Source organism: Coturnix japonica, chromosome 11 (genome assembly GCF_001577835.2).
Source record: "Coturnix japonica isolate 7356 chromosome 11, Coturnix japonica 2.1, whole genome shotgun sequence".
NCBI classification, from domain to species: Eukaryota; Metazoa; Chordata; class Aves; order Galliformes; family Phasianidae; genus Coturnix; species Coturnix japonica.
Window position 1 is genome coordinate 16416918 of NC_029526.1, and position 135956 is coordinate 16552873.

At 54.1% G+C, this 135956-nt stretch overlaps 10 protein-coding genes across 25 annotated transcripts in view; 4 read left to right on the top strand and 6 right to left on the bottom strand.

Moving 5' to 3' along the window:
- Positions 1-3135, bottom strand: part of RNF166 (ring finger protein 166) — a 7042-nt gene extending 3907 nt beyond the window's left edge. For both annotated transcript variants that reach the window (XR_001557838.2, XM_015874404.2), the window contains exons 1-5: positions 2914-3135; positions 1461-1617; positions 948-1060; positions 480-594; positions 27-134 (exon numbers count right to left, since the gene is read on the bottom strand). Coding sequence is in view for 1 of the 2 variants with exons in the window: in XM_015874404.2 (XP_015729890.1) it covers positions 27-134; positions 480-594; positions 948-1060; positions 1461-1617; positions 2914-3101 (681 nt within the window). In the remaining variant the exon portion in view is untranslated. The remainder of the gene's footprint in view (positions 1-26; positions 135-479; positions 595-947; positions 1061-1460; positions 1618-2913) is intronic.
- Positions 3136-3171: 36 nt separating this feature from the next.
- CTU2 (cytosolic thiouridylase subunit 2) lies at positions 3172-6423 on the top strand. Of its 2 annotated transcripts, none has more exons than XM_015874346.2 (14): positions 3172-3211; positions 3807-3885; positions 3988-4047; positions 4113-4173; positions 4289-4398; positions 4480-4760; positions 4832-4967; positions 5080-5211; positions 5305-5396; positions 5482-5573; positions 5645-5693; positions 5790-5856; positions 5928-5986; positions 6067-6423. In XM_015874346.2, exons 2-14 carry the CDS (start codon positions 3847-3849, stop codon positions 6137-6139), a joined length of 1251 nt encoding a protein of 416 aa, XP_015729832.1. In that variant the 5' UTR covers positions 3172-3211; positions 3807-3846; the 3' UTR covers positions 6140-6423. The 2 variants fall into 2 exon arrangements, with proteins under 2 accessions (XP_015729832.1, XP_015729833.1); XM_015874347.2 differs by lacking the exon at positions 3172-3211 and adding an exon at positions 3225-3367.
- Positions 6382-25078, bottom strand: PIEZO1 (piezo type mechanosensitive ion channel component 1). Its single transcript, XM_015874351.2, has 50 exons — positions 24916-25078; positions 21059-21148; positions 20361-20483; positions 20187-20229; positions 19962-20109; positions 19077-19215; positions 18761-18974; positions 18419-18584; positions 18213-18305; positions 18055-18133; positions 17886-17977; positions 17541-17801; positions 17333-17444; positions 17082-17260; positions 16857-17005; positions 16364-16638; positions 15793-15950; positions 15551-15727; positions 15354-15479; positions 15068-15268; positions 14784-14988; positions 14605-14709; positions 14361-14514; positions 13686-13929; positions 13510-13606; positions 13254-13422; positions 13086-13175; positions 12820-12902; positions 12491-12562; positions 12030-12133; positions 11867-11960; positions 11446-11535; positions 11185-11360; positions 11017-11108; positions 10744-10926; positions 10373-10631; positions 10099-10287; positions 9743-10016; positions 9546-9666; positions 9314-9461; positions 9010-9224; positions 8717-8875; positions 8484-8631; positions 8216-8404; positions 8055-8147; positions 7795-7967; positions 7604-7726; positions 7452-7531; positions 7171-7369; positions 6382-7094 (listed from the first exon to the last, which is right to left on the bottom strand). The coding sequence occupies exons 1-50, from the start codon at positions 24977-24979 to the stop codon at positions 6845-6847; spliced, it is 7467 nt and encodes a 2488-aa protein (XP_015729837.1). The 5' UTR covers positions 24980-25078; the 3' UTR covers positions 6382-6844.
- A 1063-nt stretch (positions 25079-26141) lies between these two features.
- Positions 26142-29879, top strand: CDT1 (chromatin licensing and DNA replication factor 1). Of its 2 annotated transcripts, none has more exons than XM_015874344.2 (10): positions 26142-26540; positions 26793-26897; positions 26999-27216; positions 27457-27651; positions 27740-27885; positions 28130-28233; positions 28391-28579; positions 28874-29008; positions 29082-29283; positions 29350-29879. In XM_015874344.2, the coding sequence occupies exons 1-10, from the start codon at positions 26235-26237 to the stop codon at positions 29511-29513; spliced, it is 1764 nt and encodes a 587-aa protein (XP_015729830.1). In that variant the 5' UTR covers positions 26142-26234; the 3' UTR covers positions 29514-29879.
- Positions 29880-30866: 987 nt separating this feature from the next.
- Positions 30867-38683, bottom strand: APRT (adenine phosphoribosyltransferase). Its single transcript, XM_015874348.2, has 5 exons — positions 33484-38683; positions 32754-32857; positions 31905-32038; positions 31708-31786; positions 30867-31448 (listed from the first exon to the last, which is right to left on the bottom strand). The coding sequence occupies exons 1-5, from the start codon at positions 33795-33797 to the stop codon at positions 31306-31308; spliced, it is 774 nt and encodes a 257-aa protein (XP_015729834.1). The 5' UTR covers positions 33798-38683; the 3' UTR covers positions 30867-31305.
- Positions 38684-38797: 114 nt separating this feature from the next.
- Positions 38798-80647, bottom strand: GALNS (galactosamine (N-acetyl)-6-sulfatase). Of its 4 annotated transcripts, XR_004308714.1 has the most exons (15): positions 80513-80647; positions 76828-76951; positions 75579-75653; positions 74437-74539; positions 71474-71617; positions 69758-69824; positions 69489-69616; positions 68311-68450; positions 67086-67189; positions 61363-61499; positions 58619-58721; positions 51191-51312; positions 41768-41885; positions 39101-39883; positions 38798-39005 (listed from the first exon to the last, which is right to left on the bottom strand). XR_004308714.1 is itself a non-coding variant. In XM_015874345.2 (14 exons), exons 1-14 carry the CDS (start codon positions 80612-80614, stop codon positions 39797-39799), a joined length of 1554 nt encoding a protein of 517 aa, XP_015729831.1. In that variant the 5' UTR covers positions 80615-80647; the 3' UTR covers positions 38798-39796. The 4 variants fall into 4 exon arrangements, 3 of the variants coding, with proteins under 3 accessions (XP_015729831.1, XP_032303057.1, XP_032303056.1); XM_015874345.2 differs by having other exon boundaries at positions 38798-39883; XM_032447165.1 differs by lacking the exons at positions 38798-39005; positions 76828-76951 and having other exon boundaries at positions 39097-39883; positions 80513-80621.
- Positions 80611-83267, top strand: TRAPPC2L (trafficking protein particle complex 2 like). The gene is made up of 5 exons (XM_015874349.2): positions 80611-80724; positions 81315-81487; positions 82176-82263; positions 82370-82449; positions 83101-83267. The coding sequence occupies exons 1-5, from the start codon at positions 80692-80694 to the stop codon at positions 83144-83146; spliced, it is 420 nt and encodes a 139-aa protein (XP_015729835.1). The 5' UTR covers positions 80611-80691; the 3' UTR covers positions 83147-83267.
- Positions 83268-84401: 1134 nt separating this feature from the next.
- On the bottom strand, positions 84402-87851 carry PABPN1L (PABPN1 like, cytoplasmic). Of its 2 annotated transcripts, none has more exons than XM_015874417.1 (8): positions 87742-87851; positions 87136-87310; positions 86720-86828; positions 86270-86334; positions 86013-86119; positions 85725-85812; positions 85490-85635; positions 84402-85388 (listed from the first exon to the last, which is right to left on the bottom strand). In XM_015874417.1, exons 1-8 carry the CDS (start codon positions 87759-87761, stop codon positions 85349-85351), a joined length of 750 nt encoding a protein of 249 aa, XP_015729903.1. In that variant the 5' UTR covers positions 87762-87851; the 3' UTR covers positions 84402-85348. The 2 variants fall into 2 exon arrangements, with proteins under 2 accessions (XP_015729903.1, XP_015729905.1); XM_015874419.2 differs by lacking the exon at positions 87742-87851 and adding an exon at positions 87429-87617.
- A 1372-nt stretch (positions 87852-89223) lies between these two features.
- CBFA2T3 (CBFA2/RUNX1 partner transcriptional co-repressor 3) lies at positions 89224-108899 on the bottom strand. 6 transcript variants are annotated; one of them, XM_015874402.2, is made up of 13 exons: positions 103164-103398; positions 102258-102428; positions 97512-97658; positions 96757-96834; positions 96122-96363; positions 95234-95323; positions 94379-94560; positions 93608-93846; positions 93432-93517; positions 93090-93285; positions 92901-92969; positions 92603-92793; positions 89224-91817 (listed from the first exon to the last, which is right to left on the bottom strand). In XM_015874402.2, exons 3-13 carry the CDS (start codon positions 97630-97632, stop codon positions 91539-91541), a joined length of 1773 nt encoding a protein of 590 aa, XP_015729888.1. In that variant the 5' UTR covers positions 97633-97658; positions 102258-102428; positions 103164-103398; the 3' UTR covers positions 89224-91538. The 6 variants fall into 6 exon arrangements, with proteins under 6 accessions (XP_015729888.1, XP_015729885.1, XP_015729884.1 ...); XM_015874399.2 differs by lacking the exons at positions 102258-102428; positions 103164-103398 and adding an exon at positions 108541-108859 and having other exon boundaries at positions 92603-92790; XM_015874398.2 differs by lacking the exons at positions 102258-102428; positions 103164-103398 and adding an exon at positions 108541-108853.
- Positions 108900-125033: 16134 nt separating this feature from the next.
- ACSF3 (acyl-CoA synthetase family member 3) overlaps positions 125034-135956 on the top strand; it is a 38752-nt gene continuing 27829 nt past the window's right edge. For 2 of the 4 annotated variants that reach the window (XR_001557835.2, XM_015874396.2), the window contains exons 1-3: positions 125034-125081; positions 128000-128722; positions 130062-130217. Coding sequence is in view for 3 of the 4 variants with exons in the window: in XM_015874396.2 (XP_015729882.1) it covers positions 128030-128722; positions 130062-130217 (849 nt within the window). In the remaining variant the exon portion in view is untranslated. Of the gene's footprint in view, positions 125082-125753; positions 125923-127999; positions 128723-130061; positions 130218-135956 lie in introns of those variants that run through there. The other 2 variants (XM_032447098.1, XM_032447099.1) reach the window with 2 other exon arrangements.

Here is a 135956-nt window from a genome sequence, read left to right on the forward strand (position 1 = left end):
GTGTTCTGGCTCACAGCCGTACTCACCACAAAGGTGTCGTAGGAGAACTTGTGCCGGTGCAGGAGGTGCTGCAGGAAGTTTGCACTCTTGTAGCTGGGGTCCCCCCAGGGCATGGCTGAGCAGACCGGGCACACCTGCAGTAACAGGGCAGCTGTGAGATCTGGGCACAGAGCTGCCCCCAGCCCCCCTGGGGGGCATCATGGAGCTGGTGCAGCCATGGCACAAAGGAGAAGGGAGCACTGGTTCAGCTCTCTGTGGGGTTGGGTGTGCACTGTAGGGGATGTGCCAAACCAACAGCAATGGAGAGAGCAAATCCAGCCCCAGCTCAGTCCCAAGCACAATGAGACAGAGGCAGCTCACTCCATAGAGCCTCTAACAAAGCCCAGAGGGGTTGCTCTGTGTGCTGGCAGCCCATGATGCCATGAATCCATCCATATTTCCAGCTGTCACCCACCCAGAACCACCCCAGCCCTGCTTACCACTTTGTTGGGGTCGTTGCGGTGGTTTTCCATGCAGTGTTTTACCAGTTCCTGCTGGTCCAGATTCCGGGCCCCGCAATATGGGCATACAAACGTTGAGCGATTGGGAATATTGCTAAAGAGAATGAGAACAAGCTCAGAGCTCTGCCAAATACCTGGACCAACTGCTTCCAAACAAACCCAGCCAGCTCTATTGCTGCCTGTTCTGCTTTGTCCCACCTGCCCATGCTAAAGCCAAAGCAGCCTGTTCCCAGCGGGCTCAGCCACCCTGATGTGCTCAGTTCCTTCTCACACTGAGACACAAGGCAGTGCCGGGGCTGCAGATGCCACCAGGATAAACACACTAATGTTCCTTACTGTGAACTGCCCAGGATAACAAGCAAGTCAAACACACGTCTGGATTATAGAGCTTCTAGAGGAGATGGATAACCTGCAATCTGCATTTTGCTATGGAACACATGACAGTACCTGGGGATGGGCTGAGATGTGGGGACGACTGGGACGAACTTGGGGCAGTTGGCCATTTGTTCCTGCACCTTTGCACAAGATGAGACGTGAGAGCGCATTTTTGCCAGGGTCACCTGGAGAAAGAGAGGAGAAATAGGAGAAATAGGCTGCAAAGGATACAGGAATATATTCACCCATCAAAGAACCAGAGTCACCAGTGGAAGAGGAAAGCAGTTTTCACCACGCTTTGGCCAACCAACAGCAGAGCAAACTGTGGTTCCACATCAAGTCAGGCTGGTTGCATTATTGCAGCACTGACTCCGGTTTCCTTTGCAAAAGAGGAACTGCTGACAGGCGCAGCCCTGAGCTGCTCTGGCACCGTGACGTGGTTTGTTTCAAGGTGACAGACAGGCAGATACAGGACAATTCCTCCAGTTCACACAAGGCAGAAAGGTGGAGCTGCACCATGAATCACAGCTGGTACAGAAGGACCCCAGACCTGACAGCCCCAGGCTGGGCTGGGCCACGCTTTACCTTCTTGCTGCAGCCCCTGCATGGAGCCTTGTAGGATGAGAGCTGTTTCTCCACGCTGGAAGCCTTCTCCACCTTCTTAGGGTCGAACGGGACGCGGCACAGCGGGCACAGCGGGGATGGCACCTGCAGGCAGGGCTGGAGGCACTCACCGCAGAACCTGGGGGCAAAGACAGAAGCAGAAGTGAGACCTCAGGCCCATGGGGCTGCTGGGCACATTGGGCAGCCCTAAAACCCAGAAAGCAGCGTCTCCATGGGGCAGGGTGGGAAATAGTGAGGGGGAGGCAGGCACAGCTCAATCCCCAAGAGCTGCTTGCCCTTCAAACATCACTCTGTGCATGTGCCATAGGGGGGGAGTCTTGTCCTCCAGTTCCCTTCCAACCCCAATGCAGCCCCTCAGCCCCAAACACACCCAGAGGTGTCACAGCATTGGGACAAGATGAGGGTGGCTCAGAGGGGGCACCAACACAAGGGGACCCAGTGCACTGCCATGGGGTTACAAGGAGGATTTCCAACCTGAAACTCCAACTGGAGCAGACAGGGACAGACCTCAGCTTTGGGGACGACTCAGCTTCGGGGAGGAGCAGCAGGACTCAGTGTGGGCACAGGGTGGGATATGGGGCTCCCAGTATCAGCTGGAGGCACAGAATGGGGCCTTGGTGTGGAGGAGCTGTGGGTGCCCCATCAGCATCACCTGCTTCCTCATTTAGGGGTTGGCAACCCCAGGCACGGCAGGGGCTTGGAAATGGATCATCTGTGAGGTCCCATCCAACCCAACCAAGTGTGAGTCAGGAGATGGGATGGGGGTCGGTACCGGGTGTGCTGTGGGATGGGATGAAGGACCCAGTGTTGGTTGGTGAATGGGGCCCTATTGCAGGTAAGGCAGAGCACGGGGTGGTATAGGATAGAAGGCAGGGTATGGGGTGAGCTGACAGCCCGGTTCTGGCCAGACAGTGGGATGTGGGTCCTGCTTCTGGTTCTATGGGTCCTGGGTCTGGGTCTATGGGTCCAGGTCCTGGTTCTGTGGGTCCTGGCACTATGGGCTCTGGTCCTGGGTCTATGGGTTCTGGTTCTGGAGCTGTGGGTCCTGGTTCTGTGGGCCCTGGGTCTATGGGTCCGGGTTGTATGGGTCTTGGGTCTTGGGTCTTGGGTCTTGGGTCTATGGGCCCTGGTCCTGGATCTATGAGTTCTGGTTCTGGTTCTGTGGGTCCTGGCTCTATGGGGCCTGGGTTCGGGTCCTGGTTCTGTGGGCCATGGATCTAGGGGCCCTGGTCCTGGCTCTGGGTCTATGGGTCCTAATTCTATGGGTCCTAATTTTATGGGTCCTGGTTGTGGTTCTATGGGCCCTGGTTCTGTGGGTCCCGGTTCTGTTTCTCTGTGTCCACCTGCAGCCCTTCCCTCCCCATCACCCCCATTCCCACCTCCCACACCGCCCCCCTCACCCTCCCGCACTCACGTGTGTCCGCATCCCGCGATGCCCACGGCTCTATGGAACACCTCGAGGCAGATGGGGCAGCTGAACTGCGCCTCCAACGCTTCGGTACCGGCACCGGACGAGGAGGAGGATGAAGGAGGCGGCGGCCGAGCTGGGCCGGGCCCCGGGGCCTGAGGGCGCTGCGCCGCCACCAGCAGGCTGCGGAACATGGCGGCGGGCGGCGTCAGGGATGAGGGGGGGGCGACGGCGTGACGTTACCGTGCGTCGTGACGTCATCACTGTGCGACGGCGAGAGGGGGGAGAGGAACGGAGCTGCCATGTGTGATGGGGCGGAGTGCGGGGATGGGTCGGGGTGCGGGGATGGAACGGGGCGGAGACGGCAGCGAGTCGGTAACGGCACCAAACCGAGACCGTGCGTGAAGTGCGGACAGGGACGGGCCGTTGTCGTTATACGGATAGGGGATGCGTTCTGTCGGTGAGGGAAACGGGATGTGGGGTGTTATGGGGCATCTCGGTGTTATGGGGTATCGGGGCTCTGTGTTATGGGGTATCAGGGCTTGGTGTTATGGGGCATTGGGTTCCTTGTTACGGGGCATCAGGGCTCCTTGTTATGGGGTATTAGGGCTGTTTCTTATGGGGCATTGGGCTCTGTGTTATGGGGCATCAGGACTCGGTGTTATGGGGTATCAGGGCTCCGTGTTATGGGCTTGGAGACATCAGTTATCAGCACACGGAGACATTGCGGCTCTGGGATGCAGGGATATGGGGCTGTAAGGCTGGAGATGGCAGATCTGGGGACATTATGGCTTGGGGACATCAGTGCATAGAGAGAAGAGCCAGTGGGGATGGGACATGGGGACGCTGGGTCTCAGGGCCATCAATCCAGGGCTGCTCAGTGCTGTGTGTCCCTGCAGTGCCTGTTTCCATGAGTACTTTGTGCACAAGTTCCGTGCTATGCTGGGCAAGAACCGCGTCATCTTCCCAGGAGAGAAGGTACAGGGGACACGTGGGGTGGGGGGGGATGTGTTGGGGGCATTGCATTGCATTGCATTGCATTGCATTGCATTGCATTGAGGCTGCTGACTGGCCCTGCAGGTGCTGCTGGCGCTGTCGGGTGGGATGGGCTCCAGTGCGATGCTGAGACAGGTCCAAGAGGTGAGTGTAGGGGGTTGGGGGGCTGTGGGGCACAGCTCAGCCCGCTGACCTCATTGCTGTGCCAGGGGCTGAGCCGGGAGGCGGCCAAGAGGCTGCGCTTTGTGCCTGGCGTCATCTACATCGATGGTAAGACATCAATATCCCTGTGACCTGTCCCCATCCCTCCTTCCCATTCCTGCTGTGGGGCTGTGATACTCTGGGGTGTCCCCCCCTGCTCCAGCTGTTGCTGCTGTGCCCACAGAGGGAGCAGTGTGCGGCCAGAGCCTGGAGCAACGGGAGCAAACCCTGAGCCGCATTGAGGCCCTGCTGCAGGAAACCGGCTTCCCCTACTACCTGGCCTCCCTGGAGCAGGTGGGGACGGGATGGGGCTGGGGAGCACAATGTGGGGAGCACAACGTGTCTGCCTGCACGCAGCTCCCTGTGTGTCCACAGGCCTTGGAGCTGCCTGGCTCAATCCTGCGGCGGGGCCCTGGTGGGGGCAGTGAACCAGGCCCTTCTTACAAGTCGGCTGTAGATGGATTCATCCAGCAGCGGCGGCAGGAGGAGGCTGGTGGGGATGGTGGCAGCTTGGCCGCAGGACTCAGCACCCAGCATGGTCCCATAGGGGACTCCCATACCTGCCTGCCTGCGGCTGCCCGCACCGAGGAGCTGCTGCGACTCTTTGACTCAGCAGAGACACTGACGGCAAAGGAGGAGCTGCTGCAGATGCTGAGGTGAGGGACTCCTGCCCTATAAGCACATGGCACGGCCCCGTGGGTCTGAGCCGGTGTCGCTGTGTCCCCAGGAGCCACCTCGTCCTGCACACTGCCCGCACACAGGGCTACACCAAGGTGATGACGGGTGAGAGCTGCACCCGCGTGGCCGTCAAGCTGCTCACCAACCTGGCCCTGGGGCGCGGTGCCTTCCTCGCTATGGACACAGTGAGTGCCATCATCCCTGCATGGGACTGGGACGGGACACAGACACTGCTCTGTGCCTGGGGTTGTCCCCATGTTGGTGGCAGTTCCTCAGCAGATTCCTGCTCACCTACAGGGCTTTGTGGACAGCCGGCACGGTGACGTGATAGTGGTGCGTCCTATGCGGGACTATATGGCCAAGGAGATTGCGTTCTACAACCACTTCTTTGGCGTCCCCACAGTCATCACACCACCCCTCCAAGCCAAGGTAGGGCTGCCCCTGCCCCCCCAAATTCCAGCCAGACTGAGCTTTGGGCCCCTCCATCCTGATAGGATCCTGCCCATCTCTGCTCCCCTGCAGCGCCGGGAGAAGACCAGCATCCACCGCCTGATGGAGAACTTCCTGCTGGGGTTGCAGGTGGATTTTCCCTCCACCATCAGCACCGTGTATCGGTATAGCACCTTACAGCACCTCAGGGCTGGGTGGTTGGGGGCAGGCAGTGGGGTGCTCCTGCTCATGTCCTCTTCACATCTTCAGGACAGGTGAGAAGCTGAGCCTGGCTCCAGCTGAAGCAAACAGCGAACAGCAGCGCTGCCTGCTCTGCCTCTGCGCCCTGGACATCGCTGGGGGTGAGTAGCAACGGGGACACACTGAGGTGACAGTGTGTGCCAAGGGTGTGACTGTCCCCTGGTTCTTGCAGAGGAGGAGCTGGCCTTAGAGCCCACGCTGGTGAAAGACACAGAGAACGGGTGAGCATTAGGATGCCCCTCCGGCATGGGGGTCACAAAGACACCAGAGACACCAGCAGAGACATTGTCGCTGCTCCATCCTTTCTCCTCTCGCAGGGCTGAGAGCAGAGCTGCCTTCATCCCACTGCTGTGCTACAGCTGCCGCCTCACTTTCAAGGAAATGGTGAGGATTTGGGGTGGCTCCCCAGGAACTGGGGCCAGGGCTCGGTGTCCCCAATGTCCCCTCTCTTGCAGGGTCCCCCAGCCACGCTGCCAACCTACGTGCGCACTGAAGCTGAGCGCAGGAGCTGCAGGTAGGGGACAAGCTGGGGAGGTCCCTTCCCTGCGGTATGAGGGCAGTGCAGCCAGCTGCAGGTAGGTCTGTCCCCCACAGGGCTCTGATGAAGGAGCAGATCCAGGAATTCCTGCTGGAGGATGATGATGAGGAGGAGCCTGGTGGGAGCTGACGGCACAGGGCACAGCTGTGGGGCACGGAGCCCTGTCATTGTGGGGCAGGAAGGTCCCATAAGGGTGAGGGAATCTGGGATCACTGAATGGTGATACCTGGCATTCAGACAGCTGCTTTCACACCGGATTTAAATGATCCAATACCAGCAGGGGGTCAAGGAGACCCCCCCCTCCAAGTGCCCATCCAGGGGGTGCTGATACCCACATCCCCACTCCCACCCCAGTGCTGGGAAGGCTGGGGTGGCCTCAGCTTTGTTTTATTAGATATCTGTATAAATAAACCATTTGAATTAAAAAAAAAGAGTCACAAGTGTCTACAGTCCGGCTGGGGATGCCAGCCGCCCCAGTGGGGGGGCCACAGCACCGTGCCCCCCCTATTCTGGGGCTATTGGGGTATTGCTTTAGAGTTCAACTTGGTTGTGGAGGGGGGCTGAAGGGTGCAGGGGGATGTTGGCTCCTGCCCACCCTCCAGCAGCCAGAGGGATGAGGTGTCAACTCCTGACACCTCCCACAGCTGGCCAGCCCCCCCCACCCAGAGAAGGCACAACATGGTCTCTGCCGGTCGGACGGCTTCAAAGCAAGGTGAGGATGAGCTCCTCCTCCTAAAAGCACCGTCCTGTGCCCCCCAGCAGGACACAACCCCACAGGGCTGCTTAAGGCATTGGCGGTGATGTCCCCTTGTGAGGGGCTGGAGTCCCTTCCCCTTACTCCTTCTCCCTCGTCCACTTGATCATGGTCTCGGGTGAGCGGTAGAGGAAGATGAGCTTGGCGTAGAGCTCCTCCTCCAGCTCCAGCTCTCCCGTCTCCCGCACCAAGAAGATGTCCTGGCACAACTTCAGGATGCGATCCACGCAGGGCAGCTCCTCAAACATGATGGAGTGTGAGATCTCGCTGAAGAAGCCTCGCACAAACTTCCCTATCACCAGCACGATGGAGACGTACAGCCCCATGATCCTGCAAGGGGATGGGATGAAACCACCTTCCCTCTCTCCTCGCCACCCTCAGCTCCCCACCCTGTCTCCCTACGTACCCATAGCCAGCCAAAAAGCCCAGGCTGGGGGGGCTGACTTTGTCATTGAAGATGACCATGGGCAGGATGTTGCCATCACGTGCTGGAGCATCCTTCAGCCGCACCACCCACCACTCCAGGAAGCTGTCACTGCCCTGCCCCGAGCCTGAGCGCTCCCGTTTCAGCTGCACCTCGACATCCAGGTAGCTGTCCTCTCCATCTGTGGGGTGGACAGAGAGGGGTCAGGGCACGGCACGATGGGCAAGACCCCCATCACGTACACAACAGACAATAGGACCCACCTGGCAGCAGCTGCTTGACCGGGTTGGCTTCAGGGCCATTGGGCGCCCGGATGTATTTGGGGAAGAGTTTGGGCACTTGCCTGCAAGAAAGCAGAATGAAGCACCATCCCTGGGGGTGTCCCCTTTCCTTGAGCCCCCCCAGAGACACTCACACAGGGGCATCACGGGTGCCCTGCAGCAGCTGGGCCAGCTCCATGCGCTCGGGTGCTCCGGGCTGCAGGTCAGTAGTGTGCTTGTCGAAGGTGTGCTCCACCGTGCCGCCCTTCCCCAGGTCCCTGCAGGCACCAAGGTTTGCTGGGGGGCACAGATAGGGCTGTCCCCTCCCCAATAACTCCACTGTTACCTCTGGAAGGTCCAGGTAAGGCGCAGCGTGATGTCAGAGGAACCATTCTGCAGCTCTCGCCGCATCTGCTCGCGGCTGGGAGGGCTGATGCTCCACAGTGAGCCCGAGCTGCCCTCAATGCGCGCCGTGACGATGTCCTCATAGCCGTACAGCGTGATGAACTGCATGGCCACCTGGGGATGGAATGGGGCACACAGATTAGCACCTCTTGGGGCACCCATTGGGGGCAGAGGAAGGGGACTGCAGGGCTTTGGGGCTACCGGCTGCCTCTCGAATTCATTGGTCAGTGCTTCGTAGTCCTGCGGTGTGAAGGGCTGGATGGATTGCTGCTGGGCACTCATGGTGAACAGTGGCTGCAGGGATACGGAGCAGTCAGTGCATGATCCTGTTGCCCGATGCAAAGCTTGCCCCCCATCCTCACCTCGTACCCCCCCAGCTTGAGGGTGACGGTGACATCGATGGGGTGGTTGACGACGCCCACCACCGAGCGCACCAACGACATGAAGAGCAGTGGGAACCAGATGATGGCCACCAGGAAGAGGATGATGAGGCCACCCATGCCGTACTTGACGATCTTCTTCTTCTTCTGCCCTTTGGGCTGCGGGTATTTCTGCAGAGAGACAGCACGGGCTGCCTGGTAGGACCCATCTGGAGCCACCTGAATGGCAGTGGGTTCAATGTGGCCGTACCTTCTCCGTCTCACGGCTGCACTTGATGATGAAGATGTTGGCGTAGATGTCTTCCACACACATCCAGTTGGACAATGACAGCGTGGTGTCGGTCCAGACCCAATCCATGACGGCACGCAGCTCCACCAGGAAGGGCACGAGGCGGAACCTAGGGGGCATGGGGAGATGGGGCCGCTACAGCTCCATCCACCCAAGTGGAACAACCTGTCCCTGTGCCACCCGCTGCCCCGTACCCTTGGAAGAGGAAGAGGTTGAGGTGGTTGTATTTCTTGGTGAGGAAGTTGCCCAGGATGCGGGTTGGGTAGCCACAGCGGATCTGGTAGGCTGACAGTGAGAAGTAGATGCACTTGACAAAGTACCACAGCTGGGCCACTGTGTTGAGGCTGAACAACCTGTGGGAGGGATGTGTCACTCCTCAGGCTGTCCAAGCCCCCATCTTGGGCATCCCATAAAGGAAGCACCCTGTGGGCCACCCAAGGACCATATCTGAGGACATCTTTAGGGGTTGCTCAATGGGGACTGGTACCTTTCAGTGACAGCTGGCAGGATGAAGAACATCCAGAGATGGATGCTGAAGACCAGGATGACCTGGAAGATGAGCTTGCCCAGTACAGTCTTACGGAGGTAGAGTGCGCGGTCGATCACCATGGTGGTGAACTGGATGAGCAGCATGACCAGGAAGGCCTCTGGAACTTGGTCATCCGACAGCGAGGAGGTGATGTCGGCGGCTGCCGAGTGTTTCTGGGGATACCAAAGAGGTGAGGACACAGCCCTGCCTGACCTCACACTGGGATCCCACCATCTGGCACCCTGCAGAGCCCCCAGCTCACCCCAAAGGCCCAGAAACCGAAGATTATGATGATGAAATCAACCACATCAGCCAGGAACATGAAGGCATAGACGTCGGTGGCTGCCCGGTACTGGCTGTGCAGGATGTCATGGAAGAACCCACGCACGGGCTGGTACATGTTCTGTGCCCTGGAGGGGACAGGGACGGGTGACAGGTGACCAGAGGGCTGCAGGCTGCCATCCCCACCCCAACCTACACCAAAGGGCACTCACATGGTGAGGAAGAAGAGCTTGACCCGGAGACCAAACGCCTTCAGCTTCTTCTGAGAGTGGCTCTGTTTTGCCTCCTCCTCTTCCTCCTCTTCCTCTCCCTCCTCCTCCTCCTCCCCATCATCTGTGAGTGACAAAGCAGTATGGGTGGCCACCTGGCTCCCTGCAAGACCACATCTGACCCAATTCCAGGTACTCACCTTCCTCCAGCATTGCTGCTGGCTCCTTGCCCCGCCGCCTCTTCCTCCTGAAGCGGAGATGTGTTGCTCCATCCCCACTCCCCTCCTTCTGCCCTTGGGCATCGCCCTTCAGCTCTGACCCCACAGCTGCACCCAGAGCTCCCGGCTCTGCTGCCACCGCTGGGGACCCTGCTTCCTCCTGCCGCTCCTCCTCCTCCTCCTCCTCCTCTGTCTGCTCAACCTCTGGCTTCTTCTTGGCCAATGGATCCTCCTCGTGGTCCCACAGCCCATAGCACTGGGAAGGACAAGGGTCATGGGGGCACAATGGGGCTCTGGCCACCACCAGCCCTCACCCATGAAGCACACTTGGGGCTCACCAGCAGCAGCGAGCGGTGGAAGAAGAGTGCCAGGAGCTGGATGAGGTCATATTTGACATAGCGGTCGGTCTTTTCCAGCCCCAGGATGCGGGGTGGGAAGAAAGGCTTGCCCTCATTCCGCACCAGCATGGCATAGCCGTTCCAAGGGAAGAAACCAAACTGGAATAGGTATTTCACTACCACCATCACCTGCAGGGATATGGGGGTCAGTAGGTGGCAACCAGAGCTGGGCGTCATCGTGTCACTGCCCCCTGCACGGCCACCTCCTGCACACCTCAGTATAGACAATGGCGGTCATCCAGAAACGTTTGCTTGGTCGAGGGACAGACAGCATGGCCCAGAGGAAGACAAGGATGGGCAGGAAGAGGGAGATGACGGAGGCGGTCACCATGTTGTTGAGGATGATGATGAAGTAGCAGAGCAGCTCGGAGTGGGCAGCCACGCAGTGGTAGATGGCCAGCAGCAGCTTCAGAAAGCGGTTGTGGGACTGGTAGAACTTCTCTGACTCCTCCAGCTCGACAAAATACAGCCTCCTGTGGGGTATAAGGGCTGAGCCTACACCCCAGTCCCACTGCATCCCCATCACCACCACTGCCCTCATCATCTCCATCCCCGTCTCCATCACCCCCCATCCCCATACTCTACCTGCTCACCAGCAGCTCGCTGGCTGTCCGGCTCCGGTTTTGAGGCAGTGCCAGGAGCTCCCGAGACCCTGCCACGTCCTCCCGTGACCCCCAACTTGCCACCTGCTCCTGGCTGCCTCTCTGCAGAGGCCACTCTGCTGCGGGGGGCTCAGCCCTTTGTTCACACTCAGCTCCATTGCGCCCACTGTGGACAGCACGGGGACAGGTGAGCACCCTCCTCGGCAGCCCCCACAGTGGGCAGGTGGGCACCCCAGGGGGGTATCTATGCACCTGCCTGGAAGTGATGCCATTCTGTGGCTCCTCTTGGGGCTCCTCGGGTGGCAGCAGGTAGAGCTCATCCAGCACCCCACGGTGCACATCTTCACCCTATGGCACGTATAGGGTCAGCACCACCACAATGCTGCAGTCCCAGTGCCACCATCTCCCCCCACCAGGGTCCCACCTTGGCCAGGCGCTGTGTCAGGACGTATCTCTCGAGCTGCAGCACTGTGGACATGTCGGTGTGCTCCTGCGTGCAGGCGTCCAGCCACTGGGTGAGGCCATCCACCATGGCCTGGCACAGCACCCATAGGAAGCGCAGGGTGTTCAGCGCCCGCTGCAGCACGTTGCCCCGCTCTGCTGGATGAGGAGAGAGGGGCTCGTGGCTCTGCACACACTCAGGGCACCCCCTGCCATGGCTGGTGAGGTCCTGCTGCCCACCTACCAGATCCTTCCTCCTCCTCCTCCTCCTCCTCCTGGCCTTCAGCCTCTTCTGGCTCCTGTAGTGCCTCCTCCTCCCTCGCCCTGCTGTCCCCTGCAAGGCAGGCAGCAAGTCATGCCCTCCTCATGATAGGACAAGATATCACTTCTGAACCCTCTCTGTGGCTTTTCTGCCCACCATTAAGACTGCCTTCCCTCTTAAAAACTCAACGATGGACACAGCTCACACCCAGCCCTGCATTTGCCATCAGAGAATACACACACACACTGAGAACCGCCCCCCCCCCCATGAAGATGATGCTCCATTATAGGACCCCAACTGCAAACAGCAGGACAGGACCACTTCTCCCTCACACACACACTCCAGGCAGCCCCAGCCCCATTTTGGGGACTCATAGCCCCATTTTGGGATAAGCCAGACCCACCTGCAGCGAGCTCATCACCCAGCTGCTCCTGCTGCTCACACTCCTGCTGCCTCAGTGCTGTCCTGGTGTTGGTCATCCAGGCCTGGTAGGCGAGCTGCAATGGGGAGGAGGCTGTCAGCACCCAGCAGTGCAGCTGGTGCTACCCAGCTCCCACCAGGCTCACCTGAAAGGCGCTCTGCCTGCCCGGCCGTGGCTCCTCAGGCACTGCTGCCTCCTCCTCTTCCTCACTGTCGGACTCAAAGAGGAAGTATTCCCCGGAATGCAGCACTGTCGGGATGACAGAGGGTGTCACAGCTGTGTGACACAGGGTGACACAGCACGGCTGGTGCCCAAGCCATCCCCATTGCCATCTCCCTTGTGCTCAGTGCCAAGGATACCCACAGGGACCCCATTGGAGACCTCAGTACCAAGTAGTTTGGGGTCCCCAGTGAGGCATCCCTCCAACACTGACTCCTGCGGATACCCAGACTGCACACCCCGTTAGTGCACACAAGCAGAGAACGCCCCGGTTAATGCCAAGAGCGGGGATAGGAGGCATGCGGGGCGTCACCTCGCCAAAAGCACCGTCACCGTCGCTCCCCTCGGTGGCACCGCGTGCCGCCCGCGCCCCATGCGGGGCAATACCTGCGGCGTGGTCTAACCATGGCCGCCACCACCGCTCCCTCTGCCGGGCAGGGTCCGCCGGGCTGCTGGGCGCTGTGGAACGGCAGTGGGGGCTGAGCGTGGCCGCAATGGGGGCAACCCACCCCACTGCAGGGCATGGGGATGTTCTGGGGTGTGTGGGGACTGGGGTGGTGGGGGCTTTTGACCACTGTGCCCTCTGCTGGGCTGCACCGGTCCTTGCACAGTAAGGGGTGGGGATGGTGGGGGTAAGAGCTGGTGATGGGTTGAGGCCACCACTCCGGTGCCAAAAGGGGGCTGGAGGGGCTGGGGACCCCCCCACCGGCTCTCACCTGCCCTGGCCCCATCCTGCCCCTCACCACTGGGCAGCCGCTCCTGGTGGTACTTCTCCTGCTTGGCACGGATCCGCTCCATCCTGTGGGATGCAGCACGGGATGCTCCGGGGCTCCCCAAACCCCCAGTACTCCATCACCATGCTGGGAACCCTGCACCCCCCCCACCCCCCGGGCACTCCCTACACCTCGGGGTGCCCCAACAGCTCTAAGGGGTTTGGGAGGTGCCCCAAACATCCCTCCCCCCCCCCTCAAAACCCACTCACTGCCGTTTGAGCTGAGCCAGTGACTTCTTCTCAGCCTGCCGGTGGGAGCGCATGCTCTTCATGAGGCTGGCTCTGAACAGCGCGACACCCCTGCAGCAATGGGGACAATGGGTGGTGGGTACCCTCACCCAGCACCCTCAGGGACCTCGCAGACACCCCCTGCCCCACCTGGAAGCCTGCAGGGCAGAAGCTTGGAGGTCCAGCATGACGTGTAAGAAGTAGTAGCTGAGGAAGACGCGGCGCTGGAGCAGGAGGAAGAAGAAGCAGATGCTGTCCCAGATGATGCCAGCCTCCTCCACCGGCAGCGAGCAGTCCTGGTCCTTGCCCATCTCCTTGGCTGGCAGACAGAGGGGTGGAGGTACATGTGAAGCAGCACCCCAAATGCCCCCCTGTCAGCCCCAGCCCACCCTGTGCCGGTGCTCACGGTCGTAGTAGCCCTTGACGGTGCAGACCAGGCTGAAGAGTTGGATCACCCAGCAGAAGTTGCTCTGCATCTGCTGCACGAAGACGCAGGAGAGGAGCTGCGAGCAGAATGCAAGGTTGGTATCTCTGCACCCACCTGGATGACCTGAGGAGCAGCCCCGGGAACGGTGCCCTCACCGACAGCATGTTCTTGGAGATGATGACAGTGATGTTGTAGAGGATGAGGCAGTCCCAGAGCACGAGGCGTGCCCGTGCTGGCTTGCGCAGCATGGCAGTGCCGAAGAGCAGGAGGTAGAAGCAGGCAAGCAGGTAACCAAGGCCGAAGAGGCTGATGCGGGTGGCCCCGGTGATGAAGACCACCACCAGGACAAACCAGAAGAGGTAGCGGAAGACCACCACCTTCGCCATGTCCAAGTAGGACCTGCAGAATGGGGTGCTCAGAGCGGGGTCCTCATCCCCCTCCCAGCTCCTGCACTCAGCTCCATCTGGGGTTGGGGTGCAGCAAAGTGCTACATCCCCACAACCAAGCCAGCAGGTTCCTATCTAGGGGTCCCAGTGCCCCTCTGTGCTCATCTTGGGGTACAAAGTGCTTGTCCCAGTAAATGGGTATCCCAACGCTCAGTGGGTTCCTGCACCATCACTGCATCTCCCCAAAAGATCCCACCATACCCTCAGGTCACTCCTGACCCAGTTGTGGGGGTAACACTTGGATCTCCCTAGCCCTATGCTGCTGCAACCCCATCCTGTGGGACTCCATCCCAGTCCCCATCCTTGTCGACCACATCCCAGCGCATCCCACTGCCTTCAGATGCCACCCCTCTCTCCATGCCCCCCCCAGCCGTGGGCACCCACCGGCAGTGGATGAAGTTTGGTGTGGGGTTGTGTGGTTCTCGCTCCAGGTCTGGCCGGTCCGCGTTGTCGCCCGCAGCCCGCAGCCATTCCTCGGTGCGCTCGGCCACAAACACCCTCCACTGCTGCGCCGCACACAGCAGCAGCACGAAGTCATCTGCAGGCACGTGGCTCAGCCCGTGGTGGGGGGCTTCATGGAAGCCCCCTCAGGCCCACCCTCCTCCTGCCCATCCCAGCGGGCACTCACTGATGAGGTTGGTGGATTTGGGGGCCACGAAGAAATCAGGCAGGTAGAGCCACTTGATGAGCGCCGAGTTCATGGGGAGGGTCCGGCTCCAGCGCCACGGGTAATCTGGGCAGGGGGAACAGCTGCACGCTGCATCTTGGCCCCCCAACACCCCCCAGCCCATTCCCCATGCCCCTTACCTATGCAGAGAGCAGGTGGCATGCCAACACACAGCAGGTACTGGTAGAGGAGGAAGATCACGAGGAAGAGGCAATACTTGGGCCACAGGCGCGCGATGGCTGCCCGCCGGCGCCGCGTCAGGATGACGACCAGCCAGCAGCCGTGCAGGATCACCATGAAGTTCATCCGCTGCCCGATCACGTTCACCGTCATCAGGAAGCAGATCTGGATTTGGGGCGGTTCAGGAGCTCAGTTCCACACATACCATGGCACCCCACATTGCCCTGGAGCCCCCGCTGCCCACCTCCAAGCCAAATTTGTAGTAGAAGTAGTTGATGAAGTACTTGGCACAGGTGACCAGGCCGTGGTCCAGCTGCTCACGGGACACGTCCTCGAAGATGGTCTCAGTGATGGGGACCACCAGCTGGTGCTGCTTACGGTAATACTCCTGGCGCCGATACACCACCGCCTCCAGCACCAGCAGCAGCAGCACCAGGAGGTGGTTCTGGGGGGAGCAAGGGGTGCTCAGTCTCACTGTGCACAAGGGTACAGAGCATCCCACTCCATTCCTGCCCTCACCCCCTGCCCACCTGGATGTAGCCCAGGTTGGGGAAGCCCTTGCGGATGCCAAACCAGTTGGCGGGGTCCACAGGGCCGCGGTACAGCGTGGAGTTGCCCATCTCCTCTGGGCTCAGGTTGGTGCTGTTGAGCAGGGGCTGCCGGAGGACACAACGTCAGCACCCACAGCCATTGAACCCCACCGCCATCCCCATTCCTGCCCCGGCACCTGGGTGCAGTTGCTGGAGTACTCGCTGGGGTCGACGATCTTGAGCTGGTAGAGCATCTTGCAGACGATGATGATGCAGGTCCAGACAGTGGAGAGGCACGAGGCCATGTGGCGGAAGCGGCAGTAAGGCATGGCAAAAGCCCACAGCAGCACCAGCAAGAAGTTCATCAGTGATACCTGGGGGCAACGACAGCGTCAGCACCGTGGGATGCCCTCTGGGACCCCCAGCCCCTGTGCCGTACCTCCTGCAGAGCCACCCAGACAGTGTAAAGGGCCACCAGCTTGAGGATGTGCAGCTCCAGCAGGCGCCCCACAAAGACCTGCCCGCGGGTCAGCGTGTCCGAGAAGGTCCAGCCCAGCACGATGAGGCGCTCCAGCACCAGCCCCCACTTGCTGGGTGCTGTGAGGACACAGACCATCATGATCCACCCCTGCACTCTCCCATGCTGAGGACACCTCGACACATCTCTGTAACCTTCCATCCCTTTCTGGGCCTGAAGGACACCCCAGTCCATCCCTACATCCTCCCCTTCCAGGTTTGGAGGACACTCTGATTCAACCCTGTATTCTCCTGGCCCCTTCTTGGCTTGGAGGACACTCCAATCCATCACCGTACCCTCCAGACTTCAAAGAACACCCCAACCTATCCTATATCCTCCTGGCTCCTCCACAACTCAGGAGACAACTCAATCCATCCCTGTACACTCCAAGGCACAAAGGACACCCCAATTCATCCCTTATTGATTCCTCATCTTGGAGGACATCCCATCCCATCCATCCCCAACCCCAAGGACACCCCACCCCTGGCAGTACCCTGCGAGGCAGTGTCAGATTCTCCCCCTTCGGTCCTGGCACTCTCAGCAACGGCTGCATCCCTCAGCAGCCGGCTGCCATGCAGCTCTTCGGGCCGGGGGATGTGGCAGGGCTGCGGCTCAGCAGCAGGGATGTGCTCCACGTCAGTGATGTGCATGAAGGGGCGGTGGAAGTAATGAAGCTGAAGGATACAGGCCAGCAGAAAGAAGCCCGGGATGAGGGTGCTGGAGAAGAGCTCGGAGACGCTGAACTGCTCCAGACCCAGGTCACCCAACCTGGAAGGGAAGGGATATTGTGCTCAGCACGGGGCCACCTCCATCCCCTTTGCCAAGCATGGGAGTCCTCAGCAAGGCAAACCTTCCATGCCTCAGTTTCCCTGTGTGCAAAGCATCTGCTGGCCATGCCCTGGTGCCACTGCACCGGTAAGGACACCACAGTGGGATGGGGACACCATGGTGGGATGGGGACACCACGGTGGGATGGGGACACTCACTGCTCGTTGGTGAGACCCGTCAGGTTCCTCCAGTACATGGGGAAGTCCTCAAACTGGAAGGTGTAGACGGCGATGAGCACCAGCATGGTGTAGGCCACCACCAGCCACCAGAAGCCCTTCAGCACTTTACGCCATAGGGTGTAGTACACCTAAAAGGACAGGGACATCAGTTTGGTGCCACTGGGTGCACACGCCATATGGGGCCAGCACCTCCATCCCCTGTACCTGGAAGAGGGTGAGGCAGAGGAGGAAGAGGAACATGTAGACAATCTTGTAGACCACGAGGCGCCCGGCGAAGCTGACCACGATGAACATACCAGCGCACACACAGATCCAATACTTGGCATAGAAATCCCGCACCAGAGCTCCCAGTGCCTTCAGCACATCCCGTTGTCGGCCGGGTTCTGTAAGGCATGGCACTGCTGGCACCATGGGTCGCATGGGGACAGCCCCCAGCATCACCAAGGGATCCTCACCTGTATCTGAAACTGTCACCTCCAGCAGCGGGGTGGCCGGGCACCTCCTCGTTAGCAGCTTCTCCTTAACGAACTGCCTCACCAGCAGCCAGAAGGTGAGGGTGAGCAGGAGCTGCAGGGACAGGCGGTGAGCAGAGCTGGTGGGCACCATGGGGACGGGGATAGGGGTGGATGCTGGTGGGGCACCATGGGGATGGTGATAGGGTACCTTGGCCCCCAGGTCCAGGCAGGGGTACTTGGGGCGCACCAGCCCCAGCTGCTCCAGGCTCATGAGGCCAACACGAGTGGGAAGCTCGGGGCCCAGGTCCATGCCCCAGACATACTGCAGGCTGCAGAGAGCAATGCCATAGAGCAGCAGGAAGGGTGAGCAGAGCATGGCGAAATGGTGCCGGCTGCGCACGATCCAGATGAGGCAGGACCAGAGCAGCAGCACGAAGGTCAGCCAGCTGTGGTAGGTGATGCTCCACACCTGTGGGACAGAAAAGCTCAGCTGCTCCCCTTTTTCAGGCTTGGAGAAAAATTCCTGGGGGTTGCAATGGGGTGCTGCCCTTACCATCATGGCAATGAGGGCGCAGACGTAGCTCTGGTTCATGATGACGTGCCACAGTGCCTGCAGGGGCAGCCGCTCTGCCGGACGGTCCCTGCCTGGCCAGGGGAGCAGGAGCTGTGAGCCTCTGTCCCACTGCAGGGCAGGGATGGGGCAGCACTGGGGCCAGGCTTACCCGGTGGTGTGGCATCACCCATGATGTGGACGGTGCAGTTCTCTGTGTTTCGCTTTCCAGTGCTGGAGGTCAGCATGGGCTGGAAGGAGGAAGGGGTAGAGAGGGCTGAGCATCCACTGACACCCCCACAGCACCAGGGTGCCACATCCCCAACTCACCTTGGTGTCTTCAGCCACGCCATCGCTGTCCTTGGGCCAGCTCTCCAGCTCCACCAGATCCCGTGCAGGGGGCTGTGCTGGCACTGCTGCTCTCTGCAAGAGCAAGGAGCCAGCTGCAACCTGGGGAAGTCCCATCCCCGAGCACAGCACCCCCTCCATCACATACCCTGGGCCATTGTGGAGCATGCAACCCCACAGCCCCTCACCCTGCTGTCCAGGCGGCGCAGCTTCAGCAGCGTGGCCACAGTGTAGTAGAGCAGCAGCAGGATGCCAGGATTGGCATAGACGGGCCAGGGGTGGTCGGTATTGAGCTGTAGGGCGTTGGGTCGGGAACAGTTGCTGTACAGGACGATGTCCTTGAAGCCAAACACCCTGTGAAGGGGGGGGACATATGGATGGCATTAACCCTCTGGGACCAGCGACGTCCCCATCCCCACAGCATTGGGCTGTGAGCAGGATGGGAGCCAAGCAGGAGCTGTGCTGGCTGCAAACTATCCCTGGGGACGTGGGGGGTACACACGGAGGGGGACACCCACGGCACCACTTACCGTGCCCAGATGGTGGGCGGAGGGAAGACCCCCTGCACAAAGGGTGCTTGGTAGGCATAGAGGCACAGGAGGTGGGCAGCAGCATAGAGGCCGACGAGGATGCAGAGGGCATCGAAGGCAGCATGGCTGGAGGGGAGGTGACATGCCCACCAAGTGCACAGCCCCACGAACAGCAGGTAGTAGACGCTGGAGGAGGCGGAGGGCAGGGTGATCCCTGCAGAGCAGCGCCCCGTGGGCGGTCAGTCACCCACATCCCCCAACCAGAGATCCCCTACATTCACCCCATTCACATCCCCCTCCCCAGCCCCGGACCCACCAGCCAAGGCCAGCAGCAGGATGGCCAACCCCTTCCCGGCCGCCCACAGCACCCAGTGTGCCGTCACCCGCAGCCTGGCGCTGAGCGGTGCGTCCCCTCCAGCCGTGCCACCGCGCCGCTCCACGTCCTGCTCTTCCCCCTGCAGCAGGCAGGAAGCACAGCAGTGAGCCCCCCTCATCCATAGACTCCCCCCATGGGCTCCCCAGGTCTCCGCTGCCGGCCGTGCCTCAGTTTCCCCTCTGCACGTGGCCCAGCCTTGCACCTGGCCGTGTTTATCTCCCGGCTGCTTGGAAAGCGCCTCTGAAACACGGCTGTTTTTCTTGGCAGCAGCAGCCGGGTTCCCAGCACTGAGCTTTTTTCCAGCCTGCCTCCCGTGCTCACTGCAAAGGCATCCACGCTGCCAGCGCTCCGGTTACAGCACGGCCTGCACGGGGCTGCGGGATGCACCCGAAATGGGGCTGGGACATGGAGGTGCCATCAGCACGGAGCTGCACGGGTGATGCTGGTGCCACCAGCATGGGGTTGGCATGGCATTGCATGGCACTGCACTGCACTGCATGGCTCCCAGCTGGCTCCATCCCCAGCCATGGGCAGCCCGCGCTCTGCCGTCCCACATCAAGCAGCTCTATGGGGTTGGGCTGTTTGTGGGATCCCTATGGAAACACGGGAGCAAACACGGGCACTCCTCTGCGGCTGAGTCACCCCGGGGAGGGGGAGATAATGGGGGGACCCAATCCATCGCTGACCAACAGCGCTTCCCATGTGCAGCCCCAACACAGATCCCAGCCTGGGTCCCCAGGCACCAGGGTGTCCCCATAGGGACAAGCAGGGACAGACAGGGGCCGTGCAGGAGGAGTGCTGCTGGTGGCACTGGTGGCACCTCACCTGCTCAGGGGGCTCCGTTCTGCGGGTGGCAGCGCTGCCCTTGGGGACAAGGCGGTGGCACAGACACAGGCAGAGGGATGAGACCAGCAGGATGCCAACATCAGGGGCCACCAAGCGCACTGAGTTGGGGAGGTCACCCAAGTCCAGCCTGCAGGCAGAGAAAGAGTGGGGTTGGGGGGGGTTCTCCACCACCAGCAACCACAACCAATGTTAAGGGAGCCGTACCTGGTGACCCCGATGTGCCGGGCGAGGACCTCCCAGCTGCTGCCTGTGGGGAAGCATGGAGGTGTCAGGGTGGCACTGAGCTCACAACAGCCCCATAGCACATGTTAAGGGGGGTCCTGCACACAAATGCCACCAGCTTGGGGACCCTGGGGAACCAGGCGGGGGGTTACTCACAGCTGGGCCCCAGCAACTGGTCCAGGGCAGGCAGCGTGTACAGGCATATCTGGAAAACGAAGTGGGCGAGGAGGAAGAGGAGGCTGGTCCCCAACAGAGCTTTGAGGAGGCGGCCGGCGTGACCTGCAAGAGATGGGCACCCATCGCCCCGAGCAGCCCCCGGGGGTGCCAGCATCCCCACTCTGAGCTCCTGGCAAGGGGACACTGGTGCCGTGCCAATGCTGCCAGGCCCTCACACCCCTCTGTCCCCCCCCCAGGAGCTCCCTTTCTGCCACTGGGAAACTGAGGCACAGGGCACTGCGGGACCCCAAGACCATGCTCCCTTCTCCATTCACCCACAGTCACCATTCCCAGTCCCATCCCATCCCACCTGCAGCAATGCCCCCAACCCTTCACTTCCCTGGCTGAAGGGGGCACAGCCTGGGCACCCGCCCGGGCACAAGGCCACACACACCAGGAGCGGTCCTGAGGTTTCTGGTTAATAGGGCCGAGGCTCAAAATTGGCCACCTCGCAGCAGGAGGACTATTAATAGTTGCACCAGACTATAATTAACCAAACGAGGCTGCCACGTGGAGCCGCCCGGCCCTGGGGAAACCACAAAGGAGGAGCAGGTACCTGCAGGAGGGACAGTGTGCAGCCCCTAAAAATAGCCCCAAACCCACTGATGGACCCTGAGCACGGGATGCAACGCCCTCACCTGAGATATCAGCCGGTCCTGGGAACCACGGCAGCAGCAGCAGGTACAGCAGGTACACCAGGGAGAGGACGTTGAAGCGGAACAGGCAAGCTGAGGGCACAGGGTGGGCAGGGTTGGGGGCACTGGGGCTGCACTGTGTTATCCACACCCCATAGGGACCCCATTACTGGGATGCTCGATGAGAACACCCCGACTGGGTCACTGCAAACCAGTGCAGACCCCAGGACAGCCCAAGGAAGGGTCTGCTCCCTTCCAAACCACAAGGACCAGAACCCCCAGTGCCGGGCAGGGTGCTGGGGTGGGCCGGGCGCCAGGGGACGTGCTGCAAACCCGGCACGGCCCTTCCTGTGTTTACGAGGTTTTAATGGGATGCAGCATCCTGCAGCAGCGCTGTGAGCCTCCCCACGGACCCCAACGCGGGGATACCGAGGAATCCCCACCTGCCCCGTGTCTGGGGAGCCCCCGAGTGGGGTTGGGGGCCGCTCGCATCCCCACGATCTTTGGGGACACCGCCGCCTCCCAGCGGTGACCCCATCCCGCGTCACCTCCCCGCACGCCCAGCGTTGCTCAGTGCGTTTCGGCAAAGCCATGATCTCATGGAACAACTATTCCTCTCCTCGCCGCCAGCCACGAGCAGCCGGGCCGGCAGGGAGCGGAGCACGGCGAGGGGCAGCCAGAACCAGCGCTGCTCTGCGGACAGACCCTGGGGGTCCATGGGGATAAAGCTGGGGGGGGAGAGGGTCACCCCAATGGTGGACAGAAGGGGGATGGGGAGATTGGGGTCAGAAGGGAGTTGTGCCACAGGGACAACTTGCCACAGCGTGGTTCAGCTGCTTCCTGCCACCAAGGGTTGGGGACATCACTCGTGGGGCATCACGAGGGATGGGAAGGAGGTGCCATAGCAGCAGCATCCCGCCTCGCTCAGCGTGACCAGCACCGGAGGGGGGGGGGCAAAGCCACGGGATGGGGCTCCCACCACCGTCCTGCACCGGCACAGCAGGTCGGTTCCCCTCCGTGCTGACAGCGGGGAAACGCAGCACGGAGACGGTGGGGGGGAGAAAAACCAGTTTGGCAGCGCCGGGAGCGCAGAGCGTGCCAAAGGCGAACTGCCCCGCGGCACCGGGACGGCCGCTCCCCACCGAGCTGCCTCCGCTGCTCCCAGCCGGCAGGGTGGGTGTTTGGGTGGGGGGGTGGCACCCACCGCCCCCTCTGCGTGCCAGCAGCACCCACCGCCCACCAGGTTTTGTTGCTGTGAGGTAAGAGCTGCTCTTTGCTGGGTGCCTCCCTGCTGCGCGTCCCGGCGGTCGGTAGCGCTTGAACTGAGCGCTGTGATGGTGGAGCCCGGAGGACAAAACGCAGCTGCTCCCGATTGCCGGCCTGCAGCCCCCCCCCCCGGTGGTGGACCCATCCCAGGACCCCCCTGCAGGGTGGGGGTCGTACAAAGGGCCGCAGCAGCGCCTCGTTTGCAGCAGGGAGAGCACAACAGCAGCACTGGGGAGATGGGAGGCAGATGGAATTGGAGCCGTATCCAGCTGGAGGGTGAAGGTGGCTCCAAGACCCCAGTGGTGCTGGGACCCCGACCCCCTGCCCAGCACCCCATTGGCAGTGCTGGCTGCACGCAGCCCCACTGGTTGGCATTGGAGCTGCTCCTTGCTCTCTGCAGGACAAGGAACGACCCCCGCAGCCCCTCAGCAGCGCTGAGAAGCAGCCACGGGCACGTTCCCACTCCCAGCCCCATCTCTGCTTTCCGGGAAGAAGCAGCAGCCCCACCATATCCTGTTTGTGTGGAAAATCCATCCTGGTGCCGCCAGAGCGGGGCAGGGGCCATCCCGCTCCCCATAGGGATGCTATACCCGGAGCGCAGCCTGGGTAAACCCACAGCCGACAGGGTTGGGATGGGGAAAGCCTCGCCGGGGGAGCGGTGCTCAATGTCAGCCCATCGCCGAAGGATGGGGACGGCCCCGGTGTCCCCCCCAGCACCGACAGCGACCGCTGGGAACAAACCGCACGGTCGTCCCGCCCCGAGTCCTTATCTGCGCTGCGCATGGGAGGAAGAGGGAGCAGAGAGGTTAAACGGGCAGCGCGGCCCCAAGCACCAACCCTGCCCCAAAGCAGCGCGATGCGGCGGCCACTAAAGGGATGGAGCCAACCCAGAGCCTTAAAGCTCAACACCGGGACGTCCGCGCTGCTGAACCGGCACCTCCGTCCCCAGCAGCCGCAGGGGGCACCCCAGATGCTCAGGGCATCCCCACAGCTACATAACGGGGGTGAAACCCCACCGCGCCCCGACACCCCCCGCAAACCCACGCGTGACACCAACACACCCCGAGGGACGGAGCATCGCCCACCGCAGCCCTGCACAGCCCATCCCCCAGGGCCGCCCTTGGGAGGAAACGGACTTATTGCTCTTGGAGACGTTTGACGGAGGTTTTTTTAAGGGCTTTTTTTTTCTTTCCCTCCTCTTATTTCCCCTCATTTAAAAAAAGCACCTGACCGCAGGAGGCAGCTGGACGCAGCCCACGCCGGGCACCGCGCCTGCAGCGCTCCCCGGGACCCCCACACCCCGCTCTTGGGAGGGGGTGGGAGGGGGGGGAAGAAGCGCTTGTCTCCACCCCCCTCCGACTCAGAACCTCCCCTCACTTTGGGGGGCGCATCCTTAGGGAAGCGCTGCCCGAGGGCTTAAGGGATGCGCAGTCTGGGGGGGGCTGAATGCGGCGTAGCCAGGCACATCTACCCCCATAGCGGGTGGGAATCCGGCCCTACGGAGCTGTACCCCTATGGGGCCACGGCCAGAGGGGGGCTGCCCCACACCGCGCCGCAGGGTCCGGCCACCGCCCGCACCGGGCTGGCTGGGAGCCGCCTGCTCACATCCTGCGGACGTCGAGGAAGAGCTTAATTGCAGGGGAAGGAAGGTTGAGGGGCTCCCACCCGCCCCGTGCCTCAGTTTCCCCCCCGTGCAGGGAGCCCGGCTGCACAACGAGCACCCGCTGAGTCACCCGCACCTCTATTTTAACCTCATATCCCGGGACGGCGCTGCCAAGCGGGGCCCCAAAAGTCATCGGGAGGAGGAGGGGAAGGGGAGAACGCCGTGTCGGAGCGGCAGCACCGCGGATCCCAACGCTAAAAGGCACCGGGGTGCGGGAGACACGCGTGACCGCACGGGATGAGCCCGGCCTTGTGCAAGCCGAACCCGGCCACCACCTTCCCGTCCCGGTTTGCAGGCAGGGTTATAATTAACCTCCTCACATCCTGCGCGATGCACTGAGTCACTCCTCGCACACAGCAAAACTGCAGAAAGAAGCTTTTCAGCCGGCACCGACTTCCTCCGCCAGCACAGCGGGGACGGGCAGCGCTGCGCTCCGCCAGGGGGTGGCACAGCCCGGGGGGGGGGGGGGGGGGTCCCCGCACAAGGAGCCCGTTGAACCACGCGTGTTGACGGAGCCCCACGGAGCCAGGAAGGATTTTCCTTTCGGACGGTCCCGCAGTTCCAAAGGCCGATTCTTGTCCCGCTCGAGGGGATTTTCCAGGCTGGGGTCCAAGCGCTCCCCGCTGTGGGTGGTGCGCGGAGCGGCCGCCCCAATGCAGCGCACCGGGCTCCGGTCGGACCCCGGGACGTGGGACGGGGCGGCCGCCGGTGCCAGCGCTGCCCGCAGCCCCTGAACTCCGACTGCGGCTCCCGGTAGGGAAAAGTTCCGTGCCCCCCCCCCCCAATAACCCCCGTCACCGCGTCCCGGCTCCGTGAACAGCACCGGGAGGGGGGGGGAAACGAGGGGCTCACCCCCACAGCCCAACACCCCCAATGAGGGATTAACCCTGAGCCCCTCCGGTAGGGAATAACGCGCGACACGTGCACCCACCGGCGAGCAGGGCGAGCGGCAGCAGCAGCCAGTAGAGCCCCGCACACAGCACCCGCCGCTCCATGCTTCATACGGGACGGGCCATACCGAGCCGGGCCGGGCCGTTCCCGTTCCGCCCCGTAGGGCCGGACCCGGAGCGCTGCGAGGGAACGTTCTTCCCCCCGCCCCAACGCTGCTTTTATACGCGGCACCGCCCGGCCCCCTCGGCCCGGCCCCGCCTTGCGCCGCCCGCGGGCGTTGCGGCCATCGGTGTCGTGAGTTGGACGGGCTCAGCCCTAACGAGCGGCACCGGGAAAGAGGCGAGAAATAAAACAAACAACCAAATAAACGGTAAATCAAAGGTCGGGAGCTTCCTCTGTTTGCTCTGCGTTAAAATAATAAGCAAAAAAGGCTTCAGAGTTAATTGAGGCTGAGCACGTCGGGATGGGACATTGACAGGAGCTGCTGGAGATGAGGTGGGAGCACAGAGCGCTGCCCATAGAGCTAAAGGAGTCCGACCCTACAACCCGGCATAGGGCAGCGCTGGAAGCGGCCGCTGCTCCCACCCCGTAGCAGGAAGCATCAGCCCGTGACATTCCCCGCATTCTTTGGCTTCTCCGTTTGTTCTCCTCACTCACTCTGTGACCTGGCAGCTCCGCATCCCATCCTTGTACCGCAGCCCCCGGCTCACACCTGGGTCACGTCCGGGCATCCCCGCCCCGATGCTCGGAGCTGCCCCCATCGCGATGCGATGCGGATCCGTGAGGGTCCGGGCTCAGAGCCCCGCACACAGCGGGGTCAGGAAGGGCGATAAACGCCGCATCCCAGCACGGATCCGGGCCAGGAGGCTGCGGGAATAAATGGGCACCGGGAACGGCCCCCCAGAGCCCAGCTCACACATCCGAGCTCCGGCTTTCAGAGTCACGGGGCCGGGCTCCTTCCAAGCCAACGTGCTGCACCCGCATCCGGGCAGCGCCATTAATGCGGGTGGGCACCGTGCGGGTGGGCACCCCGCCCCACGCGATGCTTTAGGAGCACGGCACGGACACTGCAGCACGTCCCTCGTGCTCTGACCGGCTGCAGGGAAAGAGAACGGGCTGAAATCTCTCCTGCCCCGACCCCAAACGGCGGTGGTAACACAGTACAGCCCTCGCTGCAAGCCCGGCCCCACTCAGGTTAGAAACAACCCCCACGTGCAAACAAAAAAGAGCGCGGCGCCTTTAAGAGCCCCGTGGCGCCAATTCCGCCCCACGTGACCCGCCGGTGGGCGGAGTTCCCGCCAAGCGCGGCGAGTTTCGCGCGCCCGCGCCGCGTTCCGCACCGGGCACCACGCGGCCGGGATGGCGCAGCTCCGGCTCACCGATTTCTTCGGCCGCACCAAAACCGCCGTCAGCATCACCGGCAAACACGGCACCCGAGCTCACAAGGCCGCCATCCTCACCCCTCCGGGATCCCGGAATGATGGTGCCGTTCCAACACCTCCAGCATCGCCGCGAACCCCGACCCGCAGCGCTGCCCCGCAAATACCGAGGGTGGCGGGCAGGAAACGGAGCCGGAGGGAGATGGGAGAGGAGACACCGGGAGGGGAACGGGGAGGGAAATCGGCGAGGAAGAGGCTGGAGCTGCCGCGGGATGCGGGGCCCGAGGTGGGGTAATGGTGGGCAATGGGGGGGGGTGTGGGGGGTGGAAGATGGGGCCTTTCGCGTGTCTGTTTGTTGATTTGGGGATGATCCTGGTACTTAAATGGGGGGGGTCCCTGGTGTCTGACTTGGGTCCCAGTGCTTGATTTGGGGTCCTGGGGTTTAGGGTGTGGGGTGGTGTTGGGAGTCCCCGCACACTTCACACTTATGGGCAGCCCCAGTTTGCAGCTCCTAATCCTCTCTCTTGCCAACCCACAGACTGCCAGCCCCCCATCGCCGGCCCCGCTGCAGCCCCCCACAGCCAGCAGGACGTGCATCCCCAGCCTGGAGCAGAACAGCGGAACCACACCACGCCTGGAGCAGGTATGGGAATGGGGGGAGGGGGCTTAGTGCCTTATTGGGGTCTCCACCTGATGGCTTCCCTTTGTGCATTCAGCCTTCACTAACCCTCTCTGACCCCGCAGGAGGAGCTGGCCGCGCTGCAGAGCCGCCTGCAGAGGATGAGGATGAAGCCCCCCCCCACCCAAGTGCCCCCCGTCCCCGCTGGGGTCGGTGCTGAGCTGCGGAGCCGCCTGCAGAGTCTGCAGGGCCTGGAGCAGCGGCTCCGTGCCAAGGCAGCGGGCAATGGGACAGGGCAGCATGGGGTCACCGGGACAGAGACTCCAGTAACAACAGGGAATAGGTGAGAAACAACTCCCAGGAGGAAAGTGGGGCACTGTGGGGCTGCTTTGCCCATGTGGTGTTGCAGTTCTGGGTCAGCCCTGAGCACTGGGTTTGCCATCCCCAGAGCACTGGGAGCTGGAAGCAAAGTGGGATGCTGGGATGGGGGGCAGCAGATGGGACCTGCCCCAGGCTGGGGGACATGCTGCTCCCATCTCAGGGCTGCCCCACTGAGCCCTCTCCATTCCTCCATCCCCAGCAGCACACAGCTCCCCGCGTACCAGCGCTTCCATGCCCTGGCACAGGACACACCACCAGGTCTGACCTTACCCTACAAGTACAAGGTTCTGGCAGAGATGTTCCGCAGCGTGGACACCATTGCTGGGATGCTTTTCAACCGCTCTGAGACCATCACCTTTGCCAAGGTCAAGCAGGGCGTGCAGGACATGATGCGCAAGTGAGTGTGCAGCGGTGCTGGTTGTGCAGCTGGGGCTGCTTCCCTGCGTCAGCCTTTGGGGTTCCCCACCTCCCTGGTGCCGTTGCAGGCAGTTCGAGGAGCGGCACGTGGGGCAGATCAAGGCAGTGTATCCCACGTCCTATCGCTTCCGCCAGGAGAAGAACATCCCCACCTACAGCAGCGGTGTGAAGAAGTCACAGTACCAGCTGACGTTGGAGCCGGTGCTGGGGGAAGGTGAGCGAAACTGGGACCTGCTGGCTCTAAAACAGCCTGAGCGTGGCTCAGCCCTGTTGTACCGTCACTCAGGGCTCAGCCCTGTTGTACCCTCACTCAGGGCTCAGCCCTGTTGTACCCTCACTCAGGGCTCAGCCCTGTTGTACCCTCACTCAGGGCTCAGCCCTGTTGTACCGTCACTCAGGGCTCAGCCCTGTTGTACCCTCACTCAGGGCTTTGCTGTGCTGCTGCTCTCTCCCTGCAGATGAGCAGCTGTGTGGCCGCCCTCACCTGTCAGCATCTCGTCTGCTGGAGCGCAGGAAGGAGTTCCACCGCAGCCTGGTGAACATTGTCAAGCAGCACCATGCGGTGAGTCCCAGCCCAATGTCAATGGAGCAGGCTGTTCTCACCCTCTGAAGGAGTGGGTGGGAGGACAGTAATGCAGCGTGGAGAGCAAGGAATGCGTGGCTGCTGCGATTTCTCCCGGTTCTGGCTTTCCAGCTGCCACATTCTCACCCTGCTGCAGGCATTCCTGGCTGCGCTGAGCCCTCCCATGGAGGTGCCGGAGGACAAGCTGACCCGCTGGCATCCCCGCTTCAATGTGGACGAGGTGCCTGACATCAGCCCAGCAGAGCTGCCACGGCCACCACAAGAGGACAAGGTCAGCACGGCGCAGGAGGTGCTGAGTGCAGCTCGGGGCACAGTGAGCACTAAGGTGAGCGGGGAGCATCCAGCCACTGCCCCACAGCAGCCATCACACTGGGTTTGGGTAGGAGTGGGGAAGGGCTGCTCCTGTGTGGGCCAACTGGGTGCTGTAAGGTGGGAACACACGCTGACCATCCATGTGTATGGGGCTGGAGGTGAGGTCGTGCCCCACACAGATGGATCTGATGTACACGGGGGGAGCACTGAGCTGCTGCAGGGTGGCCCTGGGGGTGGGGGGCGGCGGAGGGGAAACTTCTCCTTCCTCCCAGCTGTAACTCAACTCCTCCTCCGTCCACATGAGCAGATGGAAAAAGCTCTTGCCAACCTGGCCTTAAGAAGCGCTGAAGCCGGTGCGGAGGAACCGGCGCTTTCCAAAGCAGCATCCCCTGCCAGCACCTCCAGCGCTCTCAAAGGGGTGTCCCAGGCGCTGCTGGAGCGGGTGAGTAATTCCATCCTGGCCGTGGCCCTGGGGGGGCCCAACCTGTGTCTGAAACCCTCTTGTTGCTCCCCAGATCCGTGCTAAGGAGGCCCGGCGGCTGCAGGTGCTGATGACGCGGGCAGTGGAGCAGGAGGAGCGGCTGGCCATGATGGGCCGACTACCAGCCATGGCCCGTATCCTGCGTGGGGTCTTCGTGGCCGAGAAGAAGCCGGCGCTGCCCATGGAGCTGCTGTGTGCCCGTATGGTTGATAGCTACCCCACAGAGATGGCAGCAGGTAGGGGGGGTGTGGGGGGCACGGCGGTGGGGTTTGCCGGGCTGGGAGCTGAGCTGTTGTCTGTAGGTGAGATGGAGAAGCACCTGAGGCTCCTGGCTGAGCTGCTGCCCGACTGGGTGACGTTCCACGCCATCCGTGCTGACACCTACATGAAGCTGGACAAGAACACGGACCTCAGCCTTGTCACTGAGAGGCTGGAGAAGGCGGCCAAGGAGGCAGAAGCCCATTGAGCCCTGCTGGAGTCCAGGCTTTCCCTATGCAGTTCTCTTTTCTTCAAGCTCCGGCCGTGCTCCAGGAGCAAAGCGGGTGTTGATTGAGTTCTTCTGTAGGGTCCCTGCAGGTCGCAGCTGCTTCTAAAGCTGAAGGTGGTGCAGGGTCTGGGGTGAGATCTGGAGCCTCCAGCCCCCTTGTGCCACATCCTGGGTGGGCACAGGGGCTTCTCGTGTGCGGAGGAAGGAGGTAGAGAAGTGGCCAAGTGCTGTTTGTGGTGTTCGGGTCTGGTTGTGTTTTTAAGGGAGGGAAGCACATCTCCAGCACTCGCTGGAAACGACGACAGGACTTGTCAAAACACATTTGGATTAAATGTTTTAAATATAGCTGACTCGCCTGGTGAACCCGGTGCTTTTCCTCCCGCTGTCTGTGCTGCTCCGTGGCTGAGGGCCCCGGCCGCTCACGCAGGGAAGAGCTGGGGCACAGTCCAAGTGCAGAAAAGCCTCGGTGGAAAAAGTGAGCGTGGGCTGAGCGGAGCTCAATGCTGCTCTTGTCAGTGGGGCTGGCGTGGCTCTGGCACGGGGCAGAGGGGGTGAGCGTGGGGAGGGGGCTGCTCAATGCAGGGCTGCTCACCTGGGTTGGGTGAATTGAAGGGGTGCTGTGCTTTATGCTGCAGCAGTGTGCAGGGCTGAGCTGCTTGGAGCTTCCCAGTTGAGGGCTGACCGCAGCACGGTCCCAGCAGGGCTCCAACCCAGCACAGCTCCCGTTCACAGCTCCACACACGCTTCCTCCAGCTCTGAAGTGCTGCTGCTGTGAGTCACGGCATCAAGTGAAAGCAAGCACCGTCCCCAGGTTCCCTGATGTCACCCCTTGGCTGCACACACAGCCAGCCCTGGCAGCTGTAAGGCCAGCGCTCGCCTCCGCAGCTTGCAGCTGCTTTCCACACACAGCTCCATGGGGTGGAACTCATTTTCCCCTCTCTACATCACAGCGGGCTCCTGCAAGCAGTGCCGAGTGTGTGTGCTCGACATGGGGCTGCTTGGGGATCCCAACACCCAGGGGAAGGTTTCCTCTGGGGGGTGCAGAGCAGCATTGGAATGGCTTTGGGAAAGGGGGATTAAAAACAGGCATGATGAGGGTTGTGAGCACAGCGTGCCATCCCCATGCTCTGTGTTTGGAAGGTGCTACCCCAGCATTGAGATCCACACTGCCCAGGTGACCCCCTCCGACCTGTGGGATGGAGATACCTGGATGTGGTCGCTGCTGCCTCCTGTAAGGTTGAGGTGGCAATGGGAGGCTCAGGCTGCAGCCCCCAGTGCTGCCATGAGGGTCATTGACAGCTGCTGTTACTGCAAGAAGAGTGCTGAGACAGCTTAGAAAAAAATAGAAAAATAAGTCAACATTTATTGTATCACTGAGTTCAGTCCCTGCTGAGATGGGGAGGTGGGAGAGCCCAGGGCTGGCCTGAACCCTGCTCAGCCCACGAGGCACAGCAGCACTGCGCCCATCTGAGCTCCTCAGGACCCACTTGGAGCTTGCCCAGGGCTGGGCTCAGGCAGAGGGACCTGAGGCTCCATGGAGCACCTGGCATTGCCTTGGTAGCACCTCTAAAATCATGGGGTCCCCCTCCCCAAAGAGATGAACTCAAATAGGAAAGAAAAAAGGATTTGTGCACTAAGCATGCTTTGATCTGTGGCTTGGCAAATGAACAGGACTCCAGCTTCCATAGCTTCTTGTGCAGGTCCCCGCTGCCCACCCCATAGTGACATCAACCCAGTGTCACCACCTGCACCCCGAGGTGCTGCAGCAGCCTCAGTCGTATTGCAGCAGGGAGTGGAAACGGATGGCTTCCAGCTTGGCTGCCCCTCTCAGGGCCTTCAGCTCAATGACCACCAGGCACTCCAGGATATCAGCCTTCAGCCTCGCCAGCAGCTCGCAGGCTGCACGCATCGTACCTGCATGCAGAGGGAGGTTGAGCAGAGATACCCCTGGCTGAGGAGCAGCACCAAAGCATGCACCAACACAAGGAACTCCAGCACCATGCACAGCATGAGGTGTAGTTGCTACAGTGATTTACACGCAACAACCATTACACTGCCACCTCCCATGCTGCAGGACGTTACATGGATGGTGGTTTCCATGCACAACGTACTCAAGGTTCACCCGTGGAGGAAAGCAGGGTGACCCACACCTGCTTCTCTCTGCTTCTCTCACCTCCGGTTGCAAGCAAGTCATCCACAATGACCACTTTTTGTCCTGCTTCCACAGCATCACTCTGGACTTCGAGTTCAGCCTGCAGGGTGGAAAGAGCATCTTCATTGCAGCCCTGCCTTGCAGAGGAACACTAACTAACCTGCTAACACTCCAAGATCAGGCACAGCCTGCTGACCCCTTCCCCCACTGGGCATCACCTTGCCGTACTCCAGGCTGTATGAGATGGACTCAGTGGGGCCGGGGAGTTTCCCCTTCTTCCGGATCAGCACGAAGCCAACCCCCAGTCTCTGAGCCAGGGGGGGGCCTATGAGGAAGCCACGGGAGTCCAGACCTGGGGGGGAAGGGGGAGAAGCAGCAAGAACACTCAGAAAAGCCATTTGGGATTGACAGCCCATGTTCATCCTCCCAAGTGCAAGAGCAACGTGCCCACCCCCCAGCAGCCCTCTGGACTTTTCCTCGAGCTCTCCTTCAAAGAGCTGAGCTCAGCTGAGCCCCAGTTATCACTGCAGCCACGCAGCCAAGGACTTTGCACAGCAGGTTATCAGCAGGCACTTGGAGGAGGTTTGGTTCAGGCTCTGAGCTCTGGGCTATCACCCAGCCCCAGCAGTTCCTTTCCCAGCACTTTCATTCTCAGCCTCTTTAAAGCGTGTGCTGTAATGCATTATCACTGCCATGGCTGTTTCAGTTGGCTTGAAAAAAGCTGCATGGGAAGGCAAACATGCTGGAACAGGGGCTCCCTGCCATGGGGCTGCCCAGGCATAGCACAATGGCTTTCAGTGCTCGCTGAATGCCTCTATTTTAACAATAGAATTACAACATTGGCAATGAAGTAGCATTGGTTGGCGTCTGTCTCGTCTCAAACCAGTATTTCAGGAAAGGGCAGCACTGGGTTAAGGGCAATCCCATACTGGTGTTACTGTACAATACAGGCCAACAGACAGTGTCCAAAGGCTACACTATTTTCTGTCCCATTAGCGAGGTGTCTGCCTGCACTTACCACCTGGGGATTCTGAGCACACAGTGCCCTGCAGGGACTGAACACCCACCTGCAATGACATCGATTTTGGGGAAGGATGCCCTCAGGTGATCTTCCAGAAGATCAATCAAAGCCTTGAAAGCTACAGGATCCTTCAACAGGGGGCTGATGTCACTGCAAACAGAGGGAGAGCAGTTAGCAAGCAACCAAGGGATGGAGGTGATGCTGCTATTGCACCCAGGGGGCACATGTCCTGCCTGGCCAAAGCCCCTTCCCCATCTCCATCCCTGCTCCATCTCCATCCCTTGCTCCCTGACCCCATCCCCAGATCCATCTCCATTCCCAGATCCTTGGCTCCATCCCCACCCCCATACCCTGCTCCATCTCCAGCCCAATCCCCAGCTCCATCTCCATTCCCCAGCCTTATTCCCATCCTTTGCCCCATTCCCAGCTCCTTGGCTCCATCCCCAACCCCATTCCCCATCCCCTGCTCCATCTCCAGCCCAATCCCCATTCTCAGCTCCATCTCCATTCCCCATCCCCACCCCTGACCCCATCCCCAGCTCCATCTCCATTTCCCCACCCCATTCCCATCCCCTGCCCCATTCCCAACTTCTTACCTCCATCCCCAACCTCCCTCCCACCCCCAGCTCCCCGCCCCATCCCCAGTCTCCCTACTCCACCCCCATCTCCACCCCAATTCCCCAGCCCCATTCCCATCTCCTCGGCTCCATCCCCACCCCAACTCCCATTCCCAACCCCAGTTCCTCTCTCCCATCCTCAGCCCCATCCCCCCGCACCGGAACAGCACTCCAGGCACGGGGAAGTCGGGGAATGACCGCACTCGGTCCCGCACCACGCGCAGTTTGTCCTCGCTCATGGCGCTGCGCGCAATGACTGCGCAACCGCGGCCGGACGGCCCCCAGCGGGCGGAGCTTCCACGGCACCATCGTGTACGATCCCGGAGCTCACGGAGCGCAATTGAGTTGGAGCATCGAGCCCCGAAGTTGTTCTGTTCCTTCCCCCCCTTTGGACACACAGACTTTGGTCCACGGAGCCCCAGCAGCGCATGGCATGGCTGAGCACAGTGGTCTGATGGTTGGTGACCCTGCATATAGCAAAGGGGTTTGAAACTGGATGATCATGCTGGTCCTTTTTAACCCAGCCCATTCTAGGGTTCTGTGGTTCTGTTGGGGAGGCAGACACGGCCCTCAGTTCCATCTCTTGCTATGGGAATTGCCATTTGCCCGTGCAAAATCCATCACGGGCAGGAGATGTGCTGCCGAGTGATTGCACATCTCCTTTTCCATTAGCAGATCTGACCTGGATCTGCACCAAATGCACCCTAGGTACAGCTGCCCACTGAAAGCAAAGGCAGCTCCAGCGTGCAGCATCCCTGGCCAAGCCCGGTGCCCATTGCAGCATCCTGGCTGTGGACACAGAGCTGCCCCTGCAGCCTGGGCACCTTCCAGCTGTCAGATGGGGCTCTTGCACAGCGAGGGTTCTGCCTGCACCCCATGCTGCTGCATTTCCAGCTCTCAATGCACAGCCTCTAGAAGGCTGCAGGCTGAATCCTCCACTGCTCCACTTCCTTCCTTCTCCATCCATAGGGGCTGTCAGGTCTCTTTAACCCTCTGGCCGAAGGCACCTGTGTGCTGGATGGCTGGGGATGAGCTAAAGGTCAGTGCAGAGGTTGCTCCCTCCCTCTCCAGGCTCCATTGCCAAGGGCAGCCCACACAGGAGCTCGGTGCCTCCTTCTCCTTCACAGAGTAAGATTTTCCCTGAAGTCAGATTATCTCCCTGGCACCAGGAAAATCCTAACAGCTGCTCCAGAGAAGCAAACACAGCTGCGGCACGGAGCCATCCGCTGGAACAGGCACTGCACCCGTGCTCCCATAGCAGAACTGGAAGGGTTCTTCTCTTTTGTCATCCCACCAATGACAATACCAGATGTGAGCTGTTCCGGCAGCTTCCTCTTCTTCCTGGCGGATGGAAGCGATGGAATTACTCTGCCTGCCCATGGAAATAAGCAGGAGATGGGAAGGGGCTCTTCCGCCTCCTGCCTGCGGTATCACAGCCTGGCAGACCTGCTCGGTGCCACCCCATTATACCCCACAGTTCCACCTCACCTGGTTCTGCAGTTACAGCCCATAGGACATCAGTGTTTTCCAGCAGCTACACGAGATTCCCAAGCCCTGCACTGATCCTATGGAAGGTTACACCAACCCTCCAGCTGCCAGAGATGACGCAAGGTGCCAGCTCGGCTTTAAGAACATTTCTCCAGGCTTTTGTCAGCACTGCACCTCATCCATCAATCCCCCATTAGCACAGGGAGCCACTGACCGAGTTTAACATCCACAAGTCAACGAGTTTCCTTCTAATTGTTCAACTCTTCAAACAGCAGCTCTGACTCCTACCGCAGTTTCCACCCAAAAAAAGAACTTTCCTAGGACCGATTTCCAACGGTGATGTCAAAGGACTTCAGCTCTGGAATATCACATCATGGGGAGGTGGCAGCATCCGCTCGCAGCTTGGGGAGGGCTGAGCTGCTCCGTGCATGGAGGGGGGGCTGCAGCTTGATGGCACTGCAGGATGGGGAGCCCACCTTTGCCCCTCTTTCCTATGCATGGATAATGAGTGATTGCAAAGTGCTTTAAGATCCTGGTGTTGTTAGACCGTGAACGCAGCAAGTGTTTGCACGAAGGCTTCAGAGCAAACTCGAATCAGCTTCAGCGGGCAATGAGAAGAGCTGTGCTGAGTGTGGAAGTTTCTGTTCCGTTCAGGATGTTCAAACTTCAGCGTGAAGTGGAACAAAATGCCCAAAATTTCAACATACCCCACAGGGGGAAACGAGAAACTGAAATTTCCATCCAAATCCTCTGGAACGCTTCGTTTCAATTTCAGCTTTGGAAACGCATGCACTTTAAACCAGTTTTTTTTTTTAATAATAATAAAAATAAAAATAAAAACCCCCACAAATGTGAAATATCTTATTTCAACAGCAGAGGAATGCAGCTCCCCAGCCAGCTCCCTGTTCTCTGGATTGGTGCTATGAGCAGCGAGCTCGTTGTGTCCCCACTAATAGGAGTAAGGGACCACGCTCTGGTGCTGCCTGCTGAGCATCGTGCTCTGAGCTGACCCCAGCTCAGGCCTTTGGAGGGGACACAGAGCTCCTGCCAAAGCAGGAGGGGGATTTGGAGCCAGAGCTAATGCATTTGGCACACATTCCTCACTGCTGGCAAGCTGGTCCTTTTCTGCCCCTATTTTAGGGTGGGGGGGAATTGCACTGCCAGCCTATGTATCCTATCACTTAGGAGGGTGTGAAGTGGCTCTGGGAGGGGAAAAGGCAGAGAATCATGTGTTGGCTGCCAGGCTGGCTCTGGTAAGTTGGATGGCAGAGGTTTCTGCTCTTCTAAGAGACCACAGGCTTTTGGCTCACATCTATTTAGTATTTATATAATTGGGACTGGACTTCGAGCAACTGCAGAACTCCAAGTGGAGGCACGGGATAGAAAGAAAACCAGGCAATGGGGTCTGCTCTGTGTCTAGAGGAGATGTTTTCCAACAAAAAGAAGGAACCTCAGACGAGATTTCAGTTCCTCCCTCACAACCGCACTTAGAAAACTCTGAGTTTGATTGGAGAGCCACTGCTGTGCTGCATTCTGATAGCAAATGGAAAGTATCAAATAGAAGCAGAAAACAACAGCAGAAGTGCTTTTCCAAGTATTAAAACCGCTCAGAAAAGTGGAAAAGGAGCCATTTGAACTGCAAAACAGTTGCTTGGCTATGGAAGAAGCAGTCAATCACTCGGTGAGCGCAGCCTGCAGGCTCTCCAGGCCAAGGACAGCCACAGGATCCCTGCTCAGCCCTGAGTGTTCTTTGGGGTGACTGCAGACAGCACATTGCCTCCCAACGCCGCTTTCCAACCCCAAATCCCCACAAACTTTCCCATTTTTGCCTCTAATACCGCACTCTTCTGCTCGGCATTTGAAACACGGAGGCACGTTATCTCTCATCGCTGCACTCAATACTGTTTGCAGGGCATTAACCTTGGCTCTAAGTGTTGGGAATTGATCTTCCGCATTCCCATTCCAGTGTTCAGCTCCCCCGAATTGTTGGTCCACGGAGACTAATTTGCCACCGAAATAATCCATTTGTCGCTGCAGGCTTTTAAACCCGGGCTCCATTTGTGTAGCTGCAGACTGGAAATGCAGGAGGACTTTCTCCACGATTATTAGTTACATCAATTTCAGAAGCTTCTCTGCACGGAGGGTGGGACGATAACGGAGCCTCTGGGGCAGAGGAGGGAGACTTGGGAGGCTCAGCTAATTGGAAATTAAAGGCAGGAGAGGAATTCCTCGGACTCTCAGCCTAAGGAGATATCAAGCTTTCAGCATTTAGGAGACGTATTTAAACATAAAGACAGGAACGTCACGCAGAAGCAGCCTTAGAATGACACCACCTTCCCTTCGGCTCAAAGCTTCAGGAAGGAAGCAGCCCTGCTGTGGAGCACTAAATCCCACCAGGGCCCTTTCCCTGCTCACAGCTATGGCACACACAGCCCCTGTAAAGCCAGGACCCCACAGCAGGCAGCTGTCACATAGACCAGAGGTTCAGGCTATGTATGAGGGGCAGAGGGGCTGCCCTCCAAGCTACAGGCTGGCTGTGTTTGTCCCATGGCTGCGTGCTCAGCTCACTTACCCCCCTGCCTCCCGAGTGCGCCGGGCAGCTGTGTGGGCTGGGTAATTGATCCGTGTTAAAAATAATGCAAGGAAAACAAAACAAGTTATTTTTAAGCCCAGCCAGCCCCATGACCTGGGAGGCAGAGCTGGGAGGCTGCCCCGAACCAAGGTGCCAGCTGTTCCACAGGTGTGTGCACACAAACCCTTTATCTGCTCACTGATAAATGCGTTGCTTTGTTTTCCTCAGCTCCTCATCTCACTTTAACATTAAAATCTGTACGTCTTTGGGGAAGGCAATGGTTTCAAATTCTGCCTGGCTGTCCAGCTGTAGAACTACTATACTTATTTAAAGCTTCTTTATATGAAGCTTTGATCTTTTCTAGCTAACAGACACGAAGCAATGAACTAAACAAACTTCAAGTCACTTCCAGCAGCCAGCTTTGTAGTGTAAAGTTTACACCCAGTATCTATGCACCAAGGGACTGTTTCAATAAGGGATGAAGACTTTGTGTGCTGAGTAACCAAACACTGAGTGTGCTGAGAGCGTGTCCAAGCAAGTAACACAGAGGAAGAAAAAAGTCTCCAAAACTGCAAGAGAGAAAAGAATGAAGTTGCAGGCAGGGCCGCATGGCTACCAGCACCTGGCATGCTTACCATGTGCACAATGCAAAGGCTGAGAGCTGGGCAGCGCGTTTGGGAGCTGCAGCCCTGGGATCTGTTTACAGGCAGCGCATAGAGATGAAGCTGTTGCAGTTTGCAGCAGATGCTCACAGCTGTTGGAGAGCTGACAGCAACCTTCAGGCGGCTGCGGTGACGGACTCCCTCATCTGGTGGTATCTTTATTTGTGATAAGTTGGGCTGGGAACGCTTCTGGCACAGCTCTTGGTTAGGGCAGGTAGGATGCTGGGGTTGCCTGCAGGCAGGGAGGTTCCGAGGGTCTGCTGTTGGCTGGAGCATCATGAGCTGACTCGAGCTTATTACCATCTTAAGAGGGTTATCCAGCTTCAGGAGATGGATGCTAGGAATTAGTCCAGAGATTACAGGTAGCATGAAACATAGGAAGGGGGGGGATGAGAGCATTTGGGATTATAGGGGGGGCAAGGACAACAAGTTGAGAAGTTAGTGGGAGGTGGAGAACAGCGGATAACACAGAAGCTGTCAGCATGTCTCAAGCCAGCACCAGCATTGCTCTGCTCTGATCATTCTCAGGGCAGCAAAATGCCATGCGGAGAGGGCACATGTCCTGCATCAAACAGGGGAGGGCTGGAAGCAGACCTGTCATTGGTGCAGCCAGCAAGCTAACCCTGCTTCTAGCTATTCCCATCCAGCTCCACAACAACCTTGCCAGGTTCTGTTCAAGAGCCATTTATCAGCAACAGCCAGGGGTATGAAAAACAGACTCAAAATGGGATGAGCGATTTACAACGTGAAATTATGTGAAGAATCTGCCTTTACCAAGAAATCTGTTTGGAGAAGTGCTACACCCAGAATGGGGAAAGTTTGCACAAGAAGAATTCCTCGGAGAGCATACACTGGAAACAGGGTCAAGAGTTAATGCGTGATGTAAAAGGGCATTTCTGAGCCTGCAGTTGGGTGGACCCAGCTCACGAGACTACAAGTGACTTACACCATATTTGGACCTGGATGTTTGGAAAGAAAGAAAATCCCACAAGTGAACAACGGAGCCCCAGCTCCCCGAGAACGCTCCGTACACCAGCACTAAGGCAATACTTACATGAATCCTATCTGCACATTTCTTTATAATATGACCTGGTGAGCGTTTGCAGCTACAGAAGGAAAAAATGCAGGACCTTCTGTCTGTAGCTGACCCTTAGTTGAGAACAGAACACAGCACTTGTTTGCACTCAGGCGTGCACAGCAGCAGTGTGGGCCGTACGGCTGCACCCAGTACTTGCAAGCTTAGGAAGAACAGGCAAAAACAAGTCGGTGTCCAAAGAGTTCACAATGGAAACGAAATGTTAAAGCAACAAGTTACAGGCAAACAAAACAAGGGCAGCTTGGGCAGGGCTGTACGTTTCCTGAGCAGTCTCCTATGGCTGCTGCTGGGGCATCCATGTAAGCAGTGATTCCAGAGGTCGGTTGGAAGAAGGCAGAGGGAAGGTGCACCCGTGGTGTTTCAGAACTCATGGCAGAGCTGTGGTTGTCCAGAGATCTTTCACAGTTAAATCAGTCCTCACTGAAAATTTACCATTTACGGAAACAACTAAACCAACAGATGAGGACAGGCTAAACCCTGAGCACTAAGCAATATAAACACTGTCCCTTTTGGAAGAGCAAATGATGATATCACACATACATCACACCCTTCCTGTGTAAACAGGAGTGCCAACATGAGAAGAGATGCATTGTAAACTCAGCGTCCAGGCGGTTTGAGGGCTTTTTGGGCAGCTCCTGAGGGCTGCAGGAAAGATCAATGAGACCAAAAGCACTTCTTCGGATCAGACTTGGGTGGTTCCAGGCACTTCCCGAGCTTCTCACAGCCCGGGGGAGACCAATTCTGTTAAAAAAAGCAAACAAAATACACAGGGGGAAAAAAAATGAAGTCAGACCTTTACACAAAGTATCTGCTGAGCCCTGTATCCTAACAGGGATCCTGTTAGGTCCTACGTCTTGCTTGAAAAACAGAACTCTTGCAGCTGATGCTCCTGGGATCATCCACTCTCCAGCTCCAAATCCTATTCAGAAAGGCTTTAGGGAAGACTACAAACCCTTACACGTCGATTCCCTCTGCTGGAATATGATGGTTTCTCCTATAAAATGCAATCTGGTGGGACTCATAGTGACTGCAGTAGCACGGAGCACACAGATCATGAGCTGTTGGTGAACTCCTACTTCTCCTGTGGTCCAGGAAAGAGCTCATACCCTCAGCACTACAATATCTGTGTATTTTATTAAGGAAACAAGTAAAAATCACCAGTGTTTGAAGGCTGAGGGAGTGAGAGAGAAAAATGCCTGTACTTTAATGAGCACCTTGATGGATGAATTCACAAACAAATGGAGCAGGAGGTATTTATGAGCCAGCTCCCTCAATGCATGCAGAGCAAAACTATTTTCCTCCCTTGTTTTCATGTTTCTTGAGCTCACCTATCTCTGGCACGCATACAACAGATAGCAACATCAGAAAGGAATCCCACTGCAAAGCTCAGCTTCCAAAGGGATTAACAGGAAGGAGTTTGGATAAGAAAGTTCTTTGAATTTCAGGGTTTGGGTTTTTTTTTTGGAGTCATTTAAAACTTGGGGATGTGCCAATGTGAATGTCAGATCTCTGCCCTCAGAAATCCTGTGTGTTCTCTCCCTGACTCTCCAAGTCCATCCATGGGAGACTCTCGCTTTCACCTGTTAACGCTCAGTTCAGCTCCGACCTGCTGCCTTTGATATCATTAAGTTTTTCAAGTCATTAAACTGATTAAATTCCTGTGGAGCTAAAGAGAAACTTAACCCCATCAAAAATACTGGAGCGGGTTTCTATTCCATACAGCTGACAACAGATGGCAGTGAGACACCAGCTATCTCTGCAGAACACAGAGCGGAGTTTGGTGGAATGGCTGCATGAAGGGCTCTGGATCATTTACAAACTGTTAATGCCTTTTCTAAACCCATTTCTCAATTTTCAACTGTGCCATTGGAAACTTCAGACACTGACCACCCCATAGAGGCACCAGAGGTTCAAAGAAACAGAAAATATTCAGGCAGCACAGCTCCATAGATAAGGCTGGGGTATGGGGTGAAGTATGAGACCTCCAGTCCCCAGCACTTGCTCCACTTTGTAACCCAGAGACACTATGGGCTGACAAACAGTGTTACTGCTTTTACAGCACCTGAACACACTGCACGACAGCACCACGCCTGCACTTCATGAACCAGCTTTGCAGCTGGAAGCACAGAGGAAAACTCTTTCCAGGGAAGGGCTATGGGAACAGCCAGACACTGGGGAGAGTGCCTGAGCCCATAGAAATCCCAGAGGAGCACAGAACAGGGTTTATGAAAGGTAAAGTTGAATGATGAAAGGAGAACAATGCAGAAACAATGGTCCTTCAAATCGTTTTCCATGCAGGACCAAAGGATGCTCAATGATCTGAGTATATGACAAGATCCACTGCCTCAGTCCCACCACCCAAAACACGGAGGGCTTTTGAGAGCTGCAGAGGGGATTATAAAAGGAGAAGCATCTACTTGTAGATACTTTGGTATCTCTAAGGAGGGAACTCAGTTAATCACAGCATTCTGGCTGACTTTGCACACATAGCCCGACTGGCTCTGTATGAGCTGTGCTGTGCTGCTGCATCCCACAGGTAACAAACAGCCCTCCCTTCCTCTCCATCCCTTCCCAGCATCAAAATATCCCCTAAGCTAAGGAATATTAAATGTTTTAACTGCTCACCATGACGGCCTTGTCGCACACGTTGAGCTGTGGCACTCCTGGCACCATGGTCTCCTTGTGCTGCTGCACCACAGCAGATATTCGCCTCATAACTCCTTGATATTCATCGCTGGCAAAACTAGAAGGTGAAAGAAAATTCAGAAGTTGTTAGTGGGGCTTCCTGAATATATCAGGTGTGACACACAGCATCGTTAAAGCATCACTAAGATGCCAGAAGACATTTCCTGGGCTGAAGCAAAGGAGAAGAGCATGTAAACAGGCAGCCAGCACTAACTGCCCACAGGTCCATTGGGAATGAAGGAGCTGGGCTGAGAGAATCCATCCTGGCTGGGCACGAGGCTGCAGGTCTGACACTCAGCCTGGGGGGCAGGGATGGCAGACAGCCCAGTGTGCTCCCCAGCACAGCAGCTCATGTACAGCAGCTGCTTCCAGCAGCCCCAGTGCCTCACTTGTTGGACAGAGATGCTGCCAGCTTGTGTTGGATCCCAGGGGGATGCCATTAGCAAAGGAAAGGTGCTTCTGGGGTTGTCTGCTGGTGCTTTAAGTGGTTATCTAGGGAGACCAGAATACAGGACAGACACCTTGCCAGGTACATAAACAGGTTTGCCAAGGCCGTGTATCCAGCATGTCACATGAGAGGTCACCCAGTTCCCAGTGCTCCCATCCTCCACTCTATGGAGAGCTTTTCTGCAGGACTTGCATCACGTGGAGGCACTTATTGAAGGGAAGTGACAGCAATGTCACTACTTTGTTCTCAAGAGCGTTCTCAAGCTGAGGGTTTCAAATGCAACCAACCGTTGGCCAGTAAAACTTCACAATCGCTAAGCAAAACGAACTAACATTATGCAAACAGGAAGATGGAGAAGAATAGGAGTGACTTGTCCAAGACAAGAATACCTCCTTAATTTCGCAACGTTACAGCTTTATTATTCCAAGCCAGGACCCATCCATCAGGCTCCAAGCCCTCATAGGATGCTATAAATTACCAGATTTTTACCCAGCTGTTACTGCAGTAGGTACTTGTTTAAGTGCTTCAGAGTGTACTTCACTAATACTTCAAGTATTTCTAATGTACAGGATGACCAGCCAATGATCTCATTTTGTCCATCACCTTAAGAGTCACTTAAAAAACAGAGAGTGGCAAGTTGGCTCTGAAGATAAAAGAGAAACAAGGCTGCCCGGTGCTGACCTCGGGCTCCCTTTGCTTGCAGTCCAAGCTGGCCACCAGCCCCACACTCCGGCTAATTTCCTACTTTGAAAAACAATCACATTTCGAAGCCCAGCAACGTGCCAACAGTTTCCAGTAAACCCTATAAATATCACATCTCGGCAGCTGTCCAGAGAGAAGCTGATTGTGGGGATGGGCCTGAGCGCTGCTGATAGAGAAGCGGAAGGGAATTTGAAATGACAAGCTCAAGCAAACTAATCTGTTGCTCTCACAGCCTGCTAGTTGTATCCTGGCTGTATGATCTACATGGACTGCATGGAGATGGTGAAGCCCCCAAAGTTGCATGCTGCTCTGTGCATGTATCCCTCATAGCTCTCAAAGAACCACAGAATGACGTGGGTTGGAAGGGACCTTAAGGATGATGAATCTCCAATCCTCCACCACAGGCAGGGCCACCAACCTCCACATTGATACCAGCCCAGGCTGCCCAGGGCCCCATCCAACCTGGCCTTGAACACCTCCAGGGATGGACGGGGCATCCACAGCCTCTCTGGGCAGCTGTTCCAGCACCTCACCACTCTCAGAGTAAAGAACTTCCCCCTGACATCCAACCTCAATCTTCCCTCCCTCAACTTAAAACCACTTCCCCTTGTCCTGCTGTTATCTGCCCTTCCAAAGAGTCAACTCCCCTCCTGTTTATAGGTTCCCTTTAGGTACTGAAAGGCCGCCAGCCACCCCCTATGGCTTTTCACCCTCACTGAGGACACTCCAGGCCTGGTGAGCATTGCATCCCAGTGGCACTTTTAGGCCAGGCAGATTTTATCTGTGAGTCCTCCAGTTGGGTTTCAAACACACAGGGCTTCCAGCACTGCAGAGAGCCTGGAAATATCAAAGGAGGTTTGTAAAAGAGGCAAAGACTGTTTCAAGCTAAGCAGTGCCCACACAGAGAGGACAACTAATACAGGAGAGCCTGCACACACAGACACAAAGCAGCAAAGCCAATGCGTGCCCAGGGAGTGCTCCTAAAGCACGGGTGGGTCCTTGGGCTGCACAGCATGCATGGGATATTCAGATAACTAATCGCTTAATGCCTTCTGCTGCTGCTCTAACAACTACCTAATGTGTTTATTGCCTGTGCCATCTCCCCAGCATCCCACATCTTGTGGAAGCAGACCTGTAAGACAAAACATTGCCGCTATCTAATTAAGCTCTTTACGCCTTTACAAATATTGAAGTGCTCGAGAGCCCAAATTTCATCCACCGAAGCGGCTTTTTGTACGTATGCCTCCAAATTAGCCATCATCTGGACAGACCACTGGAAAACACAGCTGTGGTCGGGATGAAAGAGAAACAGTATGTTGTCACCACTGCTGCTTTTTGCTCCAAATATGCCAGTCCAGTCCCAAGGAAAAAGAAAATAAATCCTTTTGCTATAATCTTAAACATTGCTTTTATCCACAGCATCGTTAGCAGCCTCAGACACGTGAATGCTGCAGTGTAACCAAGCAGGCGTGCATCATTTAAACCATCTTCTTGCTTTCATTCCCACATTCAGGACACTCCTGGCTGTTTCAGCTTGCTCAGCAGGGACAAGAAATCTTGGCTTAACCTCAGCTCCTGGTGGTTTTCAACTGCTCTCCCCCGCAGCTCCTACACTCTTAGATTATCGGAGCCTTTAGCACAGGCTGAATGACTTCCCTAAAGCACAGCAAAGCAGTTTGGCACATAGAAAAGCCTCATACCTCTCACAGAAGCACAAAGATTGCTAAAGCTAAAGGACACGTATAGATTATGCTCCAAGTTGCACTGCTAACCTATAAACCTCACCTCAGTGGGGTTTAACGTGCTCTTAAGCTGGCTAAACCTGTTGATACTGGCTTAAAACATATCCGATTGCAGCTGCCTTCCTGGTGTTGAAGTACATGGCAGCAATGGACCCCAAGTGCTGTAAGATCACCAGAGCTGGTTGGGTTGAACACAGAGCTGTGCTGCCCAGCTGGAGGTACAGCAGGTCCATAGCATGATATGGGGCTGCAGTGATTTCCCTGTTGGAGTACAAGGCTTGGTCAGAGGAGCTGAGGGTTTGCTCAAATTGAGCTCTGCAGCTCCATAACACATAACAAGATCCAACATCCACGCAGTGCTTTGTCAATTATTCCCTGTCTGTGTAGAGCAGGTTCAGACCCTCCAGCCCCATGAATGAGGTGCATTTCGTGACAAAACCTGCAAGAGAAAAGTGCCTTTAATCTGCATGTTAGATGGGGATAATTGCTTCATGGTAATCAGCCTGAGTTGTTAATGGAGCTGGGAATCTCTCCTATTCAGGAACCACAGTCCCCTCCTTTCCTCAAGTGCAGGTCTGGACTGTGCGGGCAGGGCTTGCTACATCCTCTACTACAAAACAAGATAATATCTGTACAGGTGTTTGGGTATTGTTGTCTGAGCAAGGCTGCACATCTCGCTGCCTCCAGGGCACTCTGCATTTTGTATTCCAGCTCAACAATCCTGCAGAAGGAGAGCTGGGAATAACACTGGAAGAATGAGAGAGCAGCGGCGAGGGTGAGCAGGTGGTGTTGTGAGGAGTCTGCTAAAAGAGATCCCCCAGCGCACATGAAATTATTCCACGCTCAGAATGAGCCAACGGAGTGGACAAAGTCCAGGGTCATTACACTAATTGACACTTTACCTCCGGGAAGTCTCTGGAGAGCCAATCAGGGCTGGATTGCGAGCGCAGGGTCCCAGGCACAGGTGTGGTCTGTGCTTAGTTCATTTAGTGTAATTGTGCCTTGGCAATCTGTTCCCATCTCCTCCCTCTCCAAACAGCTCCGAGTGTAACCTGCTCTGCTATTAACCCCACCGTGCCCTATGGCGAAATGCAGGTTGGAAGGAGGAGGGTTTGCTGACACGCTGCCTTTGGTATTAGAGCACTGTCTCAGTCCTTTGCCTTCAGCTCTGCCACCATCCCAACCCGTAAAGGGGGAGGGAAAAGGGTTCCTCTCTGCCATAATAAATACACTGTCAGATGCATCAAAGCCACAGGAAATTAAAGAGCACTTTCAGTATTTTTTTTTCCTCTTTCCAGATCTAGATCTTGATGTATTAATTTATACCCCTTCCTGATGATTTGTATACAGGCACAGCAATGTATCTCTATCCCGAGACTGACAGAACCACGTTATTATTCAAAGGAATGTAACCAAATGGTTACTGCATAGTGCATCTTAGTAGGCTCTCAATAGCAGCTTTCACGTTTATGGGGGGAGAATGCAGAACTTGGTTAACAATTTGTGTACTTTCCTTCCTCCTCCACTGGAATTATTTTTAAAAAGCAACATTATTTTTAACTGTGAAATACACCCAGATTCATGTAATTTGATGTTATCTGTTACCAGTGCTATCAGGTTGCTCTGCAATGTGGTATCCAAGTTCTTGGCTTATTACTTCCCCTGTTCCCTTTTTCTACTACCAGGCTTCTCTGGAACTTACAGTCTGCACAATACAAAGGGTTCAGAGCTCTGCAATGTGCACTTATTCACAGGGCCAAACAAAAAAGGAGCCAAACAGAAAAGCAAAGGGCAGTTCTAAATGCAAGGCATGCACAGGCCCCAGATGTAAGCACCCCAGCAGGTGTGTGGCCCCTCACCTTCATGGCTTCACACATCATTCTGCACTGGTTCACGTGGCTCTTCTAATAGTCCTTCTTGTACAGCATCCCCCCAGTCTAGGCAGTAACTCAGCAAACTACCTGCAAGTCTGTTGCAATTAAGCACAAGTTACAGGTTGATCAGATGCTGCAGCGCAGAGCCCTAATCCAGGACTGAGCCAAGCAGAGAGCAGCAACCAAGCAGCCATCGATCCAGCTGGGTTTGCCTCCATCCTCAGTCCTCCATGGTTTCCATATGTGGCTTTCCTTGGAGCCACCTCTCCTGTGGCAGCAGTTAATTCACTCCTGCAATGCAGCTGTTGCCATTTCCTTCTTTTTTTTTCCTCTCTAAACCAAGAAGGCGAGGAGTCAGCGCCTCCCCTGGGCCAAGTTCTGGCTCTTTGTTATACACATTTTCCCCTCTGTTTTGCACCTTCCCCTCTTGGTTCCTGCCCTGATCACTGAGGTGAGACTGGCAGCTTTCCCATCAGATCTTTCCCCCTCCAGGAGCTTCTTCCCTTCTTTGCTGCTTCCATAACCAGCGCAATTACCTCTCTGATAATTTCCAGGATTTTCCATCTGCTCACAATAGGCATTTGTGAGCTCTCTTGTTAATTAATGCATTCTAAAAATCATTACGTTCATCAAGCCGCATCTTATCACTTCCCCTTTTTCCTCCATAATAGTCAAACCTATTGCCCTAAGTAAAGCGTAGGTGTTTTGTCATTTCAAATGCAGCAACCCTGGTTCTGAGCAGAGCTAATAGCTCAGAGCAGACATTGTTACCACCCCAGAGTACCAACAAGATGTGAGCTGTACTTAATTGTTAGCAAAGCTTTGGTGCAAAAAGGCTGAATTTCAGGGGATTTCTGCCACTAACTCCTTTTGCAGCCTGACCCAAAGCGCACTGTCCCCTTCAGTTTGCACTGAGTGTTCTATTAGCTGTATTTTAAGCTGTGCCAGTTATGCGTTACTGCTCACGTTCTTCCTGACTGGCACCAAGTACTTCAGTAAAATCCAACCTCTAACTCAGGTAGTAAAGCTGACAGCTGGTTGGGAAGATACCAACAGATAATTTAACTGAATTTGTCAAATAAAGGCTGAGTGGAGAAACGAGTTCCATGTGTGGGACCTGGGGGACACCCAATACCCTGAACAGAACAGACTCCAGTAAAGAAGACCTATCAGATCTTCTAGTTCTGCATTTTGATGAGTTTGGTAACAAAGGTGCTCTGTAGTTTGAGTGTTTTGATGGGAAGCAAAATCAACCAGCCAACCAAGAAAACCCAAACCATCCCAAAATCAGTCAGTGCATCTAGAGAGGAAACAAAACACTGCTTAGAGTCATAGAAACGCTTCTGCTTTGTGTGCTGCCTAACACACAATCTATATTTAAAGGCTGAGAGCCTTTAAACAAGCCAAAACAATCTTCTATGGGGTGGCCTACGCAGATCAACTCAATGACAAAAAGACACAGAAAGTTCATTTCTGTCTACACAGAGCCTAGATAACAAGGTAACTCTTACTTAGATACATGCAGTTACATTACCATTTCTGGCAACCAAAAGAAACATTATTTAGCAGGAACCACACTCCTTTGAAACGCACTGCCCACACATACCCTTGTATTGCAGGTGTTCTTATTACGAGCACCTCTCCAGATGCCAACGTTGCCTTATCAAGTACCTGTGGGCAGGTGGGAGCCCCACCTCATCCTGCTGCCAGACAGACCTGAGCGGTGCCAAGCTCCTCCCTGCTCCAGAACCAGAGACCGACAGCTCCCAGGTGAGTCCTCCCTTCTCTCCAGAGAGGGAGAACAGCCCGGCAGTGAATGTACCTGATGCCAATGCTGAAGGTCAGCCACAGGACGGGGATCGCGCTCCATCCCATCTGCTGATGTGATGATGTACAAATGCCATCAGTGGGGCAAGCTCATGTAGGATTCCTAATGCTCATTTGGCATTGCTGTGAGTCCCAGCTAACAGCGTGGAAAGTCAATGGGGCTGTTGGACTGCTGGGGTGAAGTTGCAAGCCGGAGAAACATCAGTAGTTACCTTTCAAGGCAATGGGGTCAAACACAATTGCATCCCTTGGCAGAAGCTGAGGTGCTGGAGGTGAATATAGGCATCTGCAAGCAAGGAGCGTGGCCTCAGCTGACTGATCTGACTGATTTACAGCATGAATTGGATCTGAGAAGCCCAGATATATAAATTGTAAATCTCTGTGTGATGCTTGGCCTTCAAATGAAGCGATGAAACCTCTTTGTACGTGGTTTTGCACGTGCCCCTATGGCAAAGTAATGCAAATCAAGGCACGCAACAGATGACTAAAATCTTTTTTCTTGGGGGGGGGAGATGAAAGAGCAGCACTAAAATAAGGAAAAAGTAATTTTAAATGTCACAAAATCAAACAAAGAGAAACACGGGGCATCAGTGAGCTGTGATGCTCCTTCACAGCCTTCAGAAGAGCATCAGAAAGCCAATTAAAACCACGTGTCGATTTAACAAGGCAAAACAGTAAAATCAATAAAAGAAACACACCAAGAAATCAGGGGAGCAACATGTTTTTCTAACTGCTTTGGCAACAAAAGGATGCTCCAGAGGAGCCAAGGTGGTGAAAGAGCGACGCCATGCACCTCACACCCCCAGGGCTGCCTGGGGATGAACAGGAGATTGTGGCCAACACGGACTGTGAACACAGAAAGCTCAGGCTGAGCACAGGCCACACAAACACACCCAGCACGTAGGGACAGACAGATGTATGCTGGGAGGAGGATGCTGGATTCCCTTCTGAGAAACATTAGTGTCGGGACTCCCAGCAGGCTGCCTGCCAAGGGGGATAATTAAGCTAAATAAAAATACACAACAGAAACAGCTCCACAAATGAGGATAATTTAATTACCACGTTGGATAAGGGAGACCCACTTCCCATGAGTTTTCCACTGTGACCAGAGAGGAGACAACAGCATCGTAACGTGCTGCAGAAGAGTCATTTATGAAGAAGCAGCTTTCTATTAGGGTCTGCATATTAAGCAACACTACAGCTTCCCATAATCACGTCATAATCTTGGTATAATATTCAATCAAAGAAACAGCTTTGAGTGTCCAAAAAAATCCATGAAACCATAAGAGAAATGATTGCAGATGTCAAACTGGAATGAATTTCAATGCCCAGCCCGTGGTGGTTGTAAGGAACACCCTTCATGCCTTCCCTAAATAAGAAGGAAGCAGGAATCCTGCAAACAGCCCTTAAACAAGATCTCCTCTCCATCAAATCTTTAGCAATTTGAGAGCACACAAACAGCAGACAAACTGCAGTTCACTTAATGCTACCACCATTTCATTTGTGGAAAAAGAAGTCATTTCTATCCATTCATCTTCCTAAAATCAAGTAGCTGTTCAATTGAACAGGGCATAATCTCATCTGGAATCCCAACCCAGCAGCATCGTTTCACTGAGCTGAATTTCAAATACAGGAGCTGCAGATTTGCTTTATTCATTAGTGCTGAAACGCAATAGAAAGGACGAGCTAACGTGCTGGGCTTCTGAAGAGCTTTATACGCTGCCTAATGTACCTCTAGGGTGCTCGTCTGTTAAGTGAGAGAGAAGTGAAAATATTTTTCCTCCCCTTCTCTCTAGTGGAAACACTTAGTGGACAGCACAGGCTCAGTTCTTTCGGAAGTAATGGAGCGAGTGTATCCACTCAATTATTTAAAACAGTTGAGTAATTGCAGTCCTGTCAGCTCAGGAAACGTCTCTCTGTTAAAGCTGCTGCACAAAACTATGTCTGAGCACCAGTTTTTCCTTTATCTGCTTCCACATCCTCCAAGTCGGAGCCACAAGTGAGGGATGAGGCTGAGCATCTCTGCCTGCATCCAGTGCTGTCAGAGAACAGAACTCACACAGAAGGGAGGGGGAGCTGAGACACCTCAGCAGCTTTTTGGAGGTGCCAGATTTACTGCACTGGCTGATGGCTACAAAAATCCTTACAGAAATCTCTCAGGGCATGGTGTGTGCTGGAGATAAATGTTACAATAGTAGGCTTATAGCGAGATGGATTCAGACAGCCAGGAAACCCAAGGAGGGAAAAGGAGGGGGCAGAAAGTCCTCTCGCAGAGGCTTTCTGGAGAAGCTCCTTTAGCTGGGCTGGGAAACTGATGGGTTGCCCCATTTGCCTTCATGGATTCCAAAGCAGTGCATAGAGAAAAGCAATACAGAGCATGGAAATATCACCACCAAGGTGTTTCTTCCCTGACCCCAAAATGCATTGGGAATTGCAGCTGAGTAGCTCCCAGTGCAGGCACAATATTGCTGCAGCTTCATTCAACAGCTGACCTGCACTTTATCCTACCCAGCAGTGAACATTCTGCCTTCTGCTGGCAGTGCTGGAACACAAACCAAGAACCAATGAGCTGAGCCATGAAGACAAGACGTGCACACACACACACACACCCAGCTTGTTCCTTTTCTTTGCTACTCATGCAAGTGATGGCTTTCTGGGACAGTTTTCAAGCAGATTGTAAAAGAAACCAAACAGCTACCAAGGCAAATGGATCACATAAGGCGTACACTAACAGTGCTGAGTGTTTTCATGTCGCTGTTAATTAGCTCACCTTAATGGGTACTTCTCTCCAGGGTCCCTGCCCAGGTGGAAGAGCAGTGGCAAAGTGCTGTGATCCTCCTGTGAATGTGTTGTCACTCCAGAGACATTCTGCCCAGGGCAGAAATCAATGCCCTGCAGTGAAGAGAAGGAAACAGGTCATCACGTGTGAAGCAGGGGAGAGAGTAAAGTTTTAGCTGGTGCTGCTTTCTTTGTCATCTTGATCCAGTATCGCTGTGAAACCCACAATTAGCTTAAACCCAGAGTCCAATTTATTCTTCAAACTGGATTCCAGTCTGTAGGAGGTAAAATAGGGTGACAACACTCACATTGCACTGGCATAAACTGGATGCTAATTTTGAAGAAATGGGTGCATTTGTTGACCTGATTCAAAGCAGGTATTGAAGAACTCACCTGGAAACGTGAGCTGTGCTGGGACAACTGTATTATGCCTGGAGACTGAGAAGATGGGACCTCCCTGTAGCAACAGAACCAAAGGCACAAGGACTGGGGCTCTGTTTGCCACCAGCAGTGGGTAAGTGCTTGATGGCTACTGAGGTACAGAGCCAGTTGTCAGCTCACAGGCCCAGAGCAGCCAGCTCTTTGCATCTGCCCTTGCACGCATTTCCAGGCTGCAGCTCCCAAACTGCAGCCAGTTATTAGCCAGATGTCAGGCTAATAACCCAGAGCCTGCCCGCAGCCTTGTGGGCTAAGAGAACTCATTTAGCCCTGGGAACAGCGAAAAATGTAAAGCACTAATTTCACCGAACAGAAAATAACGCAGGGAGCCCTGAGGACCAGCAAGAGCTGGCACCAAATGGACCCTGTAAAACCCAGCTTTAACAATCCCAGCTAACACGCTGCGCTGCTTACAATACCTGAGACGAGGACAGAGACGTGGAGAGAGGATAAATGGGAATATTTCAATGGAGCTGGAAAAGCAGCTGGCACATTTGCTTCGAAACCAACCAAACTGAAAAGCCCTGTACAGATGTTGGTCGGGTTTGATTGGCAAACAATTTTCTAAAAATATCCTGTGTTTTTAATGGACAGCTGGTCAGTGGAGCAGTTAATATTCTGCTTTTCAATAAAGCAGGAAGGTTAGAAGCCCATGAAATCCCATTTATCTGCACTGAGCTATAGATTCCTGAATCACTGACTGGAAAAATAAGAGAGTTGCTTGATAGGTTGTAGTGGCCGGCCAATAATGGACTTTAAATGGATACAAAAATGATTGACCTTCTGATGCCACAGGCCTCGGGAAATGAGTGAAAAATAGATTTATCTTTCTTCTTTCCAAAAGGAACAGTTAATGAAAAGGTATCAAAGCCCACATAACATCCAAATTATAATTTGGATGCAAATCAAACAAGCTATTTAATTAAGAGCCCGCTAATTGGTACAATACTCTTTGGCTGCAAATGCTTCTTTTTGAAAGAAGATTTTAGTCTCGTGGGTATTTATTGGTATGTTGCTCTGCTTACATTTTGTCTTCTGTTTCCTTTAGCCGAGGCTCCAGAATAAGGCTCAGGGATGCCCCAAAGCTTCCTTGGAAAGCAGGTGCTGTGACACCTTGCCTGAGGCCGCTGGCCAAAAGCTATTCACCTTCCTAAGCTGAACAATGTGCCCTGCTCAAAAGGAGTCTGCTGGGGAAAACAATAATCAATCAAACTTACTGCTTTATGACACTGATAAATAACCCTCCTAAAGCGCGGCTGAAATCACGCTTTAAATTTCGGAGGCCTTTCAACTTTATCTCCACAACTATAATAGACCATTCGGATCTTTATGTACTGTGTGACTGCTAACATCCAACCACCGGAGACTGCTCCAAAACCAAAACTGCAAGAGGTGCAATTCCAACCTCACACACCTGATTGAGGCACCGTCCAGCATCACAGCAAGTGATACACTACAGATACAGATGGCAGGGTCTGCTCTTCTGCACATTTGGCAGGAAAGAATATTTAACTTATCACCCCACAAGCTCTACTTCGCTCTGCTTCTTATCTCAAAGCATTTTCAGTTCTCAGGATGGAAAGTTAAAAAAAAAAGTCAGTTACACCACTAAGCTGAAAGTCTGGGATCCTCATGTCCAGATTGCTTTTAATTTCTGGAGCAAAACCAGAATAAACTAAATCTGCTTGGGATTTGAGGAGTATTTAAAGATGAGGCAATCCACACTCTGGCGCATCTGGACAATGCCTCTGGCTGCTTGGAAAGCATGAGGATTTGGTCATGTGTGCTGCTGGGAGCTGGGGCAGAGGGATGTGCCCAAACTCCTTGTGTCCAGCTCTGGAAGGAGTGATGGGGCTGCCCTGTAGGGTAGGAAGGAAACAGCTCTGCTGCCCCATATGCAGGCTAAAGGGCAGCAGGGCTGATGAGGAAGGGGAGTCTCCTCTTGAGCACTTCTGTTGGTGAAGGTCACTAACAGATAACATGAAATCATTAAATAAAATTAAATACATAACATTAAATACAGAAGTGTCCAATTCTCAGCCGGAGCAAAAGCCACCTTGTCCCATTAGAAGCAGAGAGGCCTCCTCATTTACTCCACAGTGCCAACAGGATGGCAGCTCTGCTTGAAAGTAGAGTTGCATGGTATGAAGAAGAGCAAAGAGCAGGGAGGTTCACCTGCCCATTCCTCCAGGATAACAAAACCTCAGCCTCCGCTTTGTTGTTATTTACTTGGAGCTCTTTCTTTGGCAGACTGTTAGTAACAACAGAGCAGGGGATGAGTTAAAGCACATGACTTCTATCTCACTCTGCACACAATCCAGGGTAATTTGCATGTTGACAGTAACGCTGATCAAACAAAGCAGAAAGGTCACTCCCTGTGTTTAAGCAAACTCTTGGATCTTTCCTTCTCAACTATAAAAGCACACAAGCCAAGCCAGAAGATCCTATCTGGAGCACACCAGCTCTGTGCTTTCTAAGGGAACCAATCAAAGAGCATCAGATGGTAAACAGAAGCATCTCAGCTCCCACACCAGACCTCTGACACCAGCATCGTTCTGCACCTGCCTGCTGGAGGAGCAATCCCAGCCATCATTTCCTTTTCTTTAATAAAATAAGCCAAGCAGCACCCCCTGCTCATCAGGGAAGCCCTTGGGTGAGCTCATCCTTCAGCCCTTCCTCCCAGCAATCACGTAACCTGGATGGTTTTTCCATCCCTAAGACCTGGTGGCAATCGCTTGCACAGCTTATGCTTCAATTTCCAGAGCAAATGGACCACAGATGCTATGTCAATATAGACATGAGACAAATACAGCTGGCTGCCAGCGTGGGCTGCACGCCAAGCGATGGAATCACCACTTGTGTCAACGTGAGCCCTCTGGCAATTCGTCACCCTGGCGCTGGCCCAGCTCACTCTGACCTGACAGGCAGAGGCAGAATTAGATGGCAGAGCAGTGAATCTGGGGGCTGTCTGAATCTGGTCGTGTCTCTCCATTCCACCACACGAGACCCAGAGCTGCATTCAGATCAGAGGAAGAAAAGATCAGCGGTTAATTAAAGCCAGGCACGTTTCTTGCTGTTTGCCACGGCGCCTTCGCTGCAATGGCAGCTCCCAACAAAACCTCCCAGCCCAGAGCTCCTGTTGAACAAAAATTGCTTCTAATGTGTTAACTGTCTGGAAGAGACCCCCAAAGATGGGCAGATAACTGAGCCCCCATCGGCTCTCAGGCAGCAGCGATCAATGGCCAGCTCATACGCTCAGAGGACCACAATCAAATGTCATTATTTGTGAGGTTCTACTTGACTTCACATCCCCCTCGCAGAAAAGGCTTTATCGATCCCTCTGCGTTGAGGAGAAGGGCAATCAGACAGACTGCAGCAGGAATAACCCCGGTGGCATTTCACATTAAAACAATAGGGTCTCCTCGCAGGCACCTCCACCGATCACTTAAAGACACAGGAGCCCCTCCGAAAAAAACCACTGAAGGCTACTAACAAGATACTAAGCTGACAGCAGAAAGGTTGATGTTATCAGCCACTCTCCAATGACCCCAAGGGCTTTTTCCACACTCTTAATTTCATTTTTTCTCCCCTTTCTTGCATCCCAGCTCTCAGAAGGCACAACGACTGCTCTCTGCTCTCAGTGGCAGGCAGAGAGATGGCAATTTCCTTTCTCCTACCCCTTCAACATAGCATTACCCGAAGCAATTCCTGAAGGACTTGCTGGCTACTTGGGTAAATCCATCAAGAAAAGCCATTTTTCTCCTCTTTCAGGCCTCTCCTTCCAAATGGGGAAGGTTACACATCCCCCTCCCTTCAACCAACAGGACAAGAGAGCTGCTAACAGTATCAACTCTGAGCTAAATGAGAATACGTATTAATAATATGTGAATGCATCTTAGTAATAGGAAGCTGCAAGCCCAGCAACACTGCCACGAACACCAGCAGCAACAAAGCAGCAGTGCATGAAACATCACCTCCTCACACAGTATTTATTGTGCACTCTGCAATCCAAGAAGAGTCCTGCGTGCCTTGTGCTGTACAGGAGATGGAGCTCCCCAGGCTTCTCCTTACTTCCTCATTCCTCTGCAGCATCAGCATCAGCCCTTCTGCCCCTGGCTTGGCAAAGTCCAGCAGCGTGGCTGAATTCTGCCTGGGTGTAGTTTGAAGTCTGAGCTCAGAAGCCAGGGCACAGCGATGGTGGTGGAGAACGTCCCACAGACCTTGGTCAGATTAAGTGAATCCTACACATTCTACACAGATTGATCTCCACCAGACTATGTTCCATTTGTTTCAACAGGAACAGAACCACACACTTGATCTTTGTGAAAGCTGACAGGTTTCAGCACCAAGCCATTAATGCAGAGGATGCAGTGAGGGCACACTAATGTCATGGGAGTCTAGGACAACCAGAAACCTGTGTACTGCTTGCACAGGATCTATCCAGTGTAAATACTCCAAGTGCCATATGGAGAGAAGCATTCATCTGCCTGTTATGCTTCCCAAGGCTTTGCTTTCCACAAGCTGCTTCCCTCCGGTAGGTTTTTATTTATACATACATACTTTATTACTTAACTAACTTATACCACATTCAATTGCACAGCATTCCGGGTTAGAGGCCAAAATTGCACATTCTTTCTAGTTAATCCCATAAGGGTCGGTAGTCCTAAACTGACATGACTGTGCCCAGACCCAAGACTCAACCACCCACAAAACAAACCTTTTAATGCAGTGCAGGAAGCCATTCGGACACATCTGGCCAACTTCAGGCCTCTTCCAAACGAATGACATGCCAGCCAGATACATCTGTTCATGCCAGGTCTGAGTTAGGACCCTTGAGACAGGAAGAATTTCACGTTGGAAAGTTCAGATTCACAGCGAGGCGAGGACCCAGAGATCAGACAGCTGACATGGCCTCGTTAGCTAGAGTGCTAACGGGATGGCAAATCAAACACATGGAACAGCAAGCCTGCACACAGACAGAACTCCTAATGCCACACACACACAAATCCGTTTTCCAAAGGAAATTAGCAAACAAATTGGCCTTTTTGATTCCAGCCAAATAGTTCCAGTCCAATATCAAAACAGCCGAGAACAACAGGCACTAAAAGAGGCTTCGTATCAGAAGGTGAGATTACAAAAGTCTCCGAACAAGGCTCAGAACTGCACAACTGCTCCGCATTCGGATTGCTTTCTATTTTTAAACTTGCAAGGCTTGTAATTAATGGCTTGAGGACATGAGGAGAATTGGAACAAATTTCAGCCTCAGCTTCCTCTGCATGTTGTTAATGGCTAGTCTGTCCACTAATGTGCTCCAATTTTACCCACATCAACCACATGTGATACAAGCTGCAGGAAAGCGAGTGAATTTTTAATCATTTCTCTGATGTACAGTATAATTGCTGACTTTTATCAGACAGCAGTTAAACAACGGCTCAGAAAGGAATAAATATTCCTTAATTGCACAACTGCCATTTCTCACAGTAGGAGAGCGTTTGAAATGAGTAACTGGTCCCCATTATCACAGCCACACACATACTCAGACATGTACCAATAAGTTCAGATCAATGCAGGCGTTTATTTATGACCACACAAGGTATGTAAGTATGTGTACGGGCATATATTACCATGGAGAGCAATTATTCATGTCCGACATTATCTTCCATCCACATGGGAACTGCATGCCCCCAAGGCCATTCGTATGGCTCTACACACCAACATATAAGCTCCCAGTGTCCCTCACACAGGGAAAATCCTCCACGTTATGTCACATGTGACACACATGCTTTACTCACATATTAACCTAGACCAACACGTTATCTCCTTTTAGCAATATTAGGGCTGACACAGAGCGTGCGATGCATTTTCAGAGTCAACTTTATTTCCTAATCTGTGAAAAACAGAAACTTCCTGGATCACTGCAGCCTTCAATAGACAAACGCTCACATTTACAGCCCTGAATGTGAATGACTCCCTCAGAGCCCACCTTTCCTTCTACCCCCAGGACATCCCAATGAAAGAAACCACGCGCTTTTACATCCACAAATGTCATCGGCGCTTATTTCTGCACCTGTGATGCCTTGAGGACCCACCATAAGTTAAAGGGGGGGAAAGAAAAGGCATAAAAAAAAACTCAATCATACAAAGAATTCCTCCCTGATACCAGCCTGCTGTCACAACTGCTGCAAGCTGTGCCATAATGCACTGAGTTCATGTCTAAGGGTATCATCAGCAACGTGCACGTGTGAACCTGCCATTCAAGATACATCCCAGAGTTCAGTACCCAGGTCTGAAGGCAAGGAAGTCACAAAAGAAGAAAAATCACAGTGTTTAACATCTCATTGTGAGAAGATCAGCCAGAAAAATGATACAAGCGGTGCCTATTTGGCAAACAAAATGTAAAACATCTTACAGAGTGAGATGGGCTCGCAGAAGTGCTGGTAATAGGTTAAACATATGGAGTGCACTGTTTTCGATGGCTGCTGTTCTTTCCACTGCATGGAAAAGCTTTCCTTTGCAGAGAATAAAACCAACCCACAAACCAATAAAACAGCACATCCCTGTCCCCCTCTCCACAGTTCAGGACCTTTTTCACCAGATATTGAGATAAATGACCCATTCATCTGGCATCAGCCTTCAAGCTTTGTAAAGGTACACGTGAAAGATCAGAAATCAGCAGGGAAAGAAGCTTAACATTAAGGGGCATTAAGTGCTGCTTCAAGGAACACCACTTGGAACAAGGCAGGCTTTGCTCACTTTCCTCTGCTTGACTCTGACCTCATTCAGCACAGGGGTGCAGGTGCCACCAGTCATTTTGTTGGATTTTGGTTGCTCTTAAGAGGATACGAATGAAAGGCTGGTTTGTAAGTTCTCTGTGGCACCCCCCAATTAAAACACCTCTTTAAATGGTTACATCCCCCCCCAGGAGAATGACTGGGAAAAGAGAGAAGGAACGAGATGAAGGTGCAGGTCGTTGTGCTGTTACCTTGCTGTACTCCTCCCAGGAGTTGCTCCAGGTCCAGTAGTGAGCCTTGTAAAGCCCGACTCTCACCGCCATCATCTCATTGCCACGATAATAGAATATGGGCCTGCAAGGGAGAGCAGAACTGCATGAGAAATGCCAGCACGCCAGCCTGGGCAGCTGCTGCCTCTGCCTTGCTGATAAGGGAGACAAACACTTTAATGGCGTCTGACTTCCGATCCAGCTATCAGTCAGAAACAGGCTGCCTCCTAATAGTCTCCACTGCAAGGTTTTCAATTAACATTTTTTAAAGTGTTCATCAAGTTGAGAGCTCACATGGCGCAAGAATGAAATATTATACAGCTCGGCTGCCAGTGATTGTTAATCCTTGAACTATCAGACCCTGTTATTTCCTACAGAGCGTGCCGACTTAAACACCAAATGTCTCAGAAGTGGCGAGCGTCTGCCAGAGAGAGAGAAACGGTGATTCACTGAGAATATGATGCTCACACTCCTCTTTATGGCAGCATCAAGATATGTGCTGCTCCCGTTTGAGGCGCAGGATGGCTGGGGGGGCACCAGATGCTGACCTGTTGGGGATTTCATCTCAGAAAAGCTCCATATGATAAAAAAAACTTGGCAGCAAGACAGGTTTCATTTTTAACCCTTTCCCATTCGCTTTCCCCCAAAGTGCCCTTTGTGTCAACGAAATTCACAGTGAAATCTTCAACTTCTCCCCCAAAATAAAGGTAACTCACTGAGGACACGATCCACATCCAAAGTACATGCACTATGCTTCCTCCTGGGCATCCCAGCAGCGCTCCCTTTGGTGTCCCTCAAAACGTGCTCTTATTATTTGAGGGAACAGTACAAACTCCTATTGAAACGGTCTATCTGCAGTAGAAAGGCTTCAGTGGCTGCTGCAGTTTGTCCCACAAGGACACCAGCCGTAGCCCTCTCTGGCTGTGTCAGCCTGCTGGCAGGAGGACAGCACGGGGCTGTTTATCGCACTGAGAAGGGCATAAGCATCCTTTGTCTTTGATTTAGACACCACTAGGCAAAGGCGATGGGCTCTAGTGACGCTACCTGGAAAAAACAGTCCCTAAATATGAGATAAGGTTAAAATCTCTGCGTCCCAATGACAGGAGTGGCCTTAGATCTCTATTCTGAAAGCACCGCAGCCTTCTCTGCAGGTTCCTTGCACGAACAATGAGCCTTTGTCCTTTGTCATTAAGAACCACTCATGAACAAAGGGGAAATGCTGCTGCCAGCAGTGCCTGGTCCTGCATCCTAACACCTGAAGTGCCCGTGAAATAAAGGCAGCCTGAGAAGCCTGCCAAAAAGCAGGACTTGATCTAAACCAGTTTCATTAACAAAACAAAACAACCCAAACAAACATGCCACGCTCAAACCACACCAGTCTCCTTTTTCCCATAAAAATCTGCCATAAGCACAGATTACTGACAAGCTGCGATGTGCCCCTCTGACTGAAGGCACACAGGTTACGTTGTTCTGCATTCAAAAGAACCCAACAACAAACATTGCTATAGTTAAAAAAGGCTTTCAGCTTATCCTGAAAGTTGTACTGTCACCAATTCCTTTCTTGCCCGTTCACTTGTTTTCCTTTATAAACTTAAAAGAATCCTACAACTGCATCCCCTCAAAACACCTTGGGGCAATGAGAACTGTGATGTCCCAGTCGGGTTTGGGGTGGGAAAAAAAGAGAAAATAAATCAATGAGAAAACAAAGAGTCATCACGAGACCTTGAGTAATTATTACAGCAGTGCCATTCGTGTTGCTATAAGAGATGGGTGGCTGATAGTGCCTTTTCCCCCCCTTTGCTGACATAAGAAAGCTCTACCAAAGTAGCAGGTTGTATTTGCAGGACCTGCAGCACCTCACATCAGCCAGCAGATGAGCTCTCAGGTGATGCTGCACACATACTGCTCGCTTTAACCAGGCACATAAACAACGATCTGTGGAACAAAGGCTCACACCCAACGCAGAAAAGAATTCAAGTGTGTTTTGCATGTGTATGTTCCCTTGCTGTCTCACTAACAAAGAATATGTTTGCACTCAGGATTTCCCAGGCTGCCAAATTAACCAAACCCCAACAAAAATACCGCTCTTGACCTCCAGGCCTCCCAGTGACAGCTAAGGATGTTTGCTGTCAAATCTGCACCCAGACCGTAGTCCTGCATGCCCATAAGGATCCCAGCTCTTTAATTCCATCATGCCTTTATAAAAGCACCTAAAGAAACAGGACCTTGGGAAGAGATGGGCTTCTGATTGACCTGCAGCAGCCCAGCCTTTAATTCCAGCCTCTCTCAAGCCAGAACCACGTTCTGCAAAGAGCCAATATACTCCTGGAGGTTTTTTTCCAGTAATAAATAATGCATTTTCCCCTACCCAGGCTACAGTTCGCAGGCTTTTATCTCCCTTGTTGCCATATGCTGTTCCAAGGATCCCCGCTAACCCCCTGACATCTGCATTTGTCCCCAGACTCCATCGTGCAGCAATATGTCGTGTGTCAGGAAATCTCACCTCTGCCTGCTCCAGCAGAGGATTTAATGCACAGGGTAAAGCTCTGGTGCCACCTCATTTCATCGGCTACGAGCAAAGACGCATCTATCCAGTTTATAAAGTATTTCTGCGAACTCGATTTAAAAAAACAAAACAAAACAAAAAAAAAGCACCAAAAATAAGGCAAAGCTTGGCACCATTTCAGTTCGGAGGCAAGGATCAGAGCTCCAGGCTCATAACTGACCTGTCAATTAGCTTGCCCTGCAAGATGGCAGGTAAAAGGTCGATGCCGTCAATCTGTCTGTCACTCGGAGGCTGCAGACCCACCAGGGAGAGGCTGGTGGTGAAGAGATCCATCACGCTGCCCAGCTGGCGACTGACCTGAAACAGCAACAGAAACACTTTTGATTCAGTAAAAGCCATACAGAATGAGGCTGCCTTCCTCCATACCAAAACATTCTGCCTCCTGAACCTCTCTTTGAAGAGCATCACCCTTTGCAGGGCTGCAGCCACCAGCAAACCTCATGTTAGAATAATAAAGGAGATGATCGATACTTCTCCACATCCATTTTCCTCTCTTTTCCTTCTCGCTTCTCTCCATGTATCCAACCCTAAGGAGCATTTTTGTTGGGTTTGGTGGTTTTGTTTTGTTTTTTTGCACAGTTCAACCTCATTTAACAAATTCTGAGTCATTTGTGGATTGAGAAATCAGCACTTTGAACAAGGAAGGAAAAAAAAAGGTCCTTGATTTGTTCCCTCCCCAGGTCATCTCTGTATTCCAGAATATCCTCAGAAAGCACAGGGATAGATGGATAACAACAAAAAGAGCCTGATGACTTCATCTGCAAACCATTTCCAACAATTCAAGAACTGTAAAGTCGTGGTATTTTTAGTATATATTTTAATAAGGGAGAAAAACATCTGGTTTTGGTTCCAACAGAGATTCGCAAAGCTTTTTTTTTTCCCCTCTTTTTGCTGTTGTTCTTATTTTTTTCTTCTTTAATTGGGAGCCACACTTCTCTCTCCGTCTTGTCCTAAAAACTTAATGTTGTCTTCTGACTGATCCCTCCTGAAGCTTTGCTCCCATTCTCCTTGTGTTACCTACAGCTGCTGTGAGATGTTTCATTAGCCAGCAGCACACCACAATGAAGCAGATAAGATTCAAACCAAGAGCAAGCATGCTTTGCACCAGGATGCACCAGCACGAGATGTGATGTGAACAGAGCCCTCCTTGCCATCTGATACAAGCTCCCAGTGGTAACTTCAGAAGCACGCTGTGACCAAAGCCCATTTCCTACCAGCAGCTTGCTGATGTCAGTGTGAACACCACAGTGCAAAGCCTTTCTATCTCAGAATCCTCTTTCTTGTCCCAAACAGACCCCCAGCCTGGAGGGCCATGCTAATGGTAAATTATATGATAAATGTTAACCTGCCAATGAATATTTGCAAGATTTTGGTTCCCTTGCTCCCGAGGAAAGAAAAATGAAAGGAAAAATGCTATTTCTCCTGGGATACTGGGACTGAAGGAAGAATTAGCAAGTTAAAAACACACCAGAAGAATTGAGAAAGCAACATGCAGAGGACTGATTACAAGTTTAACATTACAATATCGCATGACTTGATTACAGCAATTTCAAACTGTAATGGCTTTCATTCATCAAAAGGTGTTGGCAGGAACACGTAATATGAATGCTGGATGTAAGAATGCTTTCTCACAAGTCTTATGAAGCAAACGAGGTGCAAAGCTCTGTGCTTCAAGAGGGAGCCCTGAGCACAGGAACCCTTGCCCAGGAAGGCAGGGCAATCAACAGGTCTTGGGGAAGGCCTTGGGCATTAGCTGTGAAGCCTTACTCATAGATGCTGGGATGCTCCAAGCACTGTCCCCTTGCTAAGGTTCCTCTCTGGTCTTATGTATGTGCAGAAAACATTGAAATACTAAAAACCAGCACGTAGAAAAACAACAACAACAACCCAGAAAGCATCAGCTCTCTCCTTCCAGAGTCAGACAGATTCATGAGCCGCCGATGCTGGGAAAGCTTCTCTCCCTGAGGTCAAAGGGGATTACAAGAGCTCAGCATCTCAGCAGAGATGCTCAGTCCCTCGTAGGCTCATCTGCCGGCTAATTTACCTCGAGCAAGCCTTAAGAGAGCTGTGGGGTCAGCAGAACAGCAAGCACAGAGCTCAGAGTCCAATCAGAGCAGACAAGGCACAGGCCTGCTCCCTTCTCCTGCCATGCCAGGCATGCAGAACAGTGTCCAGGGCTTTTTGTAACGATGCCTTGCAATTCTACAGCAAATCCAAAAGTCACTTTTCTTGTTGTCACTCCATCCCCTTGCCTCAATCTTTTGATAACAAGCAGCAAGAGGCAGCTGCTGACCTGAGCCTCGTGCCTCTAATATCACCTAATTTATATATCGCATTGTGACAACCCTGTGGGGCCACCACAGCCTCCTTGTACCCGCTCCTTATTAACCATAACCAGACGTGGATGACTCTCTTTAATCATCCAATTACGTTTCTGGTCTCAGACTACATTTTTCCATGAAGCAGAGAAAACTTCTTAAGGAAATTAAATGCCCGTGCCACAGCCACTTGGATTTATCTGTGCTCTGCAGCACCGCATTGTAGAACGGGGGGAGGGTGGAAGGGGGGGAAAGGTTAATATTTATATAAAACTTTGAAGTATTTTCAGAGAAAAATAATAATATTAAGAAAAAAAAAAAATTACCATTTTCTCCTGTCAACAGTGCTCTTTCATTTTAGTTGCCTAAAAAGAAAAAGAAAAATCCAGAGAGGGCAACAGCCCGGAGAAAATAAATAATATATAAGAAAGAGTGAGATCAGATATTGCTCGTATCAGCGAGAAACAGGCGGCATTACGCACGTAAGAACGGATTTTTCCCCCCTTCTTCCTCCCCCTTCTTTTTAATAAACTCTCAGTATACACAGAACGTCTTTAAGAAAATGAAATCCTTTTGCTGTGGGCCACGTCGCTAGAAGAAATAGTCACCAGTGCTGTTATCAGGGCTTTCAAGCTTTAACTCTGAATCAAAGGCGACAATTAATAAAGTCGCCCCCGCCAGGAATGGAAAGGAGGAAAGCTAAATATTTGAAACTGGGTGAACAAATGTCAGGGTGTTTTTAAATAAAATCCTTTTACAGTTATCACAGCGAGCAGACCTGATATCCCTGTCTAATTCAATTTCAATTTGCGCCCCACGGGAGATAGCGAAGAAAAGGTTGCAATGCTGTCTTTGGGTTGATATGTTCTTTTCTCCTTCAGGAAGCAGGCACGAGAGAGGAAAGGGAGGAGGGCGAGGGAAGAGAGGAGGATGCAAAATACCAACAGAATAGGATTCTTTTTCTTTCTTTCCCTTTTTTTTTTTTTCCAGCTGGATCCTTCCAGAAGGCAGATGTGATGCTGGAAATGCTGAAATGCTGATTTGTTGTGAATTCACCTGGAAAACATCGCCGAGGAAGAAACTGCAGAAAGGCTGTTTTCCTGTGAATAAATACTCCTGACGGGGGACCTGAATTACTGAATGTTGATGCCAAGAGCAACACAGACTCCCAAGGCACAACCCCTCTCCCCAAAATAACTGCGAATCAGCCAACTGCGCCAATTACCCCAACCTCTATCGATGTCCTGTCAAGCGCCAGCGATCCCGTCACCTAACTTCTTTTGTTTATGTAAAAAGGTGCTCCTTCGTTTAAACAAGCTGCGCCCTTTAACAGAAACCCAACAAAACATAGATATCAATAAGATGATGAGGAGATTGCTGGAGTCCATCAGCGGGATGAGCCTTCCAGACAATAGCTGGATTGCAAAGGCCAGAGGCACACGTCTGCTTTTGCTGGCTGCAGCTGTGTCAACTGAGATGGCTGCTGGCCCAATGTTTGATCTGCAAAACCTCCATGGCTGGAACAGAGCAATCCCAGCACAGGACAGAGGAGCAGGTCCTTTGGCCCTCCTGCTTCCACCCTGGTTCAGGGCACCCAAGCCTTTGTTTCCTTCCATTCAAAAAAGGAGCGCAGTGAGACACTTGGAAGCAGTCTTTCCATGTTTTACATGGACTACACAAGACTCAGGCAGGTTTCAACTCACAGTCAAGATGATGTTGAAGCAAATTCTCTATAAGATATTGAATGAAGCCGAAAGCATACGAGTAAACACATCTCTTCATTCACTATGTCCAAAGAGGCCGATAAGAAGCAGGAACTACAGGCACTCTACATGCTTGCACAGACTAAGCTGTATTTCACAGCAGCAACACCAAACCTCTCACCTGCAGTTAGTGCTCCTGTGGGTATCACTGCTGGAGCTTCGATGGCAAGAATGCAAGCAGAAAAGACAAGTAAGTATGTGAAAGCTACTTACATATCGGCAGCAGTGCCATATTGGGGTTCAGCTCAAAGCAAAGCAACACATCCTGAGCACGCTGTTCAGAACAGGCTTCTCAGGGTGCTCAAGTGAAGTGTAACACCTGCAAGCACAGCTGACAGCCCCAGACTGGAGCCCACCATAAGGAGAATTTGGATTTAAGCACGTGTTTAAGTGCCAAGGATGATAGCAATAGTGGTGCAGGAGGGGGTTCTTGGGCACACACCTGCCCAACACGCCTTCAGCACACCCTGCAGCTTGCTGAACACACACATGCTCCTTGCAGTACAATATTGGCCAATGCACCCAATATCTGCTCACAGAAATTAACACAGCTTCAGCTGTCACCTCATGCAGGAAGCCACACATCACACCAGGCTACTGAGACTGCTTCTTACCATAGAAAGCTACCCTACATACACAGTACCACCACTGCGAGTGTGGGACAGGGACTGGCCTCCAGATTTCTTTGCTTGTGTTCCTAATTATCGTTGGAGTTAATACAATGGAAAGAATGCTTAAATTCGGTATTTGCTTGTTCCCATTTAGAATGCATGTTTACTTTTAGCACATTATCCAGTTTGGACATGGAAAACAAAACAGTCGGCTTCGGTCTCATGTTCTCCTATGCCAGCCCCAGGCTGTTGTATTTGGCTCGTAAAGGCTTTATGGAAATGTTTAAATTTAAACAAAAAGGCTGTTTTCATTTCAGATTAAAAATAATAATAAAACATCCCAAGTAGGCTTTGTGAATTCCTTAAAAATGATGAAACCAAACCACCCTCCTGCCCTCAGCTGCGGATCTGGGATATCTGATGGCATCCTCCAAAACGCAAACAGTAAATTGTCATTAGCCATTATCAATTAAGCCACTCAAAAAAGAATGAGACTTCGAAAAATAGATGTTTTCTTTATGAATAGTTTGCAGTTTTAAGCTCAGCGCCCAGCTAATGAAGTATCACTTTCTTCAGGGATGAGAGATGCTCACAAAGGGGAGGGAATCTGTATTATTTACTAGGAACCCTGCCTGCAGAAGAATTGATTGCATCTTTCTTTAATGAGAAGTGGGACAAGAGAGGCTGGCAGTGTCACCAGAGGAATATTTTGAAGTGATGGTATCTGAATTTGTGTACAGGGAGATAGGAGCAATATTCTGGTATCTAGACCTCCCCGAGTGGAACTTTCATCACACACCAAAGTGGGAGCTGCGAGGGTCAAATCACTTGAAGCACATAGGCTGTGCACAGGCAACACATTCATGCTCTAGACTGGGATGTACAAATGTGTTTTTACACTTCTGCTTGTTCCAATATGTAACCCACTAAAATTACTGTGGTCCAAAAGAGTAAAGGGTTTAAACTATAAAGACAGAAAAAGGCCAGAGCACACAGTGCTTCCCAGAAGTGCTTATCATAGGCACAGCAGTTGCAAATTTGCAATAACGGACAGGAATGGAGCTGTAGAAGCAGCCACCAGCTCCTTATTTAGACAAGTATCAGGACTGAAATGCTGTAAGTCTGACCTAAAGCCCATTGAGTTCGATTCTATTCACTCAAACCTGATCAGAGCTGCTAAGAGATACTCACTCCTCCTGCAGGTATATGTCCAGGCCACCAAGCAATAGCTGGCTCTCTCATGCCACCTTCAAAGGTGGTTTGTTTGCCGCAGAGAAAAGGACCGTTGCTTCCTCCTGGAGAAAGAAACAATGTCACAAACCCCCCTTGCACACCAATATCACACAACAAAGGAACGTTGTCAACTAGGAAATGTGTAGGTTACTTTTAAACACATTTCCATTTCTGCATGAATCATTCTTCAAATGATACGTCCAGAGTTGGTTTTGTTGATTGTTTGTTTGTTTTAAATCCCTTTATGATGAATTTTAGGAGTGTCATTTCAGTACAGGGAGAAACAGCTAAACACTACTTGCCATCTACTGAACAAAGAATAGAAGACACAGAAAAGACTTTGAGGCATTTTCCTTCCCTTTAGGGGCGTTAACTTCTGTTTGCAACTTAAGAAATCTAACACATTGACAAGAAAGACTGTTCTCCCCATAACCTTTTACAGTACCAGAGCAGCATTAGATGCAGATATGAGAACAAAAAAAAAGTAATCATGCATTCCCTGAATGTCCTCTCTCAGAGATAGCAAGTGATTTGCAGGAATGCCTGGGTTTTTCAGCCAGCCTTGCAGCAGAGCTCACTGAAGAACAAACAGGCTGATTCCAGGTCACACAAAGTCAAACACAGCGGCTCAGCTGACATCAGAGCTCAGGATACTTCCTGCTCTGTGGTCTAATAACCACGAGACAGTTTGCCTCCAAATAGAAGGGAGTGGGTTATAAAATCAATTTGCAATGACTCCGGGAGAAACAATCATTTAAACAAAGGAAAACAAAAATAGTTTTTCTTCCTGATATTTTTAAAGAAGAAGGGGCTCCCGAACTTTGTAATTAACTTAGATGCACAAATCAACGTTTGGCAGATGGAGAATAAAAGCCCTGCTAAGTTATTGTGCTTGGGCCTAATTAAAATCTACCCAACCTCTGTCAGTGCAAAGTGGAAAAGCATATAAGTGACCAGCTATACCAGGCTCAACACAAATTCCACCTAGCTGAGGATACGTCCTCCAACAGACCCCAGAAGGAAGGAATGTGAGCAGAATTCACTCTAAATGTGAGTGCTATGAACTCTAATTGCACAGAGAATGAGGGAAACTCCCAGGTACAGATCTCTCTTCTCCCTCAGACATAAAGATATAAGCCTTGAGCTCATAACCCCGGTCCAGCTTTGTTAATTTGAGGCTCACCTTCTTTAGGAGCTGAAATGAGAGCAGCCCCATTATCAGAGGTGAAAAACACAAAAGTGTTCTCACTGATACCCAGCTTCTGAAGATGCTTTAGGATTTTTCCAATGCTATCATCAATTTCCCGCACAGCATCCCCATACCTGAAGCAAAAGTAAATGTAAAGCATTAAAGGCAGCAAAAGACTCACACATAATATACTGAAAAAAGCCACAATGCTTTTAGCGAGCACATTTTAAACCCATTCTGTGAAAGGAAACACTTCCCTCATGCAGCAGGCACTGCAATAAAAGTTTTATCAGTGTCACTGCAAAGCCTGTGCCTCATACCTGCCCAGAGCAGCTTCTCCTGGATATTAAGAGTCAGAATTTGCTCAGCTCTGAGCCACTCCTGGACAGAAACTAGAAGTGATAAACATTTCACTATTGAGGTTCTCAGACACAGGCAATATCCCTTTGCCATAGTCCTAAAGCTACTAACTCCATTTTGAGTTTTGATATTGGTTTGAAATTGCACCCTGAGAAGCAAGGCTCATCATGGCTGCGCAGCTACTCTTGCTTCCTGTTAACTGTATTTTCCAAGCACGCTTTTCTCTACTTGCTGCTCTGATTTATAAGCCTTTAAAACAGACACCAATCATACAGAAGCCTTCCAGAAATCATAATGCCACACACAGCACTTTGTTACTTACACAACTGGCAAAGGAGCTTTGGCTTCCCACTCCCATTTTAGTTGTGTGATCTTCAGTTATGATTATAGGAAAAACATTCAAGAACAACCCAAGCAAAGTCTGCACTAACACATGCTCATATACTCCAGCACATGTACTTCTGAGTAACTATCTATGTACTTAGATATAAGTATATAGAGTGTACTTATGGGGTCCCACTTAAGGGTGGGAACAGGTTGCCCAAGGAGGCTGTGGATGCCCCATCCCTGCAGGCCATTCAAGGACCAGGCTGGATGTGGCTCTGGGCAGCCTGGGCTGCTGGTATGGTGACCCTGCACATACTCGGGGTAACTGGATGATCATTGTGGTCCTTGTCAACCCAGGCCATTCTATGATTATGATTCTATGATATAATGAATGTCACTGAGGCTTTACACTTCCCCAGCATGAGGTATTAACTAAAAAAATAGAAATAAAAAACACCCAAAGAACACACAGAAATAAGACTCACCGTCCTCTCTGACTAGTGCCCAGGAAATGTTTGGAAGCATAAACAGGAGCATGAGTAGCATCGATTGCCCAGTATAAAAAGAACGGCTGCTGGCTGGCCTGCTGCTTGCTAATGAAATCGAGAGCTTCCTGTAAACAACAATAAAAATGAATGTAACAGAATCGCCCTCTATCATCCAGGTCTCTTCAAAAAAATAACCACCAAAAAGCAATAAAAAAACAAGCATAAAGTCCCTGTGGGTTAGAAACCAGCACTAAAATAAACTGTACCTGTAGGTAGATCTGAGTCAAGTTGGATTCGCCCGTCTTCAGATCGATTTTGAAATCTTCATAGTATCTATAAAGAATCAGAGAGAAATAAAAGAACAAATCTGAAGGAATACACAACACAAAAATACTCCCCGTGCCATTAATGCCACTGCTGGTGGAATCCTCAGTTAGGTAACCAACCAACTCTGTTCAGGTATTAAAAGCAGTGTCATCCTATTTCTAATTATGGTAGAAAGCAGTGAAATGACCAGATTCTAACTAATGACGACTGCAAGATTTGGACAAACCCGAGGCGCTGATTGCTCACTGTGAGCTCTGAGAATAGGGCAGCACACATCATAAACTTATGGCACTACTCCTTCAGTTGAGAGCTGTCTGACGTGAGTGATGCTTTTAGAAGTACTCCAAAACGTTCAGGGAGACAGAGCAACCCTGGAATCACAACGTGGGCTGCTCCAAACACGTTGTCCTTGATGTGTCTTCAGACAGCAATTAAGCAAAGAAGGGCAGGTGGCAATCCTCAGGAGAATAACAGCAAGTGAACAGAGATGACACCAAGCACGAAAGCAAAGAGTAAGAACGGTACAGACCGCACACTTGCGCAAACAGAGGTTACTACAAAGCAAGGAGAGGAGGAAGAAAGGAGCCTTTCAGTCCTGAGTGGAAGCAGCTTCCAAGAGAAGCAGTGGAATGAAATCATCACAGGAAGCCTCCGGGCGCAACAGGATAAGCAAACATCTCAGGGAGGTACTGAGGAGCAGCCGCCATCCACAGATGGTCTGCATGCAACCTGCAGGTTGGCCTCAGCGCTCGGGCTGTTATTAATCCTCACCATCGAGCACCTCACTTCATATTTAATGAGCTTGAATTCTAAATTTAAGACAGGAAGGCAGAGCTGAGGGAAAAGGGAATCCTGCAAAAAATAGTTCAGGAGTTTAGAGTGAACTTCAGATGCTGACTGCTACGCTGAGTCTCTGGGAAGCGCTAGTACTGCAGAAGTGGGGCTTCTGAATGTGAAATTCACAGAGCTCCTGACAGTTAATCCATACCTTGCTTCTGTCTGCCTTGTGCGCTTCCCCACAAGGCCTTCCCTCTCTCTGTCTTAACTCCAGTGGAAATCGCTATCCACAGCTTGGATATTGGCCAGCCTCAGACTTGCTCATGGATGTTAAGCCAGTAGCTATTTAAATTAAAGACCTGAGCGCAATCTTCCATTCAGAAAGATGGACAACCAAGAAAAGAAAGACCATTCCACGTCTGTTTCCTTCTGTAAGTAACTGCTGCAGACGGTCACTGCAGAGCACAGTAGATTAAACCAGCCTCGGCTGGGCTCTGATCTGCATCTCATGTGTTTCACAAACTTTTACAAGTATCTTTTCTGCGTCAGCACAGTGCTGAGCTGCAGAGCAAACAGGCCTTCAGCACGAAGCATCTCAGAACGCAGCCGAAGGAGGATATTCCTCATGTTTGGCACACTGCAAGAGCCCTCCATGCAGGGCAAAACTCCTGCACATCACTGGCCATTCAACAACACCTGAAACTCAGCCTGATTCTGAAGCAGCCTCTGGTTCTGCCAACCCCCTTCCACTGGTACTGGTTTGCTATGCTAGCTCGCCCTCCAGCACAGAAACATCAGCAGGGAGAGCAAGGAAAAGAACATTCCCAGCAACCAGGTAATGTTTTTGAAAGCAATTGGCAGGCAAGTAACTGAATTACCTGCCAATCATTTCCCAGTCCCTATACACAGGGATATTTGGACGTGCTCTGTTATCATAAGGTCCAAAATGGCAGTTTGGGGATCCAAACCATTCATCAAAACCATGTTTCAGGGGGTGGAACTGGGGCCTGTGACCCAGATGCCTAGGAACAAAAGAAACAGATGAGTTAAAATTCTACCGCATTGAAGCAAACTATAATCTCATCAGAATGGTATGCAAGAAAACAATCTTTGCCTAAGAAGAAAAACTTCAAGCATTTTAATCAAAGAAACAACAGCAGAACACTGTCTTGATCTTTCTTGTCACAAATGGATCCATGCAGAGTTATTCCAGTGCTTACTTACATCCCATTTCAGCCTACTGTCCACCCTGCTTTCCATTACTGCCTTCTCTCACTCCCGATGGTCTGCACTGATGAACTGCACTGCCCAAAGCCACCGCAAAGACGCACATGATGTTTTGCTTAAGGATTCTGATCTATAACAAGTCACTTTTATACCACTGAGCTATAAAAAAAAAAAAAAACACGGCAAAGCTCGTGAAACGTACTGTTACATTTGCATTCCTTTTATGGAGTCTTTATTTTGCCAAAATGGTACAGAGAGACCCGAATGGAAATGAGAACAAGTTCTTGACGTGCACAAGTGAACATAAAACCTATTTAGCAACTACTGACGACAGCTGCATTCTACTACTCTGCTTGAAAACTCTCCATCCCTACTTTCAAGCTAAAGCTCCTTCCTAATCTCCTGCTCCTTGACTGCAAATTCTCCGTCTCGAAGATAAAGAACATCCATCCTCTCCCAGTCTCTCAAGAAGATCTTCGTACCTAAATGTTTATTTAATCATTCCAGCTTCTACTCACGAGTCTGCATCTGCAACCTGTCCGTTTTGTGTCATCGCTTTCTGCACACTTTCTGAACATAAGGGACATAAAATGCATTACCTGGAATAAAGTGAACCGTGGTGTCATTTTGAGCTATTCCAAAATGAGTTGCAGCATAAAATAATCATCATTCCAGCTATGATAGTACCTCAGTGATGTAACTAAAACTGCAAGCCTCCAACACAGGACTCTCCCCTTTCCTCCTCTATATATAAAGTGCTACAAAGCTACTCCGGGGGAATAACAGGCAACATGAGAAAACATTTTGCTCTAAGAGAGACCCAAGAGAATGTAAAAACGAAAAGAAGATACATGAAGGAAGCATAAAATAATCACTGAGATGCAGAAGGCGGACTGTTCTCTCCCTTTCACATCACACACACACACACACACACAAAGAGGGTATTTAATGAAATGCAACAAATTCTGAAGTGTTCAGGGACAAGAGAAAATACTTGACTTGCAAACATACGATTGAACCATGGAACTCACTGTTACTCTGAGAAGTTTATAAAGGGGATGTTTAAAGGATAAAAAACCTGCTGGAAAACTTCAAACCCTTTAAAAGCCCTGAAATCCTACAGGGACTATAATGAAAGCCCAATTGAATTACTGCATTACACCTCTTTTTTTCCCCCCTCCAAACACCTTTCTACAAAGCAGGTGATGTTCACAAATGCCAGAGAGTGCTGCTGCACGCTATCATTCCCAATCCTCTCCGGTACAACGGTTCCTGGATCCATAATGATAGTGCACTGCACGTTGGTATTTAGTCTGCTTCATGCTAACAGCTGCAGGTCCTTCCAGATTTGCTGTTTTCCAAATAACTGCCTGGAACCAATCTGTATCCGCGTTGTTTATTTCTTTTCCCTGGGCGTATGAATTTGCATTTATTAGCACTGAACTGCATCTTATTGCATTCAGCCCACTGATCCGATTCTTCATGGCCACTCTGCTGTTTGGATTCGTGATAATAAATAATTCACTGTCTTTGGTTAGTTTGCTTTCTCTTCAATTTCAGCAGTACCGGTGAATCCAACCGCAATCCAACCTCACTATTCTCTATCTTGTTAGCAAAACTGCTGAAGAAAATGTATCCCATTACTTTCCTAAACAGCATCCCCCCCACCCCAATATTAATCCCGTCTGAAGTCTCTTCATCAGCAACGACTTTGTTAACTAAGCAGCACTCAGCTGGGGTCTGTGTAGTTCTGAAGCTGCTACTTATACATTTATTTATTACAGTGCTGTTCCAAATTGTGATCAGAGATCCCCACGCCCTGTAGGATTCCATTAGAGCCTACAAGCGCATTTCAAATTGGAATGCTACAAATGCACCAGTTTCAGCCACTAGACCAGCAATTCTACTGCCTGTGTTTGCACACAGTACCTTTCAGGCTTTTCCTTTCCAGTCCTTCACAGACGTTGCAAAACATCTGCAAAGATTTTGCTGTACTCCCCCGAAAATCAACGAAGCCAAAGCACAACGTGCAGAGAGCGCTGGATCAGCTCTCTGGTTCTTCTAGAACACCTGGTAGTAACAGGTACCCTGGCCAAGTCCCTCCCCACCCACCCTCATCTCCTACGCTAAGTGAACAGGGTTCAGCGTGGCTCTGGTTTCAATCCACTCATCTTCAAGCATCTGAATCTCTGTTTTTGTACCATACGCTTCTCCCCTTCCATGGCCTCCCAAAAAAGCTAGTGCAATTCAGGCTATTAAAAAGAAGAACAACTTATAGCAGGGGACAAAGATAAAAAGCACGTAGGAGCTGAAGGCAAGCTCCAACAGAACATCTTGGCACTTCTTGATGTAATTAAGTAGCGTGGTACATGGATGAAAGCACAAAGAGCCGCAGGGTTTATACATATGTACAGATGTACGTATGTACTTGTAATGCTAACACTCAATTCGGAAATTGATCACAGCAGGAGCAAAGATCCACCACAGATTTGGAAAGGCAGCCTGTTTTGAAGCTCAGATGTCCTTCTCCTCCAATTCAGCTTGTCCTGCTGCTCCCTTCATTACACATACACACACCTAGAAGCCTCAAAGGAAGAGGCCTATAAAAGTTTACCATTTGCCGACGATCTTATTGGTGTAGCCAGCTTTCTTCAGCAGCTCTGGAAGCAGTATTTCAGAATCTTGAATCCCTCCTACTATATCCTGCGGTGTGTATGCTGTGCAAAACAAACAAAAATCTTACTGACTCTTACAATTATGACAGCAAACAGCTCACGGCCACCCATCATTACAAGTATTATTACTGGATCAGAAAGAGCAGTTAGTTTGAAGTTCCAGCACTATCACTCTTTGGAAGTCTTCCCAGAACAAGAGATGAAGGGGGCAAGTTGATTTAGCAAATAATGCACCTCAAGTAAAGAGAGACCTGTTGTTTCTATACCACTCCAATAAAAAAACAAGGGGGGCTGCCATTGCAGAAGGAAGGTGAAAGAAAAGGGGCAGAAGGGAGTGGGGATCACAGAAAACAAATGCTTTAGGTGCCCAGCGGAGTTGCCTTTACTTCTGCAGACCTGCTTTATGTCACCTAAAATGAAGGTGTTTCTTTTCCTAAATCAAAGGACTGATGAATTTGCTCAGACCACAAGAGCTAAAGGAAACAGCATTTCCCTCTGCAGCCCTTGAGAATACAAGGTGTGACTCTGGTGTGGATGGAGGCTGGGAGTACGCTTGCTGATCCAGCATGAATCAATATGTGGCTGCTGCCCCTTGGCCTCACAGAGCATCTGTCACTTTGGAACCAAAATCAACCCAGTAACATCACGCATGGATGGGCAGCCTTTCCTGGAAGCAGCACAGGCACAACAGGGCTGTAAAATGGCCCTTTCTAAAGGAGCCAGAAAAGCCACACTGACTGCAATGGTAAGCTGCCTGTACTTTGCTCTGGGTGTTAACACACACCCCACGTGCCTCTGTTTTACCAGACACCAATTGCACTGCCCAGAGGAAACACTTCTCAGCCAGCAGAAGCAAATGGATCAACCAGCCTCGTTTATGTCTCCTCGCAGGAGGTTTTCTGCTTGATGAGGAGGAAACAATAAATTTCATGCTTATTACCAGCAGTTAACATGGCAATCTATTTGTGTCACTCTGGAAGACCCTTAAGAGAAGATAACCATGGCAAGCCTTTGTGCAAAGCAAAACTTCCTGCAAAGCAGGGACAGAAATCAGGAGAGGAAGCAGGAATGAAGCTCGTACCATTTCTGGCGTGTGCATTCGTCGTGTAAAATCCATTCCTGACTGGGAGGCGACCCGTCAGCAGCGCTGCCCGTGCTGCAGAAACAAGCAAAAATCATTTCATTCTAAGTGCTCTCTCTGCTTACAGTCAGTATTACTGTGTTCAGGCTGAGGTCAGTGTGCTGACTGAAGCACAATGGTGTCCAGACACAACCAGCTACTTGGGCCAGCCACACTTAGAGTGGGCAGCAATCCCCTTCTCAGTGAGCCAAGGAGACAGCCACGTTCTTATATGATACAATTAGAGCTATTCCAGGATAAGCTTGATTAAAATGTGACCCCTCTATTAAATTAGTTTACCCTCTGCTGAAAAGCAATTGATTCCAACAGTAAGCGCAGCAGCCCTCCTATCTCAGCAACTATAAGAGGAATACCTGGCATAGGTATTTAAGAGGAAACCCTACCACAAACTCAGTTTAAGGCTAACACTGAATGAAAGTCATATAACAGTGAACTAAAAGCTGTCCAGCTTTGGCAATAAAAGCCAGGTTCTGTCTGCAGGAAACATTTAAAGAGATGTTTAAGCACATGCTGAAGTGCCAGTGGACTTAGTGGGACTTTGCTGTATTCTAAGTGCCTCTTCTGAGCAAGGACAGTCATGAGCACATTGACAAATGATTTCCTAAAAGAAAATCCAAACACAGAGGCCCTGTTCCTCATTTTTGTTTCAGTTCTTGTCTGCTAGTAAAGCTGGGGGGGAGGTGCACAGAAAACAAACAAACATAAGGGATTATAAATGCATAACCTTTCTCACTCAAACTCAAACATTTCTCTCCTGTCTCTTCCCCATTAACTTTCCTAGACATCAGGGTCAACAAGTGGATACAACACGCTGCCATTCCTTGCACAAAAGTCTCACCAAAGCCAATGGAATCAAACAAACTACACACTTTTGTTCAGCATTTCAATGCTGCTTTGTCTGCTTGCCCCAAAATAAGAAGAAGAATGAGTCTGGAATACTAAACCAGATATTTTACGAAGTCCTTTTGCTGAACTGATTTGATCAGCTTTGGAAGAACTTAAGACTGTAGGTTTTGCAATCAAAACGTAAATAAAAAAGAAGCAACAGACAAGATCAAAGCACCAAATCCAAACTCTGCCCTGAGGGTAATCACTGGTTTGGTTGCTAGTTCATGTCAGATGCTGGCACTCATCCCAATCTCAGAAGGTGGCGTTCTTATGTGCTGGTTTAAAGCTCAGGTTTACTTACACGGAGAACAGAGGGGGTTGGCAGCATAAAAATCCAGGAAAATCATCCCTTCCGAAGCCATCTGGTCTAGGTTAGGAGTTTCCTTAGAAGGCTCTCCAAAAGCTCCCAAATCACCCCAACCCATCTGCAAGAAGAACACACCACAAGATGTGAAAGTACTTCTACTCTTCCACAAATGACAATGCTCCTGGGCTGCCATAAAACGTTTATTTTTATCTCTTCCTTTCGAGACCTTTATAGAGCTCATCTCCCTGCACAGGGAGCGCTTCACAGCCACGATAAAACTGATCCTCCCCAACCCTGCAAAGCTGGGAACTATCAGAGTTTTCACTGACAATGAGAAACTGAGGCACACATGAGGTGAAACGACTTGTTTGTGATCAAGAGAACATTAACACATTTGTAGCAGAATGAGGTTAAGAGCCTGAATGTCTTCACTCTGACTCCAGAGCATGAAGACTGGCAAGCACACATATGGCAGGGAGGACATCACACAGCAGACACTCAGTGTCACGCAGCTGCAAGTCAAGTTATCCAGCCCTCAGCTGAGTGTCTTTGACCCCTGCACCCTCTCGATCTGCTCCATCTACGTACACACAACTATTAACGCAAAGAAGAGGTCTGAATTCAAAAGCAGTGCTGTAGGAAAATGTTTATTTTAAAAGCAAGCTCTGGAGAGAAACCTGCCAGAGGCATCGTATGTCAATCTGCTTATTTGCAAATGGGGGTTTGGGTCTGTGCCTTCCTCCCAGCACAGTGGGGCTGCACGGTCCCCATCCAGGAGAGCCATAAAATCACCGTCACACTGTCTGCTTTCACCGCTGAAAACTATTACTGGTAATAACACAAATAAAAGCAAGTGACTTAAAACAGAAGGTTCTAGAAGGGAACAACTTAATGAGCAATTAGGCACCGTGGTTGCTAGAGATTATATCGCGCTTTAAAAAAAGGCAATAGATTTCTCTAATACAGATGTGTATCAGGTGAGCAACTAATACAGAGGATGTAATGCATCTCGATCCTTACAAAGCCATCTGTCTGGTCCCATTTGAGAGCCTACCATTTGCACTGCAGCAATGTGGTTTGGAAAAGAGAAGCATTGGAGAGCTGCAAAGCAGGTATCTGAACTTTCAGTGAAGAGCAATTAAATGTCACCACCAAACACTGGGATGTGGGACTAAAAGGGATTCAGCAGCTCAGCCCCAAGTCCTCGGTTCTACAGTATCTCTACCATCACAAAAGAAAGAAGAAAAGAATGCTGAGTTGCTCTAATTCACACACAGTGACACAGAAGTAGCCAAAGGATCAAAGGAAAAAGATGGTGGGGATACATTTCTAATGAACAGCACAGAAATAAATGAGCAGTTCACAGAAGCTCAAGTCAGGATCTGTGCCTTGTCGTGTCTTCTGCTGTACCAGCACTTCCAGAGTGGGATCGTTGCTGTTCCTGAATGGAACATTTAGATAGACTGCCAGTGGCTCAACTGGCCATTAAAAACAGTAACTATTTCATACAGGATCATGGAAACACTATGAGGACAACAGCAAGACAGGCAGGTTGAAGTGGGACAAGGCAGCCCAATGGGCTGAGTCACAAACCCACCCTCAGCAGCTCTTTGAGGAGCTTAGGAGAGCACACAATGCAACTCTACTCCAAGTACATCTGAAGGATGACAGGAAAACATAACAAGAGAAGCAAAGCAGGAAGATGGCAGCAACTCAACCTGTGCTGGAAACAGATGCACTTCTGTATCTGTGATTTATTTAACCTGGGATCATATCTGCTGTTTAACAACTTGAGTTTTCTTTGTGTTCAGCTCTTCAGGAGGAACATCTGGGTTTCTAAAACATCTCCTGAAAGGTATCAGAGTCTGTGTATATTTGAAGCTGTGCCTTACTCAGTGCTGCTTCCCTTTGCTTCCATCTCTGATATTGGAAGGCAATGACGTAATTATCTTTGTAGGTTAGAAAGCCAGGCCATAACTTAGCAGTGATTCCATCAGTGCTGGGAGAAAACAAAAACATCCCAGTTTCCAGCACTTACAAGTTGGTGAATACACTCTTCTACCAAAGACAGCGGAGTTAATCACTCAGTCATTACAAACAACCTGATAAAGTGACCGTACTTCTAGATAAGGTGGCATGTGTGCAAGCACCACATACAAAATGCCTACATCCAGGCTTGACTTTACAGACCTGAGAAGTCCTACTTGTTTTCAGCAGGAAATCCACAAACAAGGAAGAAAAAGAGGCTTGTGTGAACACCTCCAAATCATCCCCACTTTATGTAAAAGCTCAAAAGGTCTTGAATCATCATAGAATGGCCTGTGTTGAAAAGGACCACAATGATCACCCAGTTCCAACCCCCTGCTATGTGCAGGGTCACCAACCAGCAGCCCAGGCTGCCCAGAGCCACATCCAGCCTGGCCTTGAATGCCTGCAGGGATGGGGCATCCACAGCCTCCTTGGGCAACCTGTTCCAGTGCGTCACCACCCTCTGGGTGCAAAAACTTCCTCCTCAGATCCAACCTAAACCTGCCCTGTCTCAGTTTCAAACCATCCCCTTTGTTCTTTCCTTGAGAAAGAAATCAACTCCCTGTGAGTTACTGTGAGAGCTCTCACACCAAGTAGTCACAGACTTCATTTAAACTTTTCCAGACCATCACGTCAAACCACAAGCAGTGCCTGAATCACTGTGTCCAAGGGCTGAATCACTGTGTCCGAGGGCTCTGACCATGAGTCATGACACAGACCCTATCCACGTGCTGTCCCACAGACGCTGCTCAAGTGACAAAGGGAATGGATGCAGCAAACTGCTGAACCTGGAGGAACTGTGTGGAGACCTGGATACAACACAACCTCATTGGGGTCACATGCATCAGGGAGAGAGCTGCTCTGAAGTAGTGGTCAGACAGGACATCAGGAAACAAATAAAGCCATTAAAGTTGGCAATGATTGCTAAGATCATGCAGCCCAATCCCAACCCACCACCACTACACCCAGTAAATGCGTGAGGTGCTCTCAAAGCAAAAACCTCATCGGTCCCATCCACAGCCCTTTATAAATGCTTGAAGGGAACATCCATTATAAGCCAGCAGGAGGGTAAAGGACCCAACCTGCTGAACCAGTTAAAGACCCCAACCCTGCACTCATGGGATACACACAAGCAAAGTGGGGGTCAGGCCACAGCCCTGCTTAAGTCCTGAGTCAAACCAACTTCCCATAGGACTCCTGAGGGTCCCATCCTCCACCAACCCAGCAGGTTCCTGCTCACCCCACAGCCCCAGCTCCATCCAGCCCTATTGAACCATCCAGCCCTATTGAACCATCCAGCCCTATTGAACCATCCAGCCCTATTGAACCATCCAGCCCTATTGAACCATCCAGCCCTATTGAACCATCCAGCCCTATTGAACCATCCAGCCCTATTGAACCATCCAGCCCTATTGAACCATCCAGCCCTATTGACCCACCATCCAACACCCTGAGCCCTATTGAACCAGCTCTTTAAGGACCAGCACCAGCCCCCCTGGCTGCCCCTGTCCGTCCTATAGAGCCATAGGCCCCTCTGCCCCACACACAACCCAGCCCAGGCCCACAACAGGCCTCCACTGTGGGGTGGGAGGCACGGAACACCCCATAGACCCAAGTACCCCCCAAGCAAAGCCCCCCGGCCCGCACTCACGTCGTCCATAAGCAGCAGAACCACGTTGGGTGGCGCGGTGCGGCCTAGAGCCCAGCACAGCCATAAGGGAACCAGCACCGCCCTCCCCATGGCAACCGCCATGATGAACGCCGGCAGCGCCTCACGTGACCGCGGCACGTGATCGCCTCTCCCCTCCACGTGACGTGGGCGGGGACAAGATGGCGGTGTGCATTGCGGTGATCGCTAAGGAGGTGGGGGCGAGGCCGGGATGGGCTGGGGGGGGGTATGAGGGGATGGAGGAGGGAGAGGGGACAGGGTGTGGGCTGAGGGGTGTGTGTAGGGCTGGAAAGCAGGGTCGTGTTGTGAGTTGGGAGCAAGGGTGATGGGGACGGGGAGAGAGATGGGGAGGGGGAGAGGGATGGGGGTGGGGGTCAGTCCCTGTAGATCAGTCCCTGTGGGTCGGTCCCTATGGGTCAGTCTCTAAGGATCGGTCCCAGTGGATCAGTCCCTGTGGGTCAGTCCCTGTGGGTCAGTCCCTATAGATCAGTCCCTGTGGGTCAGTCCCTATGGGTCGGCCCCTGTGGGTCGGCCCCTGTGGGTCAGCCCCTATGGATCAGTCCCTGTAGGTCAGTCCCTGTGGGTCGGTCCCTGTGGGCCAGTCCCTCCTATGGGTCAGTCCCTGTGGGTCGGTCCCTATGGGTGCAGCCTGGAGCGATGTAAAAGGGCCGGGCTGGCTTTGGCTGCAAGACAGTCTTAGTGTGAAAGCCCTCCAGTAGCGTCAGCCATTGATTAGAGGAGCTGAACGAGGCCCTATTTTAACATAATTACTCATCCTGCACAGAACTACCCCCTGTACATCCGGAGTGTTCCCACAGAAAACGAGCTCAAGTTCCACTACACTGTGCACACTTCCCTGGACGTCGTGGATGAGAAGATCTCTGCCATGGGCAAAGCTATGGTAGATCAGAGGGAGCTCTATTTAGGGCTGCTCTACCCAACTGAAGACTACAAAGTGTATCTTTGTAATGTCTGAGTGGTGTGCTCACCCTGTATCTTCGTAGTTGTCAGTATTTGACATTCACCACAACTGTGCCCAAGTGTATTTAATAGCCTTCCTTGCAATGGAAACCTCTCTTCCCATTTGGTGCCACATTAAAGTCATCAGCAGGAGGTGCACGGACTTGTTTGCAACCCAGTTTGTCACATAGAGGGTTGGGTTTGGTCAATTCAGCAGCCATCCCAGTGTTTTTCAGTCACAAAGTTGACCTTTTGAGCATTCTGTTTCTGACTCCTGCTTTAACAGACCTCATTTATGGGCTTTAATAAACCAGTCATTAATTCCTGGATCACAATTATATCAGAGGATCTCCAGGTCTCTGACTGCAGCATGATAAATGACAATAGATAAGGTGGGTCACTTAAACAGCTCTTAAGAAGAAAGTAATACAAAGCAACTAATGGGAGACTGCTTCTGAAGTGCAATGCATGCATTGCTGGCCAGCATAGGAGCAAGCTTGACCTGGAGCTACCAAAAGTAGCAGCAGTCAGGGAGAAAGGGGAGCAACCTGGTGTCTTATCTCATCTAGTTGTAATTATGTGATGAGTGCAGAAAGAACCCTATGTTTTCTCATTTTGAGTGTGTTCCAGTCCTGTTTGAGTTGCTTTGCTGGCCTCCATGACACAATCCTTAACGGCTGCACAGATACGGCTACGTGACAAACTCAAAGGTGAAGTTTGTTATGGTGGTGGATTCTTCAAACACAGCACTTCGGGACAACGAGATCCGCAGTGTAAGTGCAGGAGATCAGCACCATTTGCTGTATCAGCCTTTCTTCTGCTTATTCATAAAGTGCTGAGAAGTAAGAAAAGATTAATTAAACCACAATCCCTTTTCAGATGTTCCGAAAACTGCATAATTCCTATACAGACATCATGTGCAACCCCTTTTATAACCCAGGAGACCGTATCCATTCCAGGTAAGCGGACTGACCACCTCTGTCATCTCTGGGACTTGTATCTGTGATGCAGCAGGACAGGGAACAGAACCCATATGGCTGTATGTGCTGTAACCACTTACGATGGAAAACAGCTGTGTTGTCTTTGGGTCATTACCACATAACAGGAAACTCTTGATAGCCCCAGGAGAAGTTCAGTTGAACCAGCTCCCTCCCACCTCAGCACTGGTGTTAGAAACTGTAACTCAGGAAGAAGAAGGTGTCTTTGGGATAGAAGAAGTTCCCTGTAGATACAGAGAAACAAACAACTGCAGTTGTCCAGGGTTTATCCTTGAATAAAGATGGCTGAGATCTTCCACACACATCACTTCTCTTGTGGGGGATACTGCTGCTCCCTGTTTCTAAACTGAAATCTCCCAGAAGTGTGAATAATGTTGTGAATTACTATTTCTTAGGCAAGAAAACAGCCAGGAGCAGACCAGCCCTTACTTCAGTTTAACTAAAGTCATTATTCACTCAAAGGAACATGCTGTAGCTAGAGTGAAACCATGCATTCAGCCCCAGGAAAGCCAGCTCATTATCCAATAAGAATTGCTAGCTACCAGTATTGTTTCGAGATGTGGTGTGCAGAAGTAGCAGCTTCCTCCAATGCTTTGTTATTTCCCTCCCTAGGGCTTTTGATAATATGGTGAACTCCATGATGATGCAGGTGTGCTGAAGCTCAGCCCAGCCTGATCCAGTCATTCCCTGTGTACAGGAGCGTGCCCACAGTGTGATGTATATATTGTTTTCCTTGTGTAATATTTTGAGTCTATGTAAAATAAACCTGACACCTGCAAGCTCTGCCTGTGCCTCTACTACTCCTGCAAACCTGATACAGCACAGAAATCGCTGTTCTGCTTCTCTTGTGCCTTCATATAGCGTGCAAGAACCAGCTCTTCCTTCAGGAAGGTCAGCAGCATCAGATGAGGCTTGTTCCCTGCAGAAATGCACGCAGCTGTGCTCCTGTGCAACTCAGATGTTTCTGCATAAATTGGGCTTTATGTGGAGAGACAGCAGTTCCCACTGTGCTTGTGATTAGAGCAAGCACAGCTGCACAAGAGACAGCTAAGAGATTATTATTATTAGGGTCAGCCTAGATCGCAGTCAGCTGAGAGGCACAGATAGTGCCACTGCTCCTCAGTAGTGCTGGTGCTTGAGAGCACTAACTCTGATGCAAAGGAGCACAGCAGCCCTTTAGCTGTTTGCCAGCCCCCTTCGCTGCTGTGTCAGGAACACGAGAAGCAACACTTATTTCAAACATACTTGGTCTCCTTGCCCTGATTTTTCCTTACTGGGAACACTCAGATCTGTGTGTACTCCAGGAGTTCTTGGAAAGAGAAACCAGCACAATTCAGCTGAAGGCTCCAGGTCTCTATAAGCACAAACAGTGCTGACACACCTGAGAACACTCTGGCAGACAGAGCGAACAGCTGGACTCAAAACAGCACCTTGAACCTGCTTGAGCCCTGCACTCATCTCACCTTCTGGGGGAGACACATGGGGGACCAGGATTTGACAGCATTTGCTGTTAACGCTTTGCAGCTCAGTGAAACAGGATGGGTACACACAGCAGTGCACACACAGCAAAGCTGCTGGTCCAGGTTGGGGAGCACAGGTATGGGATCAATCCATGCCAAGAGATATCAAGACATCAGGATTGCACACAGCTGCATGGCCCATCCCAATCTAATCTATTAGCATCTCCTCCCCCCCACAGCTCCAAGCTGTTCTAATTAAAGAACACCAAATCAAAGAGCAGCTATTTATATAGAAAGGGCTAAAAAAAGCACCTGGTCAGTTAGAAATGCAAGGAGGGGAAGAAAAACAACCCCACACAGTTCCAAAGGATACAAGAAACCTGGAGAGAGCCAGGTCAGCACAGAGCATCAACACAGAGCATCAACACACAGCCATCATGGTCTCACAGCAGATGAAGTTCACACAGCAGGATCATTTATTTTTAAAATAAGTGACATTAAACAACTTAAATCCATTTAATTAACATTATTTTATCTGAAATAATGGGAGATGAAAGCATCCACACCCCCTCCCACCATCTAACCAAGGCACAGCGGTACCCTGCTATGCTGTTAGTTTCCTTTAAAAGCCTTCACTCCTCTCACTCACAGAGACAAGAGTTCAGCATTTCCTATTCCTCAACTCATCACAAAGCAATCCAGACACTCCAAAGTAGTTTTTTATTAAAACAAATTAAGCCTCTATAATTAACAAACCTACTAAAGGAAAGCTCAGAGCCCTTGAAGAAGCCACTTTCGTAGCCTGAGCCCAAGGGTCTCTCAGACTGAGAAACCAAGGCCAGCCTCAGCAGCACAGCCCACAATGGACCAAGCACAAAACCAACACAAGAGTTCAGGCTCTGAGCCTTAAAGCAGACATAGGTATATCCTGAAGTCCTAAGGAAAACAAAACTCTGTGGGACTTTTAGTCTGGCAGTGCCCTGAGCTGTGAAAAGCTGCTTTAGGAGTCGGTTCATCCAGGCTAGAAGAAACCTAACCAAGGATCCTGAAAGATTAGCATGAGAATTCCATAATAAAACAGATTGCGACGCAGATCTTCACATTGTAATGGTGGTCTCCCAGCCTGCCTTTTTTAACACAGAGTTTCCCCTTTAAAAACAAGCCCTAAGATAAGGAGATGGCTCCCAGGATGCCAGCAGAGCAGATCCAGTCTTCCCCCTCGCGCCCAGCTCCAGCTGCACAGCACTCGGCTGCCACCAGTAATCCCCAGGGCAGGCAGATGGCATTTAAAAATTAATCTTTTTTTTGGCTTGGGTAGGCATTTGTTTGTTTTTAAATCTCTCCAATCCCATCTCTTCAGTCCCATTGGCATCTCCAGGGCAGCACAGTCTTTCTTCTTTCTAGTATGGGAAATACCAAGGCAGCAGCCTGGCTCGACCCCTGGGTGAGAACAGAACCACATTAGAGCTCAGGGACATTTCTCAGCAGCCCAAAAGCACGGCCACTTGTTCAGCCCCACCAGCTAATTTAGAGCTCCTCACCTGTAAGTCCTCCCCCGCAGCCTCAGGGGCTGCCCCCCGTAGTACCCCCAGCGTGGGATCAGCCCTCCCCGGGCTTGGAAGCGGCCCCGGCGGCCGCCACGGTCCGTGCTGCTGATACCCGGCATGTTGGTTCTCTTGGGCAGCACCTGGAAAGCAATGGGGGCTCAGCATCAGCTCTGTGCCGTAGGGCTGGGATGGATGGCTGCACACCCCCAGGGCTTTGCTCAGCTCTGACCTTAATGACACGGCCCCTGAATATGCTTTCGTCCAACTCCACCGCTGCCTTCACAGAGCTCTTCTGCTCAAACTCAATGTATGCGTACCTGCCAGAAACAGAGCAGAGCACAGGGGATGCTGCCCAGCACCAGGAAAAGCACCATCCCCACCCCCAGGGTACATCCAGCCCCCCCAGGGGACAATAAATCCCTGCCATTGCAAACACTCCAGCCATGTCTTCCTTCTTTTCAGAAAGCAAAAGCTCTCTGTCCCTGCAGTGCCACAGGATGCACCACCCAGCACTGACCCTTTGGGATGCCCTGAGAACTTGTCGCAGAGGATGGTCACGCGGTTGATCCGTCCACAGCTGTTGAAGTGAGATTCCAGCTCCTCTGCTGTGCCCCCGTAGTCCACCTGCAGCCATAACCCTCATTGTGTCCCATTGGGTTTGGGAGTAGCCAGTTTCTTGCCAGGCAGTGGCCAGGAGCCCTCGCTGGGGATCGTGGCACACACCTGCCAGGCAAGGAGCAGCAGGCTGGGCCCCGTTCTACAGCCTTTACTTACATTGCCCACATAGATGGATCGTTGGTCAGCCTCCACCTTCCCCTCAGTCATCCTGTGGAACAGACCTGCAGAGATGGAGGCTGCGCTGTCACAGGGAGCCCTGCAGAGGGGGACAGGCTGGGCATCCCCAGCCCCACACTTCAGCTGCCTCCTCCACCTGTTGCCCCACCTCTCCTTGCATGAGAATAACACAGGGCAACTTCTTCCCAGCACCTGAAGGTGCTCAACTCAATTACCTAATTGAAATTAATTAATCTGCTGCATCTCAGGTGGGAGGTGGATAAGACACGTGACAGCACCACACTGTGCCTGGCACCTTCTCCCTCCCCCACATTATATGCCTGGTCCCAGCTGGTGTGGGGCTGCCCATAGGGACACAGCAGCACACCCCAGCCCCACTGACACCCCATGCTCCTGGGGAACACAACAGCACCCAGGGACAGCCCATACCTGCCTCTGAGCCCATGAGGAGGCAGCTCTCAGCCTCCAGCTGCAGCTCCTTCAGCCTCTTATCCTCCTCTTCCATCTCCCGCACTCTGGCTTTGATGGCCTCCAACTCCTGAAACTCAAAGCACAGCTCATGCAAGCAGCACGTGGTACAGACCCACTCCCCACCCTGTGCTGCAGCAATGGGCTCCCAGGCTGGGGACAGGGGACAACAGCTTCAAGTAAAGGGGAGTTCAGCTCCCAGCTCCACTAGGGAGAAAAACCTGTTAACATTTCCTTCCTTGTGCTTGCCCACAAAGCAGTGCTGCAACAGAGGTGCCCCAGCAGCAGAACTGCCAGAGGGAACCACAGATGCAGGAGGTTTCCTATTCCCATATAGAAAAGGGGAGAACTGACCTCAAATTTAGCCAGATACTCACAGGGTCCTGCACACCCAGCTCCTCCAAGCTGTCCTCGTCTGGGTGGCTGTGGTCTGAGTCATCATCTGCAGCCCTCTGCACAGCTGCCGCCTCCGGCACATCCCAGGACGCCTCCCCTGCTGCCATGGATGCTGGGTCCTGCCACCAGATCCCAGAGGAGTCCAAGAAAAGAGGGCTGGGCAGGAAGAGGGGCGAGAAGTAACTCAACAAACAGCCATTTAACAAGGAAACAAAAGCAGGATGTTAACCGAGCAAAGCTTAAGGGTGCTTCCAGCAGAAGGAAAAACAACCACCTCCAAAGCTGTTTGTCCTTGATTCTGCAGGTAGGCTTGCAACAGAAGCCCACAGCTGCAGCACTGAGCACCACCAAGAGCTCTCTGCTTCACTGTCACTGCCCAGCTCAGGAATCTGCAGAAGGGAGCTTCCTTTGAGTCAAAAGGACGGGGCCAAACACCAGTCCCAGGGGTGGCAGGGCAGCACAGGACAAACAGTAGGACATGCAGCCCCAACCCAATAAGAACAAGCCCACAGCCTCACACTCAGGGAAGAGCCCTCGGCTCTGGGAAGCCGCAGTGCCCCCCCAGCCGTGTCCCCACGCGGACCCACCTCGCCTTGCCCGCAAACATTCTGCTTTCTGAGCGCAGAGCCGCCGACCTCCCGCCGCCACGTGCTCTTTCCCCGCCAGCGCGCCACTTTCATACATCAGCAGCCAATCACAGCAGGGCCCCAGGGACACGCCCCTTGCTGGCAGGGCGGGAGGCGGCCCCGCCCCGCGCTCGGACATCGGGGTCGCGAGTTCGAGACCCGGCGTCGGCCACTGCCTCAGGTGTGGATCTGGGAGAGGGGGGATGGCACGCGTGGACCCCCGGCTATGGGGTTTTATCCACTGCCTTCTTGCTTCCCAGAGGGAGGGCAGATAGTAGTGAACGGCAAGCAATGCCCCCAGTTATGATTTCCCAACCCCCCCAGACTGGGGGCATAGGGTGCAGGGCACCCAGCACACACCCAGGCTGCGGAGACCTCGGGTTGATATTAAATCATCTTTTATTACACAGATACAGAGATAAGAACAGACAGAACCTGAATCATAAAGTTTACATCTTTCACAGATCGAACATACAGTACACAAAGAGAAAGCGGGGAACAGCACGGGGAGGGGGGGAGGGACAGCATGCCGAAGGAAAGTCCTACCAAGTCATTTCTCTGTGCTGGCCCCAAAGCCACAACCAGAGCTCAGCCCCCAGCCCTGCACAACCCCACTGTCCCCATACCCATGGCTGCTGTGGCACTGCCGGGGTGGGGGGAACAGCAGCACGACACCTCCCTCCTGGTGCTGTGCCTCTGGATGGCATCACAGGGGTCCCAGAGGAGAGCTGCTGTGGATGACATCCCATCCCCAAAGCCAGGTGAGGAGCAGGGGATGCTCTGAGGATATGGGCTAGGGGAGGTGGTGACACCGCTGGGGGCTGCCCGGGGAGGTTTGGGGTCCTGGGAGCATTGCTGGGAGGCGGCACTTTGGTTTCACGTGGGTTTTTTGGGTGGGGGATGTATGGCCATGGTGGGCTGGGACTGAGGCGGTGCTGTGCCCCCTCCTGCACCCCGAAGCACAGCTCTGCCATCCCGTGGGGCCAAGGACCTCGGGTGGGATGTCCCCATGCTATGAGCCTCACTACAGCCACACGGGGATACCCAAAATGGGAGCAGGTGGCTGCAGTGATATGAGCTGGCACAGGGCACCCTGAGTCCCCAAGCAGCACCCAGGATATCTGTCCCCAGGCCATACCAGGGGACACACAGCACAACCATCTGCCACCAAGGGACACAACCAAGGCATCGCATGGAGCATCCCTGTCCCCATGCACATCCCAGCACCAGTTTGGAACAGAACCCTACAGAAGCACCGCAGCTTCGGCCACCCCCGCGGCCGCCGTCCTCCCAGCATTGTTATTTTTGGGAAACATCACAATTTAAAGCTGTCGTTCTGGTTTGGACGTCCACGCCGCCCACCCCCTCCCCTCCCTTCTCCCCTTCCCCCCATCCCTCCCTCCCTCCCTCCCTCCCTCGGCTTTTGGTTTCGATGCAAAGTTTGTTAGGGGTGTTTTTATTGTTTAAAAATAATAAAAAAATAAAAATAAAGACCAAAACAAACAACAGGAGGAAAAAAAAAAAAAAAATAATTAAAAAATAATAAGAAAAAGAAAGCAAAACAGAAAAGGAGTGGAAACGAGAGCAGACGCCGTGTAAGTGCTCCCGTCCGCTGTTTCCCGGCGAGGCGGAGGTAGAGAGGCAGAGCCCCGGCGCAGGGTGGGGAGGGGGCACACGGGGTTGAGGGGGGGGGAACAGACACCCAGGGAGCAGGCGGCCCCTGTGGGAGCACCCGCAAGACTCTTATATATTACCTCTTCTCAGGAAACGTAAGAAAAATAGACAATATTACATATGTCACACCATAAATAAAGTGAACAGTCACGCAAGGGGCCCCTGGCGTGGCCCCCGGCTTGGGGTCTTGGGGTGCACACAGACTGGCTGTGGGGCTGGGGGTGGGAGATGGCACCATGCTATGGTGTGGTATGGTGTGGGGCACCATGGCATGGCAGGGCATCCACAGCATGGCTCACCATGGCGTGGCCTGGCTCACCATGGAATGGCATGGCATGGCACAGCACATCGTGGCATCCGCAGCATGGCTTACCATGGCACAGCACACCACAGCATGACGTGGCATACTACGGCACACCATGGCATGACATGGCATGGCACATAATGGCATGGCACACCATGGCACACCACAGCACATGACACGCTATGGTATGGGATCCCACGGCACACAGTGGCACACCATGACACGGCACCTCATAGCACATCATGACACACCATGCCATGGGATACCACGGCACACCGTGGCACATCATATTACGGCATGGCACACCATGGCACAGCCCAGCCAGCCCCTCAGCACCACAACCAGAGCAGCCCGACCCCCTCCTTGTCCCCTGCCTACAGAAAACACACAGGATGGGTTTTTGCAAATCCAGAAAACTAAAGCTCCTATTGAGCACATGACTCCTGCTTGCGGTTCAGCCTAAGCGCCACATCCTCCCGTGTGGATCATCATCCTTTATTTGGCAAATGTCTCTTCTCATCACCATCACCATCATTACGATACTTTTTGGACCTGTGCAGACGCTATTTACATTCCCGTCGAGGTGCAGCACTGGGTCCCTCCTCCCGGAGCCGCTCACTTCCCGTATTGCACTCCGTCCTCACCGCGCTTTGTACAATGCTGCCAGATACACAAAATCACCCCCAGCTCTTTGTCCGCCTCCTGGGGGAGGTGCTGCTTTCTTCCTTTTTTTCTCCTTCCCTCCTGGAAATCGTTGCATTAAACCCCAAAAACATCCAATGTAGGGAGCGGGTTGGGCACGGCCGGGTCCATCCCTTGTGCCATTCCCATCTCCAGCGTTGGGCAGAGGTAGGGCTGCACCGCGTCCCCGCTCACGTCCCCAGGGCCACACGGGGAGCGCTGCGTCTTTGTTTTGTTAGTGGGTTGTATTTCTTTTATCTCTTATATGATTTTTTTTTGCTTTTTGTTTTCTCGTTTTCTTATAAAAAAAGAACAAAAACCAACCAAACAAACCCCCAAAGATCCTTTTGTTTTTTTTTGCTTTACGGTAACAGAAACTCTTCCAACCCCTGGTGCGGCCATCCGGCCTCGTGCGGACGGGGCAGCATCGGAGCAGGCGGCAACGGAACGGAACGAACTTTGGCAGTGGAGAGACGTTTGGATCTGTCTGGTTTTTGGGTTTCCTTTGGAGCAGAGGTGGGTCTGGTCTGTTCTTGGCTTAGCTAGCAAGGTAGTTACAGGTGAGCTTCCATTGGGCTCGGCGGTGTCTGATTTTTGGGATTTTCCTTTTTTTTTCTTTTTTTTCTTTTTTTTTTTTATAATTTCTTAAAGCCAAAGAGTCCGACGGTTTCATTTTTATTTTATTTTTATTTCTTTTTTTTTACAAAAAAAAAAAAAAAAAAAAAAACGCACAAAAATAGGTGAAGATGAAGAAACAAAGCCTTCTTCCTCTTCCTGCAAGCGAACTCCTCATCCGGAAAAGAAAAATTGATATAAACAAAAAAAATAGGCCAAAACCCAGCGGGTAGCAAAGAACAGCGATGGCCCAAAGGACAGCAGGGAAAAAAAACCACCAACAAACCACCAATAAAAAAGTCACCAATCAACCAAAAAAAGCCAAAAAACAAAGACCGGAGAGAGAACAGAGAACGATGAGTATTTGCCTTAACTCCACGTAAAGCCCAGTTTGAGGATCCGTGAGGATTATCTGAGAGCTCGAGGTCGGTTCGGAGGTCACCCAGTATGGGAGCGGAGGGCTGCGATGGGTGTCAGTCTGCGCTCAGCGCGACGCGCTCTCCAATGGGGCCGGGGTGCCCGGAGTGCCAGCACGGGATGCGCCCGCTGAGCCCGCATCGCTGGGGCTGCTGGCCATGGGGGGCACCGCCTCGGGCTGCCCCACAGCTGTGGGGGCGGAGGGGGCCGGCAGCCCCTGCAGGGTCTGTCCGCAGATGTGGTGGTGCTTCTCCCAGTCCTTGTGCTGGCAGAAGGAGCCGCAGTAGCGCGCGGTGTTGCATCCGCTGCAGGTCTCGCTGGCTTTGCGGCCGCAGTTCCAGCAGCTCTGAGGGGACAGAGGTGGTAAAACTCAGTGCTGGGGGATGGGGGGCAGCTGACCCAGCCCAGACCACACGCCCACCCCAGGCTGTGCTCCCTGGTCCTGCACCATGCACTGCATTCCTGGACCACGAACCACAGCACAGATTGTGCATCTCCGTTCCCAGCTGCACTTCACACTCCAAACCATGCAACCTCCCTCTGAACTGTGCACTAAGTCCTAGGCCACGCACCTCATCCTGGACAATGAACCCTATCCTGGATCACACACGGCATCCCTGACTGAATTCCCACAGTCTTAGACCACACACCCCATCTTGAACCGTGCACTCCATCCTGCAGGCTGTTCCCTGGTCCTTCATCACATCCCACATCCCAAACCATACACCCTGCACCATGCACCCGCACTCGACCATGCATCCTCATCTCAGACTGAGCACCAACTCCTGGACCACGCACCCCATCCAACTGTGCTTCCTGATCCCAGACCAAGCATCATCCCATTCCTGGACTCCCATCCCATTCCTGTGCACCCTCATTCTGCATCATACATCCATTCTGGACCATTCTCCCCATCCCACACCACAAATCCTATCCTGGATTATGAATCCCATCCTTGTGCCCCAGTCCTGCACTGCAGACCCTCATATAGGAACACAAACCCTAACCCTGAACTCTGCCCCCTTCTCCCCAAATCCCCTTTCCTTCCCATGCTGACAGCATTGCTGCCACCACCCCAGGGTGCCCTTGGCACGCACAGATGTGGGTCCCACATGCTTCATCCCATCCCACCTCACTGGAGTCCTCCTGCTGGTTGATGACTGTCAGGGCATCCTCGGACGCCTGCCGCTTGGCCTCAGCCAGTGCCCGCTCCATCTTGGCGCGCTCAGTGGTGATCAGCTCGTGGGCTTTGCGCTCAGCATCCGACACAGCTTTCTGCAGCTCAGACATGGCCTGTCGCTTCACCTCGTTCACAGCTTCTTCTGGAAGGAAGGTGGGCAGCGTGGCAGGGGAGATGGGCACCTGGGGGGCTCCCGGCTCCTTCAGGCCCCATGGGCACGAGGAGGGGATGCAGAGGGACCACACTCACCAGCCTTCCTCCAGATCTCCTCAGGCATGTACCCTGAGAGCGGCCGTGGTGCAAAATCCCGATGCACATCTACAAAGGAGCAACATCAGGGGGGGACACGTTAGCAAGAAGCCACCCCATCCATCCCAACCCTGTGCTGGGGGAATGGCACGGGCACCCCAGGGAGGGTGCAGCCCCCCAGGCCAATACCTAACTGGGGTGCTTCGGAGCTGGAGGAGCTGTTGTGGGGGCGGGCGGAGGGGGGGCTGCCTTTCTTCATGTCCTCGGCGTCGCTGTAGCGGCGGATCCAGTGGTTGAGCTCCTCACGATCAGCCTCCTGGCACCGCCGCAGCACAGTCAGCGACCGCCGCGTCTTTTCCACCATGTCCATGATGCAGTTTAGCAGCTGCAAGGGGTGGAACAGTGGGGCTGGGGGGCTGCGATGCTGGGTGCAGGGGTGGGGTTTGGGCCATGGGAGCCAAGGGTGCCTGGGGAAAAAGGCCATAGGGGGGACACGGTGGGAGCTGGGGGTGGGCAGGGGGTCCTACATACGTTGTTGAGGTGCTTCCACTCCTCTGCCCACTCCCTGTCGGTGAGCCGGTGGTCAATCACCTCCTCCTGGCGCGCCCCATGCACCGCTGCAAGCCAAGCATGAGGGGGGGTCAGCTCTGCATCCCTCCCAGCCCCACACTGTGCCCAGTCCACCCAAAGCAGGGAGCTGAGCTCACCAGGCCGTGGACGCTCACGGGGGTCGGCGTGGCGGTAGGCGTCGCGGTAGTGGTGTGCCATGGCCATGTCCTCCAGGCGGTAGTGCTGGGGTGGAGGGCCGGGGGGATGTGGCAGCCCGTTGGGGGGGTGGCTCAGCCCGTTGCTGGGGCTGTAGCGCTGTGCCGGGCTCATGGTGCATGGCCGCTTGCTGAGGTGCTCGGGGTGCAGGGGGTCGCGGTCCAAACCGTTCTCTTTGGTCCTGGGGGGTGGGAGGGAGAGGATGTTGGTTCCCATGGGGTCCCCGTGGGGTCTCCAAGCATCTGTGTGCAACCCCACACACGTGTAGCCATTTTGCACCCCTGACTACATGCCACCTCACTCTTCACTGTGTTCCCCCACACACATTCTGGCCTGCAAACCACACACCCCTTCTCAGGCCATGCACCCCACTGCAGACTGTGCACTGGATCCCAGACCATGCATCACATCCCAGAAGACATCCCCCATTCCAGACTGCACATTCTCATCTCAGACTGTGCACCACATCCTGGACATGCAGCCAGGGACAGGGTGCATATCTCCATTCTGGACTGTGCTCCACCTCTCAGATCTCACACTCACATTTTGGATCATTGCAGCACATGCAAACCACGCAACCTCACTCTGGACTGAGCACCTCCATCCCAAGCCATGCATCCTATCCCAGACTACCTCATCCAGAACTGTGAACCCCTTTGGCACCCCTGACCGCATGCCACCCATGGATGCATCCCTACAAACCACATCCTCACCTGTCTGGCGTCCTCCTCTTGCCACTCTCGCTGACCTCCAGGAGCAGCTCGGAGGAGTCGATGGGTGAGGAGGCGTTGGCATCCAGCAGCAGCTGCTCGTGCTGTGCCAGGTACTGCGCCGGGCTCTGCTTGGCCATGCGGGCGCAATGCAGCAGCTCACGCTGCAGCAGGGGCAGATTTGCCTGAAGGGAGGAGAAGCGAGAGTCCAGACCTCATCATAGCTCCACAAAAGCTGCCCCAAAAGCAGCCGCCCCCATCCATCCTCACAGCTCTCAGAGCAGCAGCGGCGGAGCAGCAGGAACACATGTAAGCCAGGTGCTCCGGCTGCCAGCTCTGCTTTTCTCTTCAGGCAGCTGATCCACAGCCAAACTCCCATCTGTCCGACACGTTAACGCGAGGCAGAGACACACACCGCCCTTTTCCCTGGCTGGGGGAACAACCCCGAAAAAAAAAACAACAACCAACCAACCAAAAAATCCAGAGTCTGGGAAGCACGCCGCGCCCGGCTGCTTGCACTTAGAGCCTAATGGGAAGCAGCTGGAGCACAGGGTGGGAGCAGCTGGGAGCAGGGTGCTGGCCTTGGGGATGCTCTGCTGTCCCCCCACAGGCAGCCCTGTTTAAGGGCAGCAAAGGGTTCATAAGTGGGGAGGAGGCACAGGTTCAGCATTTCCCAGCTTACAGGGCCAGAACGTCTGGCAGCGGTGGGCGAATCCCTCCACAGCGGGGAAAAAAAAAATAAGGAAAGAAAATGTCCAAAAAGGGGATTTTGAAATGAACTACAAATGGTTTGCAGACAATCCACGCCCCACGCGTTACTGCGGACAGCCCCACGGGAGGGACAGACGGGACACTCACCTTCAGGAAGGGGATGACAAAGGGCCGCAGTGGGAAGTTGGTGGCCTCCTGCAGCTTGGCGTGGAACTCCTCGATGGTCAGCGTGGAGTTCTGTGGGGAAAGCACCCATTCAGCCCCAGCCCTGTGCCCCCCGTGCTGCTCCAGGGGAACCCTCTGCTATTCAGAACCTGCAAGGTGCCTCTGTTTATCCAGAACTTAAGGCGCTGCAGCCCCAAGGGGCTCCTTCTTGCCATTTAACCATACTGTAGAATCATGGACCACAGGATGGGTTGGTTTGGATCGGGAAGGTCCTTAAAGTTCATTGAGCCATGGGATGGGTTGTGTTGGATCACAGAAATATGGAGTGGATTGGATTGGAAGGGTCCTTAAAGATCATTGACATGTGGAATGGGTTGTGTCGGATCACAGAGATATGGAATGGGTTGGATTGGAAGGGTCCTTTAAGATCATAGAGCCACGGAAAAGGTCAGGTTGGAAGGACCTTAAAGATCATGGAGCCACAGAATGATAGAATATATTGAGTTGGGTTAGAAGAGACCAAACAGATCATAGAGCCATAATGTTTGGGTTGGAATGGATCTTAAAGATCAGAGAGCCATAGAATGATAGAATGGGTTGGGTTGTGCTGGGTTGGATGGGAACTTAGAGAACATCCAGTTCCAGCTCCCTGCCATGGACGCAGTTGCACCCACCAGATCAGGATGCCCAAAGTCCCATCCAAGCTGGCCTTGGGCTCTCCCAAGCATGGGGCACACACAGCTTTTCTTTTTAGCCCGTGTCTCCTAACATCTAACCTAACACTAAAGACTGAGCATCATCACCACCCATCATCTCCATCCCAGACAGACCCAGGGCTGGGGCATCCCATGCTGCTCCCCATGCACATACCACGAGCCCCAGGACGAGGGTGCGCACCCGCTCCCCAATCTCAGGTGAGATGTCGTTGCCAAACTGCTGCAGGGTGGTGAGGAAGCGCTTGAGCTTGCTGAGCTGCCGGGCTCCACAGGCAGGTGGGAGCTGGTGGGTGGACAGCGAGGCGCTGGAGGAGGTGGCCGGCCCGTTGCTGAACCCATTGGGGGTGGACGGGGCCCCATTGATGGCAGTGGGTGAGTGGCTGCTGCCGTTCATCACTGCGAGAGGAGAGGAATGGAGAGGTGAGGGATGGGGAGGCCTGAGAATCCTGTGGGTACCATGGGGATGGGGTCCCTTTGGGTTATAGAGCATTGGGTTGGGGCAGCACCCGGTGCCCCACTCCCATCCCACAGTGCTGAGCAGCACGGCCATGCCCCACACATGCACTGACCTTGCGGTGCCATGCCACACTAAAGAGGGGCCTAAAATAACCCTGTGGCCACAACTGCTTTTATTCCCATGACAGGTGCGATCCTAAGTTAGCTGCCACAAATGTCCCTCAGCCGGCACGGGGATGGGGTGTGCATCTTTGGGATGGGGGCAAGGAGAGGGGCCGGGGGCAGCGCTGCATCTCGGGTCTCTCATGAGAGCGTGTGCTTCACTTTACTTACAGAGACAGACCATCGACCATTTCAAGCAACCATGAAAACGGCCGCGAGGAAGAAACGTCGGAGGGACAGCGTCTCGATCTGCAAGCAAAATAAAACACGCTGTGATGAGAGAGCAGAGGGGCAGCTCTCAGCCCGGGGTGGGACCCGGGTTTGGGCACAGCACCACGGGCACAGCTCCGTGTGTCCCATTGGAACACAGCGGGTGCTCCACTGCCCCATTGGGTCCCTTGCAAAACTTCCATGAGGGTCAGAACAAGCCAAAACACAGCCCCAAAGCAGGGCCGGGGCAGTAGCAGGGTGCCCACACCAATGGGATGGGGATGCCCACAGTGGAAGGGCTGAGATTAAAAAGCAAAACCCATCAGAGCGCAGACGGGCGCAATCTGATTTCCATCTGGTTGGGACCACAGCCGGGCACAGCGGGGAGCAGGGCTGGGGCTGGGGCATCATTTTGGGGCTGTTTCATCCCCGATGGGGTTTCTATGCAAGAAGGAGGCACAGGCATGCGTGTGCTTACAGAGAGACCTCAGCAAGCCACAGCAGTGCTGGTGGCAGGGACTGCCTTGTCCCCTGCCTACCTGAGCTGCCTATCTATATCCCAGAGCTGCAACATCAGCGTTGGGACCAACCCAAATGTGAGCCCTGCAATGAGCGCACAGAGCACTGGCGTGGCCGGGGTCCCCCCAACTACAAACACCCCCAGCATGGTGCAAGCCCAACTTTGCCACCATCCCCATCCCCATCCCCATACTCACTGGTGCTGGGTGTGAAGGAGGGGTGACGTGTGGTTCCCTGCGTGACGGCGGGTGGCGGCGGCGGCATGTTGGGTGGCGTGGACCTGGGCTGCGTCTTGATGTCAGCTGGCGAGTCAGGCATGGTGGCGGCCCGCAGAGCGGCGGGGTCTGCAGGGACAGGGCAGGTGGTGAGCGGCACCTGGGTGGGTTTGGCACAATGGGGACCACGGGCCTTTCTGGGGCAACTCCAGGACTAAAGTGGGGTGGGAGTGCGGGGCACGGCACCTTGTGCACAATGCGGGCACGTGGTGCATCCAACAGCAGAGCAGCACCCAGCCCTGAGGGCAAACGGGGTGAGATGGGGGACTCAGGGGGCAGCCCTGGAGATGGCACCAAACCCAGCAGCACCCATCTGGCACTGGGTGCCCATCCAGCCCTGCCCCCATCCAGCCCTGTCCCCACACCGGAGAATGGCGGCGCCAACACGGCTGTTCCACACTCCCCACCGGGAGGAGAGTTTCCACGAAGCTGAACAAACACCCGCGGAACCGCCGTGTCTGGGCGTGTGGTTTCTTTCCTTTTCTCCCCCCTCCTCTCCAAGCCATAAATTTTTCCTGCTGTGTTCGCAGTCCAAACACCGCCATGCGGGCACGGCAGCAAGAGATGGCCCCAAAATGAGGCACCTCTCAGTGCTAGAGCCCAGGGATGCCCAAAGCCATGCTGGGTGGCTGTCCCCACAGCAGAACGCTGCCTTTCCCTCTGTGCACCCCACTCTTTGCCCCCATAGTGCCCCCCAAGTGACAGCACCCTGCTGTCAGCCACGTGTCCCTCTGTCCCTCTCAGGGGTCACATTCAGTGCTCACACTCAGCCCCCAAACGTGGCAATGTTTGCCCAGCTCCGCTCAACCTCCGCTGGAATTTTTTCCCCCCCCATTTTATTATTCTTTTTTTCTTTTCCTTCTATTTTTTATATTCTTTTTCTTCCCTATTATCATTTTTCTTCTTTTTTTCTTCATTTACTGATCCTATCACTTTTTCTTTTTTCCTTTGGGGTAATTTGTCCCAGCCGCTCGGGGCTGTGTCTGTTTTCCTACATCTGGTTTCCATTAAGCTCAGCGCAGCCCAGATGAATAAGTAATAATATAAAAATAAAAGGATTAGTCTTTTCTCCGCCGCCGCACCCCGCCCTGCCTCCCCCTTGGGAATGGGATGCCGGACCCCCGCGCCCCCAAACCCCATTTGTCACACCACAGGGTTTAACCCCCAGCACGCTGGGCTGGGCATGGTCCCCATGGGGTGATGGCTGTGCCACCACTGCAGGTACCATGTGGTACAGCTGTCCCTCTGCTCAATGGGGCAGTTGGGGACAAGGACAGCAGGGCTTGTACCCATAGGGGCTGCACAGCACATGGGGTGGTTGCACCCCTTCTGCATCCTCCGGCACGGAGCTGGACCAGAGAGCTCTCGGTGATGAAGGGGTTAAAAGGGAATTAAAAGAACAGCATCTTTCATGCTCTCCAAATGGCCACAAATGAAATCCAGATGCTGGAGGCGACGTCTCCTGAAGCCAGGCTGCCTCCCAAACAAAGGAAAGCATTCCTGCTGCTCAGCTGCTGGTGCCACGGGGGCCAAGAACAACTCCCAGATAGGACTGCGAGGGCCGGAGCTGCTCCATCTGGAGTGCGTTAGGGCAGCGCTGCGCCGGCGGCAGCTCCACGTGTGCGACCGGGCAGGGGTCGGGGGAACACACGTGGGGGAATGGGGGCACAGCCACCCTGCTGCCTTCCTGGGGCAGAAAATGGTTATGGGAGGGCTGAGTATCACATCCCAGGAAACAGCTCAGGGAGCAGCTGGGGTCACACCACTGAGGCTATGGCGATGCTCATTGGGATGCCCATAGGGATGTCCGTGGAATGCTCATGGCTGTGCCCATTGGGATGCTCATGAAGATACTCATAGGGATGCTCACCAAGCCAAACCTTCCCTAGTGCTGCCACCAGCCCTAGGACACAGCCCCAGCACAAGGAGAGGCCCCACCCTGGGGATACCATGACCACGGGGGTGACACCAGTGAGGACATAGAGCATCATGGTGCTGGAAGGATGCTGCTGACCAAAGAGCCATCCTATATCTAAAAGGGTTCTACAGACAGGCAATGGGGGCACAGAACAGTGGCAGGGTGAGGAGGGTGAACTGCTGGCAGATTGAAAGTGAGATACCCCCAGGGCAGCCCCCAGCCTGGATGCCCACAGAACCTGGGCACTGCGCCTTGCAACCCAAACCAATCCAACCCAACCCAACCACAGCTCCCAGCCAGCACAGTGGGAGAGAGGAGGGGGGATGGAGGACACTCTGATTTGCCTTAAAAAAGAACTAAGAAGGGAAAAAAAAAATCCCCAACCCCACAAGAAAAAGCCCTCTCTGTTTTACAAGCCTTCATTTGCTATTGTTTATGTAAACAGGTAAATTGTTTCGTATCTCAATTAAAAACATCTGCCACATAAATGAATACCAATTAACTCATCCTGTTTTTAATTACTCTGTTAATTACACACAGGCAGCAAAAAGGATGGCAGGGGAATAGGGAAAGCATGCTCGCAGCCCCCCCCTTCCCACCTTGCTCTTGGCAAAGATCCGAAATATGCCCAGATAATGATGGATTAAGGTGGCTGGTGAAAACAATGGCTCGTCGCCAGCTCCGGGGATTTCGGCTCCCTCCCGGGTTCCTCGTAGGGTATTTCCCATGGCCTCCCCGTGACGCCCCGCTTCAACCCCCCCCCCCTTTATGCCCTGGGAACGGCCGCACCCCCCCGCAACGCACCCAGAGGGGGGAGAGACGCCCGCAGACACACGCAGGGAGGAAGGAGGACGCTTTAACCGCGCATCATCCCCGCGGACCCGACGCAGCCGTGATGGATGCGGGGTGGCACCGCTCCCCGGCGCGGCGCTGATCACCGGGTGACCCCCGTGCCGTCAGCTGCATCGCTCTGGCGGCTCCCCCCCTTTATACTCCACCCCCCCCCCGGGCTGCGGGCGGCGTTCCAAGCGAGCAGATGGGGCAGGGGGAGCGGCGGCGGCGGCGAGGAGGAGAGCAGAAAAGGCTATTTTCTCACGCTACATATTTTACAAGTCGAACATTTTGTGCGTTTCAGCTTTTGCCTGGAAAAAGCGTCTCGGGACCGAGCTCCGGAGCGCGTGACTCAGCGTGGGACCGGGAGCTGGGAACGGGATCCCGTGTCCCTGTGCCTCTCTCCAAGCTGAGGACCCGACCCAGAAGTGATGGGGGAGCGCAGGATGGACCCTGCCCCGCTGCCCAGCGCTGTGCCCCAACGCCAGCAGTTTGCAGGAGGAGATGATACACACACACATATACACGCACACCCCACCGTGCCGTTCCCCAGCTGTCTGTGCACCTGGGAATTAAATAGACTCTCTAAACACCACGAGCAAACAGCAGCAGGGTTAGCATGGGAACGTGTGGGGCTGAGCTCTTCAAAGCATTGCCCAGATCGGGAGGCATCCACGGCTGCAAACCACATCCCTGTGCAACGACCATATCCCAGTGCAGTGGGTAAGGGCACATCACGGGGCCACGTCCCCATGCAATGGCCATGTCCCTTTGCCATGGCTATGGGCACATCGTGGGGTCACAGTGTCAGCCCCAGGTTAAAGCGTTCCCTGCCATCTTTTCTGCAGTGTTCAAGGGTGGCCTCATCCTTACAAGCGGCCCTACAAGCACTGGGATAGATCTGGGGAGAGGGGGGGGGGGTCCATCAAAGCACCCCCACAACCTCCGGGCTGCTACGTCTCCAACTCTTTGTGTCTCTTTAACTGCAGGCTCCATCTCAAGGCAATTTCACCCGCGTGAGATTTAATGCAATAAAAACAGGGGGGAGAAAAAAAAAATAGAAAAAGAAAAATATTAATGAGAATTTTGCAAAATAAACAGGAAATCCTTTGGATGCTTTCTGGAAACGTTGGTCAGCATCTTCCGAAGGGAAGCTGTGGGCTCGTCAAGGTGGGGCTGCCCCTGGGGAGGCCGAGAGGGCTGGGAGGGGAGGCAGCAAACGAGCTCCAGGAAATCCAAAAATAAGCCCCGACCCGGCCAGGGGCAGCACCGGCAGCTCAGCCTCCATCCCAGCGCTGCGGACACTCCAGCTTTGCACTGAGCTCTTATTGCTGCCCGCAGGGTCAGGCCATGAGCGGCTCACATCGTGCCTGTGCCACAGCTGCACCCGTCCGGCCAGGGGCTGAATCAGTGCCCGTGGCTGCCCCCCCTCTTGTGCCACGGGGAGCAGCTCTCTGCCCGGGGTCCTACAGCACTCGGGGCACCCTGCGGGGCTGTGAACATGAGCGGAGCTGACCGCTCATTGCCACGGTGAAGCCAACAAGGGTGCGCACAGCACAACACAGCACAGCCCACCCTGAGCTGCCAGCGCCCCGAACCCCCTCCCCAAGCTCCGCACGCAGCACCGGGGCATTTCTGCACCCACCACCCTCAAACTCCTCCACAAACCAAACCCTGCACCCCCACGCGAGGCCTCATCACACACCGGCACCCAGCCCCACGGCAGCACCCAGCCCCATAGGAAAACATTCCTCCTCCTCCTCCCTATGCGCACATTTACCAAACACAACGTGCCCCCAACACCCCCCTTTCGCTTCTCCCGGCACGGAACCGGAGGGAATCGCAGCCCCCAGCGCTCTGCTGGACCCAAACCATCCCGGTACCCCCCAACTCGGGGCTGTGGGGCTGCGGATCCTCACCCGAGCTGCGCTGCGGGGCTGCGGCTGCCGGGGGTCTCAGCGCTGCCCCCCGCTGCTGCTCCGCACCCGCTGCGCGAATCCGGGACGGCTCCGCAGCATCTCCGAGCCCGAAGCGGAACGGCGACGGTCGGTCCTCGAGTCGCTCGCCAAAGGAGCGTGGAATTGATATTCCTTTCAGTTAAAGGTGGAGGAAAAGGGAGAAAAAAGAAGACAAAATCTCTCTTTGTTCCCGAGCAGAGAGAAAACAACGGAGGGAAGAGCTCCGGAGCTCCTTGTGAGCTGGAGACGAAACCATCGCTCAGATTCAAAGGCACTGTCAACGCGCACGTGACCCCAAATTAAGAAAACAAAATGAAGCGGCGGCGGCTCCGTTAACACCGAAGGGAAGTTGCAAAGTTGGTTTTTTCCTCGGTTAAGAGCGAAAATAAAACAGCCCATCCCAAAACCCGCAGCCAAAGGCTCGTGGGAGCGGTGCGGGGCCGCGGGGTCGGGGCGGTGCGGGGCGGTGCGGCCGTTCCCCGGTGTCACCCCGCACCCCGAGCACCTTCCTGCGGCCACATCCACCGGCGGGGCACCGAGCTCCGCACCCGCCGAGTTTGGCAGCAACGCGTCCCGCAGCCGAGCGGGCGGCTCGGGGCGGTGCGGGGCTCACGGCTGCGCTCTGCCCGCGGCCAAACGACGGGAGCCGAACGCAGACGCCGGCCGGGCAGCGCTCCCGGCACCGCGCCCCGCCCCGGGGGAGCGCCCCGCAGCCCTGCAGGGCGAGGAACCGCACCGGGCTCCGCGCCGCCGCCGTTCCAGTCCCCCTTATCCGAGACCGGCCGCGCTCCGGGAGCGCTCCGCGGCACCGACAGCAGCCCGAGCCCCGCGCACCGGGAGCGGCCCCGACCCCTCCCCGGTACTCACCGTCCCGAGGAGGTACGTCCCGAGCCGGACACCGCGGGGAGAACCGGCGGCCCCGCGGCCCCGTTAAGGCCGAGGCGGGCGGAGCGCGGCCCCGAGACGGCGGCGGCTCCCCCCGGCACCTGCCCCCAGCGCCCGGAACCTCCGGGAGCCGCCAGCCCGGGGGTCGGGGCGCTGCCCCCGGCGAGGGGGGTGGGAGGGACGGACGGCGGGAGGAACGCGGGTCGGGAAGCGGAGAAACCGCTCAAATCCTCGGGGCCCTTCGCCCCCTGCGCTCTGCCCTCCGGCCCATCCCCCGGCACCGTGCAGCGGCCACGGGGTCCCGCGGCCGGGCTCCCGTGCGGGGATGGGCCGCCCGCAGCCGCCGCCGCCCGCCCCGGAGTGAGCGCCGCCCGCCCGCGCCGCTGCCTTACACCCGGCAACGCCAACGCCGCCGCTATGGGGCGCCCCACACCGGCACCGGCACCGCAGCCCGAATGGGGAGTGCGGGGGGTGCGCGGGGAGATGCGGGGGGGGGTAGGGAATGAGAAGGTGGAAGGGATCCGGGACAGGATCCTGCCCGTCCCAGCCCCCAGGTTTGGGGGCTGCAGAGAGATGGAGTCTGTAAAAGGTTCGGGGATCTGCAAGGGATGCAAAGCTGCGGGGGGAGGTGTGGGTTGGGGGCTGCACGTGTCCTGGGAGGATGCAAAGGGTTGGGGTGAGGGTTTGCATGGTGATGGGAGATGTTTGCATGGGGCTGGGGGATGGCAATGGGCATGTGAGGGCTGGGGGGTGTGAGGGGCTGGGGTTGGGGTTGCTTTGCTTCCTTCCCCCGCTGCCCCAAGGATGCTCAGGTTGCAGCAGGAGCAGCCACACACACAGCATCTGTGCAGCCCCAATCCATGCACCCACCCCTGCCTGGCCATGGGGTGCCCCCAACCCACACCTCCTTGGCTGGGCTCCCTGGGGCCAGCTGGACACATAAGTGGGGTATGGGGCTCCCTGCCTACCCCAATGCTCAGCACAGCCTTCATGCACAGCTGGGCATTGCTGGGTGCCCTGTACCTGCAATGGGGGGCAACCTTAAGGGTGTCCCTCCTTCTCCAAGTCCTACTACAATGTTGTTGCTGCCTTGTGCAGCGGGTAACGCAAGCCCTGCTAATTTCCCTGCCAGTGAAGCCCTGCCTCTTTGCGTAATCGCTCTGCTTGGCAGCTGCCTCCCTCTGCAAGTTGCTGCGTGCGGTGCCTGTCTGCTTCTTGCATCAGTCATCCTCGCCTCTTCCCACAGCACGGGCACTGGGGATGGTGGCAGCGCTGCCAGGCTGAGTGTCACCAGCATTGCACAACTGCTGCCGGGTGCTGCGTGGCACCAACGCTGCAGAACAGCTGTGCAGCTGCTGCACAGACCTTGCCTTGGGCATTGCGTGGTTGTGGTGTGGCCACAGCACAGCTGTCACGCAGCCACGGCTGGGTTATTGCACAGCCGCTCTGCAACCACTGCACGGCCACTAAATGACCATTGCATGGCCACCAGATCACCGCTGCATGCCAAGCTCCCGCTGCACCACACTGAGTTGCAGCAGCAGCTGGCACATGTAAATACAGCAGCATGGGTGCATTTGGGCACACGGTGCTTGCAAGGTGGAGCACCCAGCAATTCCTAAAGTGCTCCCCAGTGATGCTCTGGTTCCTATCACTGCTCTATGTAGGAGGAGAGCAGGGAGCAGGCCATGGGGATGCCTTATGAGCTGCTGGATTTGCTGTGAAACCCCCAGGTAAGTGCCTGCCTGGTGACCCCCATCAGCACAGCCCGCCCTGTGCTGTTCCATCCCACCCCCCTTCCAACCCTGGGAAAAGCCCCCACCTTCTCAATTGCTGCCTCATGTGCCACCCGGTGCCGTTTGGGTGCCAGAGGCCGCTGCGTTTCCATTCGGCGCGCGCCGCCCTGTAATTTGGGTCTATTGAAGTCATAATTCACCGCTGCGAAAATAAACATTTGTGTCAGCCTGTTTCATTCCGAGGGCTTCGGCTGAATGTTAATAACGCCCCGACGATCGGTCTGCCAGCACGTGGATGCTGGGACAGAGGGACCACGGCCACCTCATCACTGGGGATGGATGTCACCCTCTGTCCCCCCCCCCAACACACAGAGAGGGGACAGCGGTGGTGCAGTCGCTGTGAGATAAAGGCAGTATTAGGAGCATGAAGCCTTTGGGTTCTGCCCCCAAACCCTGCACCCATCATGGGTGGGTCCGGAAGCACCTACTGGGGTGCTCAGTCCCTATCGAGGAGGGGCCCTGTGCCCCCCCACCTGCATCTCCTCAGCCTTTATCTCTCTCCTGCTCTCAGCATCGCTGCAATTACAGACACTTTAAAACACAACGATCTGGCTGTTAGTGTGATGGATGACAGAACCTTTCGGTCTGGTTTAAATCACTGCTGAGAGGGAGCAAACTTCCCCATGTTAACCCCTTCGTACCCCCCTCACCCCCCACCCCCCAGTTCAACACTCCCATGGGCATGTGTGGATCCCATGGGCTGGCACATGGGGACGACCCAGCCAACCCCACACCCCCCTAAACTCTGCAGCAATGGGAGAGCAGCACAGCAAGCAGCCAGGCTGGCAGATAAGCTCCTGCAAGGGGATGATAGCCAGGATCCGTCCCAGCACAGCACTGGAATCCTTCCCCTGCAAATCTGGGGCTGGCAGGATGGGCCCCACAGCCCTTGTGGGTTTTCAGAGGGACTGGAACCTTCTATAACGACTCTGGGGCTTTGTGTCTGTTGTGCCGCTGCCAATTGATGGCTCAGCGTGCGCACGTTGTCTCTTTGTTTGGGGAGGTGGCATCTCCCACCACCGAGCATCGTCCCTGCAGCAGTGCTCCAGTGGTGCCATGGGTGATGGCAGCACCAGAACTCATCATTTCTGGCTCAGTGTGTGGATGGAGGAGGGATGTCCTTCTGCACAGGGCTTGTGGAGTTGCCAAGGAGCAACCCCAGGTAAAAGGGTTCCCCTTTGACAGAGCTTTGGGATCTCCAAGAGCAGATTGCAGCCCTCGGTGCTGCTTTCCTCATGCCTTCCCCTCCCCACTCCTTGAGTCACCCCGTGCCCCACACTGGGGCTCATATGGGGTGAAGGCACCCAGCCGTGCCCTCAGGTTTCCGGTGTCACCCTGCGTGTCTGCCTGCCCGTCTGGGTTCCCCCATCCAATCTGCTGCCTCCAAAGATCTAAGCACATCGTGAGGCTGAGCATCACCAGGTGCTTCCCTGCAGCACAGAGCAGGCACTGGGCAATGCACAGCCCCACCACCTCAGTGCATGCATGCATCGAGTGGGCTTTAACCTCAGTTCCTAAATCCATCCCTGGACGCATTGCAGGAGCTCCTCTGCAGCCCTCAGTGCTCTCCCCTGAGCAGTTGGGGCTGGAGCCCCTCTTCCCATGCACTGAGTGGGCAGGGGTGGCACAGGAGAGATAAAGGCTGGTGGGCAGCCAGTGGCTGCAGGCGGCAGCTCGCCCTGCTGCCTATCGCCCGCTGCAGCTGCATCCGCTGCAGGGACATCTGCTGTGCAGGAAGCGGCTGCCGCCAGCTCTGCTGAGGGATGGGGCTCTGCTCTGGCTGTGCCTGCCTTCCCCTGCTGCTGGGCTGGACAGATTCGTTGCTGTTTGGGAGTGCTCCCATGGAAGCCAGGCCCTACTGCTTATCGTCCTGCACCAAAGAGCACAGCACGGCTCAGGCACTGGGGGTCCAAGATGTGTCACCATCCCTCTGTGTGCACTGAGCCTCCAAGTTGCTGGTGCCGTGCTTGCAGCTTCTCTGCGCCTTAAGACCCATTTCTCAGCCCCACCGCAGCACGGCAGCCCCTCTTCTGCTTGTCAAACTGCCGCAGCCTATTAACAGTAGGGATTTAATTAGTTTGTATTGCACTTCCAACAAGTCAGGACCCTGCAAAATCAAGTCAGGACCCATAGGAAGAGTTGGTCCAGCACAGCCCGCTCTGGGGCAGCACAGCAGCACCATGCTGTGCCATGCGCTGTGCCATGCTCACAGCAGAGCCGCCCAACAGCTCTGAGTTGCATTACAAGGTCCAGCTGCACTGCAGCAGCAATGGACATTGCAGCGGCCTCCGTCCACCTGCACCATTTCCAGGTTCCCAGGCTAAAAGCAGGGCTCCTTATCACCAGCGAAAAATGTGCCACCTCTGTTGTATTTCATTTCCCTTTCCCCACCTCTTCCCTGCCCGCTGCGCATCCGAGATAACAGCTCCGTGCGCCGACGCCGCAGTGAGGAGCAGCAACGGCCCCAGCAGCCCTATCGCCTCCTGGCTGAGCCGCGAGCAAATCAGGAAGTTTGCCGAGATATTTGGCCAACAAAACAAACATTTCTCTTGCCAAGCCTCCAACCGGCAGCTCCGCCAGGCAGCAGCAATCTGCACGGCTCCTCTCGCTGCACCCTTCCAGTCAGCCTTGTGTTATCAGCCCTGGGATGCACTGAGTGTTGGGGCTCTGTGGGCAGCACCCAGTGTGTGCCAAGGCAGGGCGAGCAGCGCCATCCCTACACTGGGCCTGTGGTCCCCATTGCTGCCAGAGATGGGGCACCGCCAGCCCTTGGCATGTGGGGGGACTGTGCTTCAATTGAGAGATGCACTTGGTGCATGATGCTGCACCTGGTGCATGGTTCTGTGCACAGTGTATGGTTCAGCTCCTAGTGCATGGTGCTGTGCCTGATGCACTGCATTGCACTTGGTGCATGGTTCCATGCATGGTCCCGGTGCTGCTCCTCCTGCAAGGTGCTGTGCCCGGTGCACGGTGCCGCAGAGCTCGCTGCCGCCAGGAAAAGGGGTGAGCAAAGGGAAGCAAGGCAGAGGGCCAGCATTGTTCGCTCCGGGCAGACAAACGCCGGTGACTCAGCCGGCAGCCGCTTTCCTTCCCGCGCCCGGCACAGCCCAGCGGGTGCCCAGATATGGGGCTGGGGGAGCAGAGCACAGCAAATGGGGACCCACAGACCCTGCGGCTGGTCCTGGTGCTAAGGAGCACCTGGAGAGCCACGGGGCCGGGCCTGATGCCACTGCCACAGTGTGAGCGCAACGATGTGCTCCTGAGCAGCACGTGGGCTGATGGCCCCTATGTGACAGAAATCACCAGGCAAACTGAGGGCTCAAATACCACAGACAGGATAAAATTGCAGCTGATTTGCGGGGCTGGCACCAAGCAGGTCCACTTCTCCTGCCAATGCTGCAGACTCAGCCATGCCCTCTCACTGCCACCAGCCCACAGGGGGGCACCCCATAGGTTACCCACCCCTGCCCAGTCTGGTGGCATCGGGACGAGTCACCATCACCATGACGCACACACGTGGGTCAGCCACAGCCCCCATCTCCCCACATCCACCTCACTCTTACCTGGGCTGGTCCTGCCAAATGGTTGCCCTTCAAGCCTGGTGGTGCCTCCGGGCATCACAGCGGTGCCAGCAGTGCGTGGCACAGCCAGCCTGCTCCTGCACAGCTCTGTGTCACCGTAGGAGCCACGCTGTGCAGGCTGCGTGCTGCAGGGCTCACTGAGGTGCAGTGCAGTGCAGGGCGTCCTGCCCGTACGGTGCCTGCCCCACTGCCACGGCCGTTCGTGTGACCGCCGGGCCCGCGGTGGCAGCAGCACCGAGTCCCATGGCGAGGGGGAAGGTGAACAGCTGCCGGGCAGCGATAATGCGGCGGGTGGGGGGAGGCCGGGCAGCTGCACCCGTGTCCTTCCCCAACAGGAACCATCTGCGACCAAGCCCAGCACTGCCTTCCCTATCAGCCATTCCGGTCTGACTTTCCAACAACTTCCCCTTCATGCCGGCTTCACTTCCTCACAGAGGGGACAGTGCGCTACAGCTCGGCACAGGCAGCAGCATGGCACAGCATGGCATTGCCATCAAGATGCAGCATGGCACTGCATGGCATTGCCATCATGATGCAGCATGGCACAGCATGGCATTGCCATCAAGATGCAGCATGGCACAGCATGGCATTGCCATCATGATGCAGCATGGCACAGACAGTGAATAGCCGTCCAATTGCACAGCTGTCCAATTGCAGCATGGTGTTGGCAAGCCAGCATGGCACAGCTGGCAAATGCAGCCCTGGCATGGGCAGCTGCATGGCACAGCACGGCTGGCACAATGCAGGATGATGCACGGTGCACTATGGCAGGCTGGAGCAGCAGAGCTCATTGATGGGAGCTGCACAGCATGCTGCAACCCCAGAGGCTCATCCCCCTCGCTTGCAGCCCTGCAAAGCACCGAACTCTTTGCACAGGGATGATGTGGACATGGGACATCCCTTGTTTGCTGATGCACCCCCAGCCCACCCCCTGCACCAGGGCTGGGGCTCTCTGACAGTGCAGCCACAAGCGAGAGAAACAACTTGTTAGAAAACTGAAAGGCTGCAGGTGGGAGGGAAGGAAACACGTCCTAAAAATACAGCAGCGCCGGCACGGTCCCCGAAGGTGGCTCAGCAGATGGTGCGTCTCGGCGGCCACCTGGGCTCCCACAGATGGCTCCTGGGGCTCCCACTCCGCTCCCCCAACCCACAGTCTTTGGGGGACAGGAGGAGACGGGGGGTGTGGGCAGGGAGGGGGCTGAGAGGGGTCAATGCATCACAGCATCTCTGCTGGAAGGGCTGACATTGCAGTGCTGGGGGCCCCAGGGGACAGTGCACGTGGCTCTGTGCTGCAGGGGATGTACGGAAACCCCAGCACGGGGCCAAAGGACCACAAAGCAGCCAGACAGCACCCAGCCGGGCTGAACGGGGCACAGCACCCAGGGGATGCATTCCTATACTCACATGCATGCTGCATCCTTTGGGGCAGCTCTGTCCACCCTGCTCCAGGATGAGATGGAGCAAGCAGATCATGGGGGCTGAGAGGCGCAGTGCTGGGGCTGGAGGGCTTTCCCTAATGTTTCAGGATTTTGCCTCATCTCCTTTTATATCCTCTACAGCCAGGTAGGCTCAACATGCTCAGGATCTCATGGCAGGGATCATACTGAAGACATACAGGGGTTGCATGGCAGAGGTTGGTCCTGGGGAGCACCCTGGGGCTCTGAGTCAGAGCTGGAGGCTTCTGGGGCCTGTGAGGAAAATCCCCATCAGCTGCAGCCCCATGTCCCCCACATCACCTGCAGCTCAGGGCTTTCTCTGGCAGGAGAATGGCACACAGCTGCCCAGCAGCTGCACGGGGAATGCCCCAGCCCTGAGCACAGGGTCTGCCCCACATGGGGGATCCCAGGGTCCTGTTCCCTGCCCTCCCTGTGGGGCATCGCGGCACTCCCAGGCGCTCTCTTTCTGAGTCAGAGCTGCATGTTTGGTGCTGAGCAGAAACTTCCCCCCGCTAAAGGAGAAGCAGGAGCTGCTCCCCCCACCCCAACACTCAGAGCAAGAGCGTGAGAGGAAGCGAGAAACCCCCAGTGGCAGCTGTGGCACAGTGTCCCTTCTGTGTGACACAGGGGGAAAGATGGGACCACCCCTGGGTGGGAAACCAAGGTCAGAGGAAGCCACAGCAGTAACGCATGAGCAAAATAATAACATCCACCGAACACAAAAGGGGTGACTGCATCCCATGGGTTGTGCATTTTGGGCATTGCAGTGGGTGCGTGCTCATCCAGTGCAGCCATTTTTTGGAGGGGGGTGCTAGTACCCATCCTTATCCCATCCCCATCCCATCCTTATCCCCATCCTTACCCATCCCTACACCATCCCCATCCCATCCCCACCCTATCCCATCCCATTCCCATCGCCATCCCCATCCCCAACCCCATCCCCATCCCAACACCATCAACATCCCAACATCATCCCATCCCATCCTCGCCCCATTCCATCCCCACTGATGCCCAAATCCACCTCCACAAATGCGGAGGATGAGGAAGGAGCCAGGACTGAAAGGGAGAACTGAGGAGAAAGGAGTTCACATGAAACACAAAGGCAAATTCTTTAAGGAATAAATAAAATAAAATAAAATAAAAAAATCAAAGGGATGTGGAGAGGGGAGACGCGCGGTGGAGAGGATGGGAGCAGAGGCAGGATGCGAGCTGGGCGCCAGGAGCTGCTGCACGGTGCCTATCGGCCCTTCCCATCACGGCAGCCCAACCTCAAGTAGTTTTTCACTGAGATTGCAGTGATCAGGTAGGGCTGCCCTCGCAGGCAGCTGCGGGCTGTGAATGAGCACCTGCTTATCTCTGCCCAGCGGCTGTGCGCGCCGCAGATTGCGCAGGGGACGCGGAGCTGCTGCTGGCTGCGATTTCCATATCAGCGCCCCGCAGCCGCCCGCACCAAATAAACACAACAGCCGCATGGACAAAAGGTTAATTATCAATTTTCAGAAAGGGAGAGAGAGGGGAGGGGGGGAAGAGGAGAAGAAACGATGTTGTGAGCTGTGGGGATGTGCAGCTGCAGCAAGGAGGGGTGTTGGTCTCTGTGCCCCAAATAGACTGACCCTGAGTGTCCCCAGAGTGGTGCTGGCACCTGTGGAGATGGGGATAAGGATGGGGATGGGGATGGGGATGGGGATGGGGATGAGACGGGATGGAGATGGGGGATGGGATGGGATGGGAATGAGACAAGGAGGGGAATGGAGATGGGGATGGGAATAAGATGGGATAGGAATGAGATGGGGATGGTATGGGATAGGGATGGGATTGGGCTGGGGATGGGAATGGATAGATATGGATGAGATGGGGATAGGATGGCATGGGATAGGATGGCATGGGATGGGATAGGAAGACATGGCATGTGATGACATAAGATGAGGATGAGGATAGGAATGGAGGTGGGGATGGGGATGAGAATGGATGGGGAAGGATGGGGACTGGATGAGGATGAAAATGAGGATGAGCACAAGGGTGAGGATGCAGATAAGGATGGGGATGAGTGGGTATGGGTACTAGCATTATGGCTTTTTCTGTATGTTGGACTGGGGGAAGATGTGGACTGGAGTGGATGCTGGGCAGGGGCAGGGCTGGAGGAAGGCACATCCTTCTCCTCATGGCATGAATTCCCATGAAAGGTAATGCCCTGGAGTGGGGTTTTGGTCAAGTTGAGGCACACAGTGGAGATGCATAGGATTGGGCTGCATGGGGTTGTGGTACCTTTATGGCACAGGGGCTCAGTGGTGCAGCACTGAGCTGTCCCACACCCTGAGCCAGAGCCAGCCTCCAGCTGGCAAAACAAGCTAAAAACACTGGGCTAAGAATACTGGGGATGCTGTCAGCATGTGAGCATCCCAGACTGAGCTCTGCCACCGTCCGGATGCAGCCAGACCTGTCCTCACTCCAACCCAAATCACAGAGCCGGGGCCCATCTGGTGTCCAACTGATGAGCACAGATGTGTCGGGATCTGGGGGCCGGCTGGCAGCCGCTCAGCCCCATTGCAGGCTGCACCTGCTGCGGGATATTTCCCTGCCGGGTTTCATCCCAGCAGCCCCCAGGCAGCCCCCGCTCCTCGGGGACATCGTGTGCCCCTATAAATATGGATGTGCACACGGAGAGGTCTGCATATAATGTGCACACAAGGGTTTTGTAGGGGATCAAATGGGGACATCTCAGTGAGTACCCCCGGATCCTCATGCCCTGTACACAGAAGCTTGGGTTACCCCACCCCTCCCCCCACCCCAAATTAACATGCCACTATTATTTTTTAACAAGGCTCTCCCTGCTCTGATGCTGACCCCTGTAATGACCGCTCAGCTCGCGGAGGGGATCAGCAGCAAATCCCCTTTTAAATGAAGCCCTCACGCAGGGATTAGGAGCAGAGGGGTCCCCACTCCCTCCCTCCAACCCCGGCTGTGGCTGTGCAGATATGTGGGGACGGGGGCAGGTCTGTCCGTCTGGCCATCTGAAGTGGCCCCGCGCGATACGGAGCGGTTAGGATTAGACACATCCAGGACGAGAGTTTTTTCACCAGATAGAGATGATAATGGGACCCATGGGGAGGATTACGAGCCCCGTCTCTCCGACAGCGCTGCCATCTGCAGGGCCATCTCCTGGGGCTGCTTCTCCTTCATCTACAGCCACAAGCAGGGCAGGAGATGAGCTGTGCAGTGCACCAGCACAGTGCCTGGCACCCCTGGGCATCCCTCAACACTCAGCATCCTTGTGTACCCTGCATCCCTACATGTCCTCATGCATCCTGCATCCCTACGTGTCTCTGGGCACCCTGCATTCCTGTGCATCCCTGTAGTACCTTGAATTCCTGCATGCCTCTGTGCACTCTGCATCCCTGCATGTTCCTGGGGCTCACACCTCCCTGTACATCCCTGGGCACCCTGCATTCCTGCTTATCCCCATGGGACCCTGCATCCCTGCTTGTCCCTGCACATCCCTGGGGCTCACACATCTCTGCCATCCCCAGCCCCTCACCCTTCACACCCATCCATCCCCATTGGCACCTGGAGCTGTGAGGGCTGCCCGATTCCCAGCACCACACACTCCTTCCAGTGTATTTCCCCACTGAAGTCAGAGCAGCACCTCTGCCTCCCACCAAGGAGCAGTCACACAGACATTCCCTGCTTGGGACGAGCTCACTGCATGCATGGGCACAGCCTGGGGAGCCCCGACACAATTACGGAGCGAGAGTGGCATTTTGAAGTTTGGATAAAACCTTAATTGAAGTCTTGGCTGCTGTTAATTATATTAAAGGCAGAGCGAGCGATGGGCTTTTTATTAGCTAATGAGGATTTCCATTTCCCGGCAGAGGGGCCCTTTGATGCTCAGTGTGCAGCCATGGGGTGAGGAGGAGGATGGACCCTCACGTCCTGCGGGACCCACGGCACACCACACCCCTGCTCGTGCCATTCACACTGGTTGGGGTCATGTTGCATGATCTCAACTTGAGATTTACCTGAGAGCAAATGTCCTCGTGTTGCTTTCCCCGCTGTGACACAGCACCAGTGCTGGGTGCTCTGGGGGCACTGGTGGCAGTGGGACACAGCAGTGAGGGGCAGCAGGGGAGGGCAGGGGGGGCAATTCCCCCATCATACCCCTTCGTCCTTCCCTGTCAACACAGCGAAGGGGGATCCAGGGTGGGGTGGGGGGGACAGCTTAAGCTATCAATGGTCCTGCCTTGATGGGAATAAAATATGCACTGAAAGACATGAAAATGGAGTAAATAAAAGAGATAAAAATGGAACGATCAAGCCAGCAACTTCTCCTCCTCTGATTAAAAAGAGGGAGAGGGGGGAGGAGAGGGATGCGCTGAGCCCTTGAAGAGGCAGCTGCTGCGCAGCACGGCCTGATAAGGGGCTGAGGCAGCCTGGTGGGGAGAGATAAAGCCAAGTCCCAGCGCTCGCTGTCCTCAATCCAAGCCTTGCCATCAATATTAATACAGCCTGACAAACTGGCGTTTAAGATAGAATAAATATAGACTGGTTCTGCTATTACCTAGACCTTATTAATCTGCTTGGGAAGCATTTAAATGCCGTTAAAAATACAGAGTTGACTCGGCGGCACTTCAATGGCTTTGCCATCTATCAGCGTTTTGTTTTCTGCCCTCCTTCTCCCCTCCCCAGGCGGGAGAGGAGCTGTGCTGTGGGATGGGGTCAGTGGATGGGTTGAGTGCTATGGGGCTTGGAGCCCCCAGAGATGGGGATGGGGCGTCCCAGTCCTGGAATGGGAGATGTGGATGTTGGCTGTGTGCTGCTTGCTGGGAGGCAGCTTGGGGCTCTGCATCCTGATGCTGCCTTCCCAGCTGCAGAGCACAGCACAGCACCCACTGGTTGTGTGCATGGAATGGGGTTATCCCAAGTGTGGGGCAGCACCTGTGGGTTCCATGCATGGAGTGGGAACAGCCCAGTGTAGCCCATGGGTTCTAGGCATGGAGTGAGAGCATCCCGATATGTGACAGCATCCTTAGCTGATATGCACTTGAGTGGGAGCATCCCAATATGGGGAAGCACCCATGGGTTCCATGCATGGAGTGGGAGCATCTCATAACACTGCAGCACCCATGGGTACCACACAGATGGAAGGGAGCTGGTGGCAACCCCAGAGCTGCCCTCCTGCTGCAGGTGGGGGGAAATAGGACCAAGGTGTCCTGGTGTGGGGTCGGTCATCAGGAAAAGCCTATAAACAGACATAGATGGCCCTGAGATGGAGCATGCTTGGGGGAGAGCCGGCCCCCCATACCCAACATGGAGCCCCCAGCCCCCAAACTGCAGCACAGCGAGTCCTTCCCTGCGCTCAGCTTTGCCCTCCTGCGGAAAGGAGCCCTCCTCCCGCCGATCATTACCGAAAAGTTCAGTGCTGGGAGATAGAGACGTGGGGGAGGGATGTATTAAAATGCATGTGCACAGCTTGGGCCCCGCAGCAGATGTTGGCATAATTAGAGAGGAAAAAATTATGAAATTAATTTGTGGTTCAATGTAAATTTCGGCGCTGGGGGAACGTGTGGCTCCATTCCTGGGGAGCCCCAATCCGGGGGGCACCGTGATGGGAAATTCATGGCCTTGGAGGAGGCAGAAATTTATGGACGGCCAAAGCTGAGCACCACACATCTCCTCCCCATGTTGTGCCTTCAGCCCCAGGGGAGCAGGATGTGGGCTCAGGTTAATGCGCCCATTGATCGGCACCGTCCCCCGGCTCCATTTGCTCTGTGATCAGCGCTTGTGTGTGTTGTCTCCCGTTGACGGATGGACCGTCTGCAGCCCGTGTGACCTCGGCCGCCAGCGCCGTGCGATGGGAAATCGGGGTCAGCAGCAGCACAGGGACGGGTGGTGTGTATTTATGGGAGCAGAGGGACGAGAGCTCTGCATTCCCCCGCTGGAGGGGTTGGTTTGTTTGCAGAAGTTGTGCTGGTCCCGTGGTTGTAATTCTGCTGCTCCCAAAGGGGAGGATGGATCCTGGGGTTGGAAAAGGCCACTGCCAAAGTGAGGACTCCAAAAACATGAAGCCAGGACTGCTTGCATGGAGAACAAGCACAGCAAACCCCACAGAGCTGTGCCACCCTGCTCCTTCACTCCTCTTCCTCCTGCCAAGCCAGGAGTCATTCCTACATCCCAGTTAATAGATCTGGGGATGGCCAAAGGGAATGACTCCCTATGGCACCAACACCCCAAGTGCTGGGAGGCCCTTAGAGCAGTGCAGGGATGCTCCGGGCTCAGGGCATCCTGACTCCATCCCTGCTACCTCCACCCCATCCCTTCTCCCCCCAGAGGGCTGACAGCCAGGACAGGCTCTTAGCTTGGCCTGCCCCGGTGCCCGCCTGCTCCTGGTGGGACTCCATCTGGCCCCATCTGCTCCCACCCCGGCTGTGCAGCACCAAATGTGGGTCGCAGTGAGCGCGGTGACGCAGCGCCGTGTATCCGGAGTGCACCGTGTCCCCCGGCACAGCCGGGCCGGGATTACCCAGCTGCTCCCAAGCTGGCCCTGGGACCATCTCCTTCAAAAGGTTCCCTTCCAGGGGATTAGGGATAATGCATCTGGAGCAGCACTCGCTCATCCAGGTTTGTGATTTAGCTGAAAATCAAATTGCAGTAATCTCGCCTGCCATCTGGCCCCACGTCTGCAGCCCTCGGACGGGCGGGTGGGTCCTGTGCAGGAGGCAGGGCTGGGCTGCAGGGCATCTCGCTGCCGTGCATCACCCCGACCATCACCTTTGAGCACCATCCTGACCATCACCATGAGCATCACCCGAGCATCATCCTGGGCCACGTTGGGCTGGAACAGCCACATGGGGACACCCCATGCAGGAGATGCCCATGGGGTGTTTTGGGGATGGTGCAAGGTGTGCAGATGCCAGGCAGCGGGCTGGGCCTTGCAGGGATGCTGCACCAAGCAGGAGGAGGTGGATGCCAGGGTCTGCCCTGCCCTGGGGACACGGTGGCAGCAGGAATGTCCCTGGGAGGTGGCTGCAATGTGGCCCCCGCGCTCCCCTCCCTGCCCCTCATTCCCAGCTCATTAAGGCTCTCCCATTATTCTGACATTTGTGCACGTCACGTAGCGGGAAGAAGTAATTTACTTAGAAGAAATTAAAAGTTCATTTTAATTGAGCGCACACTGCAGTATGCAAATGCGGGGCGCATTATGTACACTGATGCAGAGACAAAGGCTGCAATCAGCTGTTAACCCTCTGCGGGCCGGCCCTGCTCTGCCAGCACGGTGTCATGGGGATGGTGTGGTGTCCCCTGGGTGGCAGCTCAGTGCCAGGCTCCATCCCTGCAGGAGCTGACCTGGCATAGTGTCTCCAGGCCATTGGGATGCACTGGGGTGGCTCTGTGCTCCATGCAGGCTGCCCAGGGTGACCAAACTCCTTTGGGGATACAGATCCAAAGAGCACAATAGACGTGCGGAGGGTTCCAGATGTGCTGAGCCCACGATGCTCCCGCTGGGTTATTTTTTGAGGCTTTTCTCCCCTGCTTTATTTCGTTCCTACCTGTCAGACCTGCGATTTTTTAATGGCAGCGCAAATGGAAGCGGTTGGCAGCTGTGAGCTGACAGCCCCGCTGCAGGAGGGAGACAAATCACCGCCCAGCCCGGCTCAGGGCGCCCGCAGACTCCAAACAAAGGCTCCCACAGCAGTGCAGTGTGCTTTGACTGCTTGCAATGGGTGTCCCTCTGCCCAGACCCTTTGGCCCTTTGCATGACAAGCAGTGGGTACCCCTATGTCCGTGCATGGTGACAATGTCACTTCCCATCCAGGAGTGCTGATGTGCGGCACACACCTCCACCCCAACCACCCCCTGCCCACCCAACCCCAGTGCTGCAGTCCCAGTTGCCATAACGCTGTGTGGTGGGGATTTAATTGCAGCCACGCAACCTTTGAATCCCATCCCACGTGTCGGCCAGCACAAGGCTCACAGCTCCAGATGGCACCCGGGAAAGAGTTAAGTCCGCTGTGATCAACAGCAAGAAGCAAGTGGTAAACAATTTTTCTCTCCCTCTGCTAAATTAATATGCAAATTCCCCCCCCTCCACACCCCCCCCAACTCTCTTCTCCTGCTTCAAAATTAGCGAGGTAGAATGCTTGGGCTAATTATGCATTCAAACGAGCAGGCTTCGTTAATGTGGCACTAAGAGGAGCCTGAAAATGATTGTGAGACGATGAAATTGAAATTCGAGCGTGGCACTTCTAATGCATCTGGAGTCACTCTTGCGTGCCCCGGCAGATGCAGCCGGCGGTGACCGACAGCCCCACGGCCAGGTACCCTGCCCCAGGGCTGCCAGCCTCATCCTGGGGGTGCACGGGGTCGGGGTGGTGCATAGAGCAGAGCACAGAGCAGAATGGGGATGGGGCGGCCACTGCGGAGCATCCTGAGGATGTGGGGTAGGTGCATCCCTTGTGCAGAGGTGGTTCTTTGTGGTGCTGCCCTCTGTGCTGCTGTAGTTGTACTTCCCAGGTCAGATCTGTGCTCCCATATCAGCTGTGTGTGGCAATGCTCCGTGTGTGGCTGGGCAGGGAGCATCCTCTGCCTGGATGTGCTCCTGGGGATGCTGAGAATCAAGGGGTGGCTCCTGTTGTTGTCATCCAGGTTGGGTGCCCAGCTGTTGGCACAGCCCAGCACGGAGCAGACATCCATTGCCTGGCATGGTCCATGCTGTTGGCTGCTGCTGTCCAGAGGAGACACAAGCCCATATCCTGGGTCAGTACCCAAAGGGCAGGATGGTGGTATGGCAGCACTCAGGCTGGGCTGGAGCTGTTCCATCCAACACGGGGCTGAGGATCTGCAGAGCAAAAGGCAGACAGAAGGGTCAGAGTGACAACAAATGGAGCAGTGATCTGTGCCACAAGGCATGAGCATCCACAGGCAGTGAGAGACACAGGGGATGCCACCAGCCCATCATCACCCAGCCCATGGCTCAGTGCTGGGCCCTGGGGATGGAGAGCAGCAGGAGATGCTCCTTTGGGGATGTTGCAATGGCACAGTTTGGTCCAGAGGGATGCTGAGCAGCAGGAGGGATGCTGAGTGCTCCTGCTTTATGGGGGAGCTGCAGAGCACAGAGCAGCTCACTGCTGGGTACCAGGACGTGCTGCCAAGGCTGAGGGCACACCATGGGCACCAGGTTCTGCTCTGTGGCACACCAGGGTCCGGGCTGGTGTGCGGAGGGGGCTGTTTTCCCCCTCTCTCTGGTAATTTTTCCCTCTGACTATGATGCATAGCGGTGCTAATTCGGCACGTTGCCATTAATTCCAGCACAGCTGCTGCTCTCTCCCTCAAGGCATTTCGCTAATACTCAGCTTCAGAGCCTCTCAGCAAATTAACATCATTTGTTCTGCAGAACATGTTTTATTTCTACACTACATGCATAGCTTATTACTCAGCGACCAACTCGGGGTGCGCGGGGAGGCAGTGCTGGTGGGCACGTCCCCACCTCGCCATGTCATCCCTGGTGGTGGCCCTGTGCCACCCAACCCATGCTGCTGTGCTTCCCTCTGGCTGCAGCTGTGTGGATTTCCTCCATGCACCAGGATGCTCCAGTCCCAGGGTGCTCCTCTGCCTCAGGTCCAGCCTGGGTGGGGAATGAATGAATGAATGAATGGATGGATGGATGGATGGGGATGGCCACCACCTTGTTTCTACCATGTGCCACCCGGGGAAGGAAGGGATGTGCTCCCTGTAGCCCCGTCTGGATGCTGCTCCTCCTCCAGGAATGCTCCCACACTCACAGCCAGGCCCTTTCCCCTTCTAATGTGACCGCAGCCACAATTACTGCATCACTAACAGCCCTGTCTGGGGCATTGACAGATAGAGGGACAGACCTGAAACTCATCAGTAGCTGATTAACACCTCTGGAGCCGCATTCATTATCTCCAGACTGTGGATTGAGAGGCCCTGGCCCGCTATGTACTGTGCAGGAGGGACGTGGTGCTGGGGGGAGCCCTGGTGGCAGCACCCATGGGGTGGCAGTGGCTACAGGCTGGAGGTGAAGCACTGAATGCATGGCCCTGTATGGAGCAGAGCATCCTGATGAACCGCAGCCAGTGCTGGTGATAATATCAGGTCTTTCACTTTGATTAAGGTTATTTAAGCTTTTTACTGAAACATAAAACCTGATTGTTTGCATAAACAACCTAATTGGATTATAGTGCGTGGCATTGCTAATGCTGCAGGCTGGCAGGGAGCTGCAGGGCAGGCGAGGCCTCTGGCTCTGACACTTTGCCACCATTCTGCTGCCACAGCGTGTGCCACACCAGGACCAACCCGGAGCTGTCACCCCCACCGGGGACACAGCTGTCCCTAAGGCAGAGCCTCGGGTGCACGATGCCTCACTGTAAGGTCCCAGCAGAGCAGAGACAAAGTTCCTGTGCTGGCATCATCCACACAGCTCGAAGAGGAGGAGGATGAGCAGGGAGGGATGAAGCATGCAGAGCTGCAGTGAGCAGCAGAGCGCTGCCTGCCCAGGGCTTCCATGGCTGAGAGCTGCCGAAGGCTTTCATGGCAAGCAAAGCAGGGAGGCTGCATGAATATTTCATTAGGAAAGCAATGTGGTGTGCTGCAGAGAACATCTGGCTGGAGTCCCCGGAGACCCCCGGCTTGTGCAGGAAGCAGGAACTGTGAAATATGGAGGAAAACGAGGGAGAGGGGGGCGTGGGGGGGGGAAGGGGGAGCACATCTCAGCCCCCCACGGTGGCAGCTCGGAGCCTCATCCTGCCCTAAGCAATGATCCCATGAGGTTTTCATGGGGCATCCCCTGGGCTGGGGACCCCAAGGAAGGTTGTCCTGAAGTTGTGGCAGCAGAGGGCACAGAGATGCTGCTAGGCACAGTGGGTTTGTTGGTGGGTGCACAGCACTGTCTGGGGTGGCGCAGGGGGCTCAGTGTATGTGCTGCAATCCCATCCCCAGCACACAGTGCGCACCCCAAACATGCTCCAGCACCCTGCAGCCCCAAGCCCAGCCTGGTGGTGAGGACGGCATTCTGCTCACTGTCCCCTTTGTGCTGAGGACTGCAGCATGATCTCCATGGCTCTGCTCTGCCCTCAGCCCCTCCTGAGCCTGTTCACAGGTCGGTAGCAGGGGTTGATTCCTACGGGGTGGCTTATGCTGTGCCAGAGCACATGCCACCCTGCTCCCTGGCAGCCAGCGCTGCTGAGTTCCGGATGCCAGCGATCCCCTGGGCTGCAATTCACTGGGCTCCCCCATCCCAAACACAGCCTCCCACCGTGCCCTGCTCCCAGCCGGCCCCTCATGTCCCAGCCCTGCCGCCTCCATCCATCGCAGCAGACAAAGCCTGGCCAGACAAAGCCCAGCCCCGGCCCTGGGCAGCCTCCTGTGCTGCACGGCATGGCAAAGGCACATCCCCTCCTGCAGCACCGCCAGCACCCGCAGCCCCATACCTTCCTCCATAGGCGTCGGGAGCGCGGTGGCACCATCGGTGCAGCGAGGCCACGGGCACCCAGCCCAGCAGCACGCATCCAGCAGGCATGCAAACGAAGGCGAGTTCATACCTTCCTCCTCTCCAGCTCCATCATCCACCATCCATCCTGCCCTGGCCAAGCGACACTCCGCCACGCTGCCCGTCCTCCATGTGCCGCGCGACGATGGGCTGCAGACCCTCCTCTCCCCTCCGTCTGGCTTCGGCCCCACGCTGCCTGCTGGCATTTTGGCAGCCTCGTCGCTCCAGCGATGGCATGCGTCCATCTTTTTTTTCTCCTCGTTCCCTTTCACAATCCATCCCCAGCTTCGCTGCCTCCGGAGCCGCCTGCGGTGCCAGCGCAGGGAACTTGGCAGCGCTCAGCGTGGGGATGCTCCGCAGCTGAGCAGAGCCCCTCTGCCATCACCCGCCCTGGCACGGGGCCGGGGCCACGGGGGGCTGCTGTCGTTCCCAGCACTGCTGCCAAAAACCAAACAGGGGGGGAATAAAAAGGGAAAAACGCAGAGTGAGGAGCTGGCAGTGGTGCCATCGCCGCGCGCGGGGACCTTTCCTTTTGGCACGTCCTCATCCCTCTCTGGAGCACCCCGGTGCCACGTGGGGAGGCTCGGCCCCATCTGTCCCCATGTCCCCATCGTACCCCACATCGACGAGCAGGAGGCGACGACGGCGGCAGCCCCGCACGGCGATGCTGCGTGGTGAGCACGGCTCCCAGACACACCTCTTACCCAGCATCCACCTGCTGTGAGAGGGGGGCCCAGGAAATTGGGAAGGAGAAAGCGGGGACAGGCTCTGTGCCAATGGATGGGAGGATTTGGGGTCCCACCCGGCTTCAATGTGTGGCCTCTATGGCCTCGTGCCATGCGGTGTCCCCATGCCGTGACCAGCAGCCAACAGCAGGGCAGGCGAAGGCACCGCAAGACTCTGTGCCTCTCCACTTTTCTCCTTTCTGCTCTAAATTCCTGGTCTTTGGGGCTTTATGGAGAGGGATACAGCCAGAGCTGGAGCTTGGCTGCATCTGAGGGATGTGCATGGGTGTACCTGGGCAGGAGTGAAGGACAGCCCTGCTCAGCTCCATGGAACACTGCTGTCACTGAGAGCCACATTTAGGAGGATCCACAGGGGTGCCGGGGCTGCCTCATCACCCTCTTCCCAGTCAGGCTCCCACAGAACTCCACAGCACGGCCCTATAGCACGGCTCCCTGCCATCCCCATTAAGGCGGCTTTCCTCTAACTGAGGGTGTGTTTGCTGAGGTTGGCACAACACATGAGGAGCCCCTGGGGCTGCGTGTGGGTCACACCATCCCTATGCCACATTCCCACTGTGTAGCACCTGCTGTCTGAGCTGAGCACATCCCCAGCCCCACAGCCAGCAGCTCCCAGGGTGGCAAGGCCATAAAAAGGCCAATCCCTGTCCCTGTATCCCTGTATCCTCATCCCTATGCCTCCCGTCCCCTGGCTGGGCCATGTCACACGTGCACCCACCGCTTCCTCCAACAAGCAGCTAATCTCCATCCATCATAATTTCACACAATTATCATAATGGGGCCATTTTGCACTTCTCCTCTCTGCATGAGGTGGGAGGCACTTAGGGTGGCACTTCAAACCGAGCGCCTCCTCACCGCTCCCTGTCCCCTACCTTGGGTTGTCCCAGCCAGGGTGGCTCATCCTTCCCCCAGCACTGCTGTGTCCCCATATCCTTGTCCTTTATGGTGTCCCCATGCAGGGCCCTGTCCCTCCCTGGCCACCCCTGCACAGCACAGGGTTACAGCTGCATCACTTCCCTTGTGCATCAACCTCCCCCATCAAATAGTGCTGTTTACACCACATTTGTAAGCACGTTCCTTTGGTTTTTTTTTTCTCTCTCTTTTTAAATAAATATGGATGTTGCCACCAGTAAACTCCAATGCAATAAAAGCCTTCTGCTGGATCCACAATTAATCAGCGAGCTGCTTAATGCAGCGCACTCCCAACAGCACAGGCTGTGCGGCTCAGCCCCAACCAAAGGGGGAGGATGGGGGGGTGAGAACCACCATGGCCCCAAAGAGCTCATTTGGGGACATAGAGCTGTGTGGGGGCACAGACAGTCCCAGGACCCCGGGCTCGGGTGTGGGGGGCAGCAAAGGGGGGGCTGAGCATCATCCCCAGTGGATCTGGGGTCCAGATGGCCAGTGGCCAGCAGGTGCCGGGGATGGAGCAGCAGAGGGCAGACATCTGCTGTGCATGAGGGCAGCTGGTCATGTCCCCCCCCCCAATCAAGGACACAAACAGGAGGGACAGAGCAGCATCCTGCCCTGCACTGTCACATTGCTGTCCCCACACTGTGCACTCCATCCCCACACCACCCAGGGGGACCAGCAGCAATCCAGTGCCACCAGGGCCCACCCTGAGGCTGCTGGGGGGGGTTAATCCCTGCAGCGTGCAATGGCCAGGGAGCAATGGAGGCTGGTGACAGATGGCAAGTGCAAGAAGGGGAAGGAAGGCGGCAGGGCATGTGGAGCAGAGCAGGGTGACACTTGGAAATGGTGGCTGCCAGCCGTCCTGGAGGGGAGGTGGGCAACTGTTGGAAGGGGTCTGGGGCTGCATGGCAGCACTGCTGCACTGAGGAGCTGTGCATTAAAGGAGGGATGCAATGGGAAAGGAGCTGTGCAGCGGGAAGGGAGACATGCAACGCGGAGCTGTGCAATGAGGAACAGCTCACTGGGGAGCTGTGCAATATGGGAGGCATCGTGCAATAGGAAGCTGTGTTGTGGAGAGCTGTGCAATAGGAATCTTGCAAGTGGGATTGATCCTTGCAAAGAACAGCCAGCCATGCCCTGTGGAGCAGCACAGTGAGGAGCTGCACCGTGGGGGCCATTCAATGGGGCAGCCCCTGGCCATGCAGCCGTCCCCACAGCGCTCCCACCCCGCCATGCCTGGCTGGGTCGCATTGGGCCACGCGGTGGAAACACAGCTGGGGGTGGGCGGCCCCATGTCACCCCACTGTGACGGGGAGCACGAGGCCATGGGGCTGTGCTGTGCCCCATGGAGCCACACTGTGCCCCATGGAGCCGTGCTGTGCCCCATAGAGCCGTGCTGTGCCCCATGGAGCCATGCTGTGCCCTATGGAGCCGTGCTGTGATCTATGGAGCCGTGCTGTGCCCCATGGAGCTGTGCTGTGCCCTATGGAGCCGTGCTGTGCCCCATGGAGCTGTGCTGTGCCCTATGGAGCTGTGCTGTGTCCCATAGAGCCGTGCTGTGCCCCATGGGGCCGTGCTGTGTCCCATAGAGCCGTGCTGTGCCCTATGGAACCATGCTGTGCCCTATGGAACCATGCTGTGCCCTATGGTGCCGTGCTGTGCCCTATGGAGCCGTGCTGTGCCCTATGGAGCCGTGCTGTGCCCTATGGAGCCGTGCTGTGCCCCATAGAGCTGTGCTGTGCCCTATGGAGCCGTGCTGCGCCCCATGGACCCTCCATCCCGGCCCTGCCCCTCCCCATGTGCCCTCATAGACCCTTACAAAAGGTCTCCGTGCGGAGGCGGAACCTTTTATCCGCGGAACGTTCGTTCCGGGGCGTTGTGTGCCCGCCGGAGCCCGCTCGAAACGGAGCGCACTGCCGGTACCGCCAGGTGAGACCCCGTGGGGCGGCTGTGCGGGTGGGGGCGGGGGTCGGGGCTGGGCTAAGAGGGGGCTTTAATGGCGGAGTCATTAACGGCCCGATGCTGGGCCCTGCTGTCAGCCTCCTGCGGGGTGGGCTCGGCCTGGGGCAGGCCCTATGCTGCCCTATGGTGGCCCATTGCTGCCCTATGCTGCCCTGTGTTGGCCCTATGCTGCCCTATGTTGCCCTGTGCTGCCCTATGTTGGCCCTATGGCGGTCCTACGTTGGCCCTATGCTGCCCTGCGTTGGCCCTATGCTGCCCTATGTTGGCCTTATGCTGCCCTATGCTGCCCTATGTTGGCCCTATGGCCCTGCAGTGTGGGTTTGTCCCATTAGAGTATCACTAGAGGTTCATTAGAGTATCTCATCACCTCTAATGTCCACCTGGTTCCTGCAGGCACACACAGCTCCATCAGTGCTCAGAGCCCCTCCAGGCTGATGGAGGGCATCCCCCATCCTTCCGGACAGCTTGTACCAGTGCCTTATTAACTGTATGGTAAAAAACAACAGCCTTTCTTCCTTGTATCCAGTCTCCTCTTTTAGCTTGAAACCATTTCCCCTTGTCCTGTCACAGCAGATGCTGCTAAAGAGTCAGCTCCCTTCTTATAGCCACCCCTAGGTAATGAAAGGTCACTCTCAGATCTGCCTGCAGCCTTCTCCTCTCCAGGCTGAGCAGCCCCGTCTCTCTCAGCCTGTCCTCACAGGGAGCTGTTCCATCCCTTGCATCATTTTGGTGGCCTCCATCTGTCCACACACCAACAGGCCCACGTCTGTACAGTGCTGAGGATCCACATCTGGACACAGTGCTCCAGGTGAGGTCTTACCAGCACCACCATCCTCTGTCCAGGACGATAGATGAGTGTTTGTGTTGCTCGTTGTCTCTGAGCAAAGTAAAGCAAACAGCTCCAGAGTGACCCTGCTCACACTGTCCCAGGTGTCTGTCACTACACACACACACATTGAATGCTACTTCAATGAAGCCCATAAACGCACAGGGCCTACTGAAGGTGCTGCTGTTTATTGTTCCATTAAATCCAGACTGGCGCTGTGCTGGAACAGGGATAATGTGATTTTTGGAAGCTGCTGTTCTGAAGCAGCATCTAACACCTGCTCCTTGTGAGGAAAAGCAAGCATGCCAAGTGCACTTAGCTGTGCTGGACTAGAGCACGGTGTGATGCTGGCAGTCGCTCACTTCCCATTAATGCCCCTCTTAATGCCTGGGGCATTAACATCTCTCCAGCACAGGCTGGATTTGATTGCGTTCTCTATTTTATGTTTGAGTCTGTACAGAGAAATGGAAAGATGTCATGCTAGTTTTGTCATGACCCGCTTTGGTTTTTTCCATCCCTATGGTACAAGTCACGAGTGCACACGGGTGACACCCTTTGTGTTGAGAGCTTTGCCCCCACGTTTCCGCAGAAAAACACCAGTTTCTTTTGCAGAAGCAGAAATTGAGGTTGATATGCAAAAGAAAATTCACAGTGCAAAGCAGCTTCCGCTGGGAGAAATGCTTTGAGTACGGACTCTCATCCGCAAGGCTTGCAGCCACCTCTATGCAAAAGCAAACACTGAGAGTCATAGAATGGCTTAAGTTGGAAGAGACCTTAAGGATCACGTAGTTCCAATCACTACACTCAACACTTGTTGCTGTCAGTGAAGTATCTGAGCTTTGCTTGATCTCTGCTCTTCCCTGAGTCCCTGCCAGCTCCCTGCATCCTTTTTGTTTCAGCTCCACCCTACGGTGGGAAGCTGAGCTGGGAGCTTGGAGTGGCTCATCACAATGTTCTAACAGTCACAACTGCCAGAATCAAGGAGATATCGTGTGCTGTCATCTGAGCTCCCATCTGCAGCTCCATGCCCTGTGCAGAGGGAACTTTTGCATCTGAGGCAGCTCCTCAGTCTGTCACATCTTCTTCTTGTCTCTGGCACACCAATGGACTCCTTTGCAAGGCGCTCCTGGAGCTGAGGCATCCATCTCCCCATTATGTTCTTGCAGGTTTTGCACTGCATTCACTCTCCCAAACGCTCCTGTGGGATGATCCAAGTGCTGGCCAGAGGTATTACACAGCCTGTGATCTTCCTAGAATCAAAGCATCTAATGAATGATCAGCCTTTAGTGGTGCTGGTGCTCCTTCTGGAGCTTTTCTCTGTTGAAAAACCCCGTCGCAGTGAGGAAGCCAGGCTGGGTGCCTGGGCTGAGCTCTGCACCGGTGGCACAGCTGAGCTCGGTGCTTTCAGCAGCGCTAGAACAAACCAGCAGCTGTTGCTTGCTGGGAAAGCAGCTGCGTGGCGAAGGCTCCGCTGCCTGTGGCTGCCTGGTGGTTGTTAACCTCCTGACTGGTCTGTCGTGTAAAGAAGCTTTAGAGCCAAAGTGATGCCTGTGATGGATGGGCTGTCAGGTCAAGGGGGCTGAGCACTTGCATGTGCTTTGGTGTGAGATTGCTTGTAGGAAGCAAGTCTTTGCTGGGCTGGGGCTTAGGGGGCTCGGGGTTTGTGTCTCAGTGCTGAACTCTGAGCACAGAGCAGGGATATGAGCAAAAGTGCAAATTGAGAGTGAGTTACCACTGTAATTATTTAACTTCTTAAGGTGCTGGTCAACTGAGTTAGAATGGCAGCACAGGTAGCCATTACTCCGTGTCCTAATATTTCAGATGGATTTAAAACCATTTTGGAGTGTAAGTCAGATTGTTAGGTTGCACAGGGAAAGGTCTCTGAGTCCTGTTCTATCTGATCAAGGCCTAGCACGCTGGGGATACAGCAGCCTGAACCATAAACATTAATAATACAGTGGGTATTATTCAAATGAAAGCTGCCACTTTTCCTTTGTGGGAATAAACCCCTGGGTAATCACCACTCATACTTATCTGTTCCTATAATTGCTTTCTGCAGAATCACTCCAAAAGAAGCTCTGCTGGCAGGATGCTGCTCTCCCTGCTTTCCCCCCGTGTGAGCTGGTCTGCACGATGCCTCCTTCGTGACTTGCACCGGTGGGGGCTGCGTGGGCAGAATAGGACTGGCTGTCCCTGGAGGGGAATACAAACCACACGGGCAGCCAGCAGCCACCACGTCAGCCCTGTCTTCACTAAGGCTTTGACTTTTGGTGATAAAGTCGCCATTGTTGACCAAAATGGTGAGCACACGTACAGGGAGCTTTACTGCCAGAGCCTCCGCCTGTCCCAGGAGATCTGTAGAGTCCTGCAGTGCCCCAGCAGGGACTTGAAGGAGGAGAGGATCTCATTTTTGTGCCCCAATGATGCCTCATATGTGGTTGCCCAGTGGGCTTCTTGGATGAGCGGAGGCATAGCGGTTCCCCTTTACAGAAAGCACCCTGTGCAGCAACTGGAGTACGTGATTGAGGATTCGCAGAGCGCTCTCGTCATCACAACAGAGGAGTATGTGGGGAAAATATCCCCTAGTGCTGAGAAGCTGGGAGTCCCCGTGCTGCCACTCGGGTCTCATAGCAGTGGATCCGCAGATCATACAGCGGTGGAAGACGTGCCCTTGGCATCCAGTGCTTCCTGGAAAGACAGGGGAGCCATGATAATCTACACGAGTGGGACAACGGGGAGACCAAAGGGTGTCCTCAGCACCCACAAGAACGTGCAGGCGGTGGTGAGTGCTGCTTTCTCTGCAATGCTTGTGCTGAGTTAGAGGTCTTGTCCATTCGGCATAACAGACCTGATTTCTGCACAGAGCTATGGGGCTGCGTCCTGAAAGTCCCCAGTGCTTCTGGGGTAAGCACAGGACTCAGTGTTTGAGGCTCTGAACCTCATGCTGTGGTTGCAGCCAGGGGCATGGCTTCTGCTTCCTTTCTTAGACAGCAGAAGAGGTGAGACCTGTTGTAAAAGGACTGCTTTCTTTGCAGTTTTCTTTTCTTCACTGTGACTAGCAAGGTATCTTTGCCCATAATTGGAATATAACTTAGCCCAGCACTGCACAGTGCTGTGTGAAGTCTGTGCATTATTTAGCTATATATCCCCAAGGCAAAAAATCCATTAGCTCTCTGAGCCAAAAGGAATTAAAAGTTTGAATGAGCCTGCTGACTACCTCACCAGTTTGTTATCACTGCCTGCAACCGATAGACTCATGCCATTAGGGAAAAAGAGCAGGGAATACACGGTGCCTTACGGACACGTCGTCGAGCTCACGCCTTTCTGGATGCACAGATACTGCAGTGGTGGGTGCAGTAAGAGAACCTTGATGGATAGAGCCAGGGCTTGGCTATATCGGGCAAAGAATCTGTTCCCTTACAAATATGCTGATCATTTGGGAGGCAGCCGAAGCAGAGACTGTCTTTGGTGCTGTCTCCCAGAAAGCTCCCTGCCCTGTGGAAGAGGGTTGTGAATGGCGTGACCAAATTCCACTGCTTTTTATTTTTAGAGAGCTGGAAATAAGCTCTCCAGTTGCTAACGTTGAGCTCTGAAGAACTTCACCCCTCACAGAAGCCTGAGGTCTACCACTTTAAAACACCCTGTTGTGAAGGGATAATGAGAAGTTTGATATATATTCTGTATATTCTCTTCGTGGGACATCAATCTCCTGCTCCCACTGGTTATTGCATGCTAAAAGAGCAATGCCATCAGTGTCCAAACCATGTCAGCTGAGCTCTGGAATATTTCAGGTTTTGTTTAGTATTTCTCCAGCAGGCTTATGATTTTGTGGGTGCTACTTACAGTCGTTGCTGACTCGGTTCTCAGTAACAAGGAAGGTCTGTGATCTGTGTGAATACACGTGTTAAAAAGGTGCAGGAGGGGATCATTGTGAGTGTTTTGTGGTGGTAATTCTGCTCCTGCTCACCCTAAAGAAGGGATTTCTGTGCCCAAGTGTTGTTCTGAGAGTGGTGGGGTTTCTGGTACCAGCTGTGCACAGGGATGATGGGAGGGTCAGGTATCTCATGCTGGTTGAAGCTTTCCTCCTGCCCTGCCATTGGGTTGCATGTGTTTTTCCACAGACCACGGGGCTGGTTGAAAAATGGGAGTGGAAGAAAGAAGATGTTATACTGCACGTGCTGCCTTTGCATCACGTCCACGGGGTGATCAATAAGCTGCTCTGTCCTCTCTGGGTGGGAGCAACATGCATCATGCTGCCCGAATTCAGCGCACAGATGGTAAGCCTGGAGGGATTGTGTGTTGTCTTTGAAATTCAGCAGCAAGACCCCATGTGCTGTAATTAGAGCAACTCAGCAAAGAAGTTCTTAAACAATTCCGACCTCTTTGGCTGCTGGCTGCGTGCAGTTCACAAACTGTTAAAACCCCTTTGTGTTGGATGCTCAGGTTGGGGTAAGTGTGCTCTGATGGAAAGAACAACTTGTTGGAGTGTGACTGACATAACCACAACACTGTGCTCCTCCTTGATGCTTTGGGGGTCTCATGTTGGGGGTGATCTATTCTCTATGCCCACTAAGAGCATCCACACCCAGAACAAGGCTTGTTCATTTTCTGGTACAAGGAGAAAGATGGAAATATTGGATTTTCCCCTCACACGTTGGCAGTGAGCTGCCTGAAGCAATACTGTTGGTTGGATATTTCATTTTGAGTAGCTTGCGTTTTCCCTGTCCTCGATGTTTTGTGTTACATTACATGACAGAACACAGACTTCAGGGTTTCTTACAGCCTGGCTAAGAGAAATGCTAATACATGTCACTTGCATAGAAACAGTGCTCTTGAGCTATGGAGGTACAAGTGTAAACAGATCTGTCAGTTTGGACGCAGCAATGTAAATGAGAGTTTGCACACTGAGAGCTGCTTGCAGTTCTGCAGGAGGGGTGACAGGAGGGAAACCTTATTTCTAAGTGTGTCTGTGCTGCATTTAGTGCTGTTTGCTGGCTGGGACAGGAAGCACCAGTCTCAGTGCTCTGCTTGTGTTTCGTTCCTTGCCCACAGTGGCAGGTAGCTGACTTAACAAGAGGATGAAAAGCTACAACCAGCAGTGAAATAGAACAGCTTCTACTGGCTCCTGGGAGCTGGCACTGTTCATATGCATCCCCTGATACTGGTGGTGGTGTGAGAGGCATTGATTTGCTCCGAGATGAGCAGTGTCACTATTAAGTGAGCAATCTCAGGTGCTGGTGCCACCTCAAAGCAGAAAGGGGACCTGCTTTGTCAGTAGGCAGCTCCTTGGACAAGTGATGAGAGCTTGTCAAGCCTGTGCTTAGTGCATGAACAAGCTGTTACGTGTCTGTGTTTATTCATGTGCCAGGCAGCTTTGTCATGCTGAAAGGAAAAAGAGCAAATGCACGGGGTGCACCTGGAACACCTTGATGCTGTGACTTGGGGCGTAGCTGAGTTTGGACTCTGATCTGAGTGAGCTGATGACCGTGTGATTCTTAGCTGCTTATTTCTGCTCCTCAGAGAGGCAACCACAGAAAATGTGCACTTCCCTTCTTGTTTCAAGATGGCCCTGGCACCTGAAAACCCAACTGGTGGCTGAGCACCGGTCCTTCAAGGGTAACAACCCCAGAACTGCAGAGGGGCAGCTCTATGTTCACATCTGCAGAAGGATGCTGTTGTAGAGGAAGGCAGTGGGGTCCCCTGGCAGCTGGAGCTGGTGATATCATGATAGTCGCTGCCTAATTTACCTGCTGCCACATTTATGGTGTCACCCCAAGAAGCGTTCTGTGCTCACAGCTTGGGGTGCAGCAGGGATGTGTGTCCCACCAAAGCCAGGGCTCTGTGCTCACAGCTTGGGGTGCAGCAGGGATGCGTGCCCATCAGACCCAGGGCTCAGAGCATCGTCCAGGCATTGCTAAGAGGCAGCTGATGTGGAGCAGAGGAGCGTGCCGATAGCCTGGAAGCAAAGCCAAGCCCTCTGGAGGGCGCGTTTCTCCACATCCTGTGCCCCTGGTGATTGATCGTCCCTTATACCCTTGTGTTTTTCTGTGCTCTCTCCCGACATCTGCAAATCAATGAGCTGACACTGAAGGATGGGTCGGGGTGCCTGCAGCAGGGTGCCCTCCTGCTGCCTCTGATCAAAGCCCTCTGCTGGAGCCAACAGTGAGGGCGAGTGAGGACAGCACCGGGGCCATCACAGCGACCCTGGAGGTTGGACTTGGGCAGAAGTCGACACAGTGAGTGAAGTTCCGGGGGCTCTCAGGTGCATTTGGGCTCTGAAGGACATCATCTGCCTTTTCTATTCTTTTTCTTCCCTTTATTTTTCCGAGGGCCTCCCCTGGGAGCTGCAAGTGGTTTGATCGACACTACAAAGAAAGCACGCGAGGGTAAATCAGGCTTTCTTGTGGAGTTTAATGCGAGCTGCCTTTCAGTTCCAGTCTATTTTCACCAGCTGTTTACAAAATACCCTTTGCTACTGAAATCAGCTCGCAGAGTTTCAGCGGAGGATTTTGCTAAAGGAGCCCGAGTTTTGCTGCGTGCTTTTTCTCTTGGTTGCACCTTGAGAAAGCAGCCAATTATGGTGTGATATAAAGAAACCCGGATGGCAGCTAAAACACTTGACAGCCTGATCAAAACAAGGCTGGGAACTTACTCTCAACCTGCTGCAGGCGTATTTAGCCTTGAGTGATACTGGCGTGGGTTCAAGAGAAACCGCAACAGCATACCCGATGTGTGTTTGGTTTCTAATCACTAACACTTCATTATACAAAATAAATACTTTATTATTACAGCCTTTATTAAATTACAGAATTTGCGGTGTGCCTTATAGTCAGATACTGATGCCAGTCTGGTTTTGGTGGTGGTAATAACACTGTTTATTTTTTCCCCTTGGTTAGAAGACACTCCGAGCCCTGGACCAGGACTTGTCTCTCCCTGCATCTTTCAGCCCCTTCGTCTGGTTTTAGTTACTGTCCATGGAAAGGTTAAAAATCAAACTGTAAAATAACCTCCGTGTCCTGACCCACATCCACTCCCACCAAAACAGCATCTGATGCCCAGGGCTGCGTGCGAGCTATTGCTGAGGCCACGGGGGCTCATTAAAGTGTATTGAGCTGCCTCAAGCGTGAAAGTTGCTGCATAAAATCAGATTCTTTTTATTAAATGAGGACATCCATTACTTTGCGCCAGCTACTGTACATGTTATAATTCACTTTATAGCACCATCTGTTAAGGCTGTCTCGCTTAAGCTTTTTGCAGCATCTTTTTATTGTAAGTTATTAAAAAATATGGCTGCATCTATTAATCATTTATTAATAAAGGGTTTATAAATGGACCCATACTTTTCAGCAGCGCAGTCAGTTCATCCACACCAAGTCCCCACTGTATGAACTGCAGTGTGATGCTGGGAGCTCCCCCAGCTGCTGCCTGCCCTGGGGGCTATAGGAGCAGCACCCAGCACTGCAAATGTGCTTCACTGCTTGGAAGGGACGGCTCTGAGCACAGCGACACCTCCGTGCTGCTGTGGGCATGCAGAGAGAGCAGAATGGTATCTGAGAGCTCGTTCCTCCCAGCAGCTGTGTGGGGCGAGGGCAGCTCTGATGTTATTTTTGCTTTCAGCTGGGCGTGAGAACGGGGAGGGCAGAATGTGCTTTGAAGTCAGAGCGAGCTGCGGCCGAAGGATCCCTTTATGGTCCTCTTGGCAGAGCTTGCTTCTATGCTGCATGCTTCTCCAGCTGCACCGCTGCGTGTGCAGGCAGCCAGCATTTCCCAGTGACTTCTGAACCCGTGCTTACAGAGTGGGGGCACCCAGAGCCCACTGCCTGCTGAGGATTTTGGCCAATGTGGGTTCATTCTGAGTTTGGACAGTGGGAACTGCTTGCCTTACCTTGGGGCACCACTGCTCCTGCCTGGACAGGAGGGGGCAAATGCTTAAAGGATGAATGTTCAGCTGGTTGCGTTGAACACAAAGTCAGATCCTGGCAGCTCTTCAGCATGGGGGGATGGAGGAGAGTTTTAGGAATCTGAACTCATTGTGGTCTGTGCTGCCCCTTTGGCTCTGCAGGTCTTGAGCTGCGTTGCATTGCCTGTGGGGTGACAACCATGTCTCTGCCCTGCAGGTGCTTTGTTGGTAAACATGCTGAGATGCAGATTTGTCACCCTAAACTTGTTGCGGTCACTGTAGCTGACTCCGTGCCTCGAATGTATGTACCCCACTAAAAATCCATGCCTTGTTTTACAGCGAGATGAGGGCTGAGTGCTGCTGCGTTGTGCCTCTGATTGGCTGCATGGTGATGTCCCATGGCACAGCAGCATGGTTGCCTGCTGGGAGGATATGCACGCACCCTGGTCCTGAGCCTCTCCTTGTGATCTATCGCTTCTACAGACATCAGCCTCGGTGCTTTAGGGATTGTTTTTATCATCAAAGCAAACGCAAGCACTCAGGGTTCTGATGTGCAATAACCAAGCACCAAAAGGACGGTGCGCTGGGATTGCCTGTCCCATAGTGTTTCAGCTGGAGCAAGGCACCTCTCTTTTCATTCTGCTCCAGACTCAACGAGGAGGCGGTGGAGGGAGGAGCAGGTTGCTGCCGAATGGGTTGTGTTTGATCACTTCGTGCAGACCTGGCTTTCAAAAGTTAGCATTTCTCTTCCTGTCTCCCCAGCTCTGCCGTCTGTCCTCAGCATCTGCTCAGGAGTAATGTCTTTTCATGTGTGTGGGGAGAAAGAAGAGATGGAACCGGAGCCTGTCATATTTACTTATATTCCCGGGTCCCAGGGAAGGCACTTGCTCCTTTCAGTATGCCTGCAGCACAGGAAGGGTTTAAAAGCTTCAGCCTGGAATACAGCGGGGCTGTCAAACTGCACTGATGAATAAATGATTAAAACCAGAGTCACGCGGAGCACAAACACTTTGGGGTTGCAACACACACGAGGTGAAGCCACCGAGGGCCTGCTTTCCCTTTGAAGAGAGGAGCGTTTCCCTTTGTGCACGTTGCTCCCCAGCAGCAGCTCTGTTTGGCTGCAGCCACTGTTGCTCTCACACGGATCCGCGGGCAGCACTACCTGCGTGGCAGAGATCGATGCACAACACAAAGGCAGCTCCCAGATCAAAAGGAGAAGTAAAGGGATGATTTAACCTTGCATTAGAGCTGTTGTTGCTGCTGAAAAGGTTTGAAAAAAAAAATAATAATAAATTCGATAACCACTGAAAATGATCCCATCATTTTATAGAGGAGAGAGGAGCTGTTGTGTCTGTCAATAGAGGTAGCGGTGTGGGTCGTCTATTATCTGTTTGGGTTTAATGGGAAAATCCATGCTGATTTTTGCTTTCCTTTCAGCTTTAAGGCATTTTTTGCCCACGTCTCTTCTGGCTTCTTTTAGAGCATCAGGCAAAGGCTGCCTGGACGTAGCATACGAATGGCCACTACCACCTTCTCCTTTCCTCTGCATTAGAAGTTGCCCAGGTACTGATAGATCTGGCTTCTGTCTGCTTTACACCATCTCACATTTCCCTCTGAGGGCAAAGGCTCTGTTAAAGAAGGAAAAATTGCTGCCTTTTCTCTGTGCTACATCCCCTCCTTCAGGTAACGTTAGCAGATCTGGATGCAGGAGGGAAGGACAGTCTATGGGAGCAGCTTGCACGTTCCTGCGGCCTCATTCAGCACCGTGCCATCTGCGTGCTGGAAGAAATACGTGGGAAAATCTTGCAGCTTTGCCTCACTGGGATTGTTTTCTACCCGCTGGTGTCATTTTTTCCTCTCTTTTTTTTTTTTCCCCCTCTCATTTCCTGCTGGCAAAATCCCACCGGCCAGCCCATGGAATTGCCCAGATATGCTTTTGTGTAGTGGGAGGGGAAGAAAATCAGGAATGTCAGAGGGCTCTTGGGAACAGAAGGTCTTCTGCTTTGCTGGCTCAGGCAGCCTGTCCTGTAAGCCAGCAGCGCTTTTGCTGCCATCGTTGCTGATGGGAAGCTCTACCCATTCTTGTTTTCTTGCAGCTGGAAACTGTTTGATTCAA

Coding starts and splice junctions, on each gene's coding strand:
- TRAPPC2L (XM_015874349.2), top strand. CDS start 80,692: ATGGCGGTGTGCATTGCGGTGATCGCTAAGGAG. Junction 82,264..82,369: donor GGGACAACGAGATCCGCAGT/GTAAGTGCAGGA, acceptor ATCCCTTTTCAG/ATGTTCCGAAAACTGCATAA. Junction 82,450..83,100: donor GGAGACCGTATCCATTCCAG/GTAAGCGGACTG, acceptor TTCCCTCCCTAG/GGCTTTTGATAATATGGTGA.
- GALNS (XM_015874345.2), bottom strand. CDS start 80,614: ATGGCGGTTGCCATGGGGAGGGCGGTGCTGGTTCCCTTATGGCTGTGC. Junction 69,825..71,473: donor GACTGGGAAATGATTGGCAG/GTAATTCAGTTA, acceptor GATTCTTTATAG/ATACTATGAAGATTTCAAAA. Junction 69,617..69,757: donor TGACTCAGATCTACCTACAG/GTACAGTTTATT, acceptor TGTTGTTTACAG/GAAGCTCTCGATTTCATTAG.
- PIEZO1 (XM_015874351.2), bottom strand. CDS start 24,979: ATGGAGCGGCGGGTGCTGTGTGCGGGGCTCTACTGGCTGCTGCTGCCG. Junction 13,423..13,509: donor CGTCAAGGGCTACTACGACC/GTGAGCACCGGC, acceptor TCTGTCTGCCAG/CCAAGGAGATGGGCAAGGAC. Junction 10,632..10,743: donor AGCGAGCTGCTGGTGAGCAG/GTAGAGTATGGG, acceptor TATACCCCACAG/GAGGCTGTATTTTGTCGAGC.
- CTU2 (XM_015874346.2), top strand. CDS start 3,847: ATGCTGGGCAAGAACCGCGTCATCTTCCCAGGAGAGAAG. Junction 5,212..5,304: donor CACCACCCCTCCAAGCCAAG/GTAGGGCTGCCC, acceptor GCTCCCCTGCAG/CGCCGGGAGAAGACCAGCAT. Junction 5,987..6,066: donor GCTGAGCGCAGGAGCTGCAG/GTAGGGGACAAG, acceptor TGTCCCCCACAG/GGCTCTGATGAAGGAGCAGA.
- CBFA2T3 (XM_015874398.2), bottom strand. CDS start 108,595: ATGCCCGGAGGCACCACCAGGCTTGAAGGGCAACCATTTGGCAGGACC. Junction 93,286..93,431: donor AGTGGAAGCACCTCAACAAC/GTATGTAGGACC, acceptor CACCCCTTGCAG/CTGCTAAACTGCATCATGGA. Junction 92,970..93,089: donor CTCCGAAGCACCCCAGTTAG/GTATTGGCCTGG, acceptor GCTCCTTTGTAG/ATGTGCATCGGGATTTTGCA.
- APRT (XM_015874348.2), bottom strand. CDS start 33,797: ATGCAGGGTCACCAACCATCAGACCACTGTGCTCAGCCATGCCATGCG. Junction 31,787..31,904: donor ACAGCCTGGAGTACGGCAAG/GTGATGCCCAGT, acceptor TCCACCCTGCAG/GCTGAACTCGAAGTCCAGAG. Junction 31,449..31,707: donor TGACTTGCTTGCAACCGGAG/GTGAGAGAAGCA, acceptor CTCTGCATGCAG/GTACGATGCGTGCAGCCTGC.
- CDT1 (XM_015874344.2), top strand. CDS start 26,235: ATGGCGCAGCTCCGGCTCACCGATTTCTTCGGCCGCACCAAAACCGCC. Junction 27,652..27,739: donor GTGCAGGACATGATGCGCAA/GTGAGTGTGCAG, acceptor GTGCCGTTGCAG/GCAGTTCGAGGAGCGGCACG. Junction 27,886..28,129: donor GGAGCCGGTGCTGGGGGAAG/GTGAGCGAAACT, acceptor CTCTCCCTGCAG/ATGAGCAGCTGTGTGGCCGC.
- PABPN1L (XM_015874417.1), bottom strand. CDS start 87,761: ATGTTTGCGGGCAAGGCGAG. Junction 87,311..87,741: donor ATGTTTGCGGGCAAGGCGAG/GTGGGTCCGCGT, acceptor CTTCCTGCCCAG/CCCTCTTTTCTTGGACTCCT. Junction 86,829..87,135: donor AGCTGGGTGTGCAGGACCCT/GTGAGTATCTGG, acceptor TTTGAGTTTCAG/GAGTTGGAGGCCATCAAAGC.